Source organism: Pezoporus wallicus, unplaced genomic scaffold (genome assembly GCF_028554395.1).
Source record: "Pezoporus wallicus isolate ANWC-B61680 ecotype Strahan unplaced genomic scaffold, APGP_CSIRO_Pwel_v1 contig_7068, whole genome shotgun sequence".
Classification (NCBI taxonomy): domain Eukaryota; kingdom Metazoa; phylum Chordata; class Aves; order Psittaciformes; family Psittacidae; genus Pezoporus; species Pezoporus wallicus.
This window is the reverse complement of record NW_026635623.1, coordinates 1044463-1168599: the sequence shown is the minus strand read 5'-3', so window position 1 is coordinate 1168599 and position 124137 is coordinate 1044463. Positions and strand designations below refer to the sequence as shown.

The 124137-nt window shown below is 42.4% G+C and overlaps 2 protein-coding genes and 1 long non-coding RNA gene across 10 annotated transcripts; all 3 read right to left on the bottom strand.

Moving 5' to 3' along the window:
- Nucleotides 1-4323: 4323 nt before the first annotated feature.
- On the bottom strand, nt 4324-26106 carry AMN (amnion associated transmembrane protein). 3 transcript variants are annotated; one of them, XM_057397108.1, is made up of 12 exons: nt 25876-26106; nt 23591-23709; nt 23377-23421; nt 13399-13486; nt 11713-11948; nt 10043-10180; nt 9855-9963; nt 9036-9118; nt 7868-8054; nt 7136-7310; nt 4786-4900; nt 4324-4595 (listed from the first exon to the last, which is right to left on the bottom strand). In XM_057397108.1, the coding sequence occupies exons 1-12, from the start codon at nt 25916-25918 to the stop codon at nt 4485-4487; spliced, it is 1449 nt and encodes a 482-aa protein (XP_057253091.1). In that variant the 5' UTR covers nt 25919-26106; the 3' UTR covers nt 4324-4484. The 3 variants fall into 3 exon arrangements, with proteins under 3 accessions (XP_057253091.1, XP_057253092.1, XP_057253094.1); XM_057397109.1 differs by having other exon boundaries at nt 4786-4888; nt 25876-26096; XM_057397111.1 differs by lacking the exons at nt 23377-23421; nt 23591-23709; nt 25876-26106 and adding an exon at nt 23218-23357.
- Nucleotides 26107-29699: 3593 nt separating this feature from the next.
- TRAF3 (TNF receptor associated factor 3) lies at nt 29700-101323 on the bottom strand. Of its 6 annotated transcripts, XM_057397097.1 has the most exons (12): nt 101067-101322; nt 99918-99973; nt 64455-64711; nt 61389-61440; nt 58388-58492; nt 57323-57490; nt 52361-52441; nt 49605-49679; nt 47714-47806; nt 43313-43453; nt 38553-38727; nt 29700-37462 (listed from the first exon to the last, which is right to left on the bottom strand). In XM_057397097.1, exons 3-12 carry the CDS (start codon nt 64694-64696, stop codon nt 36891-36893), a joined length of 1704 nt encoding a protein of 567 aa, XP_057253080.1. In that variant the 5' UTR covers nt 64697-64711; nt 99918-99973; nt 101067-101322; the 3' UTR covers nt 29700-36890. The 6 variants fall into 6 exon arrangements, with proteins under 6 accessions (XP_057253080.1, XP_057253082.1, XP_057253081.1 ...); XM_057397099.1 differs by lacking the exon at nt 47714-47806 and having other exon boundaries at nt 101067-101323; XM_057397098.1 differs by lacking the exons at nt 99918-99973; nt 101067-101322 and adding an exon at nt 78887-79079.
- A 1150-nt stretch (nt 101324-102473) lies between these two features.
- Nucleotides 102474-112572, bottom strand: LOC130592651 (uncharacterized). The gene is made up of 2 exons (XR_008970622.1): nt 112149-112572; nt 102474-103085 (listed from the first exon to the last, which is right to left on the bottom strand). It is a non-coding gene; the product is annotated as an uncharacterized LOC130592651 (long non-coding RNA).
- Nucleotides 112573-124137: the final 11565 nt, after the last annotated feature.

Here is a 124137-nt window from a genome sequence, read left to right as displayed (position 1 = left end):
TCTCAGTTCCCCCTTACATCCGTCTTTGGCAGCCTTGGCCTCCTCGCAGCTCGTGGGGCAAGATCTGCCACTGCTGCCACCCTCACCCAGTGCAGAGAAGCCCCTTTGCTGCAGGCCTGGCATGTCAGGGCAGTGGAGCGGGGTCGGAGGGGAAGGGGGTGCCACAGGCACTGTATCAGGGAGGCAGGAGGGAAGGCACAGTGCTTGGGAAGTGCCAGCACGATGCTCCATTCCAAAGCTTTCCTAAACGTGTTTCTGGGGACATGGGGTGCTGGCGAGACCGGACATCAGCTGCACGCCTGTTGCGGGATGTCACGGAAAGCCGGACTTGTGCAAAGCATTTCCCACCGGGGAATGATGCTCAGACTAGCGTTGCCAGCAGGGTTAGCCGAGGACAGCAGGACGTACGTGCTCGGCGGGCGAGAGCTGCAGTGCTGCGCTCCAGCCAGAGGAGGAGCCTGAACTCAGGAATCAGCCGCCTCCCCGTCCTTGCAGCATCTTTTTTCCCCGATCCCCAATAAGCTGCCGCACTTTTTTGTCACCTGACTACACAGTTTTATGCAGCATTGTCGCTTGCTTTCTCATAGATAAACTCCCAGGTTTTCGCGGCGTCGCCTGCTTTCCAGTTTTTTACGCAGTCCCTGCTCTGCGATCGCGTGAGGGAGAGCAACGTGGAGCCCTGCGTGCTGATGGAGGAGATGGCCACAGCTCTGCTGCCACCCTGCAGCGCCCTGGCCAGCTCCTGCATCCCAGTGGTGTCATCCCTCACCAAACCCCCTTTTCTGCAGCTGCTGCTGTTGCTGTCTCCTGCTAAGTAAATAAATAAATAGACAGCTAAATGAGTAAATAAATAGACAAATAAATAACTAAAATGCCCCGGGCCACAACTGTTTGCAGGCTTGGTGGTATTTTGAGTGCCGCTGCCTGCTGCACTGTCTGAACCCAGGTTTGTATAACTTCTGTGGGCAGCCATAATGTGTGATGGGAAGGCCAAATGATATGAGTTGGTGTTCATTAATAGCGTGCAGGTTGCTTTTTCTTTTAAGACCCCAGCAAGCAATGACTCCTGAGATCTTGCCATTAACACTAATGCATTTTTCATTAGTCTGTCACAGCTGGGGACCCTGGGAGCAGAGCAAAGCCATCAGGTGCCCAGCTATGCTGTGCACAGCCTCAGCGACAAAAAACAGCCACCTAATGTGCTGCTTACCACAGATATCTGCAGGTCAGACTACTTGTTTAGGCAGGATCCCAGGAACTTGATGATGTTAAGGTCCTTTCCAACCCTAACTATGCTATAATTCTGTGAGATTCTTAGGTACCAAACCCCCTTGCATTACCCCACCTACACAGTGTGCTGTCTGTGTGCGCCGGTGTGCAGGGTGGTCATCATGGGTACAGCTGGTTCTACAGCAGCTGGTGGCCCCCACCATCACAAACTGACTCTGGTGCTTCGGTTTTGTCTGCAGAGCTCCCCCTCTCTGCATCGCTTTCTGTGCAAGCAAGTGAACACGGCTCCAGGAGGAAAAGTACAGACTGTGCTCTGCTAGTGTGCTGACAAAAATTGATCTCTACTTTAATTAAAGCCTCTATTGCAAGTGACCTCGAGCGGCTAATGCATTTTAAAAACGAAGCCTCGCCAGCAGCAGATCTGCACACCCCACACAGAGGGGCGACCAGGCGGTGATCCATGGACCGTCTCCTCCGTGCCATGCCACCTGTGCAGTGAGCTGTGCCTCCCCAGAGGCTGTCACACTATACTGGTACGTGCTGAGAGTCCCCCGTGCCCAGGTGGGACACAAAGCTGACGTCCTCAGGTGCTGGCAGGGGAAGGATACCATCCTGCCACCATCTTGTGCAGTGAACTGTCCCTGTTGCCAATGGATTGCCTTTTCCCTTCTTATCATATAGCCACGGGATGTTCTTGCCTCTCACCTTAAGCATATGTTGTGGGGATGCAGCCACTGAGACTCCTTACAATCCTGCAGCGAGGGGTCCAAAAGCAGCACACAGAGGGATGCAACTTGCTCCAGGATGAGTGGCAAGGGGCTCCTTGGGGAGCCTTCTCCTTACATGGAGCAGAGCTGGTGCAATGGGATGCCTGGTGCAATGGCCTCCAGCATACAGCACTGCCTTGGCGTCAGCTGTGGAAAAATAAATCATGAGTATGTGTATTTAAAGGCTTGTAAGCTAGAGGAGATTCAGTCACTTGCAGTGAACTGATTTGAAAGGGAGAAAGAGCACAAAAAGGCTCTCACAGGCAGCAGGCACAACAGCTGTACAGATATGACCGCCTTCCCCTCCTCAGTGAGACCCAGCCACGGCACAATGCAAGACCAGCGGATGCTGCGGCTGCTCTTGCAGGCACCATGGTAACACTGCGGCACCAGCGCCTCACCAGCAGCAAAGTGCGGGCTGATCATACTGCACCGTGTCCACACCAGCCCCCAGCTGCGGGGTCCTGTCCAGCCTCTTGAGGGCTGGATGAGGACTTTGGGGTAGGGGTGTGAACCCCTGGGTTCACGTCGTGGGGTGACATTGTGCTGCGGGGCGAGTTTTGGGGACCTGGGTCACTGCTCTCCACAGATGTGCATCTCTCTTATGAGGAGAGACTGTGGGAGCTGGGCCTGTTCAGTTTGGAGAAGAGCGGACTGAGAGGGGAATCTCATAAATGCATTGAAATATCTCAAAGGCAGGGGCCAGGAGGATGGTGCCAGACTCTTTCAGTGGTGCCCAGTGACAGGACAAGGAGCGATGGCCATAAACTAAACCACAAGAAGTTTCACCTCAACATGAGGAAAAACTTTTTCAGTTTTTCCTGGAACAGGCTGCCCAGGGAGGCTGTGAGGTTTCCCTCTCTGGAGACTTCCAGTATCTGCCTGGATGTGTTCCTGTAAGTGTAACCACCTCTAAGTAGCCCTGCCTTGGCAGGGGGTTGGATTAGATGATCTCCAGAGGTCCCTTCCAACCCTAATGTTCCTGATTCTGTGACCATGGAATGGTGGAACTTGGGTACTCCAGACATGCCTGTGTCAGCCACCGCCTGCAGCAGCCGATGGCTTCCTCTGTGTTTTGACCCAGCTGGTGGCTGTTTCCTTCAGCACCAACTACCTGACAGCCACAGCAGAAGCTCCTGCCCAGGCAAGTTGCTTTTCACCCCAGTACTGCTGGAGGGGCACCTCAAATAGAGATATGTATGGTGAAATCCCATCAGTGTGCCCAGGAGCACGGACCTCCTACCAGCCCCAGCTCTGCCCCGCTTGCAAAGCAACAGCAGTAACCAGGGCTATGGAGATGGTCCTGTTCCCTGCGTGGCTCATAGTCTGTGTCCTTCCTGCCTGCACTGCCCAGTACCGGAGGTCTTGCTGGGGGCAGGGGTGTGGCAGGGATGGTCTCACTGCCACATGATACCCGTCACCCTTCTCTAGGGCTCTGATGTGCCTAATGATGAATTCCAAGGCCTTTGAGAAGGGATTATGTCTTCCAGAGACTAGAACAAAATATAATAAACTTAAAATAGCTGCTTCCTTATGGAATATGCCAACAAGCCCTACTGAAAACCCAGCAGAGTGTAAATTTGCATAAATTTGCATACATCTCCATAATTTCCACTTCACCCATCAGACCTGCTCCCGTAATGAAGCGCTGCCTGACACTGCAGGCACACAATTCAGACACATGCCAGGCCACAGACACCGCCACTAACGAGGCCTCTTGGTGCCACTGCCACGACTCTCATTACACAGGCCAGCATGACTGTCCCCAGCCGGTGTGCTGTGCCTGCATCCCTCTGAGGGAGCCCCGGCACCCCTTGTGCCACCAGAAGATGAGCTCTTTCACCAAAGGAAGTAACATGATAAACCCCCAGGTAAGTCCAAGTGGGTCTCATAGCTGTCAGCCTGGGTGCAGAGCTCAGGCATCAGTGGAGAGGATGGGGAGAAAAATGTTTCCTTAGGACTGTGCCTTGTGCCAGCACCCAGGGAATGGGAGAGAGATCCCCCAGCACTGAGCATGCTGCTGGAAAGCAAAATGATCTCCTTTTAAACCTAAATAATGGGTCCAAACCCTGAAGGCTCCAGGCTACATTTTTAAATGTTTGAGCACTGGATTTCCATAATGCACCCACGGATGCACCCTTCAGCCTGCTGTGTACCCTGGGCAAGTCCAGCATGGGGCTGGCTAAGGCACAGGATGCTGAGTTAGACTCCAACTTCCCCACATATCACCTAAGACCCAAATCTCAGTGTTGAACTGTCTAAAAAATGACCGATACCTACAAAACAGTGTTTAAAAACCAGAAGCAACACCAGGAGGCTGTGCATGCATGGCTGAGCCCTAATGGCGAAGATTTCCTTTGCCATGAGGACACTTTTATTCAGGTGGGATCTGCTTGTGGTTTATATCTCCCCAAGAGCAATGTGAGGGCTGGAGAGGCAGTGGTGTCCCCATGGAGGTGGTAGATGCCTCAGCACAAGATCACACCATCAGGTCTCTGTCTCATTTGCATCGTACAGAGGGTTGAGGTAGAAGACTGGGTGGCCTCTGTGAGCCATCTCCTGCGGTGTTTCCTCTCCAGGGTCAGCTCTTGGTGGCTCCTGCAGCACCATGGGAGGAAAAAGCAACTGATGGGAAAGGGAAGCAACACCCCTGCCAGGGAAGGAACCCTTGTCAAGTGCTCTGCACCCGGTGTTGCACCCTCACTGGCATGCAAGCAGGTCCTGGCTGGGGCCCTGCCATCTCCTGCCCACAGCCAGGAGCATCCCTGTCCCCGGGCACTGGACTCACCACATCGAACATGGGGTTGTCGAAGCCTTTCTCACTGCCTGGTGCAGGGAGTGCTGGCTCCTCCACTTTGTCCCAGAGTTGCAGAAGGTGCAGGGCAGGCAACCTGGGGAGAGACCTGGGCATCATTCACCCACATCCCCTCTGTTCCAGCAGCTCCCCTGGCTGAAACGCTGCATCTTCAAGAGGTAGGTGGGAAAATATGTGGCAAAGTTTCAGGATATCTTTGAAATGGGATATTTGTTTCACAGGGAAAAGCTGCCATATCCAGCAGAAACCATTAAGCCTGGAGGTCTGGGACCTGCATGCTGAAGAGAAGTTTGTCAGAGGCAGACAGCCCTAGTACAAGCTTCACTTCAGAGCCATCGCTCTCCTCCCCCCCTGGCCTAAAATGAATTGCCACAAAGCCAACACCTGTTCCCACTGCAATCTCAACAAACACTAATTGCTTTTATCATTACTTTTATCATGTTATCATTTTATCATCTTAATCACCATCACTACTTTTATTATTTTCATCATTACTCTTATCCTAAGGGTTCCAGTTGCTGAGAATCATCCCCTGAACCAGGCTCCCGGGGCTCAGCGTGGCTCCACCCACATCACCACTGGTCCTGAAAGCCCACAAGTATTGAAACACTGCGACCACAGTCTCTATGTATGCAATCAGAGGAGCTGTGCTATCTGCAGGGAAGCTGTGCCAGGCTCTTTTGGGTGGAAACTAGCTAAATTTGCTGTTCTGCTGATGGTCAGCCACTCCACTGCATGGAAACAGACTGTTTGCAGACTCCCAGAGCCTCTGGTGTTATTTGCAGCATCCCTGCTGATGTCTGATGCCTCCATGATGCTCAGCAGCACTGCCTGAAAGGGCCCTGCCCCGTAGCCAGCCAGGGACATGCAGCAAGAGCGGGTTGGCTGGGGACATGGCCTGGGCTCAGGTTCAGCTCTGTCTCTTGTAGCTACATGAACTTCCCTCCTGTTGCTGACACAGCTAGTTTCAAAGACCTGTCCAGTGTCCAAGTAAGTGTCAGTGGAAGACAAATCATTAAGTAATGATTATGGGGCTGGGAGTTTTATTTAGAAATTAAATGAAGGCGCAGGTTTATTGCTAGGAAATACCATGTCAGCACGTGCTGACCGGCAGGACAAGCATCCCTGGCCACTGCCACTGCTCTGCAGGAAGAAAACACCGGCAGTCGAACTGGGAAGGAAGAAACAACCTGACTTGTGAGCCTGTGACTCCCCAGCGAGAGTACTAGGAAGCTCAGCATCCCCTGGCAGACATCGGTGCACTTTCCCACCTCCTGGTTATAAACCACTCAGGGTCCACCCTGCCTGCCTGCCGCTCAGCCCATGGCCTCCTGCACAAGGATGTCCAACAATAAACCCTGCAAAACCCTTCACATGAAGGTGGGTGCATGGGTGAGGAGCAGAGGTGGGTGCCCTGAGTGCCTGCTATGGGCATTCTTGGGACGCCCTATTCACTGCCAGAGCCCGTCTCTAAGCTGTGATGGGGAAACATGATGGAGAAGGGGTATTTCTGACCAGCTCCCAGCTGCGGTGTGGTCAGGTACCAGGATGGATGAGCCAGGGATGCTCCAGAAACTGCGTTTGCTTTTGGATGCTGTCACTCCTTCTCATGGCTACAAAGCTGCAGCATGAGTGTTTTGAATTGTTTTGATGAATTTCTATTTAGCAGTTGTCAGTTTCAGCCTCCACCCAGGGCTGCAAACTAATGGTTACAAGGAACAGATGTCACCAGGCAGCATGACCAGGCTGTGCACACCTCCAGCAGCTGCAGCAGCCCTGCTCCCACCACAGCACACAGCACCACACTAAGAAGCAGCCAAGAAGCCAAGCCTCCCAGCCATGGAGGAGACTGAAGACCAGTCCAAGAGTACACAAGTACCTTTCAGCCACCTCACCTCCAATAAACCATGAGAAACAATGAGAGCAATGGTTTTAAACTAAAATAGTTTAAATTCGATTAGATATGAGGAAGAAGTTCTTCACTGTGAGGGTGGTGGATACTGGCACAGGCTGTCCAGAGAAGCTGTGAATGCCCATCCCTGGCAGTGTTCAAGGCCACGACGGATGGGGCTTTGAGCAACCTGGTCTAGTAGAAGGTGTCCCTGCCCATGGCAGGGGGTTGGAAGCAGATGATGTCTAAGGTTCCTTCCAATCCAAACCATTCTGTGATTCTACTAACCGGTAATGTTGGGTATAGCATGCTGCCTGGCCTTGCCACTGTGGGAGCTCTGGGCAGCACTGTGTGCCTCTGGAAGGACAGCCAGGGGCAACAGCTGCCACCAAACAGAAGCCTAGCATTAGGCTGCAGAAGACTCATCCCTACCTTAGCTTTCCCTTTCTGTGGAGAAAGAGGATTCCTCCAAGGAACAGGAGACCGAAGAGTAGGCCCAGGACTGTCCCCATTGTGATCCTGCTCAATGCATGTCTCCCCACTTGCTCGCTGAAAGTGTTGCCAGTGGCCACCTCCATTTTGCCACTTGAAATGCCAAGTGCTTCACCTGGGAAAGGGCAGGAAGAAACAGGGGTGAGGACTGGACAGGGCAACGCGCCCCACCACCAATGCACACACAGGGCAGAGGGAGCTTGCAGTTGGGTCTGGCACTGCTTGTCTGGTTGAGCACCTTTCCCTCGGAACAGGATACACGGCTGGGTGGACTCAACAGGGATAAGCCCCTGTATTTCTGCTACCCACACAGCAACCACCAGGTCTCCTGACTGCCACCTACATGGTTACGTGTCTGCCAGCCTACATGGCTGCCTCCACATGCAACATTCTGGCTGGAAAGCAGCTCTGCAGAGAGGGGTCCTAGTGGGCACCAAGCTGACATGGCATGGAAGGACAAGAGTATCCTTGGAGGGTTGCCAGCAGTTCAAGGGACCCTTCCCCTCTGCCCTGCCCTGGAGCACACAGCTGGAGTGCTGAGCCAGGCAGTGACAGGGCAAGAAGCAATGGGCACAAACTGAAATATGGTAAATTCAACTTAAATATAAGAAAAAAACTGGTTTACTGCAAAGGGGGACAACTGCAAGGACAATGCGAGGACAGTGGTGTTACCATGCTGTGCTATGTCCTCCATGATGTCTGCTGCCAGCTGCTCCACAGTGCTGCTGGTCTGCACTCCTGTTCCCTCTTGGATCAGCACAATTTGGATGACAGGAGTGGAGATTCGGGGTATGACTCCCAGGAATGTCTGTTCTTTTTGCACCTTGGATATGGCCATCTGCATGCCAGTGTACTTGGGCTTTTCAAAACACAAGGGGACACATAAAGTCCATGAGAGTGGCAGGCAGAAATTAGTCACCTCTACAGACACCCATGATGGATGCACCATCAGGGCACACCTATAAATCTTCATATGAGCCCCATCACAGAGCTACCATCCCTGTTACCACAGTGCTGTTGTGTTTCCCAAGTAAGAGGTTCATACCTCCCCTCCCTTCCAAGCTGTAACCAGCACCCAGCACGCAGCGTTCTCCTGCGGAGGCGAGTGCACTGAGAAAGCAATTTCATGGAGCACACCCATTGAACCTGTATTAAGATGTGTGGCTGTAAGGAGGACAGGCAGCAGGCTTTCAGGTCAGGATCAATAGAGCAATACTTTGGTATCGATCCTCCCAGTGTATCTCAGAACACGCCTCCACCTCCCAACAGCTCCCAGCCAGGAGGAAGGATATCATGCTGTGTCTGACAAGCAGCAGCATGGAGGGATGCCTCATGCATCTGAGCACTGCTCAGTGCTGGCTACCCACCCAAGCCTACTGGGGAATGAAAAAGCAGCCCAGCACTGGGAACCATCTCCCACAGGCCATGGGATGCTCTGCTTCAGGTTTGTATGACCCTCATGTGCTGACCTGCCATGTTACCTAGACCTGACCTCCTGGCTGGCTTCCTGTATTTTCTAGACCAGAGTTTCCAGTAAGCCCCCCTGCAGCCTTCCCCATCCAAATGGCAGCAGAAGTTCCTATGCTGTGTTGAGAGGTGCATCATGGCCGCAGGGGCAGGGGGGGCAAGGGAGGCTGCGGCAGCCCCCATAGCGAGTTGGCACATCCAAGAGGCCAAATATGAGGGTGAGCCCTGCAGTGTGGTGTGGAGTGAGGCTGAGCCCTGTGAGTTGATGTGGCTGCATGTACCCCCAGACAGCCCCCCAACACCGAGTCACCAGCAAACATGGCTGGTGGCTTGTGGTTCCATTAGCCCCTCCCAGTCCAGCAGGCTGATGTACCTGGCTCAGCAAGGCTTGGCTCAGTCTGTTCTGGTACTTCTGCAGGTCAAAATCAGGTGTGAAATCCAGGTTAATGGTGGCTCCTGCAGCACAAAAACAGACAGACATGACATTGTCACCAAGACTGCCATTCAGCACTGCTACCCTAGCTTTGGAAGGGACACTTGCGCTCCCCGTACAGCTGGACTGCACAAATTGAGCCAAGTATTTTCCTTGGAAAAAGTGCAACCAAGCATTTGTTGAAGTACAAAATGCTCCTAAAGGCTTTAATGGGCTCTGCTTTTAGGAGCATGTTGGACAGAGGAACATATGGTGCCATTTTAATGAATCTGGTATGATATACCAGACGTGATACACCAAATATCTAAGTACAACTGGGCATGAAAAATTCTCCTTAGCAACCTTCCAGGTAAATAAATGTAGAAGTGCCCATTGCAGAGGGAACATTGTCAATCTGCATGTTTCTAGTATAAATGAAATGAAACAAACTTGCTGTTGAAAAGCTGATATTACAGTGACAAAGGTGCATTTTCTCTGAGTGCTCTCCACTGCATAGGCTCAGCAGAGCCCTATTAGCTTGACAAGCTGTGACATCCTGACAGGATAAACCGGAGGCAGGGACAAACGGCTGCACTCCAAAAAGGCTCCCAAAAGCCAGGCTGCTTCTTCAGAGAGATGCCTACAGATAGCATGTAGATGAGACTTGTAGGAGCAGTGATTGATACAGCAAAACTCCAGCAGCACTCCCTGCACCCAGCTTTCCCCCATGGAGCGAGGGAAAAGGCAGGGGGCAGGAACAGGGTCATGCCCCCCACTCACCGCAGATCGGGCAGCAGTGGCCAAGGGGCTGCAAAGGGCTCCGGCAGGCTACCGCTGGGCACTGCCCTCCTGATGCCCGGAGCAGGGCTGCGCAGATGCGGTGGCCATCCTGGAGAAGAGCAGGGCAGCGTCAGTCCCTCGCCCTGCAAGCCACGCTGGCACCCCCAAACTGCGATGGGAGGACTCACCAGTGTGTTCCCGCAGGCACAGCCGGACTTGTCCACACAGCCAGAGCCCGTCACCCGCAGAGTGCCATTGCCGTGGAACTGCAGCGCGGCGGAGGGGGCCTGCAGGTACCTGGCCCAGGCCTCAGGGCTGCTCAGCTCCTGCGTGGGGAGGAGCAGCAAAGCTGGTGAGTGTCACCAGGCAGATCCCACTGCTGTCCCCACTGTGCCACTGGGCACCCAGTGACACATGTGACAGCCAGCTCCATCGCAGGCAGTGAGTGCAGCAGGAAAATCCTGACATACACCCATTCAGGCTCCTCAACGGGGCCAAAGGAAGAGCCCTCTTTAATTTAAAACCAAAGAAAAAGGCCACAGATAAATTATGATATGGCTGGGCTTTCCTGATATTTTGCTTTCCCTCCGTCTGCTGGCTCAGAGAATTCAGATTAGCAGCTTTTAATTACTGGATCTGAGGTGCCTTCCTTCAACCTAGGAAGCATCTCAGTGGGTTTGGCATTAGCAAAGGCTGAGCTGGACTGACTAGCTTTGTCCTACCAAGCCACTGGTAATTCCCTCACCCGCTGTGTTCCACAGGAGGCTTCTCCATTCCCTGGCGCAATAATAGCATCTCTCAAGCCCTGAGGTAAAAATAGGCCACACAGAGCAAGGAGTGCAAGGGCTGGCTACAAAGGGATAAAGTAGCTTATAAGGTCATGTTTTAGGAAATACACTACAATCACAACAATAAAAAGCACCTTCTCCTTCCATGTCATCGCTCAGCAGCAGCCTCCTCCCAGGGGCACAGACAGCTACAGTCTGTGTGGGGTGGCTGTAGGGGATGATGTGCCTTTGGGCAGTACTCAGGCATTAGTGTGACCAGCATCACTCCAAGTACCCAAAAGCATCCACCTCTGCATCCCTGGGGCTATGTGTGCCCGAGGGGATACCCTGTCCAGACCCGCCTGCATTCACTTGGACCCCGACTTAGCTTATTACGCAAAAAGCAGCTACCTCATGCCTGACCCCAGAATGGCAGATCCCAGGCAGCACAGCAGCAGAAATAATAAATAACTTATGAAATGTCTGCTGCATCTCTCCCTCCTGGAAGGAGCCTGTGTTTACTGCTGCAGTGCCTGTGATCTTTCACTCCTCTGACCGGCGAGGCACCAGGCTCATTGTGTGCCTGATTCCAGGGCTGAAGCACAGCAGGCCGCCAGTGTTTCTATAATTATCCCTCCAATCAATTAAAGACCAGCACTAAAGCAAAGCTGGGAGATGACTGTCGGGCCATGGGCCATGTTAAGGGTCAGGGCAGGATGGAGGTGTCCCTAGAGGGTCCCTGCACAGTGGGGCTGCAGACATGGGCCTGAGAACAGAGCAGCCCCTGGGCGCTAGAGAAGTTGCCATTCGGTGATTGTTTGACCCGTGCATGCTGGTCTTTTTTAAATGTGAATAGTGAGACAGCCTGTATTCCTACGCTGCAGGGAGGGAGGCGTAACAAAACAGTAGAGGAAACGCACTGAGACCACCCACAGCAGCAGCAGCAGCCCATGAAGCTGCAGCACCCTGGGAGTGCCCCGTCTCCCTGCACAGTGCTGTGACTCCATCCCCAGCTGGCCCTTCCTCTTCTGACCTGCTCTGGGGCTGTGGCAACGGGGCATCAAGCTGGCTTCCCATCATCCCCACATTACCTGACCCATGAGAGAGATGCTGCGGAGATGAATCACTTGCTGTGATGAGTCGACGTTTACCCTGAAGGAGGTTTCAGGCTGGAAGATAACATCATCGTAGCGGCACGGGACACGTTCCTCATCCACAGAAAAGATGTGCCTGCTTGACTCGAGCTCCCCACTGGGGGACACAGCCTGCCACAATGTGGGGTCGAACCACGTGTAGTGCTCGGCATCAGAAAACCTCACTGTTGCACCTGGAAAAGCAACAGGAAAGGCTGAGCATGACCCAGACCCAAATCACAGCCCAAATGGATGCACTTAGGTTGGTAAAACCAGGCACTGTTTGGCCTGAAGTAGAGGAGCTCATGCTGCAGGCAGGGAGAGAAGGGCTGACTCTGGCACTGCCCTCCCAGGCAGCTGCCACGAGCACTTCCCAGAGCTTGGCAAAGCTTCCCAGCACTCAGGACTGGTGTCTCAGCAGTTCAGCCTGGACATCTTTCCTCCCCTTTTTTTAAAGCTCACCATTATGGCTAGAGAAGAAAACGGCTGCCCAAATGTTGAATAACAGCTAAACTGGATAAAAATGGATAATTCATGTCCCAGTTTCCAAGCAGCCTGTCAGGCCCACAGAAATGTGACTAGCCCTCTTCCCTGCAGCAGGTAACCCCAAAACCAGTGCCCCATTTAACCATCAATTATTTAATCATTAACCATTTCCCTGCTGGTCACAGTTAGTATCATCATGCAGTTCCCTGCTTCCTCCTCACCCTTCCCCAACAGCTGAATCTTCACCAGTTCAGTTAGCATGAGGGTGTTTACTGACCGAATTACTTGTGTTTGTTTTAAAAGCATGCTTTAAAAAAAAATCCATTTGTGAAAGTTGCCCCAAAAATGCCTGTTGATTTCATGGGAGCATTACATATGTGGTCAGCAGGAAAAGTGCAGATGCCAGAGCATCCCTGATGGGGACAACAGACCCAAAGGATTTCAGAGTGGCTCCAGGCAGCCTGATGCTATAGTCCTTCCTCTGGGCAAACCTGTTTGGGCTTTTTCTCTCTTTTTCCTCTTTTTTTGCCAGTCAGGGCACAGCCACTCTGCTTGGACTTTTCCTTTCCTGCAGCTGAACTAAAAAGATATTTGCCAATGAAAGCATTAGTTAGCTCATAAATACCCAAGGTACATCTCTCTAGCAAACAGCTTTCAGACTAATAATAGGCACCAATGAAACAAACCTGCTGCCTCAGTCACAGCAAACATGGACTGAAGGCTAAGAGGGGAGGGAAGGATGCGCTCATGCCAAAATGCCTGTGGGCACTGGGCCAAAGGCCTGCTCGCTGTGATGCCATGGTTCAGCTCACTTGAGTGCAATGCCTAACCCGTTTTCTTTGGAAGTACCATGGCAAAGCAAATGAGGGCTTTGATGTGGCTACATGCTTAATAGTCTGGGTAACATACAAACGATATTTGCCTCTCTGCTACAACTTCAAAGGCTTGCCTAGCATAATTACTTTTTCAGAAGACAGGTGATCCAGCAGGAAAAGAAGATCTGATGTGAGGGAGGTCATCAAAGAAAAGGTAGGTACTGAAAGAGGAATGATTCACTTTGCTCTGAGGTGGGACAGCAAAGACCTTTGTGAAAGAGTTTGGGCTGAATCTGTGTGATTAATCACAGGCTCAGGGGTGAGTGGGCTGGGCACAAAATACCTGAGTCACAGCCTGGATCCCAGCTGCCATCGAAAGCTGCGAATCCCGAACCATCTGCCAGCAAGAGCTCTCCATTCAGGGGCAGGTACTAGACAAAGGGATTCAGAGTATTACTGTGTGGTCCCACTGCCAGCCACCCAGGCTTGTAACCAAATAACAGTGCTAATTGTTTGGCTGCCTATTACACTTGCTGTCTGAAGCACTTTACAGTCATTAGGTGTTACCCTCACCATGCCCCACTCTTATGGGAAAATATCAGCTCCTGTTTTAACCCGTGGGGATGCTGCAACAGGGAGAGGCAGTCTGACATAATCTTCCAGTAACATAGAAAAGCACAAAGCATTCAGGGAAGCAAGAACAGGATAAAAACAAACTAAGCTCTTTTGACGGCTCCTTCCCCTTGCACACACTCCCAGAAGCTCAGGAATAACTTTATACCTTGGCATACCATGAAAAACCCAACCTTACTTTGCAAGTGCCCAGAGACTCTCTTGCTTAACAGGTTCCCACCTCTGAGGGCTGCACTTGTGCCACAGAAAACAACTCAGGGGCCCAAGCAATGCTTGGTGAGGTGTCAGCTAGTGGGTTTGCACCTGGCGTGAGCTAAGAAAAACACACAGTGGCATTTGACACAGACTGCCATAGCAAGACTCTCTCCTTGTCGGGTAAGTCATTACCAGCAGGTAGTCATGGTCACCACACTTGCCTGGCTTCAGCCTGCCCAAGCTTCTGCTAAGGGGCACAAGGACAAACCTCAACAGGCACAGCTCTGCCATGGGACCTCTTTCAACAAGTTGCTATGGCCATCCACGTCACCAGCCAGCACTGTCGACCCCAGGGCAGGCCTTGGCAAATAACTGTCAGGGGTCTCATTCACAGCACAATAGGTTATTCAGCCCAGCCCATCTTATTTTACATTTAGAAATGGCCAGAGAGAAAGTCAGGTTTTATCCCAATACTTTTGTCATGTTTTAACATCAGTTGGCAGTAAGCACCACACAGTCGCTCACTCATTCTTCCCTCAGCCCCTACTAGGATGGGGGAAAAACTGGAGAAAAGTAAAACCCATGGGTTGACAAGAACAGTTCAATAATAACAATAGCAATAATAATAATAGGGGAAAGAGAGAGAGGAATAAAACCCAAGACAAGTGATGCACAATACAATTCCTCACCACCCACTGACTGATGCCCAGCCTGACCCTGAGCAGCCATCGGTGGCTCCTAGCCAACTCCCCCAGTTTCTATACTGACCACGATGTTCTGTGGTATGCAATATCCCTTTGGCTGGTTTGGGTCAGCTGCCCGGGTTATGCTACCTCCCAGCTCCTTGTGCCCATCCTCACTGGCAGAGCACTGGAAACTGACAAGCCCTTGATTTCGACTAAGCACTACTTAGCAACAACTAAAACATCAGTGTGTTATCAACATTACTCTCATACTAAATCTAAAACACAGCATTGTACCAGCGACTAAGAAAAAATTAACTCCATCCCAGGCAAAATCAGGATAATTTTCCCATGTCAAAGAGTGAGTGATGTTCATGGCTCCCTTCTCTAACTCAGTCTATCCAGGGTTTTCACATCACTCCCTGGGCAGCAGCTGGAAGCCCTCCCGGGCTGCGTTTTGCTGATGCACTGGGTCCCTGTGCTCAGGCAGAAGCACGTTAGATGGGATTTTAGGGTTTCATCTACTTAACTGGTCTTTAAATATGCATGTGGGTTAGAGAAAGCAAGACTTAGGAATGACTGCTGCCAGTGGCTGCAATAGCTCTCTGTCCTTCGGGCACTCTGTCCCACACAGGGACTGCCTTGGCAGGAGGTGGACATGGCAAAAGGCTACTCACCCCCAAGCTGTAGGCGACTGTTAAGAAGTTTAGTGCCTTGGTGGTGTAGTGCTTTGAAGGCCATAGCCCAGCCCCCCTCTTGGCTCAGGAACTGGGAGACAGGGTAGAGAACAGAAGGCAGATGCCACCGAGAAGAGCCCTGCAGTGCTCCTGTGCTCCATCTGCCCCAGACCCAGCAATGTTGTATGCTGGGCTGGACGAGAGGGGATGACAAGGGAAATAGCTGAGGTCTGAACGATGTCTCCCACAAGGGTGTGGAGTCTCCTCACCAGCCAGAGAGAAGCCTATGAGACCATAACATGTGTTACGCCTAACTGGAATCCATGCCATCATGTTCTTTGCATTTCTATTACTCTTGAGTAAAGCCGATTTCTCCAATACTGAAGCACTGACAAAGGCTGAAAGGCCTGCCAGGATACGAACGGCAACATGACCTTTAGCTGCACATATAAAAGCCATTTCTAGTGACATTTTGATGCTCAGGACTTGTCCTGTTTGAGCTGGGCAAGGTCTATGCTACCAGCTTCTTTTACAGAGTGCTTCACAAGTGCCCTGGCTTGTTTTCCTGTGAACCCACACAGGAATGGGTGGTGGGACACTTTGGAGCAGTCAGCTAACACCTCTACCCAGGGCAGGTACCAGCAGCACTGCCAGCCACCTGCCTTCTCCCAGACCTGCTGGGCCATTTCGCTCACTGCTGACTCCTGCTCAGTGTGCAGGTTGCCACCCTGAAGCCTGCTGTGCGTGATGGGGCCAAGCAGGGAGGGTAGCCAGCTGCCTGCTGGGGTCCAGCTGAGAAGATGAGGGTGGGTTTTTGGATGGGATGCAGTAGATCATGTCACCAGTGCTGGGTACCAGCTTTTCACAGCAGTCACCTGTGAGCACTCAAGCCTGTAGCTGTAAGGATCTCTGAGTGGAGGAAATAGAACATCAGACAGGAGCTGCTGGTGACAGAGATGGGTGACGGAGCAGGAACATGACTGGCTGGCCTCTGCTTGCTTTCCCAAGCTGCAGAAGTTGGCATTTGTGAGTGTTGTGGCTGGATCAAGACCACTAGATAGAGAAGCCCCTGCTTTCATACTTGCCTTAAAGAGACTGACAGCTTTTTCCCTGCAGTTACCAAACACTTTGATTACAGCTGTGGGTCAGAGCGTCCTGAATGCCCTGCGGTGGCCATGCAGGACACAATGAGCTTTCCTGTCCATGGGGTTGTTCATTCAGATCTTCACAAATTAACTAGAATGAAAGAAAAAAGCTACAGAGACAACACTTAGACAAGTATGTGCCTAGATTTGTAAGCTGCATCACTCACATAGCTCCAGGGAGCAATGCACGAGCATCATGTGCATGCATTATGCACATAGCGAAGCAAGGAAAACCTGGTAAGGATTCACACAGCATGGCTGAGTTCAGAATGGCAAGATCAAGAGCTGAGGTGGGCTTGCTTGGTTAGAGATACACAAGTGCACACACAGATGCACAGATGCTGGTCCGACAATCAGCTGAGGTTGCATCCTCCTGTGCCTGGGAGGGCCCAGGTGAACGGGCTCTGGGATGTGTGCAGAGCAGGCACAGGATCAGCACTGCATGGCCCCAGTCCTGCCCGTGGGCAGAGATGGAAGAAAACGCTCTTGCTGAACCCGCCCCCTGCCTGCAGCTCCTGTGCAGGGCTCTGAGACACTGGCCTCTGGGCTCCCTGCAGAAGATGCAGCCCCCTCCACTATCAAGGCCAAAATCTCAGGCTGGCTGGACTTCCCAAGCCCAGAGGAAGCTGTTCACATGAGTGTGAGCGTGAGGGAGATAAGGGTCCCACAGCACATATGTTGTCCCAGCTGCTGACCTCTCCACACTCTGGGACTTCCCAAACGCTGTTACCACCAGCCCTGGAATTAAAATGCAACATAATGCAATGCAAGGTGGGGGATGGAGTCACCTCATCTCCACAGACACAGAGTGCAAGAAGAGTCCTGTACTGCTTCATAGCAGGAATTTCTGGGGCTGGCCCCTGCAGCTACGGCTCCCAGCCCACCAAGGTAGAAGCGTTGCGCATCCATGACCAGCATCACCACTGGGAAGCGTTTCAGAAGTGGCTCTGTCACCCAGTGGATCTTATTTTGTAGTTTGCCCTTTCTTATTGCCTACCGTAAGCTAAGCATCTCAGCTTCTGCAGAGGACAATGGAGACTCTGGTTGGGCAGTGGCTTTCTGCATTTGGGAGTTTAGTATATAAATTGCATAAAAACTGGGTCCCTTTCCAAGTACATTTTGAACTGAGCAATGACATGTACCAAAGGACCCGAGCCAAAACGCTGGCAGTTTCATCTGCTTTCTCGTGCTCCTGCCAACCTCAAGGGCCATTAATACAGTGAGCTTAGAATCCCATTAGTCATTTCCCATCCCTGATACTGGTAAATGACTTATCTCCTCAGTCATCATTATCAAGTGTAATGACAACTGAAAGAGTCATAATTTTTATCATTGAAGTCAGCAAAAGAGGAAAGACCCCATGTGGCTCTGAGCACAGAATCATCACATTTACAACCGCAGTGTTGGACCACTGAGAAAATATCCCATGGCCCCAATCAGTAAGTGAAAATGAAACTAACCTCCGAAATGCAGAAGGAAAAATAAACCTGAGAGGTGGCTTTTGAAGTGGGTGGCTTTGAATCAGCCTTCAGCACATCCCAGCTCTGCTCAATTCATAAGCACCAGGCTGAGATGACTGACAGCAGCAGTGTGACTGGCATGTCATCATCAACAGAGCAGGAAAAAGTGCAGCAGCACTTCTGCCTTGAACTCGGGTGAGCGATGCTGGTGATTGCAGCTAGCTCCTCCCCCAGCCTTGTTTTAATTCACAGCACAAATGCATTTGAATTCCTTGCTTGGCTGAGACAGTGCCACCATCCCTATCACACAACGCAGAGCCTGACCATGTGTGCTGGGCTCTGCAGCCCTGCACCCATGGGTGCACCAGCGAGCCAGTCCGTAGCACTGGGTCTGCACAGGGCTCCTGGGTACATCCCATCACCTGGCACCCAGCCGGGGAGCAGCTTCGCAGATGGGGCCAGTGGCTCCCCATCAAAAAACATCACTGGGGTAGGATGCAGATGGGGTATTTCTCCAACACGGAGCACTGTAACCCACCACAGGCATTATGTGCAGGGAAAAGGATTTCTGTATCACCTCTCCCAGCCCTGCTTTGCTGGGGCAGCGGCAGCCCGCAGACAGCACCCGGGGCAGCAGGCAGGAAGGCAGAAGTGCCTGTTGCTGCCCACGGGGGGGAATAGTGGGAGGTTTCCCAGTGCCCATCTGGGCCAGGGGGAAGCTGAGCACAGCTGGGCTTGCGGGCCCTTGGGTGGGATCCAGCTGCTGGCTGGAGGCTCCGGGCCAGATGCATCCACAGGTGAATCCTGCTGATGGCTCTGGAGTGTTGCCAGGGGCTCGCTCGCCGCAGGGTTTCTTGGGCTCATTAGTGGGGATTCATTTGCTCACTTTCCTGCCCAGGTGAAGCTCCCACCTGCACCCTCAGGCCAGCACCCTTCCCCTCAGCCACATGCACCACTCCGCACTTCCAAACTGCTGCCAGATCCTGCCCGCCCCTGCCATGGTCCCCAGTTCTGCAGCAGCTATCTCAGATAACCCACCGGAGGGGCCAGCAGGGCAAAATGACCTGCAGCCACCCCGATCCCTCTAGGAGAGCTGAGGAGAGCAACCTGTTGCTGGACTAGGACCTTGCTGCTACAAGAACTCCTTGCCCACACATATGCTCCCATGAAGAGTGGGGCTTTAGCATCCCAAGGACACCAGGCAAGAAACACAGTTTTTATCCCCACGAAATCATGCTCAGGCAGGGTGGCACAGTGCGGAGTAGGGCACAGAAGCTACTGCTCCTCTCTGCAGGACTCATTGTTGGTGGGCAGAAGATGCACAACAGCCCTGCTGTGCTTCCAGCAGCAATTCACCCCTCTGTTTTCACCAGCCAGAGCAGGCAGGAGCCCAGTCAAAGGAGCGCTGTGCAGTCAGGCCACCATCATTTCAACATCATCCCCTTTGCACTAACAGGGTGCTTAGCTGCTGTCCCCTGCATCCCCCTCCTGCAAGGCAGGGTCCTTCAGCAGCAGTGCAGCCACGCTGTCATTAACACAGGAACTGGTTCCCCTGACACGTCTGCTCATCACATTTTACACTGTGGTTTGGGGCATAGGCTCCCCACATTACCTGCCCATGCTGGCCTTGCCACCATGTCCTCTGGCACAAGGGAGGCCTGACACATCAGGTTCCCTGCCCATCCCCACAAATCCCCTCCTGGTCACCCTCCATCAGTACTGGCTGGCACACCCCTTGCCAAACCACCCTGCAGACAGCAATAGAAACCATGGAGGGGATAAAAAAAGGGAAGGGTCTCAAAAATGCCATTAAGTTGACTGCAGACCCGTGTGCCCACTTCCAGATGCAAAGCCAAACAGGTCCCAGCGATGTGCAGAAGTCAGGTGTCCCTGGGAAAAGTGGGATATTGGGACCCCCTCAGAAAGCGCATTAAGGTAAACCAGCCCAAGACACTTGAGTTATGGATGCAGAAGGCACACAGAGGCTTAAAGCCATTTGTCAAATCTACAGCAGGTTAGCTCAGCTCAGTTTCCTGAACTTCCCCCGGCAGACAAGGTCAGAAAGAGCTGTAAACTGGTTCGAGGTGTGGGCAGGGGAGCAGCCCAGCAAGACCTGCCCCAGCATCCACCCCAGTCCAGGATGCTGACAAGCTGCTTCGCTCATCACAGGCTTTAATAACTCCTGCTGGAAACTAGCCTGCAAGGAGCAAATAAAATGAGGGAGGTGGCTGTAAAACGGCTGTTTTACCACGCTCATTTCCTAGGGCAAACCTTCAGCAGGTACACTGCCGGGGGAAAGCCTGCAGGATTCGGGCTTGTAATTATGTGCTGGTACACACATGCACTCCCGTGAAATATTTTACCTTCATCTCAGAAGAAGGTAGTAATTCTTTTTCTGGGTGTCTCATTACCCTGCGGCTTGGGAAGCAAGAGGAGGAAACGCCGGTGCCTGGGACCAGCACACACTGGCAATTCATTAGAGCCTGTGCCCCTGGAGAGCAATTGGCATTTCAAGATCAATCTCTGCCAGGAACCAAGCAGGAGCATCCTGCAGCAAAGCTGAGTACATTCTGCTCTCGCAATTAAGCAGCTAAAAATATAATGCTGGGCAATGTGTCCCTCGTTAGACCCCACTGTCTGCACACTCCTGACGCAGCCTTTGCAGCCCCTCACCATACAAAGAGAGGTATGGGCAGCTGCTGCCACTGTGGCAGGGCTCGGTGATGGGGCAGAGCTGGAAAGGTGACATGGGTGCTGGTGAGTAACCACAGCCAGTGCCCTGACCCTGGCACCACGGGGTTCAAGTGAGGCTGCTCTGCCATGTGGTTAAACCTGACTCCCATCACCCCAAAAATAGCAGGTGGCATCATCCAACCCTGGCCCATGCTGCAGTGCTAGCTGGCTCGGGAACAAACTGCACCAGGGCTGGGGTTATCAGGGCAAACACCAGGCTCGGAGCCACAGCTGTGCCCTGGCCTGGCTCCCTTTGGAAGCGAAGCCATAGCCAGACTCAGAGGACCTCTTCTTCCCCAGGAGGGAGACAAGCAAAGCCAAAGCCCACCTCACTCTGAAGAACCCAGGTCAGGCACTGCCACCCTGAGCACCTCCATCTTTTTTGTGGATTTACTTCTGAAAGCTAGCTAAATACTGATCTGCATCTTTAAGCAGCTAAATACCATAGCAAATCCAACCTAATCACAACAGTTGTGCTTCAAAGTCACGTTTAAGATGGATTTGGATTTAGAGTGTGGCTGAATTAGGGATCCATTTGAAACTTCAGGCCAAATAACCACTGAACTGGGCAATAAATGGGTTTTCTCCAGGCAGGGAGGTGGGCTGTGTGCCCCAACAACTCCAGCCTCCTCCCAGCAAAGCAGCCCCCAGCATCTGGCTGGTGCCCAGATGGGACAAATGGGGAAAGGAAGTGGAAAGGCTCACCATACAGAAGTATTTCCTTCAGTATCAATGTCTGGGGGGCTGATGGTGGCACATGAGGACCCCCCAGCACCCCAGGCCTCACTACACTCAGCTGGGGAGTCAGGATGGGAGGTCTCATGCTGCCCCTATGACAGCAGGGCACTGGCTCCAAGCACTCACCCCTCTGCACTCACTGCAGTGGCACCATCCTCATGCAAGTCAGTGAGTGCCCAGACCCTTCCCCAGTCGTGAATTTCTTCCTGCGCTACTACAGCAAGCAACGCTCTCTCTTTTTTTCAGTCAAAGGCTGTATAGGATCTCCATGGTGACTCCAAAGCTTAATGTATTCCTGCTGATTTAAGTGATTAATGCTCCAGCGCGGCGCAGCTGGCAGCCAAACAGGTGCAGCCCAGCCTCTCTGCAAAAAGCCTCACAACCAATTCATTGTCTAAGCAGCCGGTTGCCAAACTTCCTGCCATCCCAAGCAGCAGGCCAGCTCAGGTGCTGAGTTTCATTCCTTTTTCATCCCTAACCTTGGCAGTCCCTGTATCACCAGGTGACAACAGAGCACTCCAGTGCACAGGAGGGAGGCAGCTGAGCTGAAATTAAGAAGAAATATTAGCCACCATGCTAGGAAACTTGCTGGGGCAGTCCATCACAAATCGCTGAGGTGGTGATGCTCTGAAGGAAGGTGTGAGCTGAGGTGTGGGTTATAGCCTGAGACAGGCTTGGTTCCTCACAATTCAGTGTGAGTCCCTGGCTGGAGTGGATCTGTGCTGTGTTCTCACAGCCAGTGCTGCTCCTGTGATTTACTCCTACCCTAGGGGAGCAGAGGGTCCTCAGGAACTCCTGTGAGGACTGCTGGATCTTCTGATTGGGATGAGTTGGGGCCACTCCAGCACCCTGACCATCGCTCAAGCCCATGATGAGCGGAGCAGCTGGTGGATGGTTGGCACAGCCACACGTCACTAGCTGTGCAAAGGTTGTGTGGCACCTCCCTCTCCCTTGGCCAGTAGCAGGGCTGCTCAGCTTGTGTTTTTGGTTTGGATGTGAAAGGCTCACACCATAATGAGTGACGTTGCTCTGTAATTATGCACTTTTCAGGCCTCTGATGAAAGTACTTTAGAAATATTATACATTCATCTGTAAGTAGAATAAAATCTACTGGAGTGAAATTCTGCTCTTTTCTTCTCTGGGTAAATTCCACATCATTTATTACATTATATTTGTACATATTTCCCCAGTACATTCTTTCCTTCAAAAATTCATATTTAAATGCCATATAAATAAAGTAACTCCTGCAAATATTTGTAGAGGGATTAAATGTAGCACATGGCATTATTAAAGCATCAAAACTATTAGTGGTGTAGACAGCCTGAACAAATTACACTGCATGAATTTCAAGGGCTTGTTCAGACTTAATGGCCTGTAAAAGAGCAAAGCCACCCTAAAACCGAGAGATAAAACTTGGCCACAAGTTCATCCTGTCCAGGGAAGGAGGTTTTGCAAATGGGATCCAAGCCATTCTGTGCCTTCCCAGTGCTGGGATGGGGCTCACTAGTGACCTGTCCCATGCTGCTGTGCTGGGGCAGTGGGTTTCCTTTTCCCTTTAATTCCCCCCTGATAAATTTGACTCTCCAAATCATGAGGAACAAGACCCCCAAGCTCTCATGGCTCCAGGCAGGGCTCCTTTTCTGTGGGGACACTGGGTTGCTCAGAAACCCCTCAGAGACAAGACGCCCCAGTCTCATCTCACTCAACACCTGCATCTCAGTAGGGTGCCATGCCTGCCCTGCCTCAGCCAGGCAAATAATGCTGCAGAAAAATATAAACCCCAATGGCTCTTGAAAGAAAATTTCTCAAGCAACATTCTGGGATTTCCCAGAACGGCTTGTTTCCATTTCAAGATATTTTCATGTCAGCTTCACTAAGCCTCTGCCTGGGGCTAGTACCTGCTCCATGGTGGCAGTGCCATGGCTTGGTACTCCTCAGCAAACTACCGCCTAGGTCTCAGTCCCAAGGAGGGCGTTTTACATGCCACCCAGCTAGCAGCACTCCAGCACCAGCCCTGCCCTCACCCGCTGTCCCAGCAACATCGCAAGTGGCCTTACCATGTCTGTCAGCATGTGGGGAGACCTCACAAACACTGAGACGACCTGTACGAAAAGCAAAAATTAAAGAGGGCTTTTCTAAGGCTTGCTAGTGTTTTGCAAAAAATAAATTAACCTCAAAACAATATTAAAAAAGAAATATTAAATAATATTTCCTATACTATTAAAATAGTAAAAATTAAATTAAAAAAAAAAAGTTAAAATAATCCATTACCTTGTTCTCCTCAAAACGAACCACATTGCTGGCACAGGGGACTCTGCCTTTATCCCAGTTGGAGGCGGTTTCAAAATTGGTGTTGGGGATCCACTGCTTGTACACGGCGGTGGCAGCAGCTGGAAGAAGCAGGGAAACCAGTGTAACCCGGTCCACAAGAGGTACTATGCGCTCCCTCCAGGATGCATTATGGGATGGCTTGACCTTTTGGGTCCAGATTTGGGGATTTCCCACCCAGAAGCAGCCTCTGTGTGTTCCCAGCTGAGCAGTCTCAGCTCTCTTCTGCACAGGGGATTTCTTTGGCTGGGTGATGGGTTTTACCCACCCAGGTGAGAAGAGGAATAAGGGACAAACACTTGGCAAGCAGAGAGAAGGCAGGAAGGGCCTGCAGGCAGTGGGCAAGAATAACATACACCTGGTACCTAAGCATTCACTGTGGTGGGCTTTGCTGCCACTCAGGGTAACCAAATGTGTAGAGACACCTTGGCTTTGGTGTTTCAAGAAGGGACAGAGTGGGCATGAAGAGCCAGCAAGGACCAAGGGAGGAGACCATTTGCTATGGGATGTGTAGCACAAAACTTGGGCTGGATTTATATGTTCGGGGCTGCATCACGAGGATTCAATGGTGACCTGCAGGCTGAAGCAGTGGCAGGTTGGGAAACAGAGGTCTTCCTCATGGGGCTTTCCAGGACAGCAGTGATAGTGCCCATGGGTCACTGCAGGATTGAGCCTGCTGGCTGGGGACGGGACATGGCAGAGATGGGTTTTCACCCTGACCTGCTCTGTTTTCATGAGCACAGCGGAGCCACATGCCCCCTGGCCCGACATTGCCCAGGCTGATGATGCACTTCTAGCTGAAGATGAATCTCCAGCAGCCTGAATTAAATGGCTTTGGGCAAGTGAGGTATGAGACAGGAAAGACGAAACAAAACAAACCAAAAACCAAAACCAAAACTAAAAAACCTTTGCTTTTAACATGGATCATCTTTTCTTTAGGAGAACCCCCCACCAGACTACAGATACGTAAAAGCCAGTAGTGGAGAGGACTGGGCAGTGGAGTCAGACTTGGTGCTGGAGGTCAGCGGAGAGAGGGGCGGGAGGGGGGCACAAGGAAAGGAGGGGGAACTGATTGACTCTGGCTGATGGAGGGGGGTGCACTGCAGAAGCCTGGGCCCTGCTTGCTGAAATGATAGGGAGGGATGTGGCTGGTTGCACTAACTAGGCTCTGCAGAGGCTACTTAGTTCAACCCACATACACAATGATCACCCTGGGGACTAACCTGCCCTGGCTGACTCTGCCAGGGGTTCCACCAGGACTATATGCTGTAGGTAGCCATATCCCAGTGAAAAGGAAACAATTTATTTTTAACCAGAATGAAAAGTCCTAATGTAGGAACAGGGGCTGGAGCCTGGCTGCAAGGTGCAGAGAGGTTCCCCAGCTGCCTGAATGAGCCCTCCGGCAGAGCAAACACCCCCTTACACTGCATCCACTTCAAAACCCACCGAGAGGGAAAAACACTGCGACAGTGATAAGAACAGGACCAAAGCAGCTGCCTGCAGTGTTGTGGGCACAAACACTTCGCTGGCTTAGAGCTGAAAAGAGCTTAAGAAAGGATAAAGAGCCCAGATAGTAATTGCAAGTTGTTCTGTCCCTGCTAGCTGACCCGCGTCCCTGCCGTCCTAGCAAGCCAGAGAAGGGAGAGGTTAAAGCTCCAGCCGGGTCCCACTGCACACATGCCTCCCGTTCCCACAGCCTCAAGGTGTTGTGTCAAGTGAGCTCATGCCACCCCACCAGACAGCATTGCCATCTCCTCCAGCCAAGGGCTCAGGAGCCATAGAGGTTAATCTCTCATTGCAAAGCCTTTTCCCCCATGTAGCTGCACTGATGCATTACTCCACATTTCCAGTCCTCCACAGACCTGAAATATCATTGTGCTATTTAATCAGCCTTGTCTCCAGAGAAGCACAGTCCTTGAACATCAAAGCAACATGCATATTCAACAGAGAGCGTGTCCTGCAGAGCAGAGCTGCTTGCTTTAAATCAGAGCAAGAAAACCCGAGCTGTGGAGGTGCAGCAGGCATGATTCAGTAACCCCAGCCGCATTCCCTTGCCTTCTTTCTGTTGGCTGGAAGTACCTCTTCCTGTTCTCATTACAGAGATATGCCTGAAGCGGCAGCACCTGCAGCTGTGCTCCAAACCGGGACTGCCAAAAGCACACCCAACATGGAGATGTCACTCAGTGATCACCCTGCTCACCATGGCCGTCGGGCCCTGGCATACTCACCAAGAAGCTGCAGGACACCCAGGAGGAAGCACAGCCGCCTCATCCTGCAGCAGGCTGCCAGCCCTCGCCTCCACAGCCCCTGCCCTACAGGACCTTGGACCCTGCCCACCCTGGGCACGTGATGGGCTCAGGCTGGAGGAGGCTGCAGGGAGAAGGGAGCAAACCAGTACGGGAGGCAGGATTCCCCCGGCACAGACCAGAGCCTTGCTCAGCTCCAGAGCCTGGCTTTCTGTCAGCTCCCTTCCCAAGCTCCTCGCTTCTTCGGCATCCATGGGAATTGCTGCTGGGGGAGGAAGCGAGGAGGTGAGAGCCACGGTGCCCCCGGTGCTCAAGGGACCTTGCCATCCGCCCTCCCTCCACCCATCTGTGCCCTGCTGACAGGTGGCGAGAGTGAACACGGGGAGTGTACCCCTGTGCCGCTCTCCCTGCAGAGCATCGCCTACGTTGTAACTACTACTAATGGTCTCGGCGTACGTTCGATCAGCTCGCTAGGAAGAGAGAAGCTCCCGCTGCTGACTCCTGATTGTACTTTGGCCCCAGCTGATGTGCTCCTTACCCAGCTCACGCCGCGGCAGCCGCACGCTGCTGTTGTTGGGGCTGCCCGGAGGCAAAGGGAGCAGCCTGCGGCAGCACCCTCGCACGTGTCTGCGGGAGGAGGAGGTGGAAGGACTCCACCATCCCTGTCCTCTGACACAGCATGGAGGGGTGCTGCGTGCAGGTGCAGGCCCATGTCTTTAGGAGAGTGCAAACCCAGCAAAACCTGTGTTACTGGAGACAACTCTTCACTGCACTGCTACTGCTGGGAGTGAGGGGACAGAATAAACCAGCCTTTGCTGTGGGTCTCTCCCTGGGGCCAGAGCATGCTCCTCTCTGACCCAGCTTTTGTCACTGATGCTGCTGCACCCAGGACCAGGCAGGCACAATAGAATGTGCATGGGAGTGGAATTTGGATCCAGCAGTTACAAGGAGAGAGGAACAAAAATGAAAGGAAGCAGAAATCGGTCCCTGGAAACAAAGCAGCTGCCCTAACATGGAGATCAGCACATTCTATTCCTTGCAGCCGGCTCACCCTGCTCCCCAGCCTGCTCTCCTGGGGCTGGCTGCCGACCCATAATGCCCTTGGGAAGAGCAAGCACATCATCACTGCAGAGGGGGAAACCAGCGCACAACGGATGCTTGACAGCTCCATCTGTGTGGATGTAGGGACGCGAGCAACTGAGCCTGCTTCTCAGATTCTGAGCCCACAGCTTGCTGGATGCATTCACCAGCCCAGCTCATCCAGGACCTGTGCTTGGGTAGGATCTCTTTTTTTATTCTTGGAGGACTGAAGGTCACCTACCAGCCACCACTATCTAACCCCAGGACCCCTGTTAAAGGGGCAATGGCTGGGGAAAGGGTTCACGCCTGGTCTGTGTTCCTGCTGACTGATGGCACAGGGTATGCTGAGGCTGATGCCATTTCTACCAGCCAGGACTGATCCAAATATTCTCCTCTGTGGGAGCTTCTGTATTGGCACAAAGCAGCCACTGAGTGTCCATAGCAATGTCTGCAAACAGCTCTTGCCTCTAATCACAGCACAGTGATGCTGTCAAAACACACTTCCACCAGCTGCAATGGATACTGCAGGCTGCAGCCAAACATTTCTTACACCAATTTGCAGCCCGTGGGGTGGAAGTAAGTCCCCAGGGTCTCTTCTGTGTTTGCCAGCCTTGCCAAGCCTGGAAGTCAGCTCCAGGCTTGGGCCATTTCCTGTTCTTGGGAGCCAGAGGAACAGGTGAAAGCACACATCAGAGACTGACATTCACTGCTGCCAGGGCCCACCCTCCCCAGGTGCCATGTTTGCCAAGGGGTGCAGGGGAAGGCACTCAGACTATCACTTCTTTTGGCCAAACAAGGACAAGCTGAACACCATACTCTATAATGACAGCCTCCATGGCTCAACCCAGGCATGTGGGAAGGAAACACACAGCTGATTCATGGAAAACTGGCTTTGGGGAAGGATGGGGGAAATCACATCTTTCATCACTTTTATGACCACTGGATATTTCCCCCTTACTCACACAATTCCAGGACTTGGTCACATCAAAGCAGGCTATCCCAGAGAGCAGGAGATCGGTCCATCTGCAGGGCCAAGAAGTCAAAGCTTTTGAAAATGCTTCTCCTTACTGGACAGCAAGCAAACCCAAGGCTTGAAACTCCCTGAGAAATAAAGAGATAAGCCGAGCAGCAGTTCTGGGTTTGGGCAATGTACAAGTGTATGATGTCTGCATAGCACCCTCTGTAGACCAGGAATGCTCCTCACCCCATTCTCCGCAGCTGCTATGTTCCCATCCCCCTAGGTACTGTATTGCCCACCAGGAGAAAGTATGCTACAAAGCTGCTATTCGCCTCCTGTGACCTGTCATGAAGAAGAAACCTTGTATAAAGACTCATTCTTGCCAGGAGCGACATGATGTATCATTGCAATTACCATTCATTTCTGGGGGAAGGAGGAACAGGGAGGAAAGAACTGGTGTTTGTCTTCATGTTTAAAACAATTTGTTTCCTCTCCCCCTACCCTGCTGCACTGTAATGACACAGGTGTCATGCCTGAGCAGCACCAAGCAAAAAAATCTGGCAGGAGGAGCAGTGTGGGCCATAGCAAAGGTTATCCTCCTTTTCCTTAGGAGGGCTCTACTTGAGGATAACCCACTTCATTAAGGAAACAAGGAAGTTCACCATCTCTTCACGCTCCACGGTGAGGAGACGTGAAGAGCTTTAAGCGCAGTCTAGAGTGCCGGATGTGGGAGTGGAAAGTGTGATGAACAGGGCAGGGGGTGCCAGAGCATCCAGAGAGTCACTTACCAGTGACTGCTGTCAGCAGCAGAAAGGAATATCCACCTCAGCACATCCCGCACGTGGCGATGATGGCTTTTCATAGCCACCCTTCCCTCTCACCACGCCAGCCCTCCTGCATTTGCTGTTTCTCTGGCATCCCCATTTTATCAAAAGGCAGTTGGCCACCCAGCACTTCTCCACTACCTGCTGCAAACATCAGTATCGGCTGGCCGGGTCACACTCGGACTGGGGTGCTAGCAGTGGGGCTGTGGCTTTGCCAAGACTCTGTGATTTTGCCTCTGAGCACAAGCAAGATGTTCCCACATTGCTAAGCCCAGAATTACTCCTGCAGTGACGTGAAAAGAGGGGAAATAGGAATTTCAGTAAGAAAGGGGTCGGACAGGCTTCATACAGCAGCCCTGGGGATCAGGGTTTTCATCACAAGGCTAAATCTGAGTTGTGGTAGAAATACTGCTACTGCACTCATTTCAAAACAGCATGCTGCTTTCACAGACTGCACTGTGCTCCACGATTTCAAACATACACCTGAAACACATTTCTGAGTAGATAAAAGAGTCACTAATGACACTGGAGAAGGAAGAAAAAAATAAATTTCCACTTCCAGACATTCAGGCCATGTCCTGCCTCACCTTTCCCAGACCTCTTTGAGGAAATGGTGCACCACAAACGCATGAAAAGCCATTTCAATTATTTCTACTCTATTTGCACAAGGACTCCTGACACTGATGTTAGGATGAACACCATCACCTAGTTTATTCTAGCAAAGTTATCACATGGAAAATAGGACTCTGATAAAAGTTATGGCAAGTTTGCTGTGAGGAGGAAGGGAAATGCCACAATAAAGGTCTATCGGGTGCACAAGCATAAAGCACTGAACAGCCAATGTTTCAGAGAAGAGGAAGGCTGCACCCTGCCCATCTGCAAGTCAACAGCAGTCATTCAAATTCAACACACCACGTTTTTTTAAAAAATATGATTTCCTACTTAGATTTATTTTTCCTTTAATAACACATTTTAGCATTTCAGAGTTTGGCATTCTACACTCGCACACACCGTCCTTGTTTATTAGCATTTAAACACAAAAAAGACATCGCAAGACCTCCAAACACAAATAAATACAAAAACACAATATACAAGAAACTGAAATACAACATATAATAATGCTATTGGGAAATTAAGACATGTTGCTAATTCCTTTTTTTTTTTTAATCATTATTTTAACAACATGGTTATTGCTGAGCAATAAATTATACATTTTAAAGTTGTTTTTCCCCCCTAAAAGAAAAGGACGAAAACCACTGGTTACCAGATCACTTGCACTGTATCCTTACAGCTACTGATAATTAAGACAGGCAGAATATACACAATCAAATGAGGCTGGCCTTCTTTGGTCTTTGTTTTTGATCATAAAACTGAACACAAGTGTACCGTTCACTGAAGAGTATGAGATTAAAGAAATGGATACACAAGTTTCAAACACATTAATTTGTACATTATTCTCAGTCACTGATGGTTTTTTTTATAGATAGTTCTCACAGAATTTCTTGGAAACAAATGTCAGCTTTAGTTTTACCAATTATTATGTTGTTTCATGCATTTTAAAGGTTATCCTACTTGTCTAAGAGAAATGGACCTACCTTCAGCCCATCATCTCCTAATGGAGTATTTTTCACAGTCACCAATAGATCACTGGAGTTTTATACCTTGTAGAAAAAATCCTGAACTTCCCCTGTTTATTATAAAATAAAAATTAAAAAAATAAACCAAACAACAGCTATAAGGAAAACAAAGGTGGATCACATGATGCATCAGCAACGATGGAAGCTTGTACCTTCCCATTCCACAAGTACAGATTATACAACTCTCTGCCAGTGATGCAGGTCATAGTTGGTAGATGTGTCCTTTCTGACATGAGCTATATTCAAATCCAAAGCTCAGAACACTATGCAAGAAAATGACCTTTACGAATGATAATGCTGGTTTATCTCAGTAACCCTTAGACAGAGTCAAATTTTATCACTACGCATCGCACTGCCAGCAATGGAGCGTGTGAACACCGGCATTGCTAAGAAGTTAAAAAGTCCTTGCAGAACTGGCAACCAAATTAAAAGCTTAGTTCCAGAGGACCAAAAAACACAGACGCCACATAGAGACAACAAACCCTTCCCTAAATGGGTAGGTTAGTAAGCCACAGAGCTGGGATCCAGATTTGAATTTCACATCAATTCTGGGATTTCTGGATCCAGGATTTTGGTTCAGGTGCTTCTCTGTGAAATTTAGAACTTATTTGAACCCTAAGGAACTAATCCTAACTTGGAGAGAAAAAAACTAAACAAACACAGTCTAGTATCTACACTAAGATCATGAAATGGAAGACACAAGCTGCAGTCTTGACCATAAATTAGAAGAGAAATAGGAATAGTCAGATCCCTTACATGTTGTATATCTCTACTCTTCTAAATCTTAAGAGGATGTCCCTGAATCAGCAGTCCAAAGTTTTCCACAACTTCCTACCTGGTGCTTCTCACCAAAGGCCTGGATTAAGAGGCAGGAAAGAATTAAGCCCTCCGTATTTTGGTTTAAAGGAAAAAAGGAGAAAGCCCCACAAGAAAGAAATGGCCAGTCACACTACAGGCTGGTAGAACAAAGATGAACCCACTTCACTTTAACTGAAAGACAATACCGTTTTAAAAGGAGCATCAAATGAGACTTAACTTTGTTGGGTGATTCTAAACAAATAAAGCAGGACATCTGCTGCTATTAGACACATTGCACTGGCTTTCCACTCTGCAGGCTGCGCAAAGCACCACCAAGTAGTGAGCAACGTCTGGGCTACCATACATGTACAACCCCAAATCACGACAGCTTGTATGTTTAATTCTAGCCCTTTCTGTCCTGATGTGGGTCTTTAAGGTATGTAAACTTGTTTTTCAGTTCCTTTAAGGGACAAACATATTAGAAGAGTAAAACCTAGTGATCTGAAGATAACACTAGGGAACTGGAACCTCTCATTCAGTCCCAGCTCCAGGAGATTCCTTTTGTGACTCTGGGCATGTCACTTCACAACTCATCCTTGATTTCCTTTTTCCAGAGAACACAAATAGCACTTGCTGTAAGAAGAACATCTTTGCAAATGCAAAGTGCTTCCTATGCTGTACATAGCACTAAAACCAACTCTCCGACTCAGTTCTCAAACCAACTGTCTTTATTGCAGTAGCTATGGTTTCTAGGTCAACCAGAATATAGAGGTATTGACTGAACAGGATAGGAATTCCAGAAAGAGGTCTAGTTGCATTTTGTATCTTTTGTTCCCAAATTAAAGAAAAGAATTTGCAATTAACAAGTTGCCCATCGCTACGTTTAAAATACAGGAAGCTCCAAATTAGAGGAGTATGAGGAAGGACATGTGCCCTAGATTACATTCCAAGGTCTTCAGAAAGGCTAAACAAACTGTTTGTTTGCTATTATACAGGTCTTCAAACCTGGAAGATGCAAATCCAAAGTATGCCCTTAGCCAAGATCCTCCCTTAGCAGCAGCAAGTTATATTTGCACCAATCAATCAAGTATAACATGGAGAAAAGGGTTTTGTTTCATCACTTCTACATGAAAAACAAACACAACTTTGCATATATATGTGCATGCATGTCTGTGTATTATGTATGTACCTACACACGTACGAGTAATTTCCAGAGCAAAAACTAAGAGATTAGATATGCAACCCAAGAATTTTCCCCCTTCACCTATTTGTATATTTGCATAGTTAAATCATATCAAGGCATCAATTCTGCAGTCACATTTTTCACTCTTCTGTGGTGCAGGCAACTCTTCTTGTCACTTTCTACACTTTTCTGTCTTGGACAAAGCAGCACCAGTGTTTCAAAAATGAAAGAAAACAGAAGCCCTGCATTGTTGGTGAAATGCCTATCCCATGTGATGGAATACAGATACAAATAGGTGGTAGCTATTAAACTCCATTTCAACAGCTGCAATTGCGGCACGCTGAGAAACACGAGCGATATAATCACAACCTAACATTCATGGGTTCAACACTTAAATTACAACTAACACAAATCTCCATTACCTTTGTATTCGAGAAATTCATCAGGCACAGAATCAGGCACGTATCTTCAACTTTCCTTTTCCAAGTAGGAAAACCCAATGGAAAGGAAATAAACTGTATTTCATAAGAAAGCTAGCATGTTACCCACATTTTTTTTTGTCAAAATTATGCCACCAATCATCCCGTTTTCCTATTGCACATTCTCTTTGTGAAGAACATTTACAGTACAAGGCTGAAATCAACATTGCATATTGTAAGTCAGCAGCTGAAGGTGTACCACGTAGATAGTAACTGAAACAAGACCCCTTTAATTAGATCAGAGAAGTAATGCAGACATGGTCATGCACCATAATCGCAGGTTGGTCTTTAAACACCCGAATAGTTTCATCCTGTTTAGAATTCAAGACTTTCTGGGTAAGAGACACACTCATCCTGTACTGAAGAGCGTACAAGGGCAACATCTAGACTGTCACACACTGGAATCTCCCTAGAAAAGGCTGAAAATGGAAGAGGCTTGTACGTAACTCAGAGTGTCATTGTTAAGAAACAATACCAGCGAGAGATTTCAGTTGTGTGTTGCTAAGAATTACTAAATAGAAGAAAAAAAGGTTCTGTTGAAGAAACTCTGTTCAAAGTAATGCAAATACTCTTGGACCCCCTTGCAATCAAACACACTGCGGAGTTAGCTGGGATTCAAGACTACATGTGCGGGCAGACTGTCACCCCATGAATCACTTTGAACAGACAGACCCTAGAAAACTCTGGATCTCTCAGTCAGGAACATACAGGAAGAAAAAGACAAAGGGCATTTCAATGGTGAGAGTTAAATAATTTAAAGTGTTGAGTAAAGCACCAGGTAATCTTTTTGTGGCCTTGTTTTCACAAAATGCTACATACTCCTTGCTGGAAAGCAGAGGAAACCGATTTCTATGTACACAGTAAGAACTCTATAGAGATGGCCCACGAGTTCTGCGGAGAAAGGAGTGTTACAGTCAAGGCTTCAGGTATTCCACAGCAGGCGGTGTCTACATTTGTGTAGCAAGATCCTGGATTTCACAGTACGCAGGGCTGGCAAACTGGAAATTCTCTGGCAGCTTCATGTAGTTTAAAAAATAAGTGCAGTAGGCCTCCATTTTATTAACTGTGATAAAAAGCACATATGCAAAAATATTTTTATATTGATAGCACATTACTGCATTATAAAAGCTGCCCAAGTGAAGCTGAAGATTCTGGCAGCTGGTGCTTTTGGCACTTGGGAGATGTGGAAAGCAGCATAGAGATCTGTGAAATACAACAGTGACTGATGTTTCTGCTACAGTGATCGGCATTAATATAGTTAGGAGTGTTCATATTTAAACTTCTCTATGAAGTTTCTGAGTCAATATCCCATTAAGAAGAGATATTCAGATCTCTTAAAGCTACTAGTTTAGGCTGTATGCAGACTCAGGAAGACTTCCCTAATAGTTTACACTTTCATATGTTTCAAAGTCCACTTTCAATCACAAAGGCTGGAAACACCTTTATCCTCCTCTTTTAAAGATCCTGGATTTAGAAGCGCAATTCTGTCACAGGAGTTGGAAACTGTAGTCACAAATCTGCAGAATATGCTGGCCCTGCTTATTCTAGAAATCTCCTCCAAGTCCCAGATTGAAACAGGATATAAACTGTTTTGAGATGGCCAAACGGTTTCATTTAAGTTTACAAGACATGCATTAGCAATGGGAGGAGAGTCCTTTGGACATTTCCACTTGGGAATCCTGTTTTCAGTAAAATTCTGTGATGCACAAACACAAAAGCTCAGCTGCCTACATTCACAATTATTAAAATGACACAAGTTGGACGAACCTTGGCCCTAAAGCGTAAGTGATGGGTTTGCTTATGCAGCCTGCATAAAACTGCAAGTGCCATACAATTATATCTAGAGATATAGATGCGGGTATATCTATAGATATTTATGTCTTGTGCAGAACATCCTCCTTCTGTGCTAGAAATTAAATGCTAGCACATGCCTCCACATTTGAGCTTGCACCTGTTGACAGCAATGTACCATAAAGGGAGTACAGTACCTGGACAATGGAAGGCAAGAAAAGGAAGACAAGTTGCTGCTGACAGTTGTGACAGTCAGCAGCAGGCAGTATTCTAGCAGGTGCCTGGAAAACCCATGAAGACCACTTAGCATGCATTGTATATTCATAAATACTTCTTGCAGGCACTGTGTGTGAAGGCACAGCCAAAAAAGACAACAGCAAAACCAAGCTGAAATACAAAGGCATAAATTCAACTGCAAAAATTGTGACTATGCCTCAAAAAGCAGAAAACTGACAAATCCTGACATTAAAGGCTGAGATGCAACATTTTAAGCCCACATAGGCTAAAAACACAATGGTGCAAGTCTGCTCTGCTTAAGCAGTTCTTAGATTTTAAAGAGCACCAGAGTCAGGCTATATCTCTAGACTTGCTTGTCACACAGGCTATTAAATAGAAGCAGATGAACACAGCAGGTTGCAATCAGCATGTTTCAGGGCTAGCAAATGCTTTCTACTACAGTTCAGGCTGTTTTTAAGAATGAAACCCATGCATTCCCTGTTAGGATGCTTGTCTGCTATGAAAGCTGTAATGAGCATATATAGTCACAGCCCCACAGAGTTCTTAGATGGTCCGTTTCAAGTGATGCCACCTTACAAGCACAGGCATTAGAGGAAAAATGTCGCCTGACTTCACAGGGGCCATGGAGACTGTCTAGTCCAAGCTCCATAGGAGCACTGAGCATAATGTTTTGGCACCTAAATAAAATGGATTCTACCATGGCCAAGTCATAGAAGCTCCAGAAGCCAAAGAAATGGGCTTTGGCTTCTATTTTGTACATCGCAAGGTACCTAAGGGCTCTGAAGACATGGCTAAACATTATGCCTGATGTCCAATTAAACTACCGTTTCATACATCAGAATTAATCTGAATAAAAAGCTATGGTTTATAAGCAGCACAGCACATCTAAGGCACATATATGCATGCAAGCCACCATCACTGTATTAAGACATTGCTGGTTTGTCCTTAAAGAAGCAATGGCTGCTAGTACAGAACAAACATACAGGCTTTTTTCAGCACTAATCCTCCTCCCCAATACTGAAAATACTATATACTGCTGACAGCATAATGTGCAACATATATAGCTTGATTGGAAAGCATGGGGCAGAACTTTAAAAAATGTACAGGATTCCGTCTAGAACTCCAAAGTTCAACAAATGCCCTATTTTAGGGTGAAAACAATTGTAAGTCTGATAATGATGCACAGCATCCATGAGTGATTTTTCCTTAATTTTGAAATAGTGTCATTAACTACGACATATATTGTAGGTTTACATTTCTAAAGAGAAATAACAGAATTGAATAGTTTTTTTCCTATCACAAGTGATAACCAGTGTTTGGCATCTTCTATTTTTCTTCCAAGAAATATCAGTCTATCAACAGTTTCAAAATAAAATGTTTTCTGTAACAATATAACTTTAAATAAAAATATGATTTTGATTCAGATACTTTTGAGAAGACATGGATACTTTTCCAACATCTTCTGACAAAGTAAGTATTAAAACAGAGACCAGATGAGGCCTTAAAAAGACAATATACTATATTTCAGACAAGATTGCACCTCAGTTTTTCAAATAATATCATAACTGCAACATTAGTTCATTTCTTCTTTTAACATGCTGACAATTTCCAGCTAGCCCACATGTGAAGTTTCTGTTTTTGTATTCTAGCTTAACAAAAGAAAAGTCAGTAATTTAATCAGCACATACTGTATATGTCTTTTTACCTCCAATTGACTAGATCATTAATAAGTTAAAAAAAATCCTCTCTGACCATAATCATTATCCTCATGAGGGATAAGTGATTCTTCAGAGCTTAAGTGTTGCTAGTTCTATTAAAAAATATATCATGGTATGATTTCTTAATGTGTTGCTACTTTCGCAATTGGACCCTACGCAGTTATGCCTTCAAACTCTTCCATCTGTTCCACAAGGTGGTTCTGTGAGCTTTAGGACCTCTGATTGAAGACAAACTGATATAAAACCCCCAAACGGAGTTGTCTTCTGTTTAATCTGCCTCCCCTATTGTATGTCAGGGGTCTGGTAGATCTGATGTATCCACTATGACTTTAATAAAAATAGTATCATCTTTAATATACGTTCCATTCTCTAGAACAGTTTGAGCCACAAAGACTGGGCAGCCAGATGCAATGTTCATTTCTCCAGTTGGCTTCTTGAAACTGCTGCTGTTTGGATCTGGCTTGAAAGCATCTCCTAAGTGGCGTCGAGACGGTCCCTGATCCATCAGCATGAGAGTCACTTTCTGTTTAAACGGCCAAGGAAGCAATGCATCATATTCTCCACGCATTATGACAAAAAACAGCGATAGGTGTGTCCCCTTTCCCATGCCATCTCCATTAAGGTAAACTCTGGCACACATCTTGTAGCCAAAGTATCCCGTATAAAAGGGTTGGCTGTACAAGGACAGGGTCTTCCCCATGACTGCCTCTTGCTTCCGACGTTTATAATCTCGAATTTTCCAAATTAATACTCCATTGTAACTGGCAGTTTCCAAAACTTGGAATCGGAGATCCATGTCAGCCAAACGGATATCATGAACACTCAGCATCTGATCATGTCTGCTCAGCTGTGTCTCTAGCAGGCCTGTAAGAAAACGGAAGGGACTATGGTAAGAAAAAGCGGGTTTGTTTTTTTTTTCAGAAGACTGTGAAAATCAATCATACATTGTATATCATAAATTTTGTCTGGCAATGTAACTACAGAGGCTTCCCTTTTTTGAGAGATGACTTGGTAGCATTATCTGCAGATTGCTATTAGCAGCGAAGTCTTTGGAAATGGTCACACATCCTACATAATCCCTTTGAAATTCAGAAGCACTGCTGATCACTAAAATTATCCTTCTCAGACACTACTTGTTTCAGAAGTGCAGTGCTGTTACCATGTCTGAAGTTCATCATAAAACCCCACAAAAATCAAGCTTAGATCTGTATTTTATGGTCATTTAGTTAATTTGGAGGAAGGTCTGTTTTTAATTTCCCCTTTCCCCCACATGAGAAGGCTACTCCCTGTCTTTGCACACTGGCAAAACTGGCCAACACTGAGATGCAGACAAGTTCTTCAGAAATGTTTGTTTTATACACATCTAATTAAATGTTAATCATTTAATTACTTATTTTTAATGATTTAAATGATTTACCAATCATTTAAACACTTACATATGCCCTACACTATCTTGTTAAATCCAAATTTTCATTTCATTCAGCAAGCATGACAATAACCTCATTCTGAAGCAGATCCCATACTCTTCTTTGGATCAAATATACCTCTAACAGATATCAGTACAGGTGGTTTCAGGCGGATAACCGTACTGTTGATCCATTCATGTGGTAGAAGAGTAATAAAAGAATACTAATCAATATACCAATACTGTATTTAAAGAAGCTGCTGAGCTACTAGATGTCAAAGATTGACTGAGAAACTACTTATAATGAACTAACACTGTAATCAAGATACAGGTCAAGAAAACAAAAAAGACAAGGGGCAAGCCTAAGAAACAGTGTGGAAGCACTGCTTCAGAGGGACTGTAGTTTTATTAAAAAAAAAAAAATAAAACCAGAAGAATCAACAGTATTGATGCTTCCACAAAAATCACAATGGGAGTGCCACTCAAAGGACACCATTCTTCTCTTGACAGCACTGCTTGAGTACTTCAGTCCATTGTGCTAACACTTACTTGTATTTCGAGCTCCTTGCCCTGCAGTTTTATCAACACTTTCCAGCTCAGTCACTCTGTTTTGGAGGGATTCTACACTGCTCTTCATGCTGTCAGCCTCCTCCCAGTTCTGTCGGAAGGGACGGATTTCTTTGTCCAGTTCTTTGAGTTTTTCTGCTTGACTGTCTATCACTCGCTTTATAAAACAGATATGAGTTAAAATAACAAAAATACATTATTTTATGCAAATTAAACAGGGATTATAGATCAACAAGATGCATTTTCAATATAAACAAGTTTCACTGATGTCAACTGCTTTAGTAACAAAAACCTTGAAAATTTAGAGGACTAGCCCAAGTATTTATAAAACGCTTCTATTTATTGCTGCATAAGTATTAATATTAGGGCACTATCAGAATTATCAACACAATTATTTAAAAGAAAAGGAATTGTGCTCATCTAAATTTAAATAAAAAAACAACCAAACAAACCTTCAATGCAAGAACAGTATTCTGAATGTCTCTATATTGATGTTATGGGCTGATACTTGTTGGGTTTTGTCAGAGTACTCAAGCAACAAAGCATGGGCACAAGAACTTACCATGGTGTGAATCAAATGGCTGCTTATGTGCTTGTGTTTATCCTTGGATAACAGCAAAATAACTTACCCTTGCAGACATGGAGCAGCAGTATGTATATGTGAGGATACATAAGCATTAGCAAGCTCTAAGTTTACATAAGTCAACTATCAAAGCCTAAGTTATTACGTGCCCATAACCATAGCAGAAGCCCTCAAGAGTGTAAGCAAAACTACCACTTCTATCCACTTAAGCACTTTTAAAATACCCACCATTATTTCCTAAAATGAATAAGCCATGCATGCTGAAGGGGCTTGTTGGCCGATTCATGTTAAGAAAAACAAACAAACAAATACCATACAATTGGTTTTTGGAAAGGCATAAAACATAATACTCGAGAAAAAAAAAATATGAAGAGGAACACTGCAAGCACCTCAGTATGGTACAAATATAAAGGAGAACATATTTCCTAGTCTGCCCCAAATCTGATGGAAGAAATACATAGCACTCACATTATCACAGCTAATTTGGACTAGCAGGAATTTTAGCCAGAACCCCATGATCAGTTGTGAAGTTCACATGATAGAAATATTTAAGACAAGAAACTACTTTTGCTACCACCTACAGTTAAATTTCAAGTCTAACTTTACATTTTATCATCATATAGTGCCAACATGTGTAAAAATGATTTCCCACTTCTTTCTTAAAAAAAAGTAGCAGTTGAGTACAAAACAAGAAAATAAAGTTATTTTGCACTGGCCTTCTGGTTAGCCATGTGGATTTGATGCTCCCCACCGATGGGGAAAACCCTTCTGCATCATGCAACCTTCATTTCCCCTTTTAGGCATTTGCTTTCAATCATGTGGTTTCAGATATACTGAAAGTCTGTAACGATTAACTGAAGGCCAGCTTTGATAAGCCAGCTAGTCAAATCATGTTCTAGGAGTGTTTTATTTTGTTGTCTCAAAACCACGGAGTAATCTAACACATTTCAAGATTAACTATTTCTGTTTTAGTGTTTTAAAACAAGCGCATTGCAAAATTACAGCTTTGTGAATGAAAGTTGTGTACTGAATCATAAATACAGGGGTATGATCCTATTAAGTAGATAAAGCAACTTGCTTGGATGTATAAACTATCCACTACCAACAGTTATTTACTTTCATCACTTTGACTGATGGTAATCATAAGATAGGGAAGGGCTGTTAGCTATACATATAAAAGGAAACACACCATAGAATGGCCTCAATGAACATTGTAAGAGCCAAGCCACAAGATTCATACATTAGTTCACAGTTAACATGCTGCAGTAAACTTAAGCTGTGCCCAGGTCTGGTCTTTTTCCTCTACTCACACAAAATACGAACTTTGCAAGGCAAGAACAGCAACATAGTTATGGGTTTGTTCAGTGCCTCAGCATAGAGATGCTCTAATTTCCAACTGGGACCTCCTGGAGCTAATACAGTATTACACAAAATGAATAAATACATTTTTAGATGAACTGGGAAAGTGGTACAGATGCAGAAGAATTGTAAGCTATTCTTTTGGGATAAGTTTACTAAAAGTTGTTAATACGCACCAGCTTCTCTTCACCAACCTGTGTGCAATATTCTACCTTTCTACATGCAGAAACAATTCTGGTTTTAGCTGCTTCTACTACACATTGGCAAGCATGTAGTATTTTATCTCCTGTACCTCTTAATAAGAATTCAAAAGATACAGAATAATCAGAAATAAGACTTGAACTCATTTTTAAAAAGCATTGGGATCTTTATCTTTTTACCCTACAGGGAGTCAACATCCCTCATGCTTGGAGATACTATGTGGAAAAAACAAAAAGCTAAAGAACTCACTGGAAAAAGGAATCAAAGGCAGTACTTGACTAGGAAAACAAATCATGTATCCTCCTCCTTTGAAGGAATGTACTAGCAATCCAATCATTCTATATTGATATGGTCACTGCTTCTTTTGTCTTTTAAGTACCTCATGCCCACACTCAGCTTCAGACTTTGCTCACTACTATCATTCCACGTTCTACCCACACTAGATGCTGGATATCAAATTTCCTTTCCAGAAGGCAGCAGTTGAAAAAGTATCATGCAAACTCTTAGTAAAAATACTTTCCCCTCGAGAGCAGTGGATAGAACATGAATCTGAATCAAAACATCTCAAGGCTGAGGTTGCCAACAGTGCCCAGACGCCTCTGATGCACCAGTTGTGTTAAATGTCCCACAGTATGGATGATGCCAGTTGTGCTCAGTGAAACAGCTGTTCCCAAGCCAAAGAAGGTTACGTGACAAGTAATACCAAAAAGGTACGAGAAATTATTAGCATGCTATAGGACTTGGGGGAGTAGGCAAGCATTGCTTGCCCAGACCTGAAATGGCTAGTTCTACACTGGAAATATCTGTGGCTCTTACAAAGCCATGGCTGTTTAACACAACCCAGAAAAAGAATGGCTCAGAACAGGTAACCAATTCCTTCAGCACCTAGTAGGTAACAGAGGCTAATTATATTGAGGTGTGTTTCCAGGATGCCCTTAGCAACCTGACTGAATCAGAAGTTACAGTAAGTGGAAGGAATCAGGTTGAAACAGGTGTAAAATACAGTTTGGCTTAAAATAACTAAACTAAAGTAGCTGGTGAGAAGAAGTAAAAAGGGTAGGGGAAGAAGAAAGAGAAAAGAAAAAAAAAAAAACCAAATCCAACAAAACCCATCCTCTCTAGTATTTATTCCCAACAAAAAGCTACCTGTTGGAATCTGACTACCATATTGTTCCGTGGAGTTTTTTCTAAACATACACCATTTGAAAATTGATTTTGCTTACACATACAGCTTGAGGAAATCAAAGATACTGCAATCTGTCATCAAGGCAATCATGAAAAACTCTGTTCTATGTGTTTGCCATTTCCCCTCTCATCACTGGTTACTGAGACAGCATGTGTAAAAACCCCAGGCTTACAAATTAACTTACCTCCTGGTAGATTCAATCAGCAATATCAATACATACAAGGATTAGCTTTCCAGTGTCAGAATGCAATATTGTAAGTATGCAGCCATATCCCAGACTATCATCAGACCAAATAACAATGACTAAGGCAGGCTAAACTGGATACTACGTGGGCACAACATGGAAAACAGTAAGTACTATAAAGAGAAACGCTGCTGTTGCCAAACCTAAAGGTTTCCTTATAAATCAACATTGAGGGCCTCAAGACACTGAGCTCTTGAACGTGCTATCCTTTGAATTTAGCCTTACTCTAGGTTGGATAACTATATCTTGCTTGAGTATCAACATTTGTATTTTCATATGAAGTGAACAGTAAGTGACAAAAGATCATTTTATTTACATTCATTTAAGCTAAATGCTGAAACGGCTATCTGATATTCTAGCAGGAGGCGTACTAAAATAACATGTAAAGGATACTTGCACAATAGCTTGTTAAATATCTCCTGAGGTTTCCCTAATTGTGGTAACTATTATGCAAACTAGCACAAAATTCCCAGCATCCGCATTTCAGGCCAGCTCTGAATGCAAGGTAAAGAATTTCAGCTTGGGTGAAGCACCACACTACAGCATCCAGAGAATTTCTAGTTTGATGCTGGCTTGTAGCCAGGTGATTCAGACCACAAAATAAGAAACTGAGACCTACTAGCAAAGGAATAATTAGATACATTTTCCTCAGATGAAGGACAACAAACATGGATTCAAATGCATTGTACTACATTTGGATTAATTCCACACTAGACTGATCTCAGTCATGATTAATAATTTTTAAAATAGCAGCAAGTAGAAAAGAAACACAAATGATATATATGACAGTTTTAAGGTGCTAATCTTTTTCTCCAGTTCTCCAGTCTGACAGTAGTTGCTCAAGCAGTTATTTTTTGGAGAGAAGACAAAATAGTTACGATTATTCCTCTGATAAGATTTGTTATTTTAATTTCAATCTTTCCCCTTTTTAAACAGGGTGTTTTGTTTTAACATAGGCTAGGCAGCTGCAGTGTTTTAGTGAAGTATCTTACTCCAACAGACCAACCAGCTACTGACCAGGGGCAGGGGGAATAATCACAGTAGCTTTATAATAGGGTAAACTCTGTCCCCCCCCTTTTTAATTGGAACACCTAACTTCACAAGTGTAAAGGCACAGAACAGAAGCTACTACCATTTCTGCTTCAATGGGGAGATTCTGAATTTCTTACCTGTAAGTGAAGTATTTTAGATTCATTATTCCGCAGCATTTCCTTCTGTCTTTCAATTTCTATTTCAAAGCTACAAATCTGATTATGTAAAGTTTGTATACTCTTGTTCTTTTCCAAACTTTCATTCTGGAGCAAGGCCACCTGGAAAAAATTCTACAATTACTCCTGCCAAAGTTTATTACAAATACCTATAACTTTGTTAGTTTTAAACTACCTTACACATATGAAAGGGATGAGATCCTAGTAAAATCTCTCTCATATCTTGCAAATAAATAAATAAATAAATAAACAAACCCCAACTTTCTGATAGCTACTTTTGCACTTCCACAGTGTGGTATTGGTACAACTTTGGCTAATGAAACTGCAGATGGGATACACAAGCAGCAAAATAACTTGTCTCTAAGCATATTATTTTCTTTACTCAGTTTGTTATTTAACGGCTTGGTTTCCTGGTTTCCACTGACTGACTTGGGAGTTGCTTGGAGTTTGGAAGAATCAACCTATTTAGCTCTAGACCAGTGTAAAGAACTCAAGCCCAGCATAGAAGGGATACCAGAGGAGAATCTGACCAAATGAAAAGCTGGTTGGGAAGGGGAATATTAATCTTCCCCACCTATCACAATCTATCCTGAGTGATAGCAAATTTAAGGAAAAACATCATCTGCATGGGATTGGCTTGGCTTCACAAAATATGGTGATAAAAACTCCTGAAATGAGTGAATACAGAAGGGATCCATGTATTTGAAGGAAAATCCAATGGTGCCTACTAGCACAAAAGACTAAAGAGCTACAGGCAGAGGATTATATTCTCTCTCTGTATTGACATTTTATGAATTCATTCATTAGTGACTCATTCTGACTTTAAAACATGAGCCTTGTTAGAAGAGTATAATATAATACCTATTCCTTGGGGATGAAAGTAATACAGTTCATATTCTGTTACAGTATTTTGTGCTCTGCTTATTAATGTGGTTTGAGGAAGGGGGTCACTTGGTGGTGGCTTGCTTTTTTTTCTTAAAAAAAAAAAAATATCTTTTTTTTTTCCCCAGGTAAGATAATTTAGTGGCAAAAACACAGAGAAAATACACTTGACACAAAATTACATTGGAAATGCCCTGACTAGTTCCACACATAGATCTTTATATGGATAAGAAGCAGCACCATTTTTGACCCCGGAAAATCTTGGTAAATGCTCCACATTAAGACCACTTGGGATGTGTCATGTTCCCCCTAAAAATATACACCACCACTACCAATACAAGTGCTACCTTGAGGTCATGCCACTTATACTACTTCTGATGTAGATACCACTGTAGAATTCTACCACCTTAACTGCCCCCTAATGTCGCAGTAGAATCACTATTATTGAATCATATTCCTAGACTCAAGAAGCAAGCCTGTTCAAAAGGGCAAGTAATTTCAATCTCTATACTAGCCTAAACTAGACAAGACCTTTGAAGTCCACAGGCATTCAGCAGGTTCATCAGAGGCCCAAAAATACAGATACCATAACACATAGGTATCTAGTTTTCAATATACCATAGCATGTGTGCATATATGCATATACATTAGTTCCCCATTTTATATATGGAAAAACTGGCAGAAGAGGCTCAACAGAAATGAGACAAACCTATTTTTTGCCACTGCAGAGAGAGAAACAATCTTGAGGCTGAAGGAATGCATGCCTAGGTACTAGAGAAAATTTTCAAGAACAAGTTTAAATTTAAATCAGCATCCTTGCCTTCCACATACTTCAGATCTGCTGGGTAGCCACTTTTAATTTTCTGCATCCTCCTTTTCCTTAATGAATCAGAGTTCTTTAGTTAACTGTGATCTTTACATTCCCCTTTTCTCACTGTTTCCTCCCCAGGCCTCCCAATCATAAGGCAGTTACACTCTGTGTCACTAGCATTACATTTCCGTTTCTGTAATGAGTTATAAAACATGGGCCTGTCTTGTACTGAGATTTTCCACGCAGTTTTACAGAACACAAGAAAAACAGAATTATGTCCTGCAGCCCTTAGTCATCTGTCATTGCTAAGTTAGTAGCTGTAGTTAGGTGGTAATTTGTGAATAAGAAATCTTTAACTCTAAATATAATCTCTTAATTGCATCTGACACAAGTCTTTGGAACTCTAGTTAAAAAAAAAACATAGTAAAGGATACAGCATCTGTTTACAAACTGCACCATTCAACTTCCCTTACTTCCTTGTCCTATTTTAAATATTGCTAGGACAGAGCATGCTCTATTCTGCAGTTTTTCAGATTAGCTATTCCTTATTATTGCTTACTAAAAAAGAATGGAAGAAACTTCACACCACAAAGAAATGGATTAAAAAGGCCCCGTGTTTAAGTTGTGTATTAAAAAAAAACAGTTTATACCACATTTCTTTAAGAATGTGACAAAGTCACATGAAGAGAGACTTACATTCAACTCATTACTTCCAAGATCACAAAACCCACAAAATGGGAGTTCAGTCTGTCCCATCACAGAGTGAACAAAGCATGAAATTTTAACTTTCCCCACAAGGTTTTGATTCAAGATTTTACATTTGACCTTCTCTTACTGTTCTTTGCCAACAGCACCATTAAAATACTAAACTGATAACACAAGCTTTGCAGCTCTGAAGACTTTCAGTCTGCATAATCCACAAGCACTGTTAAAGAGCGTGGTGACTGGGAGCAGGCAACTTCTCCCTTCTCCTCCATACACATCACAGTGAGTACCCCAAATGAAATCTTGACACTACAGAAACCAACCTGACTTCCACTGACTTCAGCAGGGCCATGATTTCTGTGATATGCATCAGCTAAACTAACTTTGCACTGTTATCGATTCATTATTTCTCAAAGAAAAGAACAACAAAGTTACAATCATTTTGTTACCCCTCTCTAAAATAAAGTCACTGACATATGATATGTGGTTAGCTATTCTGGTAACTTGGCACAGTCTTGGGATTTCCAGTGATTCAACTCTTTATTATGAATAGGAAGGAGTCTACAAAGCAGGAAGTGAAAAGGAAAAAAAAATATATATATATAAATGGACAAACAATGATAAGAAGTTATGTCCTAAATGAAAGTTAAAGCAAAAATTGAACATAACAGTAATAAAGTGTATATTCTGTTAGCTCTATTAAGAGACAAACATAGAACTGCTAGGCACTTTTTAAATGACAAAGAACCTCTCAGGACACTGACAAAAGGCAGAACAATCCATATGGAAGTCACAGGGAACTTGTGGGTTTTTTTTTCCTAGGATGTAAAATAAATTGTATTGTTTTAATCAAGACTAATGAAAAAAGAACTAAGGATATGAATTTGTATCTGTCAAAATCAAAAAGTGTATAGTTCCTACATTAACAAAGAGATTCAAGTGCAAAAGCAAACTTAAGTATTGTTATTGATCATCAAAATTAAGACCTACACATGTAGTAAAATTCTACCCAAAGAAAACAATACTACACTAGACCATTCCCAGGTTCAGTGGTTTCCTCATAGGACCTTAAGTTCAAAAACTAGCAGTCCAGGGACAAACTGTGCTGGGGACAAAAACCAGAATCGTATTTTGCTGTTGCTGTTTAACTTCTGTTTTAAAACTGTACTTTCTGTAGCTGTAGTACCTTGCTGGAAACCCATGCACATGGGATCACTGTAGGTCAAGAAAAGAATATGCTTATTAGGTAGAGTTTGCTAACCTCAAAACAGTGATTTGTTCTGAAGTTTTGCATTTGTGTATCAAATGCCTTAAATTTTATTTGCAGACAGATGGCTAAGTCATCTACATGATAGATCATAGCCGATACTGATATGATTTCCAGCACCTCCCAAACTGCAAACAGTCTAAAACCAGGAGCCCCAAGGAAGCACTGCGACGTGAACTTCATTGTGGTCTACCACAAAACTAGAAATCGTCATGCCCAGGAGTTATAGTATGTTTAATTTCATTAACCTTTGCAGGTCATTAAGTTTGGAGAGCAAGAAAGAACAAAAATAAATAAAATTACTGATTTATTACATGCTATTTCTAATAATGTTATCTCTGGAAAAATACTGAGGTAGCAAAAATACAGCTCATAGCTGCCACAGCTTTTTGAAACCTCCCCTTTTGTAAGAAGGCAGCTCAGAGAGGAAATTTAATACTGGACTTTTTATCTACATGAAGATAGTGTTTTAATTAAATTACCAATGAGGAAAATTGTATATGGAGTTGTGAAGCCAAGTTTCTCACAGCATTTTGTTATAACAAAGGTACCAGATATGCTAAATGGCTTTTGGAGCCTACCAGTGCTTTAGCTGTACCGCTGAACAGCTGTTATACACACAAAAAAAGTGCTTCTTCTAGTACTTTGATATGATGTAAAGAAATCAATGAAAATTAGAAGTGAGTAGAAGATATACCTTATTTTCTAGAGCATTGCTCCACTCTTTCAATAAGTTAACATGCTGCACTGCTGAGCTGGCTTCATGTGCTTTAATTTGTTGGTTTGTTCCCTGTGACAACAAAGAATTTATACATTTTAGCCAATTCCACTCCTTTTAAACCTATAAAGAAAGAGTATATCAAGACATAGAGCCAACACTACATATTTTGGTTCACAGATGTACGTTGCAGAACTGTAGAGAGAAGGGAAATCTACTCAGGAATTTGCAAGTCAGGAACACATTTAATACTGCATGTGTTTTATACAATTGCCATATATCTCCATCCACTGTGCCTGATACATCAGAGACAATACAGATGAAAAAGATTTACAAAATGAATTGTATTTTAGAGTCTTCTGTGTAGCTTTACACTAAATAAAGCACACTAAAACTCTTGAGTCGTACAAAACCTAGAAAGTCCAATTCCCCAAACTGTAATTTAAAACTTCTGCTGTATTTCATGAACAGCTTCATAAGCATTGAATTTTCCCTCAGTTGAGTATTAAAGACAAATATTTAAGATAAATTTATCATCACTGGAAGCTGCCAGCTTTATAAACTATTTTGAGAGATATTACAATGCCTAGTTTGTCATCTTAAGATGTTACCATGATTGCTCTATGATATTCGGATATGCTGCCTCTGCACAACCTAGAAATGCTGTTACAAATAACCACTATATAAAAAGTTTACAGAACACACATAGATCATATACAGAGTACATAAGATGCAGACCATATTACTTTAATTGTATGTTGCTGCATTACACCTACTTCTATTAGTGTTTTGCAATGCAGAGTGTATTAGCTTTGATGGTAGATATGCTGCAGAACAACTGAAAGGGTTTCAATGATCCTCAAGGTATGTACTCTATATAAATTACTAAAAATATATATGTGGATATATGTACATATATGCACACATATACATACATAAAATGAATGGCAATACATACGACATAACAGTGGGCAGGGTTACAGCATTGATCAGTTCTACCATGAAGAGCATTACTGTTAACTCTTAAAAAGATGAATGCTCGTATTTAAGAACCTGGAAATACCTGCAGGAAGTAATTTATTGAGAAGTGTTGCTGCTTACAGTTTTTGTCTCTCAAAGTTGTCATGGGCTAACAAATGAATCACACTGTCAGATAAACTCCGTATTTTCCTGTCAGCAGTTTCTGAAGGTTCCTAATCTCTTCATTACATAAGCATCCAAATTCCCCAAGATATATGACAAGGGAAGGAGAATATTGGAAGAGACTGAAATAAAAATACTGAAACTAAACTCTGAGGTCTGGTTTTCTTACTTTTTTTTTTTTTTAAATATTGCAGGGATTGCCAGGATTAAAACCTACAACTTCTTTTTTTAAATGTCAAGCTATGCTTTGATTATACACCTATGTGCACAGAGACATACGAATGCACATAAAAATACATGTTGTGTTAACCTATGCTTAACCTTAATAAAAATACTAAGACACACAAATGAGAGAAAATATAAACATACTTAGCTCAAGAAAATTATATATTTTCATAGAAACAACTGAAGTTACTAGTCTATTTTCTGAAGAACAAAAGTAACTTCCCTTTTATTCTAAGTTTAAAAGTTCTTCAAATGTATCATCTTCCTATTTCAACATGATGCACATAATAACTGAACTCCCAAACCACTGCAGGAATGTGTGGGCTTTTTTATATTATTTATTTTTAAAATGCAAAACCAAACATCTGCTGCATAATCACTTGGTGCACCTGGATCACTTTTTCTTAACCAAGACTACAGAAGTCCAGAACTTTCATGTCAAAGAGTTAGGTTCTATTTGCAGACTTTCATCAATTGGGAAGTATAATTGTTATATACTGACCTGAAAAGTGCAGCCATAACGCTTAAAACTACAGGTACTTGGGGCATTAATACATTCTGACAAATGTGCATTCAACTGCAATAGGAAAAAAATGTGAGTTTTGGCAAAAGACGTTTGCATGATAATGCTTAAAACATAAAGGGCACAGGTTATCAGGTTTGTATTGTGTGCCATTTGCAGAACATACAATACACGTGTGTATATTTTCTCCAGTCTGAAGTGCAAATACTATATATACACATATGTAAACCACACGCACATGCCAATACAGTATACAGTGTGATACATTTAATATACAGTGAAACTTTTACTAAAGACTATTTCAGTAGGCAACCCAATTAAAAAAAAAAAAGCAAACAGAACACACTACTATTATTTATATGATTTCATTTGACTTTAGAGAATGGCTAATCTCTTCTCAACAAGTGATTTTTTACTGCTGCTCTGAGCAAGTCTGAAGATCAGTTTCACTGTAGTACATTTTTTCTAATTCTAATTTCATGAGGAACCGATTTTTCAAAACATAACATGCAATTCTCTCCATGCCTGAATTTAACAATTAAGTTACACAAAAAAGACTAAACAAGTACTGTATGAAACAGACAGAGTTTTAGAATAGGTACAGTTCAGTAATTTTAAAGAAAATGCAGTACACCGGAGTAAAATTGATTAGTAAAATGCCTGCATTTTTCACAGATTGAGATTTATTCCAGTATCTTGGATTATTATAAGCACAGACCTCTTTTCATTTAAAAATGAACCAATTCACAGAAGCATATACACATATACAGACAGAAGCCATTGCAGCACAGAGGGCAGCAGCTGGATGCAAACTGCCCAAAAGTTGGAGCAAGAGCCATTTCTGGAAGGGATAGTGCAATAAACACTCCCTGTTCAAAAACATGATCTGCAGTTCGTATTTCCCTCAAAGCAGACAGGAGCTAGAGTGCAGCTCCTCAGTTGCATCACTCTTTAGGGTTTCAAAAACTCATTTGAAATTCCCACACCATAAGCCCCCACATGACTCAGCCCACCTCCATGGAAAGAGGTAGTGAACCAATGCTTCTTTGGACACATAGCTGTGGTAAAGACAGGTCTGTCTCTAAAATCTGATACCAAGATGAAATGGGTCACTCATCTCTGATATACACCTATTGTGTTCTAAACACTACCTGCAGAAATTCAGAGTGTAGTTTCAAGACAGGTGGTTCAGAAAAAAAGTAAGACCAAATAAGAGAGAAACATGTAGTACAACGGGCTTCACAAGAATGCCACATTTTCAACTTCTTAAACTAGAAGTCTGCCAAAGAGTTATGAATTAAACATTAAAAATTGCCTTTTATTCTACAGTAAGGTAGTCATTTGTTGCACGCTACAGAATTTTCTCAAACTGTTAGGCAGGCATTTTCCCATTTTCCACATTAGTCATTGTCCCTAGCCATGCAGCTAAGTAATATCACATTTTCACAGTATCAGAAAAAAAATTAAGCAGCAAACAGCAACAGATGATGCAGGGCAAGATGACTGTTTAAAGTTCTGTTGCTAATGGTCATTTCAGAATCCACTTCTGACTATACGTGTAACAACCCAGCCTTTAATGGGTCAATTCCTACTAGCACTCAGATATACCTCAAAGTAACCACTGAGGATGTAAGAATATGCCTAAGTGTTCCAGAACCAGGATCTAAACTTGGAAGAAAGCACTCATAGAATTGGCTCAATGTACGTATTTTCTCTTTTCTTAACTGCTCAATTTCTCCTAATAGGTACAGTATCTATCATGTATTTCATTATCATGGGGGAAAAGACTACCCCCGTGTTTGGCAGGTGCCTTATATCCCTTGAGCACTACAACTCTACTAATAATTTACAAGTGTAACTGAAAAATCTTATAAATCCAACTAAGGAAGTAAGTATCAGAGAAAAGAGAAAAGCTTATCCTCAGATCAGAAACTTAACTTTCTTTAAATGAGGCTTACAGAGAGCTGAAGACTTAAATAAGCTCTTCCCCATCCTTGGAGAATAAGTTCTATTTTAGGAAAAAAAAAAAAAATAAACACATCAACTCTGACAGATGCTACTTAAATTGTTTAATGCACAAGAACATACATCTGCTCAAACAAGAAAAGATTTAATTTTTTTACTCTGGTCTTTATGGTATTCCTACAAGCTTCTCTCCATTAAGAGACATTTTTATGCATTGTTGCATCTGGCTGTTGGAACTTTGTACTGATATTACTTTGTATCTTATATTAATTATGTGTGTCAGTTATTTTTTCTCAAATTTAACAGACTTAATAATAACTTAAGTTTTCCCACTGAATGATTCTACACATTTATATGATTTTTCTAGTCTTTACTAACTCCTGTCCATGTGCACTAAATATTAAATCCCTCTTTTTATTTTAAGATAAGCTAACTACCCAAGATGCTGCTCTATTACGCTCAACAAATGCTTCAAATGGGGGAAGTGCAGGGGAAGAGCTAGTAAAAATGAAAGCAGGAAAGACATGCGCTAATCTTGGGCAAGCAAAGTGTAATAATAACACAAATCTCAGAAATTACATCTTTTTAAATAGTTTTTCAAGAAATCATTAAAAATATTTGGGTGTTATCACACTTAACTGTGTGGTAGAAAAAGATTTTCTTTAGATCTCACATTTTAATAAAAAAATGGCTTCTGGCAAAATTCTTGCGAGATCTTACTAAAAAGATATATTTAATTTTTCAGCACAACACTAAGCATGACTTCTTACCTCGCTCCTCATGAGTGTTTTAACACTACATTTATGAGGACATGAAACCATGACACACGGGCAGTCTGTATCTTCATGTTTCTACAGAGGGGAAAAAAAAAAAAAAAAAGGCAAACAAACCACAAATCAACTCTCACTCTGAAATTAAAGAGAGCACTTACCTGCAAAGAAAAGCATCCCACAGTAATTAAAAACACACACACAACCTTTTTCAGTGTTTACCCCAACTGTGCAGTTACAGAACTGTAATTGCTTAAACGTCAGTTTATGCTTTCAATAGATATGCTTGCATTCTGAAGCAAAAATTAAGGGGTGGTTGTATTTTCTCATGCAGGGTAGAAAGTTATTTGCTTCCCATTTTTATTGTTTTCACTTAGAGCAATGAAACAACAAGAAGTCTAGTTCTCTTGCCAAAGGAACACTGACAAAAATGGGCATCCTTAAGAGTGAGCAGCACCACTGCAGATACCCTTTCTAGTAAGGGTATATCATGCAGCTTTAGGAGCCTATCGCCCTACAAACTTTAATGGTTTATCAACTACAACTAGAAAAATAGAAAAATAATACTCCCTTCTATCATCTATTCCTTAATTTTTATTTCCCTTCCTCTCTTCTCTAACCTACTCAAACTATCTGGCAAAGGCTGGAACACTGACTCTCAGTTCATGATAAAAAGACAACATGCTACTTCTCAGCCCTCTCTCCAGTTCTCTTCACTCCACATTCCAGGGCCCATCCACTGAAACCATGGGGAGCCTTTCCAATGACTTCAAGATATACCAGAGTAATCCCATTTCAATGGCAGAATCCTCTTCCTACTGACCACAGTAATACTACCCAAGTACAAATTTTAAAGGAGAAGCACTTTTAAGTAGCTTTTTGAATTATCCAGAGAAAACCTGTCCAAGTCCATCTACCTGGACTCATGTGAAAGCATTTGATGCTGTCCTGAATGACACCCATGTTACTAAATTGAAGAGACATGGATTTGAGGGCTGGACCACTTGGTGGATAAGAAATTGCCTAAATGGTTGCACTCAAATAGTTGCAGTCAATGCCTTAAGGTCCAGATGGACACCAAAGGTAATGCTCCTCAAGGGTCACTATTGGAACTGGAGCTGTTTAACAGCAGCCCAGAAAGCCAACTGTATCCTGGGCTGCAAAGGGAGTGTGACCAGCAGGTGGAAGGAGGTGATCCTGCCCCTCTACTCTGCTCTTGTGAGACCTCACCTGGAGTGTTGTGTGCAGTTCTGGTGTCCTCAACATAAAAAGGACATGGAACTGTTGGAACAAGTCCAGAGGAGGGCCAAGAGGATGATCAGGGGACTGGAGCACCTCCCGTACGAAGACGGGCTGAGAAAGTTGGGGCTGTTCAGCCTGGAGAAGGCTGTGTGGACACCTCATAGCAGCCTTCCAGTATCTGAAGGGGGCCTATAAAGATGCTGGGGATGGTCTATTCATTAGGAACTGCAGTGACAGGAGAAGGGGTAACAGGTTAAAACTTGAAGAGGGGAAGTTTAGATTAGATATAAGGAAGAAGTTCTTTACTTTGAGGGTGGTGAGGCACTGGAATGGGTTGCCCAGGGAAGCTGTGAATGCTCCACCCCTGGTGGTGTTCAAGGCCAGACTGGACAGAGCCATGGGTGGCATGGTTTAGTGTGAGGTGTCCTGCCCATGGCAGGGGGGTTGGAACTAGATGATCTTGAGGTCCTTTCCAACCCTAACTATTCTATGATTCTATGAAAGCCAACCATGTCCTGGGCTGCAGCAAAAGGAGCACAACCAGCAGGTTGAGAGAGGTGATTCTCCCCCTCTACTTGCTCTCATTAGACCCCATCTGGAGTACTATATTCAGCTCTGGAGCCCCAGAAATAAGGACATGGACCTATTGCAGCAAGTCCAGACAAGGGCCACCAGGATGATCAGAGGATCTTGGAGCACGCCTCCTGTGCAGAGAGGCTGAGAGAGTCGGGCTTGTTCAGTGTGGAGAAGAGAAGGCTCAGGGGAAAGCTTCTAGCAGCCTTTCAGTAACAGAGGAGGGATACAGTAAATCTGGACAGACACTTTTACAAGTGCATGTAGCAACAGGACAAGGAGGAATGGCTTTAATCTGTAAAAGGGTAGATTTAGATTAGTTATTAGAAAGAAATTCTAATTGAGACACTGGAACAGATTCCCCAGAGAAGTTATGACTGCCCTCTCCCTACAAGTGTTCAAGGCCAGGCTGGATGGGACTTTGATCAATCGGGTCTAGTGGAAGGTGTCCCTGCCCATGGCAGAGAAGTTGGAACCTGATGATTTTAATGGTCCCTTCCAACCCAAACCATGGTATGATTCTATGAAAAATAGAATAATTCAGAAGCATTTCAGGCTACTGATTTCTGATTTAAGAACACACCATCTTTATCTGCCAGAAGTATAGGATGAAAAAAGAAAACCCAACTTTTGAGATGATGCAAACAAAAGAAAAGAAATTGAGAAGTTATCCCACCTTGTGGCAGTGCAGGCAAGACAAATGCAGTCTAAGAACCAGTGTACTAATTCTAACTAAAGAGTCTGCCTCCAATGATGGGGATTTCCTACCCCATGGGTCATGGGATTCTATGAAGATAGGAACCATACATACTCTGGTAAAATTATTTTTGTTTCCATTTGCATACCTTTTTCCTCAGTACGCTTCCTTTATCTCCATTTTCAGTTCAAGTCACTGAGACCTGATTTAGTCATTATTACATTAGAGAAAATTTTAGGCTAGAAATGAACTTAAGCTCTGCATGACAAAACTCAAATGAGAATTCAATAGGAGCCTTTCTTACAAATGTACAGTCTCACTCAGCTTTTCATTCTCATTACCAAAGTAGGAGGTAACATTTTATCAGGCCACAACAAGAAAAATCTGTATTTCTATGGTAACTGAAATTTTTAAAATCTAGGAAAAAAATTAAAACAGCAGCTAATTGCTAATTTTCTAATTGCAGAGCTTTCTACACCCTTAAAGCAGCATGGAAGCAAAACTGTCCTTTTTCTTCGTACTGAAACATATTGATTGATTAATTGATGGCCTGGCTTTGCAAACGAAGATTTGGGAAAGGCTTTACCCATGCTTACTACAAACACAATGAGGACTAAAAGGGCAACGTGGGATAGGCAAATCCGGTTGGAAAAAAGGCTGCTTGGTCATTCAGGATGTTTCTGAACATGACTGTCATCATAAGCCAATGATAACATGCAAACACATAATACTGCTTGGAAATGTTCTGATTTACAAATGTGGATTTGTTAAGAACTCTTAAAGGCAGGTGTACAGCGGTACCAACTTTAATACAATCAGTGACATCTCAACATAAAACTACATTTTAATCAACCTCTTTGGCTCTCTGGATAAGCCACTTCTATTACCTCTTAAAGCAACTCAAAATTCCATCACTTGGGATTTTGGAGAGCAGTTACTTTATTTACACACATTCTGTTCTCTACTTCAGAGTAATATGCCATTCTTGTTTCCAACGTGTATGCCTAAATTAGGCTTTGCTGTGAACTAAAAATCTGATAGACTAAAGCTGTCTCAGCTTCTAAGTATCTTGAAAGGTACCACTAGTTCAAAGATTTCATAAATGTTAAACCCATCAACATCTTACAAAAGAGAAACCTCTTAAACTAAACCAGAATTCTATGTTCCTCACAACCTAAGAAGGATTTCAAGACTCTGACAAGTTTAACTACATTGCTCCTATAAAAAGAAATTGCCACAAAGAACCTATGAGCATGTTACTTAGATATGGAAATCCAGTTTGTGTAACAAGACATATTTAGTACTCACTGATTTTGTCTGTTAAGATACTACACATTCTTTAATGTCACTCTTTTGCCTCACATCGGTTCCCAGCCTAAAGAAAACCCTGGGAGAACAGCATTCACAACCTAACTAAACACAGTTTCACCTCTGTATCAGAGTAAGAATAAACACAGTATAAGCTTGATTTTCACATCTCATACCTTATGCTAGGTAAATGCACAATAATTAAAGTACCAGCCCTTGCAAGTATACACTCAAATAATTGAAAGCCAGATCTAAATCAGAACTTGGTGTGATTCTACCTACACCTTTTTGTAACAACATCTCTGAGCAAAGAATGCTTTTCTATTGTTGTGAAACTTCACCTAACAAACAATACACAAGAACACAAATGAAAATTAAATTCTCATCACTCTTACTATACTGAAAATCCAAGACTGTCAAACTATGGAAACTATACAAACAGAATTTCTTTCAAAGTGTTAAAATTACAGCAGGAGAGGTTCAGCATAACTCAGTTCTATGTGAAATAACACAAACACAGTCAAGTTACAATTCTGTATGTAAAGTAGGTATGACTTTCTCAACCTCTGCCTTATACTTCTAACTCACAATATGCTACTTGTCTGACAACCTACTTATATGCCAAGAACAGCACTAACTCTGCCTAGGCCTGTCAGGTATGATTGCTGGTTATGCCACAACACAATTTGTTTTTACACTATTTCCTCCTTTCCTCTCATAACAGCCCACCCAAAAAGGATTATACAGAAAGATACTATTTTTCCAGGCAATTGTTACACTTATGCTTGTCCTGCACAATATTTGTTATCATGGTAGTTGCATTTATTATATCTATTTAAGCAAAATAAAAAAAACACAGCAAAAATTACTTTAATATCAATATAATGCAGTGGATCTGATTTATTTTTTTAAAATGCAATATCTGAACAGAAGAGAACAAAAAAAAGAAAGTGCTTCCCACTCAATACAGCAACTCTTTTCACAGAAAAATGCATGTTTTGAATGTCAGCCTACTTTTTTGGCTTACTAACTGTGGCTGAGAGGCCAAGGCTCTATGGGCAGCTACACAGAAGCACAGAAAGAGTTATTATTCCACATTAATATATGGAATTTTGGTCTATATACACATGAAAATACCGCACCTGCAACATTATCATTGGGACTTGGCTTTTACAGTATTTACAAGTTGTCTCCCGGTATTTACAGGTCTTCTCTACATGGTCTGGCAAATCTTTTCTCAGTATTTTTTCTTTGCAATCAGCACGAGGACACAAGAGCTCTTCAAACTGACAATCAGTTTTCAAATGCATCTGAAAAATTTAAAATATTAGTCAAGCCAACTAAGTTTTGTGTATGTCTTCTATCCTGTGAAGACATCCCACATTAAATAACTTTAGAAACAATGAAAGCGAAGTTATTCTGTGCACTATATTGTGCAAGAACAAATACTAACAAACCTACTCAGGAATGCATTTCTGGCTTTACACTCCCTTTGCCTAGACAGCAGATTTCACTGTATTACAGATGTACACAAACTACTCTTATACCAAAAGCATTTTAACACAGTCCAAAATTCCACACAAGCTATTTGAACAAAAGGTAAACATTCTTCTTCAAGGTATATTATTGTACATAAACACAGATGCTGTTTTCAGTTGTTTAAGTACCTGAGCTTGCTCATTTAATGCAAGTACCTACACATCTCATTGCAAATTGCTGTGGAGTCATACCTTACAACAGTTAAATAACTGGATTTCTGCTATAGTATGCCTTCATGAAATAAAGCTACAGGTTATTTTGTGGAAGTCTGGAGAAGTCAAAGGTTTAACTCCACACATAAACTGCCACTTATGTGACAGGATTAAGACTAGTAAATAAAACCACATAAAAAAGGAATTAAAATTTCTCACATTTGTGAAGCACACATTTTTTCCCAATTTTAGTTCTCCCTCCAGTTCTGACTTGCTTCAGACATTTACACTGTCATGCTTTAACGCTGCACAAGCACATGATTTCTTTTTTTTACTACAATTCCTTACAGCTGATAAAAAGTTTCAAAATAGTTTAACTATTCTGACATTTATAAATTCTGACACTTATAAACAACTAGTATAAGCAACTCATGAAAAGGACTGTGGTTTTAATTTGCAAGATTTCTTCTCATTCTTTAACTGACAAGGCAGTTATGACTATGTTAGATTACTCACCAGTAACTGACCCAAAGATAGCTGTTCCTTACAGCCCTTGTTTTCATTTCTGCAATATATTTGAAGGGCAAGTAGTTCTCTCCTGCAACAATTATCTTTAAACACCTGAAAAATTAAAAATCACTTCATTTTAGACATTTAAAACCACTCAAGAATATGCAACTTGAAATAAAAGTAGAAGCCATACGATTTGGCCTACAGCAGCGTCATTTAATTCTAGCTTTATGTGCCAGAAATAAAATCCTACTATTCAATTTTTCTTGAACATGAACATCACAGATTCCTCCATCATGAAGCAGCCCAGTGAAAGAGAATATTTGGACAATTACTGTTTTACTATAAATACAATAAAGGGAAAGGTAGAAAAAAGGACTAATGCTTTTGCTATTTGCTTGCCAAGAAAAGGCCTGCATAAACTGGAACTCTACATTGTTTGGGAAGCTGGTGTATTAGGCACAATACTATAAGACAAAGAAGAGCCAAAGCATAATGGTGCAGAGAGAAAGGACTTTATGGAAGGCAGTCCTACAGTGACTAGACTGGTTACGTGGAACTCAAACTTGCATTTCAGTGGTAATGTAGCTCAATTAGTTCACATAATGAAAAGCACTTTTCAAGGTCTTGAGCCTCCTCCAGTCTATTATGTCACATAGGCTTCACCTATTTCCCAATTTTACTGTCTATAAGGATTTTTTGGGTAGGGGTTTCTTTCGTTTGTTTTTTGTTTGTTTTAGGGTTGTTTTGTTTTTTTTTACGTAATAGAACTGCAAGAAGTTGGAAATAACTTGGAGTTCCGATTTTTCACTTTTTACGGATAATAGCCCATAAAAGATAGAGACATCACAACTACACTCTCAAGTCCCACTGCTAAGGGCAGGAATTAGCAGATAAAGACTGAAGAGCATTACTACTATTTTGAAGTCCAAAACAAAGGGATAGAAACTCCCAGTTATTTTGCAATCGCTTTCATGACCATTAAGAAACACCAAAGAACCAAGCCCAGCCTCTAACAAACAGAGTTACGTGATACTGCATACACTGCAGGGTTGCTGTAATTACAGAACAGTTCTGCAGGCTAACTTTCAACAGCAACAAAGAATTATGGTGACCAGATCTGTCTACAGTGACTATGAATCTATCCCCAGTATCAATGACAAAGGAAACTCTGCAACCATCTGCAAACATCTGACACAGGTCATTGATTTGTTTACTTTCCAGATACACATGTGAAGTTTAATGAATCGACAAGTCTCATTTGAATAATCAGTTGCCAGTACTGTAGTATTTTTTGCAAATTCACAGGGTTACCAGCCACAGTTTTGCTGACTGAAGTTAAGGTAAGGGGACAATTTTAAACTTTTTTTCCAAGACTATCTGAAAGCTCTTCAGCATTCTCTGGGAAGAGAGGGGTTTCCAGTTTTCTGAAAATAAGTTGCATAATTAGTTAACAGATTTTTAATGTTGGTTTAGAGAGATCTGAAGTTTCATAACAAATGTATGTATTTAGGTATACTAGGAGCCAGAAAGAGTTAAAAGGACAAAAATGTGGACATGATTAGTGGTCTGAGCTCCTGGAGACCTGTCCTGGTTTCAGCTGTAACAGTTATTTTTAATCCTGGTGCAGTAGCTGGTAGCTGGTGCAGTGCTGTGTTTTTGCTTTAGGATGAGAACAATTCTGATAGCACACCAATGTTTCAGCTGTTGCTTACCCTGATAGAGGGCTTTTCAGTCTCTCATGCTCTGACAGTGAAGAGGGGCACAAGAAGCCAAGAAGGAGCCAAGACAGGACACTTGACCCAAACTAGCCAAAGGGTATTACATACCACAGCACATCATGCCCAGTATATAAACTGGGGGTGAGTTACCTCGAAGGACAGATCACTGCTCAGGTCAGGCTGCATATCTGTCAGTTGGTGGTGAGCAACTGTATTGTGCATGACTTGTGCGTACTGGTTTGGTTTGTTGGGTTTTGGGTTTTTTTTTTCCCTTTTAGTTTTATATTCTCTCCCCTTGTTATTTTCCTTATCATCAGTATTAGTAGTAGTTTTATAGTATACTTTAGTTATTGGATTGTTCTTACCTCAACCCATAGGGTTTACATTCTTTCGATTCACCTCCGCATCCCGCCCAGAAGGGCAGGGGGAAGAAAGAGGGGTGAGCGAGTGGCTGCATGGTGCTGAGTTACCAGCTGATCTTAAACCATAATAAGACCCCATGCCAAAACTGAATTATGCTGAGTACTGTTCATAAAACTATTCTGAGTTAAAAAAAGCAGAGATTAATGTACCTACTAATCTTCTATCAAAAACTGTTACTATTACAAGTATTTACTTAGGCAGGAAAGACTACTAACACACAGAATTTACTACACATTTCAGAAAAATCTAATGTAAAAACTGAATAAACCATGTACTATGTCAAAAATAATTTTCTCAGCCCTTAACCTTTCAAAGGCTAAGGCTTTCAAAGGCAACACAAGTTTTGCTGTGAAAAACACTGAAGAGGGTATCAGCAAGGTAACTTATCCATATAAGCATCTGATTCTATTACAGCTACTGTAATTCTATACTGTTGTTCCAGTGTGGTTCACAAAACAACACACTGTAAAAACAAATAAGTTTAACAGTAGACAGTGGAGCCGAGGAGTAAGTTTTGCCTAGATCTGTCACATCTCTTCCTCTACAGGAGATGCAATATTTCTTATCATCCTCCCAGCTGATGGGGAAACAACTGCAATGTGTTCCTGCAACTCCCAACTATGAAAACAAGTTGTGACACCTGGCTGGACCATTAGGATTGAAGCTGACATGTTTTCTACCATGTGATTAACAGTAAAAGTGAGCTGTCTTCCTACATAAAATACATGGTTTATGTTTTATAACATAACTGTCTTGTTCAGATAGCTTATCAGGCTTACAAAATAATTGCCACAAAGCAGTAGCACATCTTATGCATACCACACAATTCAATACACTTGAATAAGAAACAATTTGAACAATACCTTATCTTTAACTATGCTTTCTTGACACGCTGTACATTTTGGACTAGAAGAACTAGAGAGAAAAGAAAACAGAAAAACTATTGTCACTCATCTGAATTTCTGTAGTACAAAAATTTCTCTTTATGAGGCACTTACGATTATTAAATATATTTTATAACCATTAACAGTAGATATAGTTCAGTATAATGAGATAATATGATGTTATTTAAAAAATTAAACACTGAGTTTTCAGTGGGCAGTATCTGACATTCTTCAGGAAATAAGACTACCACAATGCCTCCAGCCAACTGTGCAGTAGTTTTCTTCAAGGCTGCACAATTAATTCCCTATTTTACAGTCTGTGCCCCACCTGCAATTTTAAACACTTCGCAATTTTAAACACTTCTCAATCTATCTGTGCAAACAGGCAAAATATTGTCTTTTCAATTATCTAGTCCTTTTTCAAACAACATCTCATTAAACTTTACTCTCTCTGACAATCAATTATACATTTCTTTTCAGGGTAAAAAAGAAAAAAAAAGTATTTATGTCCATATCCTTAGAGTCTGTTCTGGTTTTAGCAACTGCTACAGATCCTTGATCCCTCTTTTATCTGAACTATTGCACTATAGCTGTCTTGGTAATCTAATTACTAAACTTGTGATCTCTTAGAGAGCACGCAGGTTGATAACAGAGCAGTCTATGAATAGAAAGTGGAGTGTAGGAAACCTGGGCTCCTACAGCTGTTTCTGTCTCTGACCTGCTAGGTGTCATAGTGTAAAACTCTCAATTCCTTTTTAGCTGCTTTTCTCCACGTAAAATGGGAGCAGCCACACTGATCTCCCCTGTAAAGCACCAAGATGTATGGATGAAAAGCACTAGGTAAAAGCCAGGTAAGTTCTTTCAAAAGTGACTCACTGACAGGCTACACCAGTTGAGGCTGCTAGCAGCAGTGCAAATCAGTGTCAAAGGCTGAGCAAGTTTGATTATGTTATATAATCTGTGCGGTTATTTCAAATCATCTCAGTGGTTTCTGCTCCTTGCACCGACCATTCCATGTCTTGTCAGATTTCTGAGCATATGAACTACCTTGCAGCTTCCATATTTTGCAATATTTTTATTTAAAAAAAAGGGGGGGGGAGGGGATAACTAATCTACTTGAGGGCTTAGAGTGTTTAGTAGAATGTCACTCTTTCCTGCCTCTTACTGAATTTACTCAAGCATACCTTTTGCTTTTTTAAACTACTGCTGCATACTGAGGAGACATCTTTACCGAGTTATCTACACTAACTCCCAATTCTTTATCCTCAACTAATCCTGTAACAGAAGCTGCTAGCATATAATCAGTGAGTATGTGTGCAGCAATGTATCAACACTGAATGAAAAACTTTGTGCCAAATACAGAAGCAACGTAAACTTACTTTGCTTCCACTTTTATGGCACACTTTTAATTTCTAAAAAAAAAGGAGCTGCAAATTTTCATAAAGGATTTGTCTGTAACAAGCACTTAAATACCATGAAATAACTGGTCTCACCAATGCATTCTTTTCAATACCACACAGGTTGGAAAGTCAGGAAGGTAAAATTACACATACTTCAGCTGCACTATAATAAGCACATGCACACATCTCACAGCAAGGAAGAAAAATTGCCCAGATTGCAGCAATGCCAGAATTGTTACTGCTCAGATTGTTAAGGATCTGCTCTGTCCATCCACACATACCCAAGCATGGCAGGTGTTTGCTTTTCTGCAGTCACTGTTATTAACCACGTAAGAGTCTTTCAAAAACATATATTCAGAAACAAATAACTGCATTTCTTAAATTTAAATTATACCTCACCTGAAAGGGTGTATTGAAAGCAAACTCGGTAAGGTTTTTTTGTTGTTGTTTTAAATTTGACATGCTGTAGCACAAAACCTACAGGAGTAGATTAGTGAGCTCTAGACCCTTGTAATTGCCCAGTATAGAGGTTACTCTTTATCATGAGACAGAGTAACATAATATCCTTCAATCTCTTTTGCCATGGTGCATGTAGTCTTGACTTACATCTACCTGAAAATACAGTATTCCTAAGTTAAATATAAACTAATAACTAGAGTCAGGATGGTTATGAAAAGTAAACAGGAGATCACCAAGACCTTCTGAAGTCAAATCCTCTCTGCTAGCAGTGCAGAGTGCAACATCCAGTGAGCTCAATCTCTTCTATACCTCTGCTTTCCAAGTAGCAGATGGAAGTACTGTTTATTTACCCCAGCTTGCAGAATGGTCTTCAAACATTAGACCAAGTTTTGAAATCACACTGCTAAATGCTATCAGCAGCAATGCATCAAAGTTGAGATGCAAAGAAATACGCTTTAATTGATGCATAGATACTTCTTAAAAACTAGAAACTCCTTGAATGACTGCACTTTTTTTTCTTACCTAGACAAGGAAAGACTGCATCCCTCTGTGTTCACCATACATCTCTAACACCCAATCACCCACTTTACACTCTGGCCCAAACATTCCAGGAACAGAGAAGCAAGCCATCCAGACCCCGCTGGACTCCACAAAATATAAAAGCCCCAGCACACAGAACTAGAAGGGTTTTGGGGAAAGGAAGCTCAGTTACACTTATCCAAGGGTCCCACCACTCAACTGTAAGGCTGGGTCCACAGGTAGGTTATGCACTCCAAGGAGCCTCTGCAGGCTCACTTCCTCACACAGACACAATTTACTAAGTATATTCTACACCAAACAAGCCATGTCAGCAGTCAGGTGAAATTGCTACTCAGTCTAGGCTCCACAGGCAATGAAATTATTACACAATACATTACTACATGGTATTAAACCACTCTAACAACCATTGCAACAACACTGATGGAAGGCTTAGTTGTCTCATCCTGACCCAGAGCAGAACAGCAATGTTCACACCAGCGTATGGATAACAAAAAAAAAAAAAATCAAGCAGAAAAAAACAAGCAGAAGGCTGCTTCAAGCCAGGGCATTAGCTTAATGTATTCCTAAGACAATGCCGTTCACACTATTTTCAGCAGTTCACAAGATTTAAAGGTATCAACATGTTCGATCGCAACAAAAAACATACCTTAGCAAAGCATTCATGCAGGTTTCACAAAATCTGTGCCCACATTCAGTCTGCTTAGGATTGCATAAGATGAGGTGACATTTTTCACATTTATACTTATCTTCCACAGCATTTACAAATTTCTCTTTGTAGCCACCTTGCTCTGGAACATAAATCGATGCTGAAGGACTGCGGTCAGGATTGGCTCTTTGTTGTACCATTTCTACAGATAAAGGGGGTTCTGTCTTCTTACTGGTGTCCATGCTCTAAGGTAGCTGCTGCGAAGCAAAAATGAGAAAACTTCTGAGAAATTAAGAGTTCTTTTTCCATTCAAATAAACCAAATACAGCATCTCTGAGAGACTACATAAAAACAGAAAGCACCAAGAAAAGACATTATGTGAACATAATGCATTCATAACTGCCTAAGTATATTAAGTATAGCAAGTCTATAAAATATTCTACATTTTTCAAAGCCTCTACAAGGTCAAGGATTAAAACCCGTTTCTGAAAGCAAAGTGTTAGTTAAGTATGGGCATCACTCAGAAAAAATAAGAATGCAGCTTGCATTCTTCCTTATCTTTCTCTCCAAAACATATCCTTAATATTGAAGTTGTATCATTAGAGGAAGCAGCAAGGAGTGTGGTGGAGAAGCTGCACTGGTAAAGGACCACACACTGCGCAATTTAGATGGTACTGTAAAAACAAACAAACAACTAACAAACACAACCACCAGTGTCTTATATAGGGTATCTGGAGTCTACACAGCTCCACTGTTACTTTTTCCTGTCTATTCCACGCAACAGAAAAGGGTAAGACATGCTGCTTTAAGTCTACTTTAGAACAACACAACAGGTTTTTACCTATTAAACACTTTCCAACCTTCTCATTATACATCCTCACCTGAAGACAAGAGGTGATACAAGACTAGCTGGCAGAGCAGAAAAGCCTACGTAACATGGCTACTTGACAAATTCACCAGGACTAAGAACAACTGACAGGCGGCTGAGAAAATAATGCAGTTGAAGACTGAATTACAGTACCTATTAACTTGGACTACAATTCTTCTAGGTCAGCATGCAAAGCAGCAGAGGACTAATACCTCAGGTTAAATTTTAAAACATGTTTTCAATAATTTCCTTGCTTATCTTGTATCCAAACAAGTGTAAATGGTAATAAAAAACCTCAGCACATGCAAGAGAAAGCACAGTTGGAGTTTACAACACTTACTACTGGATATTTACAAGAGAAAGGCATACTTCAATTCTCCCTCCGTTAACTGACACTTGAAATATAAAGCTATTCCTACAGTTGCCTCAAGTGTTACTGTTAAAGTTCAGTTTTAAGAAGATGAATGAAGAAACGAGGCCCAGTTCACTTATAAAAGTATGTCCACCAATGCCACAAGGGGAGTCAAATGCCTCACATACCAAATTCTCAAACCTTCTCGTACACAGTTCCTGTGATCTCGTCTTCCCTTGCTAAGCCCAAAACAAGTACTTGTAATTAAAAGTATTTTCTTGTAGACCATTTTTGCATCTATACTTCTGGTATAGAGTTCTCCATGGAGACTAAACAGAGAAGGGAATTTTTTTCATTTCTGCTGCCAGCTACTATTTCTAGAAACAAAAAGACAAAATCATTGAGACTTATCTCTGATTCCATTTTATGTCTTTATCAACACCAGCTGAGCAAGGGTAGAGGTGTTCAGTGAAGGATCCCCACTTCATTGCCACCTTACCCCAGGGGAAAACATCTATCACTGTCAATCACAAAGGCCACAGAAGCCATCCTCGTATCTCGCTACACAGATTTGATGACCTTTTTTTTAGAAAAAAAAAAAAAGAGGAAAAAAAAAGCCCCACAGAAAACAAAACCAAGCACCCCAACCACTGCACCCCCCAAAATCCCAAAACAGTTTCTACAATAACTGACAGGGAAATAAAAATTCTGGCCTATAATTTGAATTAATGTCTGCCTGTTCCTTGTCTACTCTTCAAACACTGCAGGGTCTAATGCCTTGGCGTTGGAGGGGAGGAGAGGGGAAATGGGGGAAGAAACAAAACAAGCCCAAAACAAACAAACAAAAAAACACAAACAACAAAACCAAAAACCAACAAAAAAACCCAAGACAAAAACAAAAACAACAAAAAAAGCCACACACACACACACCAAAAAAAAAAAAAAGAAAATCTGCTGAACCAACCAAAAGTCCAGGGAAGTAATTAAAGCCTCGTAGAGCTTCAGCAGCAAACATACAAAAACCCAAACCCAAACAAACCAACAAAAACCAGGTAATGATGACACTGAAGAGGCAATTCAAGAGAATGCAATCAGCACACAAGAAATGAGATGTGATGCTGAGAATCAGAGTCTGAGAGACAGGAGGTTAAGAGAAGTGCCCTGGGTGAGAAAGGAAAGCAGCTGATGAAAGCAGACTAGCTTTAGAGACTGCCTAAGGCATGACTGCTACTGCTGAACACCTGTGGCCAGATAAGGGGAAACCCAGTCAGGAGCTTAGGCACAACCACTGCAGTTGTAAGAGAAAAGGATATTAGCAAGACAGGAAAAAAGTGCAACTCCATAAACATCCAGACTGGTGAAACTTATTTACCTATGGATCTGTTTCTTGTGGGTAACTGTGGGAAAAGTTTCACTTACAGCTTGCTGTTTAGAAATCTGTTTTTTCAGTTCTCCAATTTATAATTTGTATATAGATACTAATGCCTCTTTTCCCTCTTCAACTGTGATTTTGTTTCATATTCAATACCTCTACCATTCTGTCAACTCTTGAAGTCAAAAGCCAGCTTCACTCATGCTGACTAGTAAGAACAACACAGGGACATGATTTTCCTTAAAGTGCCAGAATAAAACAAGGCATGGCCTGATTCTAACCCACAGAAGAAATTACAAAAAAGAGACACTAAAAGAGATGCTGACAGAACTGGCAGGTCAACAGAGCACAAAGTTCCTCAACTTGGAAGCCAAAAGCACAATTTCTTTATGGAAACTGAGTAATTAGTCACAAGGAGGCAGGCAGTGCTGAGAAAGAATACCCAAGATTTAACTAAGGAAGAGTACCAAATGCCAAATGAGCAGCAGGTGAGAGTTTCAGAGAGATATGAAACTGCTCAGGGACTGGACTGTCAGCTGTCAAGAGAGATTTCATAACAAAATAAAACACACAGGGCTCCATAGGACACCACTTTGGGAATTAATGTGTCGGATATCTTGTCACAGGAAACAACCAGAAAGCTATGATAAATGGTAAACAAACATTTCCACTGCCACCCATTTGCAAACAGCTTTCTATTATGGTTTTCATCCCACTGCAGGGTGTCATCTGCAATGTCTTCTTTTCCTTTTCAGGAACCTTTAACAGCAGGACTCAGATTATACTCCCACAATCGTGTTTCAAACTGCCAACAAGAAACAGTTCTGAAGTCACACCTCAGTAAGACGCTATGCACTTACTGCAGTGAAGATAACACACTTCCAGAAAGCAGGAAGAGGAGCCTGGCTAGAACATTCAAGATAGACTGGTTCTGGTGGGGCCCTCCAATTCCTAAAGGCACAGCAAGCTGCCATCAAGTCAAAGACTGATTCTTGTTCAGCAACCTAAATCTTTACTCCTAATTCACCACTCTCTGTTTCTTAAGCTCAAGTTTCTTATCCCTGAGGAAAATAATCACAATAAAATGACTTTTAGACGTTTTTTAAAACTGTTAAATCTTGGACAGTCACCTTTGAGGACATACAAGCACATAAAAAGCATCAGTCACCAATGTCAGTTCTGTCCACTGTTGATTACATTCTTTCAGGCACCTTTCCTGCAGCCAGCATATGCTGATATTCATGCTTCTGCAGAGTAAAAGATACTCTTCTGGTCATCAGACTGGTGACAATACCTTCCCCAGTCTGTCAAGTCTCATCAAGCTCCATTTTTATCAGTACTCTTTTCCAGCACCAGAGGAACTCATGTATCTGAGGCTAGACTTCATAATATTTCAACCTGTACATGTTGTAGTAATTTTTTGGTTACATAACTCATACTAACATTAGTACAGAGGGTTAGAAACTGGAAGCAAAAGTGAATTTACTTAAACAGGTGTTCCAAGAATTAGAAAGCATGTGAGTTCCCAAACAAAAAAGCATCTTGCTCTGTCCTCATTTAAGCAAGGATGCTGTTCTCACCACAGGAGGCAAATATCACTTTCTTTTGTTATTATTTGCTCTTTGGGAATAAAACCAATTTGCAACATAGAAATACAATAAAGCTGCTATAAAAAACAAACAAACAAACAAAACCCCAAATAAATGTGCATCTTAAAAGGGAAAAAAAAAACAAAACAAACAAAAAAATTAACTCTTACATAATCTAAAGCACCCCTCAAAAATTGGTAGAAATAAGGACCACAGGATTTGGAATGTAGCAAGCTCTGCATGAAGACAGTTTTGATATATTGACAATACAAAAAAAATAAGCTGTCAAGCTTTAAAATTCAAAAAGATCAAGAAGTTATTTAAGTAAATGCTTTTGTAACATTACCAGAGGATAACAGAAGACTCAATTAATTTGGTTATTATTTAGAAAAGCTTTATTGATCGAATTACAATTTGCATTAAGAGCAGAAGTTACTCAAACAGAACAGCACTGCATGCATAATATCTAAATTAAGCTCTCAATAAGAAACCTGAAGTTGGACAGGGAGCTAAAGACTGCAGCAGCAAAGAGACCAACAACATTAAAAAAAGTTGGTATTTTTTTATCTTAAAAGCTTAAAACCAAACTTCAGCATCTTATCCGAATCAGATCATTTTGCTTATTGGTAGCAAGTGGTATGTTATTTTAGTCTAGTTTTTAATGAGATACAGCTTGTGATTGTGCCACCTCTCCTCCCAGCCTCCCAAAAACATATGGGAACCAACTAGACAGACAGGTTTCATGAAAACGAGCAGCTATGTGAGGAACAGAAACTTAGTGTAGCGCTCCAGTGAGTAAAAGGCTGTTAAAGTGCAACCTCAATCATCACCACTCCTGCGTGGTCTATCAGTTGGCCAGTCAATACACAATTACATTTAAACCAGCCAAGACCACCTGATCCCTCTCACCCAGGCAAACTTCATGGTCTTAGTCTCCTCCAGTATTACAATGACAGAGAGTGGGCTGGAGGTATTTTTTCTTTCTTTTTTTTATTAAGTACAGGGGAGTATGGGTACAAAAAGGAATGTAGAGCACAGATTAGTCTGAAAACAAACTTCATCAGTTTCACTCTTCACAGAATTCTCTTCTGTGTTTTACAGGATACCCTCAGAGAACCAGGTGACCAGGTACCTGGGCTGGCATTTCCAGCTTTTCAGTCTTCCCAGCCAACGTGCTTTCTATTGCCAAGAGTTATTGCTTCAGGTTATCACACTGAAATCTTTTATCTTAAAATTAAATTCTTACAACAATCTGAACTTTTCCTTTGTCTTATATTTCAGCAATTCATAATTTCTAATAAACTCCTAGTACATACTTACATCTGTCTTTCACCATCTTTTAGACAAGTCTCCTGACTTGGTTCTGCTTCTACTTCTGAATGAAATTATAACACGCAACGTATACTGTCATAACTTGGTGCCTGGTTAAAACAGTAATGCAGGCTGAAAGCAGTATATTGGTGACAATGTACTATCAATTTACTCAGTGCACACATGTAAAAAAAAATTAAAACTGAGCAGGGAATCTTCACTCTGAAGCTCTTAAGCATGACGGTGTCTACTACAAGGAGCCATTCTCTCAAAATCCAGCTGTCCCTCAGCCTGGCATTCTGGTAAAAGCCGCAGTGTTGAGTCTGGACAGGGGCACCCAAGAACAACTGATAAATAAAATGCAAATACTCCACAAAAATACCTAGGCAGTGAATGAGGCAATACTGGGTGGCAGGTCTGAAAGCAGAGCACTATCCATCCATTTTGCCTTGTGTGAGCTCAGAAGTCTTTGCACTTCCACCCTTCTTTTTTGCATATGGGAACTACTTTTATTCCTCCCCCCCTCCCTGTCCCTCCATGCACTAGTCATGCTTGAAGCACAATTCACTGTTTCTGTACAGCATATACAGGACCAGCTAACCAGTGCTGAAGTATTTCCAGCTTTAAGATAAAATCCTGACAGAGGGTAGGGAAGGACAGGGAAGGGTTGCTGATCACTAACACTGGATATAACTTTACAAAGTGAAAGAAATGAAACCATTCCTTATCTTCTTTTATGAAAAACATTCAATTGCTAAGTCTAATTCCCGTTGGAAATAAAAGCAGCATTGATATTTAAAACTTATTTTTCCTCGTATTAAAATAAACTGGGTATTTTAGCTACTTTAAACTTTGCCCTATACTTCCATAAGCATCCATCTTTCTTGCACAAACTAATGCAAGCCAATTGTGAAGAAGACCTTGAGATCATACACATAAAAACAGAAGATCAACAAGAAAAACTACTACTTGGATACAACCAAATAGGATGGAAGCATTTGAAAACACACAGATGACATGGAGCATTCTCCACAAAGAAGTTTCTGCCATTTGAAAGCTCTTCACAGCCACTTATAAGTGCAGTATCCTAAAGACACAGGTTGGAAGGCACCTCTGGAGGTCATCTAGCCCAACCTCCTCTTCAGAGCAAGGCCAACTTCAAAATTAGACCAGGTTATCCAAGGCTGAATTTTCAAAAACTCCAAGGATGAAGATACCACAACCTCTCCATGCAACCTGTTCCAGTGTTTAACACTCCTCTGTGGGGAGTTCTTACTATAGCAATTATGGCATGATACTGTTATGCAGAAAAAAAGCCTGTTCTGATACACAAACTGCTATGTTCTAAAGCAACTAAACCAGATTTCACCATCGTCTTTATGGCTGTATTCTGTAAAAGTTCTTGAACAAATAGCAAAACTATTTCTGCCTTGGATAGTACAGACCATTTCTTCTTTTCCTATCTCAACTACAAAACCAGAAGTATAACCAAAAACCGTATCTTGATATTCTGGCAAATGAACAACCATGCAAGTCACCTGAATCACAAACATTGTGTATTTCCCATGTTCTAGTTTGCAAGATGACCAAATAGAAGAAAACGAATGGTAAGCTAAATCTTACATTGTTTTATGCTTTTAACCTTTTTATCACTTTGTCTCCATTTTCTCCAAAAATGAGTCTACACATTAATGTGAAGTGTCTTACAGGATTAAATAAAACAGCATGTCAGTGCAGGGAACTCAATTTAGCAAGCCTGTTAAACCATGCTTTCATGACAACAGTTCTAATATATACTCTGCCCTGCTCAGTGTAACAAATTTCTAGATACTAAATAGAAATTAAAACATTGGATAGATGTGCAAAGCAATTATACCAGCTTTAAGAGATGAGAATAGGAATGTTTATAAATAATAATGTAGTATTAATATAGTCTGGAGTATCCAAGAGCCCAGGGACTGACACTTTTAGTACCTACCCAATAATATGTTGAATAGAATTAACATGCAGTCTAATACATACTGCACTGATGTGAGGAAAAAAAAAAAACACCAACTTTAAAAGGGATTACATTTTAACTATCAAAAAGAGACAGGAGAAAACTAATTCAGTGCAATTTAGGAAAGCTGTTTTTTACTTGACACTGTGTTCAACCATCATTTTTTGAAGGTTAACAACATTCTTTTCAATCATGACGTAAGGGCTGGCAAAACAGCTTTAAGATTCGGCCTGAGGCTAGTAAAACCAAAGTGTTTGTATTTTGACTTACACTTACTGTCTACAGCTCTCAATAATTACTTTGTAACCTCAATGGGATATCAAAATACAGTATAAAGTCATTTGAAGTGCAAGAAATCAAAAGCCTCTTTTAGAAATCAAAAGACCTCTTAAGCTTTGAAAGCCTGGGTCACAAGACAACAGATAAGAGGCATGTTATCCAAGTGCACCATGAGCACTTTCTGATGCATTTTGAATTCCAATTTGGGTCCTTGTCTATGGGTACAGGAGAGAAAAGATAAAACACAAGGTTACTGCATTTCACCTATAAAGCTAATCCCCAGTTGGGATCCATATTTCTATATAAGGTTTTTAGTAGAAGCATTAAGTAACAGGAGAGAACAGAAGATGATCAGATGATGACAAGACAAAGTGTACTTTAATCTCTTCCTTTGTTGCTTAGATGTCCACAACTGAGATATATACATGAGTCCCTTGTGGAAGAAGTGAATCAACACTCTATTTTTTTGTAACTTCTGTCTCTTTTTACAAACAAAAAGTTTTATCTACCATAGAAGAAAAATATTCAGATCAAATATTCTGGGAAATACCATGATAATCATAGTATTTCAAATTAAAAGGTAGTTTCCTTTTACAAAAATATTTTATATATACTTTGAAAAGACAACTAGCAAAACCAGTTTACATTTGCATTCTGAATACTCTGGTTTTATGGAAAGTTATTTCCATCAGTCCAGATTTCCTCTACTTCTCACTTTACAGCAAACCTAGTATTGCCTTTACTTTTGTTGCACAGCATAGAAGTCATCGGTTCACATGTTACAAGTGGTAACGTCAATCATACACAGCTCAAAAGAGAAGTCGCTCACTCTGTTTCCCACTTATACCTGCTGTGACTGAGAAATATTAAATTTGAACTACCCTAACAAGGATCAACAAGGGTTCAGGCAGATGGCATGTCCAAATCATTTTGGACAATGCATATACTGCTAGAAAAAATGTCTCATCCTCTAGAGACCCAAAAAAGTCCCCTTTTCCTGCCAAAGCGTGCCTTCAAGAAAAATCTGTCACATGATTTACCAGAAACAACTTGCTTTTAAATTATAAGACACCAACGTCTCTCCATTTCTGAAATCCCCAAGCAGGAATCAAACAATTTTGCTGCCTTTTAAAATTATTGTCAGTCTTTCTGTCTTTTTTTTTTTATTATTTTCTTATTTTTTTAACAAGACCCATTGATGGCTGCTGGTCTTTTCCATTCTGTTAATCAAACAGATCCTCCGCTTCAAAACTAATGACATTTCAAACGTCTAGCAGAATAGCAACAGATATTCTTCAAATTACAGTCTATCTATCTACTCTGATGTCTGGCAAGTGCACAAAGAATACTATCTGCATTGCCAATTTCTGGCTGAGTGCATCTGTGCTGTCTCTTAATGAATCCAGCCTTGAAATCTAAGCAAAGCAGAGGTACTACCTCTCCCAAAATTCTTTACCTTAGCTTCTACAATTTTTAGAAGGTATTTGAAAGTGTCAGAGACCAACAAAATAAAAATAAAATAAAGGCACTTCAAGAGGTTTACTATAAATAATTACAGGAAAACTGCCTTCTCAAGAACCCCCGAAATATGAGTTAATCTAATTGTAAAATGCAGCTCATCTTTAATAAAATAATCCTCCCAGGAAATTTCGAACACAGCAGAGTATAGGGGAAGCTGTAAATGAACAGAATGCAACTTCAATATGGCTCTGCACTTCACGTGTCCAACGATGAAATAAAATACTGTGGAACTAGAAATAGCCATCCCAGGAAACTGAGATCATAGTATCTATCTCACTTCCACAAGAAGTGCTTTCCACTCTGAGTACGTTTTCTAAGCCTACATCCAAAGCTAAATCAATCAGTCAATCTCTCTACCCTGTCTCCTATGGAAACTAACCCTCATCAAGCACGTCCTGCTCAGCCATTTTATCCAGTTGAACACTGCATACAGTTGAACACAGATGAGAAAGAACTACTTTTTCACACTGCCCTAAATACTAATCAAATTCTAGAAACTAATACCAGCAAGTGACATCATAAAAAAATTTTATTCAACATTGAAGTGCCTGGAAGACATTCATTCACACACAGATCTCAATTCTCAATAATCTTAAAAGGATTTTTCCACCATTCTAGAGGATGTCTTCAGCTTTGTCTAAAATCTTCACGAAAAAAGGACCTACAGGCAACTCTCTTGTCATTTGCCTGTATTTTATTATTTATCAAAATGTGAAAGAAGACAAAAACATTATCCATTTATTTAACCAAGTGATAGCAGGTTTAACTTCAGCAGTTTCAGTGTTTATACTGTATGCTTCACTGTTTTATGTGCATTTTCTATGACCAACATCTTGAATTTTAGGAAAAGTGAGGGAGGGTATTTTGTTGTTAAGGTTTTTCTATTAGAGAGGGGGAAAAAAAACCCTCCACACAAAACCAAACTAGAACAATGAAACACATTTGTAAATGAAATCTGGAAGAGAAAATAAACACAGGAAGGAGGGGGAATTAAAAAAAAACAACCCACCAAAATATTTCCCCTGATATTTCTAGTTATATTAGGGTGCTTTCCAGTTTCTTATAGCAGCCTTCCAATAGCTTAAAGGGGCCCAGAAGAAATCTGGAGAGTTACTTTTTACAAGGGCATATAGTGATAGGACAAAGGGGAATGGCTTTACACTGGATGAGTACATTTAGACTAGTTATTAGAAAGAAATTATTTACTGTGAGGGTGGTGAGACACTGAAGAGATTGCCCAGAGAAGTTTTGGCTGCTCTGTCTCTAGAAGTGTTGAAGGCCAGGCTGGATGGGGCTTTGAGCAACCTGGTCTAGTGGAAGGTGTCCCTGCCCATGGCAGGCAGTTTGGAACTAGATGATCTTTAAGGTCCCTTCCAACCCAAACTATTCTATGATACTATGATTCTACTTCTCTAGTAAATATATGTATGGTGAGAAGGAAAAAAACAAGGTTTGGAAGAAGTCACAGACCCTGACTTGTCAGAATATTCAGAACAAGAACTTCACATTCACTGCTATCTAAAGCATTTTTTACCTTTATAAATATGTTCACAGGTGAAGCTGGGGTTTTTGTAACTGAAGATTCAGATTCACAAAACATGTTTCCCAGGAATGCAAGAAAGAAAAGAACTTGTTGCTTCCTCTTGCAGTAAACATAGTCTTTGTGAATATGCTATTGAAGGCCAAATCTATATAAAACACAAATTCCTTCTGATATATGACGCTATTTGTTCTTCCAGCTGCTAAGTCTCATTAAAAGATTCTTTTACCTGGAACCTGCATTCAGTTTCCTAGTTTCTCTCTCAGAGTGTGATTACTTCTCCATATATCAAGCAATTTTATTATTTTGCCTTGGGAACCATAAGTCTTGTGTTTGCTGCTTCCTACAGGTTTAGACCAACTGTTATTCTGGAGGTTTCAGATCAACAGATACCATTGACATCTTGAGAACAAGCCATCTCTACAGCACCAATTCAGACAGGATACTTATAAGGAATATAAAGTTGGCAGTTTAACCTGGAAGTTCTTTTTGCATGCTTAAAGCCAGAGGGCTCCTCTAGTTAATATTAATGAAATCGTGTTAACCTCTACCAAATAAATACTGAATAATTTTGTTTCATGCATTAATGGCAATCTAACATTTAAATATGCATTTTTGCTTTTGAAAATTCAAACCTGAAAGCCTCCAGGTGCTACACTAGAAACTAAATGAGAATACTCAGAGATTCCTTGGAGAATTTATGCTGATAAAGACTATCTGCTTGCATCATAAAGATCCATGTAGGCACAGCCTACGTATGCAGAATGCAAAGGACAACTTCCAACTGGAAAAAATGACAGATTTAAAAGTATGCAGAGGGCGTTCACTGTTAGATCAAGGGGATTATGTGCTAAGATTAAAGTTTCTTGCTCCACTGACTATTCAGAGGACAAGACAGCGCAGATTCCTCACTTTTTGCAAATAACTTGTACATAGGCAATGAAGCTTCCAATATTACAGCTGTGGTTTGGAATTTTTTCCCCACCAATTCTATTGAATGGCTACAAGATTTTAAGACTTCATATTTGCCCTCCCCTCCCCCACTAACTGTAAATTAAGCACAATACTGCTTACCTTTTATAACATTCCTGGACTCAAGTGATCTGTATCAGTACGAAGTAGTATTTTTAGGCTTCTCTTCTAGTAAGATTTGTCCCCAGTCTAAATCCTCCTAGAAGTATTGGTAAGAAATCACCTGCCTGCCCTTCTCAGTCTTGTAAGAGATTTCTTACTGCACAATGCAGCCCAATGCTTTATGATCTATATGAAGCAATTTCAGGATCTGAAAACACTAGGTATAATATTACACACAAACAGAGAGGTCAGGGTACCCTCACCTTTATACATAAGGAGAACTACCACCTTAACATTATAAATGCTTCTATGAGGAAGCCTTCCTTCTGCTTCACATTGTTCTGAGTGGTTGGAACTAGATGATCTTTAAGGTCTCTTCCAACCCAAACCACTATGATTCTATGATCTTATACTACTGCCTTCAAAATATCACAAGAAAGTGTCAAACTGAATCCAATTAAGATATATAAATGTACTTCCTACAGTATAGCATAAAGTTCCAAAATACATCAAAAATGCTGTAATATACATCCATGAAGGCAAGCACAATCTAGTTCCTGGGATTCTTTTTCCACCATTAAACAGCCTTTAAAACACACTTGTGGATAAGCTCATTGGCTACAGCACAGACATCATGTTGTCATTTAATTCAAGCCTGAGTACATGCTTTCAGTAGACATAGTTAAAAGTTTTCTAGCAACATACAACAGTTGGAGGAAAAAGAAAAAAGAAAAAAAATACGGAAAAAGGTAATTCCAAAGTATCTGTTAAGCATGATTCCTATTTCCTCTATACCTCTGCTAACCACAGAAGTAGTTATTTTGAGGCCAAAAGCAGAAAATTCTTAGTGTTATCTCAGATAGGTGAGTTCTGTAGGTTAATCATATACTGTCAAAAATTGTTTTTAATTTTTTTTTGTAATCTCCCACTTTTCAAGAGAGGTATTCAAGAAAAAAATTAAATTAGGTATATGTAAACTCACACTCTAATTATTTTTCTTTATATAGTTCTAGTAATTTATTCTCCTGGGAACTGACAGCACCAGAGTTTTGCTAATCAAAGCTATCACCAGCATAGCTATCAGCATATAAGGGAAGGCTATTCCATTTTGGAACAAGGATACATTTTTGTTATCAGTCCAAACAGCTTCTGTTTTTCATTGAAATAAGGGATTTCATTAGTGCACTTCAGAGGACAGAGACAGCTGTAATTATGGAAAATCCACAGTATCTTAAATTCAGCTGAATGAGGACAACCCCCAATTTTCTCTCTCTTCCCACATGAAAATCTGAAATCTCTAATGACACGACATCACAGAATTTCTTCCAAATCCTCTCCAGAAACATTTTTTTTAAGTGGGCTGAATCTAATAGGCAACTAATAGCTCATCTCTACTAATCCAGACTTTCTGTACTCATATACTACCTTTTATAGACCCCTTTTTTCTCTCTCATCTGCTGAGTTTTGACTAGTAATTTCAGTTGAGGCCTCCACTACCACATTCAAGTTTTACATTGAAGCACAACATAAAAATCAACAACACAGGTTTTTGCAATATATATTCCTGGTGTCTCCCTCTCTCAGCAGCAGTGCAAAGGAAACAAAGCACTGCACATGGAAATTCAGACCAAAGTCACCAAAGTAAATGCTCATCCTCACAAAAAGTTGCAATACATTTTCATTGCGAGGAGGAAATATTACATATATGATTAGATGCTGGATTAAAAACAAAGCAAAAAGGAGTTTTCCAGTAAAGTTCGAGATGGCAGGTAAGTAGAAAAATATTCCATACGAGTCCTAACCACCCACTTCAATGCAGCAAAAAGACTGCTCAGGTAAAACATTCTCCTCTATACAAATACTCATGTTTTGGTAGGGGGAAAGAAACAAAAATTTGGAAAAAAACAAAAAAAATAATCACAAACTCCTTAATTAATGTAGTAACAATTTGTCTCCTAGCCATTAACTAGCAAGCTCATAAAGGTTGGATTGAGTAAAGCCCAGTTCAAACTCAAACAGGCAAAAGAAACCTATGAGAAAAAGTACATCTATCTGTAATTCCAAATAATTTTTTCTTCCTCAAAGTTTACCCAATGCTACAAGAACTTTTCCCTTTAGAACAGGTTCACCTTAAGAACAGGTTACAAGATCCTTGTCTATTTAAATACCTCACCAGTATCACAGCTGCTGCCAGAATGGCATACAGGTTGAAATCCTCCACAGTTTCCATCTTCTTCCCAGCCCAACCTTTGTTCTTCTTCACTGCCTCTTCTAACCTCTTCCCTAGCTATCTGATACCAGGTAAACTACATCAGTCTGGAAATTATATCCTCCTCCTCACATAACTGCTCTTCTTGACAAAAAACAGAAGAGGCTACAACATTAAAAGGGGAACTGTTAGTTTAAAAAAGCTCTTGATTTCCAAAGCTTGTGCAACAGTTTTCTTGATCAAATCTGTATACTATTTTTCCTCACACACTAACACCTCTCCCTGCAACCAGATTTGGAAGACACTTTCATTGTTTACATCTCCTTTGTTTTATGTGAATCTCATTTGATCTGCAGTTTGAGGAAAAAGGAGAACAGACTTTCTCAATGCTCTGTTAGGGTTCTCTTGACTCTTGCCAATAAGGGGAGCTTTGCTATAGTCTGTCTGGTTTCTCTTTTCGCCCTAAAAAAGAAAAAATTAAGTTACACTACTTTCATTCAAAAAACTCTGTAACATGTTTCTCAGCATCTCTAAAGTTAGTCTAATGCAATCGAGGAAGCATCAAACTATTTTTAATGATCAACTTTTAAAATAACATAAATAACATTACAGGTAACGTAACAATACATGATTTTTAAACCACTGTTTTCCTACCCCCCACTACGGTTCACAAACAACTCTCAACAAAACAAATTATAGAAAGACATGCACAAAGTAAAAGTAACAGCGAGTTTTTCCTGCCCTTACACACACACACACATGAACTTCTCCACCCGGATACATTACATGCCATTACAGACTGCCCAGAATCTTCACAGTAGTGCCGTTTTCTTGGTAAAAGTCTGTTAGAGTCCACTTGGAAACATCAGCCCAATTCTGAAAAGTAATTAATAGTTCTGCAGAGCATTTCTTACAAAAAGCCAAACACCTTATGAAAATACTAAAACAGATCATTAGAAGAAAGCCACCTGGTTTGGGGAAGAAGAGTCTGAAAGCATAATTAATACTAATCTTAATCACTATCTACATGCATTCCTAAATGCGATACCAAAGTTTAGATGCAACAAATGCTACAACAATGACCAGGCCACCAGTACGCTACATCTTAAATCCCCATGGTCTCTCTCATATTTACACTTCAAGGACAACATTTTGTGACCATGTTGCAGTAACCTCACCTGACCATTGACCATATATACAGTCAGACCACATTTTTGCAAGAATTTTAGTTTTTCTACTCTTGCCAATGAAGTTTGCATCCACCTGCCACAGAGTCCAACTGTGTCAGTGAACTCTGACAAATCTGAGCAGCTATTCCATAGTGCCAGAGCAGCAATGCTCCAGATGACACTAAGCTATGCGGCAGCAAGGGCCCAACTTATGAGCATGTTCCCAGCTATCATCCTGCACAGAATGTTGTGAAGATGGATCAGCTTCAGCAGTTGAACAGAGGTGGTTAATTAAGTTCAGCCACAGAATGGCATACCTGCCACTAAATGTGCTTGGCTCCCATTCCCATGTCTAAAGAAAGTGACTTTGTAACAAATGACCCAGATAACATTTATCTAGTCAGAAAAACTGCCACATACTTTCACAGCTATAGATGAGTCTCCTTTGTGGTGCTCTGTTTTTTTAATATTTGTCAGGTGCTACAATTCACCTTTGGTTCTCAGATAGTGAAAAGGCTACTGCTACTAACAAAGTAGCAGCCATGCTACTCTGCATCCTATTAATCAACAGGCTAACTGGTGATTACAGACTGTAGCAAAAGAAACACATTGGCCAAGGAAAAGTCCAATCTGGCTCATTCTAGAAACATGGCAAAAAATAGTGTGGAAACATAGCTCAGCACTGAGATTTACAGAAAACTAGAGGAATAAACCCTTAGTCATATGAAAAGGGAATCCGCAAACATACAACACTTTCCCTGCCAAAACAGCATATGAATTCTAAATCAGGCTGTAATTCTTACAGCTGTCATGAATGAAGCATGAATTTCTGTGCTAAACATTCATATAGTAACTCAGCAAGAAACTTACATTCTAAAGCTGTTATAAGCTCCCATCCCAAGTTTAGGCACCAGTTACGATTGGTTACTGTCCATGCATATCCTTAACTGTAAAGCTGAATTTAGCATGGGGAGTACTGCACTTCCAGCCTCTCCTTTCTCTCCCAACACCACGCCTTCCAATTTACAGAAAATTCAGGCACTTCCAAGGTTTCATTCTTACTAACAAGTGCACTCCACTGCTAAAGAGCAGCATTAGAACAGCGCTATACCCTTAATATTCTGCATGAAAAAAAAACATCCAAAGACATGTATAAGAGACAAAAAGGACTGGGTTATTAGCTCTTGAGATGAACACAAAAAGAGGAACATTTCCAGAACACTGTTCTTGAAAACAATTCCTTATTATATTAGATAACCAAAGTGAAAACTAACTCCAAAACCATATTTTAATACATACGAAGTACAACTTTAATATACTAGATTATTCAGGGAACGTATTACAATGAATTTCAATGAGTTACAAGCAATAAAAAAGGTAATCAAAACTTTTATTTGCCAACAGAACACAGTTATTGTTGCATGCTACAACATGCAGAAATTATTTCGATTATCCTTTGTGTTAGGCAACAAAAAGTACCTTACCTTATCCTCCACTCTGAGCACAGAGGATTAAAACCAAAGTATCAGAGAGAAACTGCAAGCATTTCCCATCAAGAAAAAAACCAAACCACTGCATCTATAAATTTCATGGCTGTCCACCATGTCATGCACACACTAAAAACACTTAATGAAAACTTATCCACATCTTTTTTTGAAAGCAGTCAGATCTCTCAATTGGAAACCTGAAAGCAGCCGTTCATTACCTCTTGCTTCAAAATGCAGATCTCAGCAACACAACCCTGCAAGAGGCTCCACTACAGCTTGATTTCCTCTCCTTTACAATTCCCTTCTTGCCAGTTACTGCACTGTTGGGGGGAGGGAGGAGGGAACTATTTTCTTCCTTTTTTTTTTTAAGTTGATTCTTATATTTAGTGACTTCACTGCTTGTAAGTTATAGTAAAGCTACCTTTTATTCTCATAACCCCTAATATTTTAAGGGATTAAAGATAATAAAAATAAAAAAGTATTTTAAGGTTTGTGGGGTTTTGGGATTTCTGGATTTGGCAGAGGGAGATACAGTGCATTTTTTGGCTTTAATGCTTAAATTAGGGAGTTTAGTCAATTAACTATTTTAACACTTGGATGCTTTCCCCATACAATTAAAACTGCCATGATTACACAGCAGCAGCATTTGCGAGACAGATGCCCCCAACAGGGCATTTGTAATTATTTCCCAAGTGTTCCACAGCAGCAGCTAAAGAATACATTCGAGTATTAAAGAAGCTTTCACAGGAGGGCTGAAGTTGGAAGGGACATCTGGATATCATCTAATCCACCCCCTTGCTCAAGCAGGGTCAGCTAGAGCCAGCTGCCCAGAATGGTGCCCCATCAGGCTTTGAATATTGGCAGCAAGTGACTCTATTACCACTCCAGGCAGCCTGCTGCAGTGTCTGAGCCCCCCAAAAGTTTTCCTTGTCTTCAAATGGAATTTTATGGGGTGTTTTTTGTTTATTGTTTGGATTTGGGTTGCTTTTTTTTTTGTTGGTTGGGTTTTTTTTGTTATGCCCATTGCCTCTCTGGACACTTACATTCTAATTTATACTTGGTTAGTATAAATCTCCCCCTTGCTTTTTCATCCTCCACAGCTGCATTTAAGAGCAAAGAGAGCAACAATGAGCCTTCAGTGTCAATCAGCCAGTTGTTGGATTATTTGCAACAACGGGATCATGACTTCTTTCTCCCCTCCTTCCCTCTGCATTCTGCAGAGCCAGGCTCAAGGCCAGGTCTCTAAGCCCATAGAAGCTCAGCTGCCTACCATCAGCAACCTATTATTCCTTGAGATCCATGTCCTTCATGGGGGAGGATCCTGTCTAGCATTTTCTGGTTTGGCCTCACTGGAACATTAAGCAGGTCTGAACACATGCTGACAATGGCATGGAAAGCTCAGAAGCCGCCAGTAGCTCTTCAGCACTTCCCTTCTGCTGCAGCCCCCTAGAAAAGGGGCAGTAGCCAGCATTCAGAGAAGGGATAAGCAGAAAGGAAATGGGAGAGTTTGGAGGCAGATGCATCCTTTTGGGGTTTGGCTCACAGCAGTGAAAAGACTGGTTGTTTCAACAAGGCTTACACTGGCCTTTTAAAGAAAAGGTAATGGGCAAAATAGGTACAGACTCACACAATAAACATACCTAATACCCACTCTCCCACCCATAAAAAGGAGAAAAATTAATTTCTCACAGCTGTGCACAAGTCCTTTGCTTACTCTTCACAGGGGCTCCTGAGCTTTAGCTGCACTGTAACAGGGTTTTCTTGCATCTGTTTTTTTATTTTTTTATTTTCTAGCATGGCTTAGTTAAAATTGAAATTCCCGTAATGGACAACATACAGTCAGTTCAGGCTCCCAAAGTTTAGTTCATTTTATTTTAAGCTTATCCCTACTAAAAGTAATTTATTTAACACTAAAGGTCACCTTCAGTTTTAAATCTCTTCCCTGATTTGTAGACCAAACATCACCTACCACATTTAAAAACTATGATACGGAATTTGAGAAAGGGAAAGGCTGTGTGGGCTTTGAAACAGAAATAACCCCAAAGAAAAGAGCTATCAGAGGCTTTCAGCACAGCTTAGAGCACTTCTGTACATTATGTACATATTCTCCTTCGTTGAGGAACAAATATAATGCCTCCTTTCCCTGATCTTACCTGGACACCTATCAAGTTCCCAATTCTCTTCACATACTCGTACATGTATTACCTTGTATAACATGATTTCAGTCTTAAGCTGGGAATTGCCAAAAGTGAAAAAATAACTAGATATAAGGAACATAAAACCATATCTTAATAAAGCTGGGGGAAACAGGATTAAAAATATTAATTTCCCCTAAAACCATAATGTAAATGGCAAAATACATTTTCAAATATTTTTTAGTTTCACAGTTAGTCTAAAGCTAGCACCTTAACAACATTTTAAGCTGTTTTGCTTTAGGACACAGAGAATGACTTGAAGACATCTGTGTTCAGCCTACTTGCTGCTTTCTGGCTGGGATTTTTCAAGAATGCACACAGCATTTCCAGGGAAAAATCCACCTAGCACTAAGTTAAAAGGTGGCTCCAAGGAAGAAAATATTACAAAAAGATAGCAACTCTGCTTCATAAATTGTTTGAGGTCCTGTGTATTCTTAGTGGGAGGGCAAGACAGAGAAAAGGCCAAAATAGTATCTAGTCATTCCAGCAGAGTATTTCCTCCTCCTGCACTCTTCAGGTGCTACATCCAGATCACAACCTAGAAAGGATTTGTTAAACTGTTACATGAACCTACAAAAAGAACTTACTGTGACAAGAACATGAACTTGTGTATAAACAGCATCATTAATTCACATAATTACTTGCAACAACTTCTTCAGTGTTTAACATATTGTCTAGCGTTACTGTAGCTAAAAGCTTATGTTTACCCCTTCTCCACAAAAAATTTTGAAAGAGCCTCTTTACCTCTCAGCTTTATAAAGGTGCACTTGCTCTGAGTAACAGGCCACAGAGTAGTCCCAGAGCATCACCTGCCACTACTCTCCAAAGATACAAACAACCCCTATCACTCTCCTGAAGGACTGAAGAATTTACTATGCTCATGTCAAGAAGTTCAAAGGAGCATGTTTCACCTTTTTTATCTGTTCCTAATTTACAGCTTATTAACCGAAGGCAAACAGGACTACCATCTTTATTGCAGAAGCATCCTTTCTTTTCAAACTTCAGTAAGAGTGGAAGGAGGAAGGAAAGTACAACCTCAAACCCATTTAATGTACTGTTCTGACGATTCAAAATAGTTTCTACCCTTACAACTAAGGTAAAACAGTTTCCCAGATTAGGCTGTGGCTGACTGAGGAAGCTGACTACCAGCAATGAATTCTAATCACATTTTCAAGATACTTAAAATAAAAAATTTAAAATATTTTCCTCAGATGTGAAACAAAATGAGGACAATTTGCTTATCTTCTTTGCAAATACAATAGAACTGATAAAATGAACCAAAAATTTATGAACAAGCCTCCACCTACTATCAGACAACTTAACTGCATCAGGCAAACAGTGCAGAAGAACTTCTGAACAGTCCATGATGACTGTGTGGAAGACATGGTACAAAAAAAGAGTAAGGGTATAAGAGGGTTTACTTACAAAATTAAGAGTGAAACTTACTTGACTTTTCAGATACCATCCTCATTCATAACTAAAGGAAATCCAGGCACTGAATATGGTTTGTAAAATTGATACCATCAACTTAAAGATGTGAAAACACAAAGGAGAACAAGGTACTTCACAGTTTCATGCAATGATACAACTACTGCTAAAAAAAAAAATAAAACCCCAAGAAAAAACCCCTACTCACACAACTGTCATGAGGTTTCTAAATGTGCACATCACAAAATTATACAGCAGAATTGTTGCTATCTACCTGCTTACAAGAAAATAATAATAATCACAACACAAACCACAGTGACACTGAAGAGTGCAGTCTGTGCTTCCAATGGATTAATACACTGTCTCTCACTGCTGAGAGACAGTCTTGATTCAGTTAAAGCCTAAGCACTCAGGCTTTCCTGCTGGGAAACGAACAAGTAAATCAGTTTCAAGCATCTCCTATTAATATACAGAAACAATTCTCACAAGCCTGAAGGCAGGAGAGAGAAATAGCAGGTTAAGGTTGCATGAAACCGTAACAAATTATAGCAAATCAAAAAGTTGCACTGAGATTCATTAGTTTATTAGAAAATTCATTGCAAAAGTCTACTTCACAGAGGAAGTCACCACTGCCACCACGTAGTGAGTCAAGCTAATCTGCAAGAATGTTTCACATAATGGGAAAATTTTTATTGGCCGGAGGTTCACAGTGTTCTTAAATTTCCAGAAACTGCAGATGTAAAGATACTTCTGCTAACCTAAACCAAAATCAAGAAAAGAAACTATCTGAGATGCACGCTCCATTTCACAACACAGGTCTATTTCTACTAGCTACTGTACTTCAACCTATTCAGCATAGGACAGATTTACACTCTGATCAAAGGATGGAAATATGAACATTGAAAACAAAGGTAGTTTGAATACTACCACCAAACCATATTAGCAGATATTGGCTAGCACGTCATCCCCGTTTCTGAACTGTGATACTGAGAACTGAAGTAGTCTTTTTACCTACCAGTTTTATCCTTGTAGGAAGTAAGTACTAGTGAAACAGATGGAATGGAGTTATAAGAAAGCACGACACCATCTTATTTCATCCATTTTCACTTTACCATGGGGACCAAAAAAAAAAAAACAACAAAAAAAAAAAAGCAAACTAACAAGAGCCAACAGTCCCTACACAAAATCAGTAATAAAATGAAAGATGTTGTTCCCTTCCCTTGGCAATGAAAATATGCTGCAAAACAACTGCAGCATAAAATCCAGTTCACTCAAACAAAGTCAAGTAGTTTGAATGAAGGAATCGTTCCTGTTTCAGAGGGTTGAAAAGAGTTTAAGGATTCCATTTAAAATCAAAGAGTAAATTCAAAACATTTCACAGCTCAAATATTATTCCCCTTTTCTCTGATAAAAATTATCAATTTAAAAGTACAGATTGTTCAGATTATATTTTAGTTGCTGCCTGTAAAATCTTTCTAATGATACTTAAGAGTAAGTCTAATTTTTTAATTATATAACTTTATGAAAGTTAAAAATTATGCTGTGGATCACAAACGCACAAGTATTGGGATTTGAGCTCTAAAACAGACTTTTAAATTACAAAACTGATCATAAACTAAACCCTACTACCTAAAGCCTCAAAAGCTCAAAGACCACATTGGTTTTAGTATTTAAGTACAAATCCGTTACCATGACAGTGCAGTACAACTTTCCTAATAGGCCACAAAGCATCTGGGGGAGGGGGAAGCAGAGAAGTTTAGAAGCCCAAATTCAGAGTTGAATTCATCTTTTGCCAAACACTGGTTTTAGGGCTCCATAATGCAATATATGAACAACTGTTTCTGTGGTCCTTATTTTTTATTTTACTTTGGTGATGCAGATTCTTTATAAAGCATTCTGCCCTATTGAAACATTCTTTCCACCCCACAATACATTATGTAAAGTGAGATAGGATGTTTTAGACAATTTACCTATGTATTTCCCAGCAAAAGCCACATCTGTGATTATGCAAGTTTTATCTTAGTTGACAATAACAAAAGGACGAATGAAAAAGGCCTTCTGACTGCAGTAACTGCATGTTCCTTTTGAAACTAGAAACCTAGTTAAGGGGACTGTCTCCACAGCACAACAGAACCAACTTGTAATTATGGAGAAAGGGGGGGGGGGGGAAAGAAAGAAAACAGCAATCAAAACAGAAACTAAAAAGCACATTTCCTTGTTACCTGGCGATGCACTCAATCATTTGAAGGCCTAAATTCTACCCCTGGAACACACCAGCCATACAGCTGCATTGTTCGAGTAAAAAGCAACATCTCAGTGTTGTAATGACCAAAGCAATCCCTGGGAACCATCCTGAGGACCCAAAGGTGTCCACAGGTTCACACAGAAAGCACAGCTTTTTATGTTTCCCAGGATAACTAAACAGTTCTCCTCACCTGCAGCTATAGTTTTCAGTCTCTTTATCCACATACTGAACACCAGTCCTCACCCTCCAAGAACTGGCAGGCTGACCTCCCTGTATGCCTTATCAAAAAAACACAGTATCGGTTTTGTGGTCTGCCTTAGGTTTTCTACCTAAGGCAATGCTACACTTCAAATCACCAGAGAAAGCGTAGGTCTTCCTACAGCACTAGACATCTGGAAATCATACTGGAACAAGCTCTATCTGCTGTTTTACAAGATAGTCCTACAGAGATCAGAACCCTTGGAGTTACTGTCATATGCTAAGGTCACATCATGAAAGCAATTTCCCCAATTCAGATAGGAATATAATGCTATGGAAGGTTCAGTAGTTCTTGTCTAACACTGTATCTCCATGTGGTTCAGGGAAGGACCTCAGACCAAAACACAAAACATACAAAGCAAGTAAAAAAAAAACAAAAAAACACACCACCACCAAACAGCAACAAAAAAAAACCAAACCCTAGACCAGAGGCAAAGGATGGACTGAAAAAAGAAATCCTTGTAGCAGCAGCAAACAGCTGTGTTCTGGCCTGTTGTCAAGCCCTGATCTAGTCCTGCAGTGAACAGAAAAAGGAGAGGATGAAGGCAGACAGAAAAACACTGTATACCTGAAAGACTTTTTTTCCTGTAATGGAGACTTCTGCCCTACTGTAACAGCCAAAGATCCATTTCCCCTAAACAGTTCTGCTTTATTCAGTATTGGTACTAGATCAGTTTTATCTGTTAACAAACCTGAAAAGTCATAAGCCTGATATTAATTCTCATTCTGCCTGCTTTCCCAAAGTTCGTTAATTTGGACTGTCTAAATAGTTCTGCCACAATCACAGCAAAACTGTGATACAGTCTCAACTGACCACTTTGAGTATCTGCTGAGAGAATGACCCAGTCACCACTTCATCTCATCCTAGTTACTGAAAACAGATTAATAGCCCACATTAGCTTAAAACAATGGAAGATGAACTCCTCTGTACTAATTTACAGACATTATACGCTGGCCTCCTTATTCTTGCAGTGAATATCTGGATATGTGGTATAGTTTCATCAGAGGCCACATAAGGAAACAGCATCTTGGAAGTCACTTGTATGCAAACATTAAAGGTTTCTTAAAAAAATCAGAGATCAGAACAAAGAGACAACAACAATTTAAGGAAAGTATTACATGGGCTCAGGGAGCTCTAACATGGAATAAAGCCATATAGAAACATGTATATACAGAAACTCTCTGAACACTCTTGTTTCTACTTTATTTATTGTATTAAATACCAGGCAATAAGCTCTGATGCTTAAGCCCTGGTGAGTAACTACAGCCATTAAGATATTGGTACATCTTCATCTGGTCTTCCCACCTCTTCTTTGGAATTTACCATGCTAGTAGTAGTACTTAAAAAAAAAATCTTTTAAAAAGCCACCAACACACAATTGTGGTACCTTCATTTCTACAGTTCACTTCACTTGGGCAACAAACAGGCCAAGCTCGAAGCCACTGCGCAGCAGGAAAACCATGACATAGTTGCCATCACAGAAACATGGTGGGACAATTCACAAGACTGAAGTGCTGCAATGGATGGCTACAGGCTCTTCAGAACAGATGAGCAAGAAAAGAGAGTGGGTGGTGTTGCATTGCATGTTAGGGAGTGCATTGACTGCCGGGACCTTAATGTCATAAGTGAGAAGGCTGAATGTGCATGAAGATCAGGGGGACAGCCAAGGAAGTAGATACCCTGGTGAAGCATTCTTCAAACAACTGGGAGAAATTTCACAATCATGCCCCAAAGAGTGCTGAAGGAGCTATCAGAGGGGCTTGCCAAGCCACTCTCCATCATTTGGTCTCCTTCTATGACAAGGTAACCCTCCTGGTTGATGAGGGGAAGGCTGTAGACATTGTCTGCTTGGATTTTAGTAAAGCATTTGACACTGTCTCCCACAGCATTCCCCTGGAGAAACTGGCTCCTCTTGGCCTGTACAGGTATAGTCTTCACTGGCTTAAAAACTGGCTGGTGTCAGCATAGGCAGCATGTAGGCAATATTACCCAAGATGATGACAGTTAACCTGCATCTTCCTACTCGCTTTTCCAATCTATTGCATGCTATCCTTGCAGCTACGTCCTTTAAACCAGGCTGTTTCTCTTCAGTCCCCCTAGACCCTCAATCAAGGGTCTTGTGGTAAGAAGAATTGTGATAAAATATAACAGAAAAACTTCTAATTCTCTTACCATCATTCTTTTACTTTACAGATGTTTATAATCAAAACATTTACTCAGAATTTCCTGGAAAATAAATTTTACCGAGTTTCACATCACTCACCAAGAAAACAATCGCAAGATGAAATACAAAACTCTTTTGATTTGCATTTAACCTCAATCAAAAGAGTTAACAGCTAACTGGGTTATGCATTATATCGGTTCTTCTGAAGAAGACAGAAGAAAGAAGAATTAATTATTTCATTTCTCTTGGCATGAATTTCTGTTGCTTTTCCCTCCATACTGGCTTCTGGAAGAATATGCTCTTACTGCTCAGACCATATGAAAAACATTTCCTCATTATAAGTTTATTACCCATGTTAGTTTGCTACTGATTTGTGGCTTGAACACTCCAATCTTTTCCCTACACACTCGTGTCATTCCTTCTTATTCATTTTTAACACCATCACCTAAATTTCTTATCAAATTTCAGATCATTAGCAATGTACTGATTCAGCCGAAGAAGTCTGTTGCTATGTGTCAGTGCAAAAGAAAGTAAAAATCGCCAATTCGAGCTTGTTTCCTAAAAAGAAAATAATTTTACTGAATTCCTCTTAGATTGTAACATGCTTCCTATGGCATCTTATCTACAAATTTTCTGAATTCTTCCTGTTGTCTTTATTTTGCCATTCTTCTCTATTTTTCCTTTAATTCCTAGGAATACTGAATTTTATCAATTCATCTTTCATAAGCTGCCTCCTTTTGTCTTTTTAACCAGATCTTAGTCAACATTAAATCAAGATGAGCATCTATATTTATTATCAAGAGCTTTCCCATAAATCAATATAGAAGTGCACGTCCCACACGCCATTCTCAAAAGATACCTGTGCAGATAAACTCCTTCATTTACCCCAAATCTCTTGTTTGAACATTTGTTCATTTAGGGTTTTTTTGTTTGGTAGGTTGATTGATTTTTTAACAGAAACAAGCTTCACCACTCCAAACATTTTTGGTGGGTCTATGACAATACTGCTCCCTCCCCTTCTTGCCTTCTTCACCTAAAAATAAACATACACATCCTTAATACATTACAATACATTATTAATTCTTCCCTGACTATCCTTACTATGCCCTCCCTGATCAACATTCCTGTGGGATATGCCGTTAATGTCATTTTGACCATAGAAACAACAGGTATTTCTTGATCTGGAGTCTAAGCACAGCAAAATAAAATAACAAACCCTGTTAATAGCCTGTAAACACAAAGGTAGTCTCCTAGTCAGTTGAAAGTCAAGGTAGGAGAGAAGAAGAAAGGCTAGATGTTGCTGATATTTAAAAGTCTATTAACAGAGCTCAAAACACTATCACACTTCTGTCTATACACTATCCCGTGACAGCGTTAAAATCAAGGCTTTCTATTCAAGGTGACCAAGCACAACTGACTTTCTGCCCAATTCATGCCCCTCTTCAGTTTTGGCCTCACTTAGCAAGCCAATCACGTAATTGAGGAATACCAAGATCATATTTGATGTGAAGTCATATGGCTGGATGACATCACAACTGCTAACTTTTAATTGCCCCTTTAAGGTTTATTATTAGCAAGCTTTAAGTTATTATTAGCAAACTGATAAAACATTAATGGCCAAGTTCTCTCAACAGCTTGTCTATTTCTCCAGATTTCACACAACTGCTAACTTTTCCTATTTGAGTTATTCCAAAATGGATGATTAAGACCAAGGAGAATCATTCCTCTGCCTATTACTTTATCCTGATAAACTCTGGGGAACTGATAGCACTTGTTAATCTTCCATTTTAACGCTGGCCAAGGTTAGAAAGCCAACAAAGATTTTTGCAAACTTTTCAATTTTTTATTTTTTTTTTTCCCTTAAAACAGAATATTACATGCGAAGTCCACTGGCTGCTGCACAGTATTAACAGCCATTAAATTCAGGCCAAGCCTCTTAAGGCAGGCTTCCCGCTGCTGGTTCTGAAATTATTTAAAAACTTTCCAATCCCAAGAAGTGGATTTTTGCTAATCTACTTCTTATTCAGAAGAAAAAAATAAAATCACAGTTTCTTAAGAAAGATTTTGTCTCTTACACTTTTTGCTCAGTGCTATTTATTGCTACTATTTTTTTTTTTTTTTTTTTTTTGCTAGCTGGTCACAATTATCTTGATTCTTTATGTCACACTAAAAATACTTGCAATAAGAAGAGGACTGTGGCCCTCTAACCCCACTTAACTCTATTGCTCTTAAACAACATCATTTCTAGAAACAAGAGGGGTTTTTTTCCTACTTACAGCCCTGGGATACCAGAGAGTTCAAAGATCTCAGCAATGTTGTCTTGCCATCTTTGAAGAAATCCTAACAGCAAGGAGTACTCAAAGACAGATGCTAATGCACTATTTTTTTTTTATTTCATATGTATCTCAACTCTCACTATTGCAGAGCAAGTCAGGTGTCCAGTAGTGGGCATTTAGTACAATTTTACATGTCCGAAAATATCCAAGATGTGCAGGACTGACAGGTAAGACTTTGGCCATATGCAAGACTGCATACTTTTGGAACATCAACTCCTGACCACCTGGGATCAGTTACATCATTTAAAATAGTACTCAGTACCTCTGTGTGTAGGCACCATCTCTGTTCCCTTAATTTTTTACAAAATCACTAGTCAGTCAGGGCTCAGGCAAAGGAACACTATCATGTGTTTAAGTTGAAACAGTACTCTTTAAAAAGAAATTTGAATGGACAGGGGTCAACAAGAAGACAGGACCTTGAATACTAGATTCATGAGGGTATTATTGCTGTAATGGGCAGTCTAATCAACTTCTGCATTTTGAAATGAAGTATTTCTTGACACTGAATTTCTTTAATACTGCAGTATTCCCATCTACAGGATAGCAGATAGTGTTAACACAATGTCAACACCTAAAAGATGAGGGCTACCACAGAGGCTGCTAAAATCTACACCACCCATGCAAAAAGCATATGATTTATTTCTTCCATACTCCTTCCCATGGAAACAGCCTGTCATTTTAGTATCTTATGTATCCCTGCCTTTGGAGAGTATTCTGATATGGAGTCCTTAAAAAACAAAACAAAACAGACATGAAAACAGTTCTATGCAGATGCCTGCTCCACTAGGTATATAAATATTTCAATCCCAGCAGCACCATCTAATGGAGAGCTCACCAATTCTTCCCCTTTAGCATGACAAACATTTTATTTTGGAGGTGTTAACAACTGATACTTTTAACACATGGCCTATTTAATACTCTATAAAATCTGATCAGCTACAAGAGAAGCCAAATCATTTCCCCGTAGACAACAATCAGACAGATCTTTTTTTCCTACAGATACTACATACAAATTTATTAAGTACAACAGGACATTTGTTTAACCAGGAGATAATATTTTACTTAGAAGTACTTTTTTTTTCCTTAATTTAAACAGTAACTGAGAAGCATCAATGAAAGCTTAAAAATACAGCTACCACAAGCATGTTTAAACTTTCCTTCTGAAAGCAGAACAGAAATGTCAGCACCTCTAACATGTAAGGAATATTGGCAAACCTGGACCTTAAACACAGCAACAGAAGTTACAACTTATGCCTGCTTCAGATGAAGTATTTCCAGACATCTTCAGGTTGTGCTTCTGCTATAAAGCATGCTATAGGAGAAGGGTAGCAAATCATCGTAAGAATCAATAACGCATATAGCATGATGACTGTTTTCAGCTTCCACTGTTTTTCTCATTAACATTTTCTCATGCAAACAAACATGACAGAACTTAGGTATGAAATGGGTCTATAAAAAGCAGTATTTTTTTCCTCACTGCATTTTGTTCTCCTTGTTCTTTTTATAAATCACAACATTGCAAGTAAAGGTTCAACAACTTTTCCAATTAACTCAGCATATAGACACTCTTGATCTGGAATAACTGCCTTTTTATTTATAGCTCAGAGGACTTTCAAAGTCTGTCTGCCCTATCTCATCTCAGAACAGTCAATACATAAATACACCAAAAAGTCTTGGTAAATAATTCTGAAAAAACACAGCATTGTATTTTGGCTATATGTACTAACAGCTTTATTTACACTAACAAAAGTTACTGTAAATAAAGCTTCTTCCTCATTTATTTTGAGATAATCTCCTCAGCAAAAATCTACAGAATATAGTGGGTAGATATTTATCTACTTGTCCTAAATCTTTATTTAAAAACCAAACACAACCAAACTAAAAACAAAAACACAAAAAAAAAACCAAACAAACCCACAACTAACCGAGTAAATCCCTCAAAACTCTCTCAAAATCTCACTTGCCAAAAAACTGTAACCTGCATGTCTAAATAATCCTTTTCAAAATGAAAGTGACTTTTTCAGCAACTTGTAAGGAGAGAGAAGGGAAATTTACGGTCCCAGGTACTAAAAAGCAGCTGATGAAGTACAACACACTAACAATATCCCCCTAGGTTTATCTCCCTAGAAATTGCCAACAGCATTCTTCTGCACATGCTCAAAAAAAGTGTCAAAATACCTTGCTATAACACAGATACAAAAAACCCTGCCAAACAGTATGAGCAACACACCACCAATATCTACTAGCTGATCTACAGCGTAGCATCCATTGGTATTTCCACTATGTATTGACACCATGGGTGCATAGCGAGACATATTTGCTAATCTTAAATGCAGCATGCTCATGTTCTGTTGACAGAAACACAATTCAATTACTGCAGGAGAACAGAGCAGATACTGCTGACTTCAAGTGATACTACATATTATCAACTTCAGATAAAGTTAGCTCAAATCCTTTCTTTTTTCCCCAAGAAATGCTGAGTTTTAGAAGGCAATGAAAACACTACTGTATCAAAGGGTTCACATCAAAGAGATGCACATATGCAAATCAGCAACCTTCATTTATTTAGGTATACAAAACTTCCTTCTATTCAAACTGTCAGACAAATGGTAGCATTTTGAGAACATGTCATTTTACAGCCACAGGCACTTTACCTTTGGCACCTGTTGAATGTAGAACTGGTATCCTAATCAGGTTCAACCACTGCAGTCATAACAATAAAAACATTCCAGGGCAAAAGCACAATGCTTCTCTCTCAAGGCTGCTGTGCTGAACAGAAAAGAGGAAAGTAAAAAGGATGGAATGAGAGAGCAAGAGTAGATTTAAAGACGTGTAATTCAGACAATAGTAGGGTACATTGTAGACTATTGTTAGTGACCTAGAAGAGCTGCTTTCAACTGACCTGGAGTGGAAGGTGAGGTGGGGAGGGAATCAAAGAAGCAGGTACCTATAGAGAGGTCAAAGTGGATTTGCAGATAAAAATTATTAGCCAGAACTGTGAAAGCAAGTACAAGACTGGAAACAATCATTTAAAGAGAAAAGTGATGTAAATGGAAGTAAAGGGCAAAACGCAGTCACTTTATCAAGTGCAATGATGAAACCACATGGGTATAAAAATAATCCCTTAAACAACTGTAAAATTACAAGAGATCTGACCGAAAGCAGTTCAAAATAAGCCACTTTAAGAATCAGAGGAACCAACTTGAGAAATTAAAGAGCATTTATACTGTTTGGCCAAACACTTAAGATGGAAGAGAAGCACAGCATGGACAAGAGCATTCCACTAGTAGCTGAAGAGCATAAAAATGCACAAAGGGGAATCATTTAGGATGGTTTAAAGGAAATTAAAACAAGTTGAATCAAAATTGTAAGGCTATAATGCCTATGCAAAAATCAAGACTCACATCTGCAAGTTATAAGATAGAAGCCACAAAACTCAAGGCAACCTACTCTCATTAGGTTCCTCCCTGTGCAAAGACAGAAAGAGGGCATAGTCAAACTAGTGCAATATCCAAGATCTCCACTATAAAAACCTCTAATAATTCTTTTAATTATCTCCCTTCCTCAAGTACATGGATGAGCTTACAAAACAAAATCCATTCACACTGCCAAAATTTGGTTTATGAGTTGAGCTTTTCTGTTACATCCAAAGCAGAAAAGTTGGTAACAAGTACAAGCACCAGAACAGCTACCACTGACAAATGCTGTCATGTACACTCAGCTTCATATAGCACTGCATGTTTGCTGTACACAACAATGGAAGAGAGTGAAGCAAATACTGTTTACTGTGCCATGATGCTGATGGTGCAGAAGGTACAGCGCTGCAGAGGTGGCAATAAAAAATGCCTCTACACAACACTTGCAGTTTATTTCATTTATCAACAAATGACACTTGTACTGCCCTGCTGGGTCTCAGTACCTCATCATTTTTGTCCTCAGACTGTGGAAAAGCACCACTATTCCCATGTTATTACCAGGAAAACGGTCTGCAATCAAAGCTGCATCAAAGTAATTTCCAGAACTCGCACTCAGCTACCACCTAACCCAAGTGGCACCCAAGTATCAGTACTCTTTTTTTCCCCAGCACATTTTCTATGCTGAAGGAAATGTTTGTCTTGACAAGGCTGATCACCTCTGCAAGCATCTCAACATCAACTTCAAATGCATCAGAAAACAATAAAGAAAACAGCAGTGGAAGAAGCATCAGCAGATTCTGTACCCTTCCTCATCCTGGTAATTGTCTTAACTACTTGACTGAAACATCATGCTTCCTCTTGCTATGTTTCTTAGGCACACTGAGTTTGGATTTTTCCTGGTATAGCAGAAGAGTTTCAAGAGAAGGAAGTGACGTAACTCTCTACTGGCCTATGGCTTGATGATGACAATACTCCCCAGGGAAGCAGGAAACTTGGACTGGAATCCCCCTTCTGCCCCTGGGACTCAGGCATGATGTCAGATCACTCTGCACTGCAACATCAAAGCCCCTTGTTGGTTCGGCCCTGACTGAATGACTTGCAGTACACATATCTACAGGAACAAAGGAAAACCAGCTTCCAGGTCTCCTAGATTTTACACTGGTATCTTCAATGGACCATCTTCTCTTTCTTGATAGATGTCAAAGCTTGTGGGAATGAAGTGGCAGTCAGGAAGGCACGTATCTTACAGTAGCATCTACAACATGTTTTTCAAGACAGTCCAAATTCAAGTAGCTCTTTTTGCTCAATGCCCAGGAAAGCTGTAAAGACTCACAGCATTTTGACCTTCTCTTGAGAGGCCATATCTTATTTTCTTTTCAAAAAGAAACCACTAAATCAAACAGAAACTCAGCATTACTCCAAATGTTAATTTTTTCTAATTCCAAGCTCACATACAGTCATCATTAAAGCATGTAAAATAGAAGTTTTAGGACTTCTTTCACTACTGCTTTTGACTGAAGCATTTGCTATGTATGTGAAAGGATATATTCACTTCAGAACATTTAAATTAGACTACAGAATTATTTGAAATTTTTATCATTCTAAATAATCTACAGAATGTTTCTATACATCAAAGAAATCTATTTCATAAATAATCATTTTATGACACTATATAAAACAATACTGGAACTATGAAACATTCCAACTTTAAGCATTCCTGCTATGCCCGTTTCAGTTTCAATGCCTGCTATTTGCAAAAATCCAGTCTTAAAGTACACAACACCTCAATTTTCAGTACAAGGAGGGAGCCAAGGATGGAAGCAGTCAACATGTCCAATACGGAACCTCTATCTCCATGAACATGTTGAGACTTCACTTCCCATGCTGCCCTTGGACTAGATGAACTGCAGAACTTGGAATGCTACTGAAATCACACTTTACACATGGAGAGTAAAAAACAGAGAACAACAGCATGGAAATCAAAGGCTTAACATTTTTTGGGGGTGGAGAGGGTTAGTGAACTACAGCGGTTGTATATAATTTTAGAGACACTCACTCTGTTAACCTAGTTACAAAGCCAATGGTCAGTAGCAAGTGAAGACACAGTGGCAATGATATTTTGATGTCAGTGCTCCAGTGGAAAAGATCTCCAGGAAGAAAACAAAAACACCATCAAAGACTATATAAATATGTATCCTCACAATTTCCAATACCAAATAATCTTTTGCCTTATTTTCTCCCTAAGCTCTTTCTGTTGTATGCTTTTCTCACTGATTTTCTAGGGGCAGTTTTGTTTTTATTTCCTTCTCTTCACTATTAGAAGAGAGCACCTCTTCCTACTTGGAAGACACATAATAATCTTTTATTGTCATTTACTCCCCCTTTCCTCCCAATTCTCTAGTCCTTTATCTTAAAAAAAAACATAGAAAAAGAAAAAAGAAAAAAAAAGGGAAATGTATTTGTGATTTGTCAAAACAAAATATACTGACTTCCCATTTATGACAGTGTGGGAATCTAGCAGGCAGAGCTAGGAGATCAGTTATATTCTTTTACCAGCCCTTCACTGCTGTAGTTTTTTTGCTACCACTTCATCACCACAGGTTAAGAAGAGAAAACCTAGTATGACTAGAGTGCTACCTCCTGTGCTACAATCACATCTTTATTCTGTCGCACAAACATACACAACTCTTTCTCCCTTGGTTTCTTTTCCCCATACCACATCTTGAAATCTCAGATCTCAGTCTCTCTCAACACTTTTGGTGTTCTTGAGCCATACACCAAAAATGCCAGGAGGTTTCAAACACAAGCATTGCATTCAGAAAGTATCCACCCACAAGCATAAAAAAATAAAAAAATAAAAAAATACAAATTATGCCTTGGCAATTCTTTAAAGGAACTGTGCACAAGAGCACAGACATCTGAAACCAGTGTGTAACAAGCAGTCTTCAGACATCATAAGATTCGGCACCTTCAATTAAGAAACACTATTATAATAAAAAAAATTAATGAAATCCAGTTATTGCATCATCTAACATATCAGAGATCAAAATGCGTTTTTCTTGCAATACCTTTATGCAAAGCCAGTTCAGGATATTGAAGCAGATTTAAGTAATTTCTGTTTTTAAACTGCCTTTTCATCCATAGAAGAAATATGGTATGGACTGTGACATAGATTGTAAGAATTATGGTTAGTCTACTTATCAACACGTTTATATTCCAGTGGTTTAACAACAAAAGTTAAAAATTAAGTTTTCTGGCTTTGTGAATTTTCAGCATTGCCATATCCACTAACAGAACAGCTAGACTTCAAGACTGATAAAACACATTGCTCTTCTCTCACTTAAACTTCTCATTATGGACAAGAACAATGCAAAGGTCTACAGTACAAGATCCTGAAAACATTTGTAAGACAAACTGTACTAGCATGGACTGGTAAGACTTCATAAAGAATTTTTTGTCACTGATGCTAACTAACTACTGCCACCTTACACAGTTTTCCAAGGCACCAACAGTAAATATGCTTACACAAACGATCTAATTCTCTGAAAGAGAAAGAATGGCTTCTCAAAATTGGTATCATCAAGATTAACTGCAGAAGGACTTCAGGAAAGCCTGAAGAGCAAGTCATTTAGTACCCTCTTGTGATCAGAATTAATTTACATTGCTACTGACTGCATTTACCTTTCTGTACTCTAGGTCCAGCTATTATTGGGAGCTTTGCACCAAGTCGTACTTCAGTAAAACGCCTACCATTTTCATTTCGGAACAAAGCAACTTTTATAACCTCATGGTACCGTCTGCTTGCAATGCCCAAACTCATGATGCATCAGCGTTTCCATTACCAAGCTTTATGAAAAGGGGTTTCCCCATTCAGCCATAAAAATCTCTGATTCGTCAAAATGTTCAAAATATTTCTTGTCTTAAAACAAAAGACTTCTCTCTGATCAAAAGAAATAACATTTCCATCTACATTAATCCATGTGCGGTGTGCATGGATTGCCATTTACAGACACTTTAAACCAAATGTCTCATTTTAAGGGACACCATATGGTGTGTGCTATGATCTCTTTAGTTCTAACTCTCACAGTCAGTGTAGCCTTTGAATCTAGGCTTCTGTGCAAGTCAGTAGCCAATTTAAATATGGATTTTTACTATTTCATCTGTCTAAGCAAAATACTGCTAGCACACGTTCACATCACACAGTAAACTCCTTTTCAGTCTATGAATGCAAGTTCAGATCAGTGCACAATAATGCTACGTGTGTTCTACGGTACAAACCTGAAAGGAAAAATACACAGCTCTACTGAAGAAATAAGAGATGCACAAATTACAATATACAAGGCTTGGTTAGATCTCAACAAGCTAGATAAGTCACTGGCCCAAGGAGACTGACTGTGAATTTCAAATTGTATCATTGGAACTTCCCACATATTACTACTACAGAAAGAGAAAAACACGAAAAATGTCTTAATGCATGGTAAAGAGCCACACACAGGTGCACATACAGCCTTTCACGTCAAACACAAGCTCAGGTCAGCAGAACGTGAGATTATGCCTCTTAGCATTAATGCCATTTCTCTTGGTTTTCTGCAGATAATTCAGATCATAAACACATGAAGATACAAATAAATCAAGATGTAAATGCCTTACCTTCCTATTTTACAAGCCACTGCAGTTCTCAGATTATGAGTCAGTCATACGTTCATCTGCAGAGGAATGACTCAGTATAAACTTTCAAACACTCGTTATTTTTTCTAACATATAACACGGTAATTAATGAAACGTATTAAAATGCAGTACTGAGAATCAGCGCACAAAACGAATGGCATGAAAACAAAACACTTTTCTTTCTGCGCACGCCAAGCAGATGGTCTTATACCGCAGGACCGTTGGAGGCAAACAGACTTTATAAAAATATAACTCCTTCCACACCAGTCAGAGACAGCTCCGTAACAATGGCAAAGGATTTTCCCCGGAGGAGACAGCCTTAGTGCCTATCGCCCGGGCGCCGAGCGGCGCCGAGCAGAGCAGGAGCTGAGCCGCCGCAGAGGGCAGCCGCGGGAGGTATGAAGTTGCGCGGACCCCGCGCTCGGCTCCCAGGCGCGGCGGCTGCCAGCAGTGCCCCTTTAAAGGCCGTCGGCCCGCCCCCAGGACTGCATATGGAAGGAGCCAGGAGCTGAGAGAGGCTTCTGCATTCAAACGACACATCAAACGCCGCAAGCGTCGCCTGCCGCCGCACAGCTCCGCTCCGGCCTGTGGCCGGGCTCCCCTCTCCTCCCCTTCTCTCCCCGGCACGCACGCACATACACATCGGGGGGCGGAGGGGGAAACAAGAGGAGAAGGACTAGAGGGGAGGCAGAAATAAGTAAGTGAAAAGGGGGCACCTGCAAAGCGCTGGAGTGTCGTCCGGGCAGGAAGGGCCCACGCCGACCCCGCCGGAGGCTGATCTATCCCCGGGCACCAGCCGCCACCAAGGTCCCAGCAACAGGCTGCGGGTGAAGCACGCTCGGCCCCTGCGTGTAGCAGATACCTCGTATCAGCGCCGCGCCGCCGCGTTGCCCCCGCCGGCGCCGCGGGAGCACACCCCAGCTCCCGCCGCGCGCCCAGCCCCGTCCCTCCGTCTAGGGAACCCGAGCGCCGGGTGGCCAAGCCCGGGCGATGCCCCAGCCCTGAGCGGGAGTCGCCACCAGGGCGGCAGTGAAGTGCTGTCCCCGCCGTGTCTGTGTGTGCCTTCCCCCCTCCCCTTCACCGCCTCACGGAGCCGCTCCCCGGGGCGGCGGAGCCCCGCGGACGCCCTACCTGCGAGCGTGTGAGGGGAGCGGGACAGCGGGCAGCAGCTGGAGCCTAGTGAAGGAGAATGCCAGTCCGACGGAAAGTCCCTACCACTCTGCGCCGTCTACCCCCGCCCCGCACTTCCTCTCCCGCCCGCTCAGGCTGGAAATCCCCGGCGAAGCCCGCTGCTCTCCCGGCTCCTCCTCACACACCGAGGGGCGGGCCCGGCCGAGCCGCTCAGCGCGCGCGCAGCCAGGGGTCGGGCCTGTTGTGCCCGCCTGCACCTGATGCCGTCGCTAGCCCCCAGCCCCCGGCAATGGGCACAACCGGGGGTGCGGGGGGGGGGCTCTGCGCTTCCCGCCCGGGCACTCGCAGCCAGTCCCGCCCGGCGCCTGCCGGCCCCCCGCAAGCAGCGAAGGGTGCGCGGAGTGGGATGTGAGGAGAAAGCGTGTCCCGCTCGGGGCAGGAGGGGGGGAGCGCCGGAGCAGCCGTGCCGAGGCTCGCACCGCTGCCCTGGGTGCTCGGCCTGGGGGCGGGCGCTGCTGCGTCGGCCCGACCGTTGGGCACTGGGGGAAGGGCGGGAGCGCTGAGGAGGGGATGGCGCCAGTACGCGGGGCGCCGGAGAGAGGGATCGGCGCAGGGGAGAGCCGCTGGTTTCCCGTCTTCGCGCCGAGGAAGGTGCGAGCAGCCCCTCACAAACGGTCGCCTCGAACACAATAGCCTTTATTGAAATAAAGAAAAAAGACACTGGGGAAAAGGGGAGGGAGGAGGAGGAAAAGAGAAGCAGGGAGGGGAGGGGGAGAAGAGTCTGGAAAAGCTCTGGAAAGAGCAGCGAGCCAGAGCTGTTCGCCCTCCCGGAGAGGCCGATCGTCTCATGGAGCAGGCGGCGAGCAGCCGACCGCAGATGGCAACCCCGAGTTGGCTGAGAGTATGGGGGTGTGCCTTTACCCGGCGTCCCGGGGCGAGAGGCAGCCGTCCCCTTCCTCGGGAGACTCTCCCGGCAGCGGGGAATGGGGGGCGACGCTGACACCCGGTGGAACTTATCGGTCCGGGGGTCCACGTTAAATAAATGCCGGTTTCGGGCTCTGCTTGTACCGCGGTGTTCTGATCACGGCAGATGCCTAGCCGGTACCGGCGTCCCCTGTTCAATGCGGGGCTGCTTGTGTCACCGCGGCTTGTGTCACCGCGGTCTCACCGGCTGCTGGAGGCGGGGGGGCTCGGCTGGAACGGGAATGTGGGGTTCAGACGGAGCCAGCGGCAGCGAGGGCTGGATCGGTTGTAGGAACTGCCGCGCAAGGGCTCTTGGAGCTCCGGGTGCAGCGATGGTGCCGGGGAGGCCAGGGAGCCGGGAAAGCTGAAGTCGTGAGGAATGTGCAGAGCTGAACACGGAGAAATGAGTGGTGTTTGGCTAATTTCAGTGAGATGAGGTCACCATCCTTTTTGGACGTTGTTTATTGAGGGATCACTAGGGAGGAACAGTTGGATGCGTGATCCTGAACGGACAAGCTTTGCGTCATAGTTGCCGCTTACAGCATTCTCCCCGCATCCCGACATCCATCCTGACCCTCTTCTGTCTTCATCCCCCGGATCTCTGTACCGCCCACTACAACCTGCCCTGCACGACCAAACACCTCCAGCTCTGGCTGTGTCCTCACCGGGCCCCGAAACGTGAAGCCTGGCCCGCACTGCTAATTCCCTGCTCGTGTGCTGGCTTTTTCCTCTTCCCACCTTCCCGCTTTCTCTCTCCCCCCACCCTCTCCTGCCTTTTGCTGCTGTCCCCAGTAAAAGGCTGGCTCAGCTGTCAAGACAGCTGTGCCTTTTGAAATGGTGCTGTGAACCTCCTATCAGAAAGACAATCTAAGACCGATGTCTCCAACGTTCCCATCACTTGTGCGAGATTGCTTAGCTCTGGACCAGCTGATAGGACTGTGCACCAAGCCTGGATCTCATCAGCATGGCAGCAAATAAGTTTCTAGCAGAGACAAACCTGCAATTTCCTTCTTTGCCACTCTTTTTGCTGTTGTATATGTGTCCTCTTGCTTTTCCCTGAAAAAAAAAAAAAAATAAATAAAAGATAACAGGATTCCAGTGCCCGTAGCTCTGGCAGCTGTATTAATGTATTCTTTCCCAAAAAGAGAAAACAAATTCCTATACTGTATAAAATATGTCAGAAGTTTTTTGACATTCACAAATGACTGTAACCAAAGGGGATGCATTGATCTAATGCAGTATCCCGTATCATGACTACAAGATTTGAAAGATTTTCTAATACTATTATTTATAGTGAGCTATGTCACTGATTATCTTGTCCTTAACTGGTTTGGAATCTAACATTTTAAGCAATGTTTTCACTGGACCCAGAGCGCTGTCCCAGTGCTGTTGCTGCATGCTGTACACCTTTGCATAGCAATACTGTTTAGAATATACTGTGTTCAGAACAATAGAATAACAGAAATAATGGTAAGGACCATGGGGCAACTCTGTACTTTAGTAAAATGGTTTGAAGAAATAAAATAATAGGACATTACACTGGAAAATTACATGAAAGAAAATAATTTTTTAAATAAATAAAATCCACTAAGAGAAGAGTGGTAATCTGTTACAGACTTGGACAGGGATAGTTATCTCCAAAAACTATGGGGAAGATATATATATATATCTCCATAAATATATATGGAGACCAAATATCATGTGATTATGGAAACTATAATTTCCCAGATACAGCCTGGAAGACACCACTGGGAAATGGTGGGGCTTAAACATTCTCAAGTGTCATAGAAACTCAATTTCTCAAGCAAACAGTCCATGATGCAATTTTAGGCCTCTATTAATAAGCAGCAAGGACCTTGTAGAAGGCCATAGTACTGAAACCAATCTTGAACTGAGTGATCAAGGACTAATCCAGCTTATGTTAAACTGCAAGAGGGACAAATTCAGATCTTTGTTTAAGACTTGGGATCATAGAGCAGCAGACTTCAAGAAATGGAGGAAATTCCTGAGACTGACAGGACAAAGGAACCCAAAGATGTTGTTTACTCAGAGAAAGAAGCTGGCAAAGGAAATAACAATTGCCAAAGCAAGGATTTGTTCAAGGTTAGAAGTAGTATCCTGCACCTAAAACACTCTGTAGTGAGAGGAGAAAGGCAGTGGTGCTGGTAGCCTTGGGCCTGCTTTGCCTGACCTTACTATGTGGGTGAATTCCTCCATGAGAAAATGACTGTGATCTGCCAGTGAGGATAGCTGTGGAAAAGGCTTATGTGAGTCTATGATGCATGAAGTGGAGTATTTTTAGTAGAAAGAGGGAAGTATTGTAGAGCTTTACACAGCACAGCTAAGGACCCTTGTTTGGAAAATTATGTCCAGTTCTGGTGAATTACCATCACAGAAGGTTGACTTAGGTCACCAGAGATGCAGAAGATGAATACTGGAGTTGCTGGGCTGCAGAGTAGCTGTATTCTTGAATGGGAGCTGCAAGCAATCTTGGCTTCCTTAACTAGCCAAATAAAGCCAAAACAGTATGATGATTCACTGTGAATACATTCAAACAGTAAATATCAAGGAAGGAGAACTATTTAAATTAGAGAATTATACTAGCACAAGGATGTATAGATATAAATCGGTAATGAGTACACAGAGTGAAAAGCTTTCTAGCCATTCCAGGAGCAAACAGTACTTTAAGCATAAGTGTCTAAATGATTTTAAATCAGGGCATGATACTTTTGTACGTCTAAGAGGAATTTAAAGGGGGGCTGAGCTCCTAACATTATACTTTGACCATTCTCAAACTTCAGGGCTTCTTCTGGTCCTCTACCCCACCTGCATTTGGGTTGTGAGTTTTTTCAACTGCCTCTGAAGCACTGGAAATTAGCCAGTGATACCATGTAGAGAGAACACTGGTGATACTAAATCATCAGGTAGTTTGTTGTATATCTTGCTTACAGGCATTACCATTGAACTGATTCCATATTTGGGTCACAACAAAACGTTTTCCCTCAGGTGAGCCTGGCAAAGGACTGTTTTGTCTGTTTGTTTTTTTTTTCTCCCTGCCACTTAGAATCTTCTGAGAGATTCTGTGCTAAATATCTTGTTGCAGGGGTACTGGTTATAGTCTTCTGTGATAATCCTGCTTAAGAGATTTGGTCCTTTACTGCATCTCTTAAGTTTATTACCTGATACTAAAAGGTATTTAGTGACCCTCAATGAGTGGGGGCTGCAAAAAATATATTCTGTGAGACTTCCTAAACAAAATGGCCATTGAGTGGTTGTAGAGAAGGATCATTTCCAGACTTACCTTCCCAAAAGTAGCATCAACAGGTTATTTTTAATGCTGGAAGTAAATCTGAGGGGGATGGAGGGAAGAGAGGGCAGCAAACCATTGTTTCTTGTGTGAATTAACTTACTGCAATTAACAATCATTCAGCTAAACGTTTGTAACAAGTAATGATACAGTACATCCTTACTAACCATGCTGTTTCAGGTGCAGTTTAGCACTGCTTTTGTACATAATGCTAACTGTAAGCATTGTGATTTGTGTCCATTGTGCATGCCCTCTCCACAGTTTCTGTGGAAGGTGGTTATGTTTTGCTCCTAATTGATACCTATTGCAGATCTCAGCAAGACTTAGCAGGACTCAGTTTCTGCATTTCTGGCACTGAGGCAGCTTCCTGACTCGCAGCTTCCTCATCTTATGTTTTGGATTGAAGATGCTTATTAACCGAATAATAAAAACATTAAATTTACATTCCTTTTTATTGCTGAAGCACAGCCCAAGAGGACCTGTATCGTGGGAATACGCATTTATTTACTGCATCCTATACATGAGATAAAGAGTCCCTGGAGTTTATTTCAACTGCTACTAAGCAATAATGTCTAATGTGATAGCTTAAGGAAAAAAAAAATACTTCCCCTGCCCAAGTGATGATTTTCTAATTTAAATTCCTAGAAAGTGATGGCTTTCTAAAATGACAAGCATTTGAGGTGAAACATTTCCCAAGTCTTACAGAAGTTAGTTATATATGCCTTCATGAGTATGCTGTGACATTTTTCGTTTCTTTCAAGCTAATTGTCATTCCCAAGTCAGCTTATAAATCTGCTTCACAATTGACAAGGAATACTAGTATGGCATATCACAGCTGCATCTCAGTTATTTGAAGGCCTTCTTACTCTCCTGGTGAGACTATTAAAAATATATTGAGGTTCCCAGGCTCCTCTACCATCAAGACTGCCATTGTGTCCATGCTAAATTGACTTTGGAGTCAAACGAAAATTTTGAGTGCTTGTCAGTGGATTTCCAAAGAGGCCTGTAGGGTAGTTCATGTGAACTCTAAGCTGTACCTGGAAAAAGAGACAAGATACAGTCCCACAGCAGGGAATTACTAGAGCACAGATATGCTTCAGCTGTATGTCTGTCTTTCAGTATGGCTGCAAAATCAGAGCTGTGATGGGAATAGTACAGAATCAGCAAGACCAGCTCTCCACCATATGGAGATTTCCCTGTGACAGCTGAATCTGAATATAACTGGTAAAAGCATCTTAAAGGCTGCTTTGTGCCTTTTGAACAGCACAAAGCAGCTTTATCAGGAGCAAAGATTTGGTCCAAAAGTTTTCCCCAGACATAAGATGTCAGTTGTTATACTAGTTTGTAACTAACAACTGCAAGGATTCTGTTGAGTAACTGGCAAAGTAAAAAGCTGACATGAATATAATAGCTGTATTGATTTTTTCAGATGCCTTCATTTTCTGAATGATACATCTATTTCTTAAAAGATCCCTAGGATCTTTTCTCCATAAAGAATCTCAGAATCTAATCTTATAAGAGGAAAAAGCCTTACTTAATATTGGCAGGAAGACCAGATGAGTGTATTTGCAATGCTGAGAATTGTTCGTTATTCTAGAAACTGTAATTGGCTGATTGCAGTAATCGATAAAAGCTGTTTCTTCAGAGTGACGTAACTGTTTTTACTTTCACCTTTTCTGCATGTAGTCATGGGAACACAAACCAACCTGTGAGAAGAGGGCTTAGAAACAACTGAAGCATTTGAGGATGTCTGGGAGGTGGTCATTGAGTCTCATCACTTTCCTGGTTTCCAGCTTAGCAGTGTGTCTTACATCAGAATAGATTTTTTTCCATTTGTGCCAGCCTTTCCCCCTTTTCCTGCCTCCCTCTCCCTCTCCCCCATCCCCCTCCCCCCCCCCCCTTTTTAATGGCACTGCTCTAGTAAGTTCTAAAAGGAGATTCCAGAGTATTCTTGAAGGTTGTTTGAGCCCCTGGGTGTTCTTTTGTTAAAAGTAAACTCTCTGCAAAAGGTGCATTTCCAAACCCTTAAATATTCTGTCCTGACTTCACATGCAGCCTGATCCAGGCAAACTTACCAGGCTTGAGTACTAAAGAGATTACCGCGAGATGGAACCTCTGTGTTTGCTATGCAGTAATGCCAGCAGACTCCTGGAGAAAATCCAGTCAAGAGCAATCATTATCTAAAGAATAGTTGTTCTGGAAGCCTAGAGGAGAACAACACTTCTCTTGTCAACACTGTTCCCTTGGGAGCTATAGCTGATACAGCTAACCCTCATTCCCTTTGTTAAATTGCATGGATCATGCCCTGCGTGTATGACAGAGATACTGTTGTGCTTGTAAGGATGTTCCATTCCAGATCTAGTTCTTACAGATGCAGTGTTGGGCCTTCTTTCATGGCATTAACTGTTCCCTGCCAGCCTTTGTCTTAACATATATCCAGCCTTCTAGTGGACCACAGCTGTTGGATTCAAGACATATGCATGCTGATACAACTGTATAATGTCTTTCTGTCTCTCTGACTTTGTCATAAAGCTTATAGTACCTTGTTGACCTGCCTCTTGTTACTCAACAGTTTTTTTCTCTATTGTTAGCAATTTTCTCACCTTGTATAGTAAAATGGTAATTCAGATTTACAGGTATCATTCCTTCTGCCGCATGATAGTATGCATAAAATGTGGTAACTCTAGAGAAAAAATAATTACCCAGCTGTTTGTCTGAAGATATTTCTTAGCTGGATTCTACTTATCCACCTGAGTCTTCAGAGTTAGGAGAGGAAAGAAGATCAGCATACTCGCTGACTGGTACTTGGAATAATATCACTTTTGCCTCTATTTTTTTTTTTATCACAGGGTTTGGGAAGGTTTCTGCCCTGTGCATATGAAGAAAGTGACAAAAAGTGCTCCAGATGGTGTGAGGACAAGAATGGCTGTCTTGGGATCCAGACAATTCACTGTCTTAGCAAGCCCCATGTACTGCATAGGTGAGACCCAAGAATAGGTATCTAGCTTAAATATATCTTCAGGGAAACATAATTCTATTCAAATATTTTCCTTGCTGAGTTTCAGTATTCTCTGTATCTAATATGTTCAGTTTTCAAGTAAAAAAAGTAAAATCTAAATGCTCTCAGGACAACTTTAGCCTAGCCCCTACGAATCAAACTTCTTTCCTTCTTCCTCACCAGTTACGATGAATGCTCTGCAAGCCACATTACACCCTAATCAGCATATGCATAATCTTTACTGTCTTTGTTATTACAGTATGACAGGGTTATATATAAGCTAGAGAGTAATTAGAGGTAGAAAGAACTCAGCTCCAATTATTAGAATAAAGGAGTAAAGACTCAAGAGCACATAGACTGGGGAAAAAAAGCTGAGAAGAAAGGTGAGTTGGCTACCCATGGTAAGACTTCTAATGAACCTGAGAGATGTAGGATGGCAGAACCGCTAGTGCAGGGATGAGGAAGGAGACCTTCGAGTCTGAGGAAGGCCAGTGCCAGTCAGTTGCCAGGTAGCTGTGGTGAGCTGTGACTCTTCCATGTACGGCATTTGGAAGAGAGCTACCCCAGTAGGGTAACTACCTTGAGTTTCTTAATCATGTGGGACTATTCAGACTTCTGGTACAGACCCACATCAAGGCCTGAACAGCAAGAGGAAGCCAAACAGACCTGTTGGACACTGGACCTTCAACTACTGGATGTAGTCTTCAACTATTTCACTGTAGAGGCTGCTGGTTTGATACTGGGGGGACAGTTGACAAGTTCTGTTGGCACCAACATACAGAAGAGCCATGTCCACTGAAGAAGCATCTTCCAGATGCTGAAAGACCTGTTGTGGAAAAGGTGAAATATTAACTCACATCCTGCAAAGGTCTGAGCTAGAAGTATTAGAAAAATTCCTTTGGAGCCTTCCAATGATTGGAAAGCAGATGCTTAACAAAGCTGGCTTGAAGATTTTCTGCAAGAAATGTGTGAGCTACTGCTGTCGGTGATCATCTGCTGCAGCCATGGATGGTGTATCACCCATAGGCATCTCCCTGTAGAAAAAGTGAACAACTTTACTGTAGCTGCCCTCACGACATAAAAAAAAAAAAAAACAACAACAAAAAACCAAAAAACCCTCCCTTGAAAATCAGGCAGATATTAGGCTGCTGGTCCATAAAGATATATAGAAGATATATGGAGAGATCATCTGATCAGCTTATAGAACACACCTAGTGATCTGCTGCCACTATGGAAAACAAGGACTCCTTGCACAGCAGAAAGAAATGGGCATGTATTTGTTCACAAAAACAGATAATGGTAGAACAGAACCAGTTTAACAGATGTAGCCAAAACAGCTCCGATATATTCTGAGTGCAACCCTCTCACTTTAATAATAGCAGACAAATGTTATTGCTGAGTTTGAGGACAAGGGGCTGCCATGTACAACCTCAAATGGAATAGCTGAATTCTCAGGATCCTTCGGGAGGTGGTACAATGGGACTTCACTATTCACTAGGTCATGTGACAGCAGTTCTGAGGTTCTTCACTTTTTTCTTCTTCCTAGATTATATCCTAGAGACATAAGAGCCCATACGTGATCCTGTACCACTTTCCTAAGTTCAGTCTTCATTGCCTGCTTTACCCATTGAGAAATGTGCTTCCATGTCCTGAATTAAATGCTCCCTGTTGAAGACATGTGAGTTAAAATGCACAAAATGTAAAATCATCTTTCTACTGAAGTAAAAGTTGCAAGAAGTTGAATTCTTCTTTGGCCTCAGTCTTATCTGCAGTACGCTGATTTGTCTTTGTGCAAACACTGCAGAATTAAACCAATGTAATGTAATTCAGAGCAGAACAAGGCCCCAGACCTCTCCTGGGCTGTTTGAGGTAATATACAACCATAAAACCAAAACCCAGTATCCCTTCCTCCTCCAGTTCCCTTGATGTGTCAGGAAACATTCAGATTTTAGATCCAAAGTGGAAAGCTGTGGTATTTGCTCTAACTTTCCTGGAGTTACTCCCAATCCATACTGTGGTAACAGATTGTCGACTCAGCTGAGATCAGAACATTTTTTCTTCTCTTTAGCTGGGCCCCCCATTTCAGTTCTTGTGGAGAGAAGGTGACAATCTCTGTCTTTCCCTGGAGAAAAAGCTATTTCTAATGGCATTACAGCCAAAGTACAGCTTTGCATCTTTCATACACTTCAGGAAGCTCTTTACTTGTAAAAAGGGCATATATAAACCTCAGACATTTGAGGCAATACAAACTGCAAATTCTCACAGTTTTATCTTAAGTTTTGTGATAATTGAGGCTTTTTTCCTCAAAGCACCAGCTTTTGGGATGATGTGATTATGTAAGAAATTTCTGTGTCTTTTTTCTTTCATTAGACAAAAAGGCAGTAATTTTCTTTCTCCCATGGTTGTAGATAGAAAGCTTAAAAATACAACCTGAGCACTCTGCAAAGGCTTAGGAATCAGAAAGCAAAGCAAAATAGGTTGAATATATATCCACTCCTAAACATAATTAGAAGTCCGTGTCATAATGGGTTTTGGTTTTTTTGAGATCTGACTGATGATTTTTAAATTCTTTTATTTGGCAATACCATATAGAATGGATAAAACTCTTTGTCAAGCCAAAGGCTAAAATGAGGCAAGAGTAAGTTCACTATAAACAATTACATGCATTGTCTATTCTTGTCTTTTTAAAAAACACCATCTTCTCGTTACAAAAGCTCTATAACACAATGAAGACTAAAGCTTTCATGCAGCCAAGTCCCAGCATATGACAAAAATAAAAATTGAAAGGCAGTGCAGAAACAGAAGCTAATAAAACTTGAAGTAGGTGAGACTTACTTCTTTAAAGTGTAACTTTTCCCATACCCACTCGTCCACAGTCTATTCTGGGTTATACTAGGGTAAACTGAGAGTCAAACCAGTGAAATAATCTGACTTTATTGGTCATAACTAATGTATTTTGCAATGAACTGATATCAGTTCTGTTAAGCTTATTTTCATTCCATTTCTTGTTCCAGCGTGTATATAAAAATCTAGCAAGAACAATGTGACAGGGGAATTGGGGAAGTACTAAAATTAAGCCTGTGTGCACAACTTCAGTTTAACTGATACCTCTTCTGCCCTGCTTCTGAATATTAACTCTGAAGCCTTTAATGATATAATCATGTTTTTTTTTCACAAGGATCCGCTACCTCTCTAGGTAAAGGATCACTCTGTTGGGGTTTAGATGTGACAAGTGCAGCAAGAGAGACTCCTGCCTTCTAGATCTCTGTTTCACTTTAACCTTTAAAGAGGTACTTAGAGCTGCACAAACCAAGTCCTATAGAAATTAGGTGAAAATGGGGTGTTTCTGCAATCAGCTGGTAAGGAATCCAAGATTGCGAAGAGTTTCCCATTCTGTGCTTCAAACACCTTGAATAAGAAAGGAAGAGCATATGGCCTGCAAAAGAAAAACTATCCATGAGTCATACTTACAGTCTTCTGATCTATAATCAGAGAGTGTTATCCATTATACTACTAGCATGCTGTGGGCAAGGTCTTTGCTTGGACAGATGCACCTTATAATCAAAGTTAAGAGATGGATAATGAAATTTATTTCTAAAACCCCACCTAACTTTTCCCTAAAGTAACAGAGCAAAATGAAACCCTTGCCAGGCCAATATGAGGATGAATTAAGTATTTGTGAAGCCCTTAATAACAGCAGTGATGAGCACTAGAGAAAACTTTAGGACTCAAGCTTCCCTATCACACTGACAAAAAGAAAGAGTAGAGGTCTTACATGGGAACTCTCAAATCCTCCAAAACCAAGAGCACCTACATTTCAAACTCTCTTTTAAAATCCTGTTTACTGCCTTAAAGGATCATCCAGATGAGATTCAGAGGGCAGAAATGAAGGACATACCAGAGAAAAACAAATATATGGCATCCTTACTTCGGAGGAAACAGATGGTTTTTAAAACAAGCCTGAATAACACACAGTAAAATAAGTAAGGGACCACATATTAAATACCACAGATAAAACAAAATGACTAAGGAATCCTCTGTCGGCCTTGTGTTCCAAATAAATTCAAGTCCTTTGGAAAGAATAGCATCCCATTAAGAACTGTATCATAATGTAGTTTTTATTCTGACATTTTTCTGAGTCATCTGAATTTCTGAATCACCTGAACTTCAACCTCATTGTTTGTTACTTGTACATGTAGGTTTCTAGTTTGGGTGAGGGAAAGGAGAAATATGACTTTTTTTTTTTTTTTTCAATGTATCATTTGGAATCATTCACATTCTTATACTCAGAAGGAGACTCTTAAGATCTACTCCACAGACTTCTATCGCTTGCCCTACTGGAGTATCTTCTGACGGTACTACAATGCCATGTAGTCTGTGGGGGAGAGCAGCTCTCCTGCCATCACAGCTTCACTGCTATATATTGACAGCACTATCAGGAGGCTCAGCAGTCTGAATGTTTTTCCATGCACTTATGGGAGGTATTGCACATCTTGATGGGCGTTCCCCTGTAATGGACCTTTCTGCATCTCAGTCTTTTCTACATCTCTGCTTCCCCTCATGCTATTCACTTTTCCTGTTGTTTTAACTTCACATTCCACCACTCAGGGATCTCATCCTCATCCCAGTCTCTCTGATAGCTTTGCAAATCTAAACCTGGCCTAATTTTTGAAGAGAGAAAAAACAAGCCCACAGGTGAATTTACCATAAAGCATTAAGGAGACATACTTGCAAGTAAAAGGATCAGAGTAAATACAGCATATCCTGAAGCCTTCAAAGTGATAATAATAGCACACTTAATTTACCAGTGTCAAATTTTTATGTCCTTGGTGTATTCCAGTAATAACTAGAATAAGTCTGATTTTTGTCTCTAAGCTTGTATGCCTCCTTTCCCACAGTTCAGAGAAACCTTGATGTCTGGAATAAAGTGCTGAGAGGACAAAGACAGAATAGGAGTGGGTATGACAATCTATATTACTAGGGATGGCCTGGGATGCTGAGATAGGTGCTGTTAAATCTGAAACAGAGTTACTCTTCCCCTTTCTCCTCCCTCAAGAATCTCTAATTGTTTCATGCAGCAGAGAAAAGCTTCAAAAGGTCTACACGGGCTTCTCTTCCAGCATGGTTCCAACTATGCTTGGATGCTCTGCTGATAGACAGGAGGTGAATAGATCTCTTTGTCAAGTTCTCTAACCCCTGCCCCTTGTGTCATCTCCAGCAGCTGACACAGAAACAACAACAACAAACGGACTAACACAATAAGGCAAAGTTTCAGACATCTAGCTCCAGTTTGAATGTTGAAAGGAGAAAGGCACTGCCTGGTGGAGAGCAGTAAGATTTCTATGCCATGGGGAGGGATGGATTTAAAGCCCTGGTCAGATGGCCTCTGGCAAATATAACTGTGACAGTGTAAGGAATTAGCTCGTTGTCCTTCAGCTACAACTCCTGAGCAGAAAACTGTTGCTTCCCCTTAGCAGGGCTGGTAGAGTTGTTTGCGACATAACTCAAGCTGCTTCAGTGCAAGAACTACCTGGTCAGACATTGCACTGGAGCAGATGAGGAGCGCTCAGGTGAACCGTTCTGCTGTGACAATGGTAACCTCAGGCAGACATGTGATGAACTCAAACAGCTGAAAGGATGTTTGTGTTTTAAATTGTTGCAGCCTCTTCTAACATGGAAGCGTATATCCAAGGATGTATCCTCTTTTCAGTGCCCCCTTTGGACTATTTTCAATAACTGGCATTTCAGCATCTGTGGATCCCCTTCTGATATTACCTTACCCTCTCCGTACACTGAGGGACCAAGAGGTCTACTGCAGATCTGCAGCTCCGTATGTGGGTGGTTTGTAGCTGTGGTCTGATTACCACATCAGTAAGGAAATTCTCCCTTAAATAAATGCACTATCAACTCAAAGACACTAGTAAAAGATGGTAAGGAGGCCACATGGGGCTTTTGCCATATAAATCTCACCGCAGAGCTACTCAAGCTTAGCAAAGAGTCACTTGTATAGAAAGAGAATATCCTTTAGCTAAAATATTGTTGTTACTGTTACATGATGATCCAAATAATAACTTTAAATGTACCTTTAGCAAAATACAATCAATAACAGCAGAAAAGCATGCATATGCCAGGTGGTGCCTGCCTGATCTCCAGGATCCCGAACTATGCACAAAGCTGGCAGGCTGCCTTTTTGAACCTTGAATGTTTGTACTATTGACTGACTCTGGTTTTGCCCTGTCTTCTGTCCCCCACCCCACCATCATCACTATGGTGACTACTGTATCATAGCCTGTCTCCTTGCCTTTGAAATTCTGTCTCTCCCTTATTCATCCTTTCTTCCTTAACATCCTTCTTCCTTTCAACCCAATTCTGCCCTTTAAATGATAGGATCAGATCTGGACTGTGGCTGAAGTCATCCCAGCTGTCCAGCCTGTCCCTGTTACGTGTTTGTCTCATTGCTCATCAATCACCTCCTGAACTACCTTGCTTTGCCAAGCAACATTTTAAGGCAAACTGAAATAAGCAACAGTTCACCTTGAAACACACACTCCCAACTGTGGCAGCCAAAGAGCCTACTGATGAGCATATATACAACAAAAGGGAGGGGAAGACATGTCCTAAGGTAAACTTTCCGTTCTCTTAAAACAGTCTCGATAAATACAGGTAATGAATGCTCATCCATCTTCCTCTTATTGATTTAATCTTATGTCAAACCTCCCTTTTCACATATTCTGGAAGACATCCTGTTTTCCTCCACGTGTCAGTTAGCATCACGTAGCACAGCAACTGATAGGAGCAGAGTTCAGGGATGATAATGAGCTCTGTTGTTTCTGATGCAAGAGACAGCCCCAGAGGCTCAGAGGTTCCAACTCAACTTCAACTCAGTAAATGAAGCCCAAGGCTTCAGACAGAGCATCTCAGCCTTGCATATCCCCCTTAACTTATTGAAAGAGAGAGAAAATATTAAAAGCATCAGATATGCAAAGAATCAAGTCAGGCTGGGGTTTTAATATTCCTTATTCCATTTCCCATTTTATCCCAATTTCCTATAGAAATAAGGCTTATGAGATCAGCTGGGCAATGTACATCTCTCTTTTCCCCAACCCCCATATCTTCTTTCCACCATTAGCCAGTCTCAACAGAATTTGATATAGAAATTAAAGTTCTTCAGAGTTAATTAAATGCTTACATGATATAAAAAACAGTGGCCAGGAAGCAGAGAGTGTGGTTTGGACCTTCCCAAGTTGACCTCAGATCATTTTGCACCTGTCACCCAATTTCTAGAATATCACTTGGCTTTCAAATACTCAAGGTGGGGGAAAAAGTTGTAAGGGTAAAGAAAGGGGAAGCATAGTGCTTTGTTGAGTATGTGTGGGGCCACAATTCTCATTATATGCAACAGCCACTGTGTGTCATTGTGGGAAAGGCAGGAGCCCTCTTGGCCACACTTGGATAGCATGCTGAGGGCAGGCAGTAAAGGGAAGAGGGCAGGGTTATGCAGTGGCAAAAAAGAGTGAAAAAAAAACCAGGAAACCTCATGTATGTAACTGCAGCCACACCAGTGGGATCATCCTCCTCCTGAGCAGCACAGCTTATGGGCCAGACAAGGACTCACCAAATGCTAGTCTAAAGATCTGAAGCCTGACTTAACATGAGCTGCAAAAGGACATTAGACATTAGGGATACGTCATCCAGGAAATGTCTAAATATAACTTTACATGAAATGAACGCAGGGTGCTGACAATAACTGTCACAAATGTGTGATCTTAGGATAAGGATGAAAAATTAATCAATTAAAAATGTATAATAGGAGATAGCAGCCACTGAGGAAGTGCACAGCACAGTGCAAAGTGCTAAGTGAGTACCAGGAAGGAGTAGCTGTAGCTCAGTTCTTCCACCATTACTTGTTGTACCACACAGGCCCTGGTACCTGCTACTGCCCCCCTCCCCCAAGAGCTGTAATGAGTCCTGTGCTGTCTAGAGCTCCTTAAAAGAGCTGTAGTCCCTGCAGTAAAATGGCAGACAGCAGGAAAAAGAGATTCCGTAGCTGGATTATGGCCAGTGGATAAATGGTCAACAGTGGAGGAGGACAACTGGTGGGTCCCATCTGTGGAGCACCACTAGCTCTGGAGAGTCTGTTGTAGTTAATGGAGATGTGAGAGACCTTGAGAGAGACCAGTTGTGGGGGAGTGGGGGTGAGGTACCAGCCTGCTTCCCCTGGTGTTCCCCATGTATTGGGAGTTGTTACTGCATGAACTCAGCCCTCCCATTATTTACGGTTACAACAGCAGCTCGCATGGCCCTGCAAAGAGAAGAACAGTGACATCAAGGGTAAGAGATGGGTTAAAAAAAAGGAGGAAATGACAAGATGATCTCAAGAGAAACCTGGATCGGCAGAAAAACACAGAAGCTGTAATGTGCAAGGATGGAAAGGAGAAGGAAAGCCAGTCAGCTAAAGGCAGTGCAGCAGCCGTGGAGAGGCAAGGGAGGCAATGTGAGTGCAGAACATGGAAGTCAGAGCACGATATCATTAATGCTTTATGCAGAGATAACAGTAGATTTGAGTATAATTAACTTAAAAGTCAATACTGCCCTTTATGTGATAGGAACATAGATCTGCAGAGAAACAGGCTTCATTATTTTTCCTGCTTACAGAATGACCTACTATCAGGGAAAGCCACTCTTCAGCTGGCTCTTGTAAGGTACTGGAGGTGACAACAACTGTCCATTTTGGCGAAAAGGGAAAAGGTTATTTTAAATGGGCTGGAGCAGATGTTGTTTTCTTTTCTTCCTCCAGAGGAAAAAAAGATGAGCACACAAATGGAGAGCGAGAGGGAAGAGCTGTAGAGACAGAAAACAGTGGCTGTTGTGGTGCTGACTCTTCCTTGCCATCTCATTGTGAAAGGAAGGGCACAGCACACACTCGTATCATTTCCTCTGAGATGATTTGTAACAGCATTTGGCTGTTCAGGGCACAGCTCAGCCTTTCTGAGCACCCTCACAGTACTCTAACAAAAATGCACTCTTGGCTGCCTAATCCACACAGGAGCACAAGCAGACAGGGAGAGGGAAGAAAGAAAATAAGAGGCCAAACCAGGCTGAATAAATATTTCGACTGAATCCTTTACTTCAATTTTCCTGACTGCATAATTTTTCCCAGATAAGTAGAAGACACCCATCTGAGTAACTGACCTGAATGTGTCCTCCTCACCTTGTGCCACTGCAGACCACAAATGGGCAGAAACCCCACACATTCATCATTTTATCCTTTATAATGACCTCCTAGTTTGCCACATGAATTTAACTGAACTCTGAGCCTGTGACAATAAGCCTTTTTCTCCAACCAATTCCATGGATCTTTAATACTTCAATTACTTCTATTTTTCAAAAAAAACCCTCGTGTGAGGGATGAGTTCAACCCTGTGTAACCCCAAATACCTTAAAGGTGTTGATTTCCACATTTTCATCCTGCTTTGATAAACCAGAATCAATCCTGCTTTAATTTAATGTAGCAACTGTCACAACTGCCACAACTGCTGCAGTTCGGAAGCTTCTGCACATCCTCAGCTCCTGTTCCTGGTGTAGGGATGCTGGGAAGGGTGGGCATGGCGCTGCTGGGAAGGGTGGGCATGGCGCTGCTGAGAAGCTGATTCAGCCATCACACTCTAATCCACTGCAGTGTGCAAGCTCCCTAAGAGCGGTCACCTCCTGTAGGACAAGCTCTCCTTGAGTTGGACGGCAGCAGAACCCCCATGGCAGGTGCTGGGAGAGGAGCAAGAATCACACATACAGAGATATTGCTCTGGCTGGCACCACAGCCATCCCTAGCTACCACAGTTCTCCCCCATGAGTGGAGGGATGAGCACCATGCTCGGTGCATGGGCGAATGAACTGGGAGAGTAACCCTGAAACGCTGAGGAAGAGATTGCAAGGCCTCAGGCTAAAAAACAGGCTGCTACTGCCAGCTGCCCGAGGCAGAAAGCGAACAGGGAGACCCTCCCTGTGTCAGCATGGCAGCAGTGGCCCCTCTGCAGCGCAGCTCCCCTCTGTGTCCTGCAGCACAGCTGTCTAGGCACTAGGGCAGGAGAGAAATCAGCCCTGGCTCTTCCAGCCCCTGGAGAGGATCCGAGCCACAGGGCTGCTCACAAGGCTATTGGGCTGTGCTGGATCAGAGCCTTTGGCCCAGCACAAGGGGAGACAGGAAAGACATGGCAGAGCAAGGGGGTCCCCTCATGGTTGATTTGCAAGAGAGCACAGCTATGGGTACATTGAAGGTGGGTTGCATCCCATCACCTGCTGCCTCTGTGGAGAGATGCATAGGCATGGTCTTAACATCATGCTAAGATGCTAAGGTTTTAGAGCTGGAGTGCCTCTACACAAATACACAAACTTCAGCTATTGAATGAATTTTCATTTTGAAACCCAAGATGCTTCGTTGGGTTAGGTTTTAGCTACAGAGGGATTTTCAAGATAGTTTTCCACTTACCTGGGTACGGATCTGTCCCTTGCTGCACAGTGGTTCTATCATCACCAAAGCAAGCTCCCACTTTCCATGCCTGGTGTGTATGTTTATGGCATTTTGTTCACTGTGTCGCACAACAAGCTGAGGGTCCCAGCTGTTAATTCCTGTCTCTCTGCATTTTAATGGACTCTCTCAGTCCCATCTCAGCTGTGGCAGCAGAAATACTGTAAAAGTACAAATACGAGTACAAAATAAGTTGTTAAAATATTGACCCTGAAATACAGAGTGAAGTAAAGAGAGTCTCCTGAGAAAGCCTCCTCTGCTGCATTTTATTAAAGAAAAATAACTTGGAGACACCAGAGAGTCAAGTATTTGCTCAGGCCCCAGTGAAGAGATTTGATTTTTATTCTTCTCTTGCTGCTGCTCCCTTTATTTTCCTGTGAAGGAAGGAGGACAAAAATACCTTCCTGGATTGGCTGTAGAGTCCTGTTCAGACCTTGGCTCAAGGTCCAGGTGAAGGAGCTGACACCTGAGGGTGCTGCAGGGTTGGGGAGAAAGGACAGGAGCAAAGCAAGCTGGACAAGCTTTTCACATCATGCAATGACCCACCGGCATGAAGTGATCTGAAAGACTGATAACCCCAAGACATTTTATGCACCTTAACTTTATGCCAACAAAACTGTAACAGAGCTAAACAGATATTTGCCCCCACTCCCTGTAAGCTGTCATGAGCTAAATTGGTTTGGTCTTTGCTTTGGGACCATCTCTTTTTATTTTTTAATAACCCAGGTGTTGCTTCAAGAGAAACATTGGGAGCTGAAGGACTGTAAAGCTGAGGAATACAAGTAGCCAAAGAGCACACTGGTCCAAGAACGAAACCAACAGTCCTTGACAAAAATAAATCTGAAATCTTACTGAAATAGAGCCTAATCTTAATTGGGGGTTTTTAAATGCAGTTTTTTAAGGCTATCAAGCCTAAGAATTAACTGTTATTTAGAGCCTGAAGTGTACTGGTCTCTAGATTCTCACCAAGCCCCCAGAGATGACGTGTGTGATACTTGGAGTTTAACTACAAACACTCACAGAAGGACACCACTCTTTTTCAGTCCTCAGGGCAATTTCTTGCCCTTCTGTAGAAATGCCCATTTTAAGTCTCCTTGCTTCCAACCCCTCTGGCAGCCCTTAGTCCCATTCCTAGCACTTGGAGATTCTCTTTGAGGAGTCCAATGACAGGAGAAAGGGGTCCTTTGAGAAGTCATCTAATCCAACTGGTTATCCGATTCAATTCATGAGGATCAGCTCTACCTTACAGATGTAAAAACCTCAGGAATCTTCCAGACTGAAAGCTATTTAGTTGCTAAGCCAAGGTGAGAGGATTGTCAAGTGTTCCTGGAGGATGACTTCAGCAGAGAAAATCTGTACCTGGAAGACAGCTGCTAGAGCCAGATGTATAGAGAGTAAGGAGCAAAACCACACACAATGAGGCACCCTGTAATTTCCCTGCCACTGCAACAGTCACTGGGGATACAGCACCCATGCAGCTTAAGGCAGCTTTCCAGAGCTGCTGCATGCTAAATGAACCCTCAGGTTCTCAGCTGTAAGTCTCTCACCTTGCACCAGCATTTCTACCAGCACACCAACAAATATGGACATACAGCAGCATGATGGCTCCTCAGGACCCAACAGATGAGCATGAAATGTGGGCAGCGCAACAACCTGCATGAAAGCTTCCAAGCCTGTTCAGAAATGCATGGCAGCCCAAAGAGAACAAAAATCGGGCAACTCTGAGAACTTCAGGTATGTTAGCATGCTGACACAAAGGATGGATAATCTGCAGTTTAACTTTGGAAGGCTACTTTAGAGGAATTATATTATATTGTGCTGCATTAGGGATGTTCAGGATGGTGAAGTGAGGTTTGTTCTGCTGCTTTATGAAATAAGGGGTCATTAGCATGTTTTTAAAATACACAAACATCAACATAAACAAGAGACCTGAAGTGGGAGGTTGGTCTTCCTTCTTCACACATCAGCCAGCCTAACCGAGCCCTTATCTGCAGTTGTGTAGGTGGAAAGCAGGGCAACTGCCTACTTCTTGGTCATTAGCTTAAAGTAACAGATTTCAAGACAAAGCCCAGGCATGATTTGTGCCACTGCTTTTCAGAATGGACAGCTGCTTCTGGGTAAGTAAAAGCATTTCTTTTTCTCTATCCAAATTACTTATTTCCTAGGTTCTTACTAAATTTTTTTAGCCTTCATACACAAGAAATGCAAGAGTTATTTTTATTGAGGTGACATTCCCCAGGAGAGCTGGGGAGCCCATGCTCCTATGAACATTGGAACATTGGTTTCCATGGGCCAGTGTTGCCTGAGACTTTGCAAACAATGTCTGGAGAATCTGAGACACATGCTGCAAAAGAGCAGCTTTCCTCCTGGACATGTAGTGTTTCCAAGAAAAGGATGTTCTGTTCTCTGCCACCTCTAAAACCAAAACTGATTCTGTCATCTCCATTTTTGTTTTGCTACATCTGATATTTTTAAATTGTTTATTAAACACAGTGGTGATTTCACTAAGTGTTTGTAGTAGCATGAGATCTGTGCCATTGGCTGGAGCCAAGAGCCAGAAGGCATGCAGAAAAACTTCCCCCATCATGCTGTTGTTGCCAGGCCTCCATGGCATGGAGAAAATCCCTTTCCTATCACCCAGTGCTAAACCTTTTTAGTGTGATTCCCCCACCACCCACTGGGATGAAACTGCTGTGAGAAGTTGTCTCAGAGTCTGACCTCAAGCGCAAAGGACCTCACTTTAATTTCACCGTAATTGTCAAAATTTGTTTTCCAAAACGTATTGTAACCACAGTATAGAAAGAGTTCATGTAAAAATCTCCTCTCCTTGATGCATTTACCACAATCATAGGGCTCTTACTGCAGTACTATTGCACTGGAAACTATTATAAGGAAAACTCACTAAATTTCAGTGCAGAAGTCAGCAAACATGAAATGTATACAGCAAAACAATTTCAATTTTAAGAAAAATCTTAAAAGATCCCATGTCAGGAAAATGAAAATGCAGGGAATGCCATCTGGAAAATTAAGGGAAGACTGTGCTTATGCAGTTACAGTGCTAAAACAGATACCAGAAAATACAGAAATTATCTTTGCAATAATGAAATAAAATCATTGCAAATTAAGTGACTGCTTACACAAAATACACTACACAAAACCAATTACAATATGAAGAAACAAACGGGGAATTCTAAATTAAGTCAATTCTTTGCTTAACGCAATTCTTATAAGAAGGACACTTCTCCAGAAAGATACTTTATTCACAGCTTGTTTTTTTTCTATGTATTAAGCCATAGAATAAGAATGAAAAGATTATTTACACAGTTCAAGTAATGCTCCATCTATCACATTCACTGTTAAATGTGTGGGACTTAAGGAATCCAGCAATACGATCAAGCTATCAAGATGCATTTTATTATGACTGTCTCTTTCCATCACCCTCCACAGTCCAAAGTCACTTCTGTAGTGAAGTCAGTGACATTTATGCCCCCCTACCCCATCGTCCCCCCAGACCAAAGGCAAACAGCAAGCAGTGGAAACTGTGGCATCTTTCTCTCTGCTGCTACCCTCCTACAGAGAGGACAGGTGGTTGCCTTACCCAGGGGTGCAGTGGGGTTCATCTCTCAGCCCACTATCTCAGATGCTCCTCATTGCTCACTCACAGCAAAGGTTCTTGACTGAGCTGGAAAGCCACATGGACACTGATCCCTTTGCAAGGCTTGGGGCCACCAATGTGAGATGCTCCATGACAGGGGTGAGCCAAGGACCACAAGCACGATGGCTTCACTGAAAAGGAGTTGAAGAGCCACATCTTGCCCCTGTACTGAGGGTTAAGTTCTAGCCTGAGCTATCAGGACTAGAAGTCCTCAACCACCGCCATAAAGCTGTGCCTGGCCCGTTATGGAACAGTGCCTGGCTAGGAGGCAAGGGAGACCAACCAGGGCTGGAAAGGGAACCTGAACCACCGTGGGGAAGAAACTGGTCTCCAGGAGGCCTGGGCATCAAAGTGGTGGTGGAGAGGAAAGGGAGCAAATGGGGACAGAAGTGACAGGGAACGCATGTGCCAGGTGCCACAGGAAACAAAACCGCAGTCCAGCAGGAGAAACGTGATAGAGGAAAGGATGGAGGATGCAAAACTTGAGGAAAGGAAGGGTAAATGAAGAAAAGTACTTACTCCACTTGAGGTGCAGTCACTGGCCCCTGGAAGACTCCCAGTTGGACAAAGCCCTCCTTCTGTTTCCAAATTCCCCATACAAGAAATGTGCACAAGAAAATTTTCCTTCTTCTCCTAACAAAACAAATCGGGTCTTGGCCTGACCATGGGCCATGGTCAAAAGCTACTGAAGCAAAGTCAGCATTGGCACAAGAACAAATAGGTCTGAGCTGGCCACAAATGTGTTTAAGGTGGCAGTGAGAAATGTGGCTCTGGGGTGTAAAGGGCAGGAGCTTTATTCAGTATGAAGTGGAGCTTGATGCATTCATTAAAGGGGTTATATAGTGCCATCACCTGTGAAGACAGGCAACTTGTTTCAACAGTTCCAAAGACCCCCAGCTTTGTTCCCAAATCCCACTGTGCTTTCTGCATCTTGCTTTTGCCAACCTCTTGCACTTTCATGAACCCAGGATCACCACACTTCAAGAATAAGGGATAAAGGCACAAAACAAATTTGGAAGCTATTAATGTAATTGCATATATATTTATACCCCTAGACAGATAAGACCAACTTTTTCGCCCAATGAAGGGTTGCAAGAGCACATACAGATCCATCCCAAAATAACGCTTTCTGTATATTTCAGGAATGACCCTTAACTATACTTAGGATGAGGAATTTGTCTTCATATGATGAGCCTGACCTCATCATCTACAAAGGGAGAGGTTGTGGGGAACCAGATGCTCCTCTCATCTGCAAGATCTGAATCGCCAGTGTATTTCATATATTTAAAGTACTGATCTGGGACCCATTGCCGTAACGTCTGCATGCCTTGTAGTCTGCCTAAAAATAAACAAATATCAGTTACCCAAGTGGGTGACTCATAATCATACATGAGCCCCTTTGAGTGTGAGCAGGTTGGCTGGTTAATTAGTGTGAAGGCTGACTAACAGACAGTCCTAATGCTATCCTCAAACTACCACCAAACCACTATGTGGTATGTGTAAAATGGCCAAAGCACATAAAGCTAGTAACTAACCCCCCCTTCCCTCTTATATCATATGCTAGAAAAAATTCCCTGTTCTCAGATCAGAATTCATGCCTATTGACAAGAAACACAGAGCTCT

What these genes read in the sequence shown, in the direction of transcription:
- TRAF3 (XM_057397097.1), bottom strand. Translation starts at nt 64,696, where the DNA reads ATGGACACCAGTAAGAAGACAGAACCCCCTTTATCTGTAGAAATGGTA. An exon ending in TATCTTTGGGTCAGTTACTG is followed by an intron (nt 57,491 to 58,387) that starts GTGAGTAATCTA and finishes TAAATTTTTCAG; the next exon opens with ATGCATTTGAAAACTGATTG. An exon ending in TCCCAATGATAATGTTGCAG is followed by an intron (nt 52,442 to 57,322) that starts GTGCGGTATTTT and finishes TCCCCTCTGTAG; the next exon opens with AAACATGAAGATACAGACTG.
- AMN (XM_057397108.1), bottom strand. Translation starts at nt 25,918, where the DNA reads ATGAGGCGGCTGTGCTTCCTCCTGGGTGTCCTGCAGCTTCTTG. An exon ending in TTCGTTTTGAGGAGAACAAG is followed by an intron (nt 23,422 to 23,590) that starts GTAATGGATTAT and finishes CTTTTCGTACAG; the next exon opens with GTCGTCTCAGTGTTTGTGAG. An exon ending in GGAGGACATAGCACAGCATG is followed by an intron (nt 7,311 to 7,867) that starts GTAACACCACTG and finishes GCCCTTTCCCAG; the next exon opens with GTGAAGCACTTGGCATTTCA.